Raw genomic sequence first — 140,951 nt, forward strand, 5'->3', positions numbered from 1 at the left:
CATCTCCAGGACTCTTCCTGCTTTTCACCCCTTCCCTTTTTGACTGCAGTATTCACCCTCCTTGCCCTGGCTGAAACATCAAAGCCCCTTGTAGGGGTTGGCAGGGAGAAAATCCCTTAGTGGTGCTCAGAAATCTCCAATTAAATGTCCTCATGAGGGACACTCAGAGACACTACCCACAGAAAACCTTGTAGAAAAGAGACAGCGGTGAAGAAAGAAAGTGCTCTTGTCAGGGAACTCCAAAAGAGTGACTTTCTGACCTGGATAAGGCAAGTCTCAAGATAGAAAGGGATAGTCTGGGCTTAAGCAAAAGCTTGTGTCACTCCTCTAACTGCATTGGCTTCCCCAGAAGAGAAATGGGCACTTTAATCTCACCTTTGGCTTTCCTCAACCCTTTAGACTGGAAGGCCTTCCAAATGGCTTAGATGTCTGCTGTTGAGTGCAACAGAGATAACACCTTTGTGAACATGAAGCTGGGGACAGTCACAGTCTTGGTCATGGCTATGAAGGTGTTGGGGACAGCTGGGGACTGGAGGGAGGTGTCTTTGGGAGGTGCAGCCTGGGGAGTGGTGTGCAGGGGGTTAATTGTATTAGAGTGAATACCTGAGGAATTAATAATGATTTGCTGCTCATCAGGCAGCCTTCCTGAAATGTAGCACAAGAAAAAACACGTTGGGAAAGGACAGAAAAATGCAGTGGAAAAAAACCCAACCCATGGTGGGTGTGTGGAGGTGGTGGTGGGAAGAATCAGTCTGGGACCCCAGATGGGTTCGGTCCAGGAGTCACTGGAGAAGCCTGATTGCCTGCTGGACCTGGCCACCCGGCACCCCAGGGCCTGACTCTTCCCTTTCCTCAACTCCACCAGCCTCCTGGAGACCAGAGTGCTGTGGTGGGCTTTTATGTAGGGCACGACCTGGCTTGCTGCAGTGCTGCAGCTCCATAAAAGGAGCTTGGGGAAAGCATCAGTCAATGCTGGGAAGGAGAGGCCCAGCTGTGGTATGACAAGCATTCCTGCTGAGGATGGATCACCTGGGTTCCCTGCAGAGTGAAACCAAGGTGTGCAAGCCCAAGACAAGGCAGGTAAAGTCCCCATCTGGGGAACTGCTTGCTGCAGGATGCTACTGTGCCATGGTAAAGATGAAAGGGGAAAAAACCAAACCAAGAGGAATACAGTGATTTGGAGGAGTGATAAAAGCACCTAAAGGTCTGCTTGGATCTCTGAGGGCTTAAAAGTGCTTCTGTTTCAGGATACAGAGAGGTAAAGCAGGAAGGTTTAATGACCAGCCCCAGTTTTGTGCATCAAGGATAAGTGAGGACGGTCACTGTGGCACGGGAGCACCTCTGAAGCCTGAATGTTCCTACTGCTGTAGGATGTCCTTAGTGCCATGAACCCATTGGATAGAGAGGGGAGCTGAAATGCAAGGAGGTGGCTAAATGATCTGGTATGACACAGGCAGATGGTCTGCATCCATCCCAGGCTTGAGCCCCAATAACCCCCTTGTTCCCTCTCCAGACCCCCATGGACAATGCTGTGATGATGCTCTGCCAGGGAAGCTGGGTGTCAGAGAGTGGTGGGATTGGGTGACACAGAATCATTTTGGTTGGAAAAGACCTTTAAACTCATCGAGTCCAAGCCCTCCCCTCACACTGCCCAGCCCACCACTAACCCCTGGCCCTCAGCACCTCAGCCCCACGGCTTTGGGATCCCTCCAGGGCTGGGCACTCCCCCAGCTCCCTGGGCAGCCTGGCATAGGGGCTGACACCCCTCTCAGGGAAAAAGCTCTTCCTAAACAGGAGATATTCCTACTTGATGTTCCATGGGGACTGTCCATAGTCCCTCATTGCTTTTCTTTGGAGAGTGAGACCCTTTGTTTTACATCAGTCCCACATAGTCCTCTTCGTGCTGGTTGGTTCCCACCACTGGCTTTCCCCAAAATGGGGCTGGGATCTACTTCCTAACAGGTATTTCAGTAGCACAAGACAGGAGACTTGTGAGGCCCTTCCCAAGCAGCACCACATCATGGCAGGTTATGGCAGGGATGTCCAGAAATCACAAGAGGGGTTTCTTTAACTCTCTTTTGGGAGCCTTTTGATATATACACCCTAATTATCACACCAGCCAACAGCTTCAACGCTGTCTCTCCCCCCTCAAAGCACAAGACTTGTCTTTGGCAGGTTGGAAACAGCCCAGGCTGGATGTCAGAGGAGTGATGTGGCTGTTTTTGGTGTCAAGGTGCATTTTTTCAATAGCCAAGGCACTGCTTGCAGCTTCCCTTTGATTTGGAGCCAGCCGGGTGGTGCAGCGATGCTGCTTTCTCTCTGGGCTGGAAACTCACGTGGCTGCCAAACAGCTGATGAGCTGCTTCTCAGCTATCTCCTTCTCTGCCTTTTGCTGGGGATGACTTTTGTCTCGACACCAGAGAACCCGTTGGAGCACAGGGCGATGTCTGACTTTGAAGGAAGAAATTGCTGCCGTCCAGTGTCCAAACAACATGCAATAAGAAAGGAAATACCTGGTTACTTCCCATCCATCTGCTTCATCACTCTTGGGGAATAGAAGAATTAGTTTAATTAACATCCAAGAACCTGTGTCAGCCTTAAAATGCAGAGACTGGACCCTGGCTTTCAGATTTGCAGGGCTGATATAATCCTTCCTATATGACTTTTGGTGAAACTGTGAGGAAAGCAGAGAGGGGAGAAAAAACCTAAAAGAAAAGAAAAAAAAATCAGGACAATTTGTGTCCATTTACAGATCTGTGGTTCAACACCCCAGCTCATTCTCTCCTTTCTAATTGCTGCTTTCTTCTCTTCCCGGGCTCCTTTGTTTCTCTCTGCAAGCAGCCACAGCTTTCAGATGTTTTAGGGTCATTCCTCCATGTGCTGCAATGCTAATTATTTCTTCTGCCCTAATGCAGTTTTACATATCACTCCCAGCCACGTTGGGCACACACAAGGACAGCTCTCTGCATTCACATGATAAAAACCTCCCCACAGACACAAAGGAGAGCAAACCCCAGTTTGTGGGTCGTCGCTGCTTCCTCATCGTGCCATCTTAATTAGAAGGTTCCCAAAGCTAGAAATCTGGTTTGGACTACATTTGCCCTACTGGTGCTTTGAAATGAATGAAGATAGCATTGATAATCATTGCCATGACTCCCTTTCTTGGCATTTATTATGGTCTACCCACAGCATCCAAGATGTGTGGAGTGAAAACTACTCGGTTGTCTCCCTGAAATGACCAATATCAGACTTGGTGCTGATGTCATGGAGCAGCTCCCATTCACAAAAAAACAAAGCTATTGAAAACAGTCCAAATTCCTCAGAACTGTTAAATCTCTTTTAATTTCTCCTCTTTGTGTGCATATAAGCTGTGGGGGTTTTGTTTGTTTGTTTATGTCCCTCTTGGGAGTTTCCATCTCCTTTGCGTGTTGGGTTGCTGCTCTCTTTGTGTTTGTGTTTAATGTATTCAGAGAGTTTTGGGGTGCCTGAGGTTTGGAGGCAGTGGAGGGTGAGGTTGTTTCCATTGATGAATGTGGCTTTCAGGAAAGAAATGAAAAAGTTGGAGGAGGGTTTTTTTTCCTTGTACTTTTTCTGGGGGAAAATCATCAGCCCCCTGCCCCCCCCCATCCTTCTTCCATTTGTTTCTATTGGCATCAGCTTTAGTGCAAACAAATGCACTGATGGTAAGAAAAAACCCTCCAACCTAGGCAAGGATGAAGGTAGATAGGTCCCAAGGAAAGATCAGGGAGAAGAAGACATGAAGATGTGTTCCTTCCATTCAACAATACGCTGGAAAACGAACACACAGAGGTTTATGCAGAGCTGCCCGGGCACAACGTTGGGTCTTCTCCATTCAGAGGATGTTTTGCAACCTGAGGGCTGTCTGTGAGGATGAGGGTGCATCTGCTACATAAAACCCCCTTTCCTCCAGATGACTTTTTTCCCCTCTCACCTCCTCAAACATGCTTCTTTTTAAAGAGGTGTTTCTAATTTCATGGTTTAGAGCCTGGAGTGAGCAACGCCTTGCAAGGGGGAGGCTTCCTCCAAGCTGAAGGAGGAGCTGGTAATGCTGAGGGCTCCTTGTTGAGGACACTTGACTTTCTTACAGAAGGATTTAGTATTTTTTAAAGGAGAGAAAAAAAAATATAAGCATCTGTAGGAAGGCTTATCCCTGGTCAGGAAAGGGCTGTGTGATCCCATCAGATCTTTCCATCCTGACCCAACGAGGTTTGACGTGGTTGAAAGACACGCCGTGCACCTGCACCCAGAGTCAACCTTGCAGACTCCTCTCTGTCTCAGGAGCCTCTGCAATGGTGTTTAGGAACGTGTGGCTAAATTCAGACTCGCCTTTCACAACGAAAGGGTCCCTAAAAGGGACCTGGAGGGTGTTTCTTTTTCTCTCTCTTCCTCTCTAAATACATCTTTAGAAAGCGCATCCATGGCCTGCCCAAGGGGTACATCTGAGAGGTGTGAGGACCAAGGAGAGGAGATGCTCGGGGATGCTCAGATGAGGGTCAAACATCTGCATTTCCCACTTAATGCCAGAAACCCATCAGCACTGTGAATCCCCCGGGGACAATGCGAGCCACCCCCTGGCCGATGAAAGGCTCTTCGGGGAGATAACCCTGACAAAACCCTCTGCTGAGAGCCTACAGCCCTTCCCCCCCCATCCCCAGGGAACCCTGAGGATTGCATTCCCCCCGTGTTTGCAATTTGTGTGTGTGGCACCATTAAGAATTGATATGCTGGATATGAATGGGCCATACTTCTACTGAATAGACCCTGAGCTCCCCCCCGCCCCCCTCCCCCCCCCCAAAAAAAAAACCCCTACTCAGCCTGGGAGGGAAAGTTTGTGTATCAATCTAGTTTTATAATAGTGTAATTTAGTGTCTAGGCCCGGGCTCTGGTGGTGATATTGTACTGCAATGAATGAAACAGAGGACTCCAGGCTGAGCAAGAGCTCGAGGACCCGGCTGGCTCTATTCAGGCCAAACTAATCGGCTTCAGCTCAGCTCTCCGCCAAAGCTCCCCTCTCAGTAGTGGGTTTTTCTCTGGGTTTTTGTTACTGTTTCTTAAAGAGCTCAGCTGGCTGCTGAGGCTGAAAAGAATCAAATTATTAAAGATTTTGTGGAAAATCCAGTGAGAATGGGCCCATGCAAGAATAATAGCATTGTGCCACTGTGGGCCATTCCCAGCTTCCAGTCGGGAGAAATTGTCAACTCTGTCTTTGTTTTCTTAACCCTTTCAATGGAAACAAAATAATATTTAGCTCAGCACAAAATACCTTCTTTTTCATTTCTAATCCTTTCAGGTTTTTGGTGTTTTGTTGTGTTGTTCCCTCCTCCTCCCCCCCTCCCCCTTCTCCTCCTCCTTTTCCTCCCTCCCTCTCTCCTTCTCTCTTTCTCTCTCCCCCTCTCCCTCTTTTTTGTTGGCTGTCCCCTGAAATACATTGATATACCTCATACATTCCCCTTTGCCTTGCCAGTTGGCCAGAGGGGCATCTGTTATCAGGAAAGCCCCTTCTTTTTTAAACAGGATATAAAATGGATGATTAAATCCTTTCTTCACAGTCCCCAGCAGAAAAGGGAAGAGGAAAGGGAAACGGTTTTCTTCCAAGCTTCTGTTTTTAGCACTTATTAGCGGTTAATAAATCGTCAGTGTGTTGGTCAATGGGCTGGTTAAAATGTCTGTTCATTTTAAATGTAGAAAAGTGTTTCACTGGGACATCTTAATGTAATTAAAGAGCAGAACTGAAACATCTGCCTTCCTTTCTGTCCACCCTCAGTCCATTGGGGTAGACAGAGACAAGCAATTTAATCACTCTCCTCTTATTTAAGGACTAAGCAGCTTTCTGTTTGTGAGCTGCAGCCTTTTCTGGCTCTTCCTCCGCTGCACGAGCCCGTCTTAAATGTGAGCAGCATTGTCTGAGTGATGGGAGGAAGAGACACCCTGGGCATGACGTGGACATCAAACCCAGCTGGACCTTAGGTCTCTTCATGCTGCAGAGCAACTGCGCGCTTGGCTGCACCCCATCCTTTGCAGGGGGGGTATAAACCCACGGCCACAGCTCCTTTGTGTGGGGAGGGAAAAGCCTCTGCCACCTTTTCAAGGCTTTCTCAAGAATGGAGCAGAAAGAAGGAGTAAAAAGTAAATGAATCAAATCATCAAAACAATCTCTTTCCACACCGTGACTGGTCGGCACGAGGAACGGGGTGAGGAAGCACGATGCTGGATCTGCTCCTGGTCAAAACCAGAGTCAGGTGGAGGTAAAGCAGAGGAGCCCACAACGTGCTGAGTTCTAATGTTGATAGCAAGCTGGGTGTTAGGGTATGGGGGTGAGAATTAAAGGACAAAAGGCTACTCACTGTCCCATTGTGGGAGATCCCTCTAATCAGGATATTCTCCCTCAACTTTGCTCCGCTCTAACCTATTGACAACAGAACTAGGTCATCTTGGTGAATAGGGTAGATTTTCTGCCTCCTCAGTGTCTTTGAGGCTGGAAGGGATTGTGTGTTCAGTGTTACAAACAGACCTTCTGTCTTCATTTCCCGACCAGCAGCGCGCCGCTTAACGAGGAGAACTGGCCCAGCCATTTTTTGCCTGTAACAAATGGAGGGTCCCATCCAAGCTATCCTTGCCAGTTGGCTTTCGGACAGGGGAAGCTTATTCATGTTTTTAGACCTCAGCCAAGTTCAGTCAGGAAGCCTGAGATGTTTTAAACTGGAGGAGAGGCGGGGGTATCCAGGGTTCCCTTGCCAGCTGGGAAGAGGGAGGTGTTGCATCGCTTTGGTATTTTCTTGGGTTGTGTCTTTTTGTGTGTGTGTATGTTCTGCCAGGGATAGAGTTGTATTTTTGTTTTTGGCTTGAGAGGGAGGTGTGCAAGGACTTTTTTGTTGTTGTTTTCCAGGAACTCCTCAAGAGGATGAGTCCACCCCTGCTCGTTTGAATCTCCTACGACGGTGGGAGAAGAGCAGAGGATGTGTGAGCTGATGCTGAGTGGTGAGGGATCTCACAGGTGAGTCACCACCAGTGTAGGTGGATATTACACTACAACCCAAATGTCTTGTGGCTCACCAGACACAGAGAAGCTGTTGATTACCTTTCTCTGGAGATGTTTATCTGCCATCCCACCATAGGAAGAGGCTCATGGCTGTAAGTCCATTTTCCTAGTTAGCCACACCATTGCTATGAATGAGGCTGATGTCCTGGATCCCCCTCTGCCCATTTTCAGGCATCTTACAGCAATGTCACTGATACCTCTCTGAAACTCCACCTCTCTTGGCTACACACCCTGCACTGCCCCGTGGCTTTCCCCACTGTGATCCCAGCTCCTGACCTCACAACCACTCCTCAGCACTCCTTTTAGGACATCTGATATCAGGAGGCAGGGGGAGCATCTGGATGGGGCATTTGGTGGAGCAAAACCTTCTCAAGGACATGCCTCGTGCTGGTAACACTCAGCCTTCCTCTTCATGAGCCTGGAGGTCTGACGAGGGGGGTCAGCAGGAGAAGGGATCCTTCTCAAAGTGTCCTGTTTCTTGTGGTCATCTCTAACTGTCCTCTTTCTGTGGCATGGAGACAAATTTTGGAGCTCAGAGGACTTTTGGCCTGGTCCATTAGAGCTGTCCTCTAGCTGCATGATGCTCACATAACTGCTACAGCCCGTGCTGAAGATATTGTAATACAGGAGACAATGCGTCCTAAACTTGGCTATATGCCTGGATTAGAAATTAAAGGCAAATAAGGCAACCTAAGCTCTGGAACTGCATCAAAGGCAAATCCAGGCTAAATGGGAAGGATCCAATTTCACAGTTAAGTTTGTTAAATAGGTGGGTGGTGGTTGCCGGTGGTGCACACGTCCCTTTATTAACAACTTAAAAATGAAAGGTCCCTGCCTGGAGATAACTGGAGGATCAGACCTTTTTTCTTCTGGCTGCCTTGCCACAAGTAATCCTTACTCGTGCAAGTTTCCTGCTAAAACTGACAGAGCTGTTTGCATGCACAAGGACTGTCCCAGATAAACAGAATACAACAGCAAATAACGGGGCAGGTTGCAGGGACATCAAGACGTGGTTGGCAGACCCGGCACGGCAGACAATCATCTGACAAATGTAGCTCTTTTCTTTTTACTTGCAAGTAGTCTGTGAGCAAGTCATTGCCAGCCAGAAATTATTCATCTGTTTGCTCATGCAAACACCTCTTTCATTTTGGATGGCTTCTGAATTTGGCTGGAATAGGTTATCCTTCAGCCCATGCCCCTTGCTCAGAGCCTCTGCCTGCTTTCCTTTTGGAGAAGAGGGTTTGACAGCTGATTTCGATTTTTCTTTCACTTCTCTGCAGATCATAATGTCATGATTAACTTTAATCATGAAAGTGAGAGCTTGTAGAGCTTCTGCTGGTGCTGTTGTGATGCATTTTTTGCCTACAGGTCGCTCTTTGCAATGTGCAAAACAAAAGAGGCTCTGGATAACCTTAGAGAAAATGTAATGGTTTCATTCAAGGGCTTTTGCAAGCATCTGTTTGCAGTGTTCCATGGTAAAATGGTGCTTCCTTTACCTACATCCACATCTGGATGACCAAATGCTATTGCAAATAAGTCACTTGTGCCAGCTTTTGTATAGATCTCTGTGTGCAATGTTGGATTATTGTTACCTTTTGGCTGATTTCTGTCTTGTTTGTGGCAGTTTGTGGTTGCACTGCAGACTGTTTCTATCTGGACTTTACCTAATGCTCCCATTTCTTTTAGCCACGTGATAAATTAGACAAAAAGAAACAAAAGCTCTTCCTGGATAAGCAGTACTCAGAATCAGGTCTGGGAAACAAACCATCCCCACAGGGACTCACAAATCAGAAAGTAAACTACATGAATCCAGCATGAACTAAGATGCCATGATTTTTGAACAGATTTCAGTGGGGATATGACCAGAGAGGTTGAGCTGCTTGGCAAAGGCACTGCTGTGGTATTGGGACATGAAATGGTCCTGTAAACAAAAGGAGGTAATTAAAATACAGAGAAGAGCCCAGATTTCCCATGCAATGTGCAACACTCTCTACACAGCAGAGCTTTTCCTTTCTGCACTCCCCTCAGCTCCTTGGTTTTATCATCTCTCAGTCAGAGGCAAGCAAGACAATAGACATTCTTTGAGAAATTCACTACAGGGGATATGAAGCTAAGGTCTGTGGTGCCAGTTTTACATCTCCTTAGGACTTGTCTTCATGGCAAATGTGACCAGAATAGCTATTTTGGAATTAGATCTCTATGGTGTCACTATTGCAGAGGAAAGAGGTTTTATTCCAGATGGATTTCCCCTCTTTAGGAAAGCACTAGTGATTTCGCAACTTAAAACACACGTGTGTGGAACAGCACATGGCAGTGTACAGAGATGCCTGATATAAGGAAGGTCAGAAGTGATATGGCCACATTAATGCCGTGCTCAGATCGTGCTCTTATCTGCAGTATCATGTGGTTACATGCACCCATCAAAACCAGAGTGTTTCTCATTAAAATGAGGGTTGCCTAAAATACTATGATCTGGCCACTTTGCCTCTCTCTGCAGTTTGCTGGGGTGAGAGGATCCTCCAGAAGGCTGATGGTCTCTCAGCTGTCTTAAGGTGGGCAAATTGCTTTGTGTGAACATCTACCTCTCTGCTGATTAGAAAGGAAGACAAAATTCAGAGCTTAACCTAGATTTGCAAGAGTGGTGATGAAACAAAACCTTCTTTAGGTGACTTCTGTTCTCAGGCAGGGGAATGGGACCCTAGCAGTTCAGATCAGGGCACACATGGCTCTTTGGGGGGTGAAGACACCTAAGAGAAAAGTTCTTGCAGACCCTGTGGTAAAGGTTTAAGATGCCAGTGAGTCATCTACAGACAAAATATTTACACCTGAGTTTGGTTGCACATCTGGGCTTCTTAGAAGTTGCCACCTTGAATCTCCTCACATGTTACCTCTTACCAAGCAGCATCTTTCGTGTGGCTCAACTGCTGCCACCTGAGTGTTTTGTGCTTGATTTAATGGATGTTGAAGGGGATAAATTGGCCCTTGCATCCAGCTGGGAAGTTGGCCTCTGCTGCTTGGTGGTGACCCCTCTGCAGAAGCTTTTGTCCTGTCCGTGGTGGAGGTAATGGTTCTTTTTTTGTTAGTTATGTATGACCTTGTGGGGAATGATGGAAGAAAATGACACATCATGTTCAGGCAGCATCAGAAAGCGTCTCTGAGCCACAGAGCCTCCATGCCCTCTACCCCAGAGGAGATGTGCTTGTGTGGTTTCTATCACTCTGATGTAAAATGAGTGATCTTTGGAGCTTTTAGGGAAGAGATGGAGTGTGTTCTCTTCTGGTCAGGTAGTGTTGGAGAAATTGGTCAGACCTTCAATCTTGTGGTGAAAGACGCTCTATAAACGAAGGGGAAAATCAACACTCCAATGGATATGGGCCCCTCAGAGTTTATGGGGAGGGAGAATGTCTTTTATTAGGCCACTTGATACAATTGGAGCAGAGAAATGTGCTTCTGGATACACAAGATCTTCTCGTTTGTATTGCCCAAAATTAGGAGAGCTCAGACAAATGAAGTAGGTAGATTAGATTGTGCCCTGTGGTGGTAAATGGCTTTCAGCCTCCTAGTTGTGACGTAGGCTGAGCCTTATCTCATCCAACTATGCTCAGAATGAACCTCTGGGGCCTCTCCCAGCTACAATAATTTGTACAGGTTGGCCTTATGTGAGGGACAGGGCATCAATGGACAACTCTGGAGACCATGGGCTGTGTGTTGCAAGAGCAATTCCATACTCAATACGTGGATCAAATGTTTTTCCTTGTTGTCCAAAGTTGTCTTACAAGGATCAGGTTGAAGGACTGGGTCTTGGGACGAGGAGATTCGGTCCCTGTGATGCAAGTGCAACGTTGGGGGGTCATTTCATGTTGGATCCATCTCATATTATCTATCAAAAATGAATGTCTAATCCAAGGTAGTCTTTCTAACCTGTGGTTAATTAGGGAGATCTTGTTGAATAGAAAGTGATTTATCCCACCCATGTCAGGGACAGAGTGAGACTGGAGGCAAATCAGAGGCTTGTTTCAGCAGGTTTTTCAGTGAGACATGCCCATCTGTCTCTCCCAAGGGCAGCAGGAGATTTGATACCTGCATTTGAGAAGACCAAAGTCAGGTGAAAGGACTCTTCTTTTGGTTTCTTTGTGCTCTTGCTCCTCGTTTTAAAAACCAAAGCTAAGTGCACTCTGTGGTGGAGATGTGGATAGAAATGTGTTACAGAGCATCAGGTGTTTGTATGCTGTGGTCACAAACCTGGAAGGGCACCGTGGACTAATTATCCTGACTTCTGCTACCTTCTGCTTTGATGGTCACTGGCTGAAGGCATGCTGTTCACAGACAGCAACCTAATCAGTAACCCTCATCCTTGTTTCTGTAAGCTCCACCACCTGAATCAAAGGTCACCCCTGTGAGGCATCACTGGCAAGGGGTTACACTCCAAAGTTTGGGCTGCAGTTGGTGAAGAAACCAACCTGATCTTGGCATAAGGAAGTGCTCCATCTTGCCTGGAGCAAAACTGAGTAGGTTGATCCGTCATTGTTCTGTCACTTTTGCCCTTCTGAACCTGACCAAAGTGCTGATCTAAAAGCCTTGTCCAACACACATGAGAACAGAGTGTGTCACGGTGGGAGTACTCTTGGTGATAGGTACTTTATAGTCTTGTAGTGGGTTTGTGAAGGCAGGTTTTGATAGCAGGGGGCTACAGGGGTAGCTTCCTTTAAAAAAAGCTGCTGGAAGCTTCCCCTGTATCTGACAGGGCCAGTGCCAGGTGGTGAATGACACCCATGCTGGAGCAGCTTGTGAAGAACCGTAGCCCGTGGGAAGGACCCACGGTGGAGAAGTTCCTGGAGGATTGTCTCCTGTGGCAGGGACCTCACACTGGAGCAGTGGGAAGTGTGAGGAGCCCTCCCCTGAGAGGCAGCAGCAGCAGAGCCCATCTGTGATGAACTGACTGCAACCCCCAGCCCCCCTGTGCTGCTGGAGGGGAGGAAGGAGAGACCCAGGCAGAAGGAGGGGTAGGGGGAGGTGTTTTAAGGTTCAGTTTCATTTCTCATTTCCCTGCTCTCTTGATTGTTCATTAATAAATCAACCTGTTTCTCCCCAAGCTGAGCCTGTTTTGCCCATGATGGTGATTTCTGAGTGATCTCCCTGTCCTTATCTCCACTCCTGAGACTTTTGTTACATTTCTTTCTCCCCTGTCCAGTTTAGGAAGGGGAAGTGATGGAACAACTTGGTGGGCACCTGGCACCCAGCCAGGGCTAAACCACCACAAGCCTACAAACAGCTATCACAGATGCATGTATCTCAGTGAATACCATAGCAGAGTTAGGACAGTGATAGCCAGCCAGCTCTGTGCTGTACTTCAGTTCTCAGGGTGTCAAGAACCAAGGGAAAACAATGTCAAGCGAGCCAACAATTCAGAATGAAGCTCACTTTGGTCATTTTTGTTTTCCCCCTTGCCTTTTATTTCATCCCATGAGCAGACAATTCCAGAGCTAATCCTTATATTGGTGATTGCTCAGGTTTAGAGCATGGAGGGATTATCAGCCACTGAAGGTGTGTCCTCTCCATCAGTGCCTCGGGTCTAACACCTAAAGGCCTGGAGAAGGTTTCTCTACTAGTCATGCAGCAGAGGATTAGCAGGAATTACTGCCAGTGCCTCTGTGGGATTATTTTCCAACTGTGGGTTTAAAGCTGTAGCTCTTCTCTTTAGTTACCTTTTGCTTTGGAGAACTGCAGGGATTAACAAACCCTGTGTCCCACCTGAACCTCTCAGAAGAGCTTCTTATGAAGCCTGGTGGGATTAAAGCTGCTTTTTGCCAGGGTTTTGTTTAGAAAAGGAGAAACCAAGACCTGGTTGATCACCACCCTCTGAGGTGAAATGAGAGTTGGGATGAGAGATGTGAATTCATAAGTTTGTGTTTGTATTCCCCTTTTTTCTGCAACCTCCCTCTGAGGTGTTTCCATGCTTCTATAAACAGCTTTCACGTTATTTATCCTTCCTATCTATTTTTAGCACTGATGGGGCACAGGATGTCTATTATATACACACACAGAGTAGCAAACCTTTGGTTGTGTCATAATGAAACAGGAGAAAGGCAGCATGTTCTTGAGCCCATCCTGGCAGGAAGACTCCTCAGCACCAACTGCATCCAACACTTTTGCTGCACTAGGTCTGTGCAGCATCTCTCTGAGATTGGAGCCTTTTTGTGTTTGTATAGCCCCAGGCACAATGGAGACAATATAATTGTGGCATCCAGGCTCTGTAACAGCTGAGCACTGTGGTATTGCAGTGCAGGGGACAATATGTACCTGCTGGCCATTGTCCTCTACCAGGACAATGCTTGTGCCACAGCTCACGTGTGTTCCCCAGGGTATTGACTGTTGAGATCAAATGGTAAGCAGTAGAATTTTTAGAGCAAAAGGAGTTGTATGTGCTGTTTGCAAGAGGCTGTTTGTGCTCTTTACAAACCTAAACTCCAGCCTGTTCAAATCTACCCTTGTCTCAGTGGAGTTAGAGGTGAGAGCTGTGTCTGGTTCCTTTCAGCTGTCAGCAGCTTCCAGTGAAACCCCGTGTCTGAGGCATCAAGAATAGATCTGTTGTCTTGTCAGATGTGTTTTGTGGCACGTTTTTTTGCCCTAGGGAACAGATGGGCAGGTTTGTTATGGAAGTGGGAGATGTGGTGCTTCAAGTGTCCCTGTAGATACACATTCTTCCTGAGACTCCCTCCAACCAAAAACACCTCCTGAGAGGATGTGTTTGCCTGCAGAAAATCCTTTTGCCACCAGATGTCCCTCTGTGCTCCCCTGGTGAGTGAAGAGACAAAACTGGAACTCTGGTCATATGGAAAAATGCTCTTTCACACTTTCTTGTCTTTATTAAGCACAAGCTTGAGAGCTGGGCACAGAGGAACCTGCTGAGGGTCACCAAGGGCAGAGTCCTGCAGCTGGGGATGAACAAGCCCCTGCCCCAGCACAGGCTGGGGGGAACCTGCTGGAGAGCAGCTCCAGGAGAGAGACTTGGCAGTGCTGGTGGGCAGCAGAGAAACATGAGCAGCAGTGTGGGCTGGTGGGCAAGAAGCCAATGGCAGCCTGGGGGCATCCAGGAGAGTGTGGGCAGCAGGGCCAGGGAGGGTGTGCTGCCCCTCTGCTCTGCCCTGCTGAGGCCTCAGCTGGAGCCCTGTGCCCAGTGCTGGGCTCCCCAGCTCAGGAGAGACAGGGAACTGCTGGAGAGAGGCCAGTGCAGGGACACCAAGATGCTGAGGGGATGGAACATCTCTGTGAGGAGGAAAGGAACATAATGCCCCTGGCCCAGGAGGGCAAACTCCTTTGGTGCTGAGGTGAGGGAGCCTGGCCCAGGCTGCCCAGGGAGGGTGTGGAGGCTCCTGCTCAGGAGGTTTCCAACCCCAGCTGGACATGTTCCTGTGCCCCCTGAGCCAGGGGAACCTGCTTTAGCAGCAGATGGCACTGGATGAGCTCTAGAGGGTCCTTCCAACCTCTCCTGTTCTGAGATTCTGTGATCCTCTGCCTAGGGTTGGCTTTACACCATCTAAAGAGGCAGTTTGCTTCAGGAGTGGATTTGGGTGCATCTCCTTGGGTTGAGGATAAATGTTCTCTGGAGCTTTACAAAGAAGTTTTTGTCTACCCACGGCTGTACATGACAGGACTATTGAAAGAGGGGCACTAAGAAGGTCACTTAGGGGATCAGAGGAGCTTTGTGGAAGGTACAGCTTTTCATGAAGGGATTTCACAATGGAGAATGTCTAAGGTGGAGTGGAGTGGTCAAAGAGGAACATCCAACCCTGAACTTAGTTTGTGGAGAACAAACCTGTAGGAGATTCATTTCCAACATGCATTGCTTCTCCAAGCTCCTGGGGCTCCAGCTTTTCATCCTTCAGATATTCTGCACTGAAATGATCTGGAATCACAGGGGTTGGAAGGGACCTTTAGAAACCATCTAGTCCAACCCCTCTGCCAAAGCAGGTCTCAGCTAGATCAGGTCACAGAGAGCCTCGTGTCAGCCTGGCATTACTGAATAACTCCAAACAAGAGAGGAAATGGCACGTTCCTAACACTCAGATCATGGACTCAGCATAAGTAAATGCAGCTTCCTCTGTCCTCACAGGTCGTGACTGACTTTGGTTCCCAGCGAGTTGCATCATTTTATTCTGCTCAGTATTCAGTTTACAGCAGGTTGGAAGTGCAATGCCTCAAAGCATCTCCTCTCTTTCCACAGTGCATTCATGTTTTCTCTTTACAGACTTCAGTATGAGTTGAGTTTGTGGCACCTGCAGAGTTAAATCCATTCTTCAGAGTCACCCCACTTTAGATTGACAACCAGCTTGTGAATCTGACAGGAGGCCCTTGGCTTGTGGAAGTGGAAAGACAACAGCTCTCATGACTTTGGACCTGAAAGAGGAGTCCACTCACCATTGCTGGCACGCTTTGAAAGACTCCTTGCTAAGGAAGGCTGAGCAAGATGAGTGCTGGGTTTGAACAACCTGGATTCCTTGTAACCACAGCCAAAATCCAGCTGACTCAACTCAAACCTTTTGTGCTTCTTCAGCAGCTGAGTAGAGTCTGTTCAGCTTAGTCCCATTAAGGATGTATTTTTTTCATGGTGTGGACAGACAATAAGGACATTCTTTGGAGAGAGCTGAGATTTGTTTTGGTGTCTTTAGCTACAAGTCCCTCCCTGCTTAGAAGTAACCTTCAGTCTCCATCTCCTGTGATTATCAAGGGCTTTTCCTCCTTATGGAGAGCATTGTAGTCTCCTGAAGGAGACCTGTCTTTGGCATGTCAACCTGAAGGGTTCAAAGGAAATTCTGATGCCAAAATTTAGTCAGCCCATACAAAACAATTGTTAAATGCATGTGCATTTAGTGGTTAATGCCCTTTTTGGTCCTTTTTCTGTGCTCTGCCTCACAGTTGAGATTCCTACAAGCTCAGGGTGAGGCTTGTAGTTTTGGGAGGGTTTCATCAACCCTAATTTACACCTCTAAAAGTTAGAAGCCCGGGTCCAAGTTAGTCAGCCCAGGCTTGCTTTGTAGTCAAGGGAGAGGAGAGTTATCCCTAAGGGGAGATTCATCTCTTAAAACACACACTCAAGGCTGGTCATGCAAATCACTTGCTGGACATGTCCTGTTCTCTCTCTGGGCTGTAAAGCTTTGTCAGACCTTTATTCTTGTTCAAGTTGGGTGCAATGATCACTGTCTTCAGTTTTTTAATCAGATTGAAAGAATAAATCACCTCTTTTTCCCCCCTCAGTGTCATTCCCACCTGAAGTGTAGGAAGAATATCAGTCTCTCCCAAGTTTGTTTCACGGACATGTTTGATGAAGGTGTGATCAGCTGTGCTGGATCAGGTTGTGTTGGCCCCATCTCCTGTCTCTGACAGAGGCCAAGAGTAGAAGCCTGGGGAGGAGCAGAAGAACAGGCAAACACAGGGTGATACTTCCACTGGTGTAAGTCCAACTCCTGACAACCCCCACCTGGGATTTCTAATTGAGGAGCTGTATCTTTGGATGTAAAAACCCCTCACACAGTGGATTTTGTTGAGTTGCTTTTTAAACTCAGGTAAATCTAAGCATCACAGCTCCCTGTGGCAGAGACCTCTACTGTCAAACTATGTTCTGTAGGTAGAAACACTCTCTTCTGTTGCTTTCAACCTATTCATTGCAGTGGATGTCCCCTAGTTTCAGTCTTCTGAGAAATGGAGGACACTTGTCCTGTGTTTACCTCTCTATTGTCTCCCCAGGCCTGTCTGCTCCAAGGTTTTCTTTTGCAGACCGTGCCAGCTTGCACCTTATGGCCTTTGCTTACAGAGCAGTTTCCACCTTCTTCATGCCAGCAAGGTATAACCACATGCTTGGTGAGCTAGCAGAACTGTAAGTTTTTTATTGGCTTGGACTAATTGCAAGCCACAAGTGAACAAAGCAATTTCCTTGACGTGACACGTCTGATAAATGATGCTGAAAGGTGGACCTCACTTTTCTGTAGTTAAGCCAGGCCATTGTTAACTCTCACTAACTTGATGCTACTTTTGCATTCAGCTGACTTGCAAGACATCTGCTTGGTATGTGGAGCTTGGTGGCCTCCTTGGGTATGGTTGTTGTGTCTACAGGCAAGCAGGCTCAGGCACCCTCCAGCAATGGCTAGGAGCTGTTTTCTATGTATCAGCATCACTGATGGATACAGACAGGGTTAGGTAAAAACAGATCTCTTGTACCAGAAAATATTTAGGACAGGGTCTACCACCTTGTTCTGTATTTGTACATCACACAGCACTAGGGATGGTTCTCAGCTGTGCCCAGCCCAGAGACACCTTCACAACAAGAGGTGTGATTATGATTGAGGCTATCACAGTAACAATGACACCTGGATCTCATTGTGTCCCTCAGCTATCAAAACATCCTAATTAAAGGGGAGGAAAACTTCAGCAAACTCATGCAGCCAGCCTTTTTGTTGCATTTTATCCCACATGAATTTGGAGTGTCTGTTGCCTTTTCATGTGTAACCTTCCTCTCCCCCTTGGGAAGAGCTGCTGCCAAGCTGAGGTGTGTCAGAGCAGTCCCTGCCAGCCTGTAACAGCAGCAGGGAAACTTATTCAGAGCTCTTGAGGACCACTCAACTGTCATTCATTAACAAGTTTAAAGGTTAGCTCCTTGCCAGCCCTCCATGTGCCAAACCCCTTCTCCATGACTGCAGTGCTCAGGGGGGTGGCGGTGTTCCCACTCCATGGTTGAACCAGTGACAAGTGTGATTATTGATTTAGCTGTTAATATCAGCCAAAGTCCTTCCTTTGCCCTCTTCAGGGCTTATTTGCTTGTCCTGCCCTCTGCCCTTCATTGAGACACCCTGCTGTCCTAACTGACGCTGCAGAAACCATGCCTGAGAGAAATCCCCTGCAAAGTTCTGGCCTGCTGTTGCAGCCTGGCTCACCAATGTGGAAGATGATAAAACCAGCTGGCAGGTGTTTGAATGGTCTGTGTCTCCTCATAGTTTACATGCAAAGGGATAAGTCTTTGTCAAAAACTCACCCATCTTCATTTGCATTGACTAGCCAAAGGCTACTGTGCAGTCTCTGCTGATAACTTGGATGTAAAGAGTGGGTGGGACCCAAGTTACTTTCTGAGAGCCCTTGGAATTCAGGTGTATCACTCCTGAGGGAGAGGAATGAGGAACAGAGAGGGAGCAGCCATTTCAGAGAAAGCATTTTTCTTCTGGGAAGCAGCAGTTTGTTGAAACCAGAATTCCAGTGAGGTTGCTCAAGACTAGTCTGGAGCTATCAGTAAGTCAGAAAGCACTGGTGACTCAGCCAGGGTATTGTCTGTAGGTCCCAGTCTCTGTCTGATAGGGAGAGGAGGTCTGCACTTGGATTTCCATATGCTGGCAGTTACTTTTCTCACTGAAGTGATCCCATTTTGCATATAGACCTTGATATTCCCAGGATGAAAGGCACTGCCTGCATAACCCAACAGCATTGATTAGAACAGAAAAAACAGGTTCAAGACTCTCCTTGGCTGCCTGCATGAAAGAAATTCCCACTATTAACAAGTTGACACCCCACCACTTACCCCCCAGGCCAGTGCTGGAGATCTGAGAATCACCACAGCCTCACATATCCCAGGAAAAAATACCTTAAACCCACTTTATTTCTCTGAACTCAGGTGCTTGGTGAGACAAGCTCAGCATAGCCTCACTGTACCTCCTCTGTGACAAAGAGGAGATGGAACTTAAGTCCAATGATGGGGGCAATGGGTGTAAGGTAGAACAGAAGAGCTTCCAAAGAAATATAAGGAAGAATTTCTTCATTGTGAGGGTGAGGGAGCACTGGCAGGGGCTGCCCAGATGGGCTGTGGAGTCTCCTTCTGGAGACATTCAAGCCCAGCTGGATGAGTTCCTGTGTGCCCTGCTCTAGGTGCTGCTGCTCTGGCAGGGGGTTGCACTGGATGAGCTTTGCAGGTCCCTTCCAACCCTTCACACTCTGTGGTTCTGAGATTAAAGACGTTGGGATACGCAGGAAGCAGGGAGAATGGAACAAGGGTCAAACCTAGAGCACAGACCTATTTCAGGCCACTGTTAAAAGCCTACTTAACCTTGCTGTCCTTGCACGAAACCAACTTGGTGAGAAACTGAGCTGACCTCACCTTAACACTACCACCAAGTTCATTAGTTAACACTTCACCTGTTGACACTCGCAGGCAAATCCCAGACCGGCTTGTAGCCCTGTGGAATGCAAATCTGGCTCTGTGCCTCTAGATGACTGTACCATGGGGGGGAAAAAAACCTATCCACACCTGCAAGTGGAGGAAAAAAAAAAGAGATCAGTAAGCAAATTCCAAAGCCAGGCTGGGTAGGATCGAGGTGGCAAAGCTTTCAAATGACGTTGGGTCACAGCTTGTTTCTTTATGGCCTGGTTAGCTGCTGGTCAGGAATTGCTTTCAGCTTCAAAGGATGCTGTGCTGGGCTGATTGCTCAAGAGGGATTCAACTTGCAGATTAAGATGCCTAAGTTTAGGCAGAAGTATGTGATGTCCTGCCTGCATGTGCTCAGGGAGTTTAAACTCCCATTACAACCAGTGGAGATGGAATCCTCAACCAGTTTGCCCAAACACAGGTGTTTGGTACCATCTATGGTACCTTAGTGTAATACCTCTGGGTATCCTCCTGCCAATCCAGAAGGACATAGATCTCCTAAAGGGTCTGTAGCATTACATGTGCCAAGCCCATAGGATGTTGCAGTTGCTCTAAGTGATATAAGGCAGCACTCAGATCTTATGGTGAAATGAATCTCTCATTAGACTTTACTAACAAGAATGGGAACTTGAAAGTCAGACCTCAAATTCAGGCAAATTGAGCTCAATTCACTTGGCTGAAGTGTCTAGTGCCTTATGGCATGTCTTAAAGTGTCTGAGACATCTCCCTGGAGCTGCCAGACATGACACAGAACTTGCAGGAGACCTACAGTGGTTCTGGAACAGCATCTGGAGGACAGGCAGGGAGAAGAATCCAGATGGAAATGCCCAGAGGACACTGATATGCCTCTTTGTGGCTCTGTGAGCACCTACATTTGGGTGTTTGAATCTTGGAGTTGAGTCCCACTCCCTGTAATCAGTGAAGCCTGTGTGGCAAGTCTGCAAGCTTGTGGAGGCTTTGGATGCCTCGTTCACATGCAGATTTGTCTGACTGTGGGTGGCTTGTTTCCACCAGACTGGTGCACAAGGGCTCTGGGGACTCTCCAAAGCCTTGGGCTCACTCTGCACACACAGACCAATTTGCACATGTGCTATAGATCTGGCACATCCCAGACTGGTTTGAGTTACTGGTTGCATGTGACAGGGGAGGTTTCCATTCCTGTGCATGGAAAGCAGTCAGGAGAGGCGATGTAGTGCCACTAGCAATGTGGCACATGAGCTTGCTTGGGAGTAGTGTAGTCAGCACAGATATTTTCTGTTGGGAAGCAAACTTTTGGCCAAGTTCAACACACTGTTTCTCAAAGAAACATGGAGCTCTCAGCTCCACTGATGACAAAGTCTAAGTGCCTAATCACCTCTCTGCATCAAGACCTGTGTGCACATCAGTCCTGAAGTTATGCTTGGGAATGAAGTTAGAAGCTGGGCTCTGTGTGTTGAGTAGCTGCCACTTGGTAGTGGAACTGTTTTAGGTGGCTTCTGTGATCAAAGCTCATTGCCGTGGCGAAATGTGAGCATAGTTAGGCTCTGCTGCCTACCCATAGAGGGAAAAAGAGAGGCTTTCTGTGTTTTCCCTAGTGATGAAGTCCAGGTCATGGGGCAGCAATGAGTTATCAACACCAGATTGTCTTCTTTAGTCCATAAAAGGGTGTGTAGGGGTTAACAGCATGGATAAGAGTGACTGAGGTGTCCTCTTGTTTCTTAGTCTTTTCTGTTCAAGCCCTCCCCCCCTAAAAAAAGTCTCTTGCTTAAGCTTGAAGTGGGCAACACAGCTTAACAAATAAGCTTATCTCAAGTGCTCTTTAATAAGAATGTTTATTGTTTCCCTCTGGAAAATATGCTGAGTCCGGTATGCTGAAAGCCCTCCGTGGTGTTTGACCTGTGTCATTCAAAGCAAGGTGTGGGTACGAGTCTGCAGAGGGCATATTCCATCTGGGGCATCATGGTATGCTGCTTTCCACCCTGGTAGGAAAGGTCCTGGTTTTGTTTGTAAGTGAGGTTGTTTAGAGTCTCTGTAGAAAAACGGGTATCTCTGGAAGGTGACACCTGGTCTGTGAGGAGTAAAGCTTGAATCTCTCCTAAATTCCACAAGAAGACCTGTGGGAGCTGATGTGTTTCTGTTGGGGTGGGAGGTGAGCAGGCACAGAGCCCCTGGAAACGCTGCCCTGTCTGCCTGCAGCTGTCTCCTCTGCAGCCAACCCATCACCTTTGTAACTAACTCATCACTTTGCAGCCAGCCCATTGCCTCTATAATCAACCCATCACCTCTGTAGCCACTCTGTCACCTCTACAGCCAATTCAGTCAAACTGAAAGTACTGAAGAGAAACTGTGCTGCTTTCTAAAGCAAATGAGCCCATTTAATGAGCAGAGCTTTCCTTGCTGAGGATGGAGAAATGGGACGGGCTGTTACAGGGTTTCTTTTGGGAGTGGATTTCTCTGTAGGCAGTCCATGCTGGCCATGGTGGGTTTCAGTGATAGGAACGACATGGGTTCCCCAGTCTTGCCTGTCAGCAGTGTCTTCCCCTAATTGTATCCTGATGTTTGGTCCCTGCAATCTATTTCCAGTGTGAATACAGTCTGGATGATTGCATGACTATGCCCAGCAAGCTCCCATCAACACAGCATATCTTAGACCCTCCAGCAGCATTGTGCAAAGAGAAGTTTGGCCCACGTTGGGCTTTCCTTGCTCTGGAGAAGGAATATTTATAGCAGCCATAGGATGAGGTGGTAGTAGCTTACCATGTACCAACTCTCAGCCATCAGTAGCCATGTCATTGGTCTTTGTCCTCCCCACGTTTGAAGCAAGATGAATGTCATTGCATCTGGCCTCTTGAGGGAAGTTTGGTCCCTGTCTTAGTGATGCTCAGCTGAGAAATGGGCTTGTGGCAGTTTGTGTGTGTTTTACTCATAGCTGGGTTGTCACCTACCACAGCAGCTGGCCATGGGTTAAATGGTGACAACACATGTGGCATCCCTATTTTTGGTGGTATCTAGCAACAGGACAAGGGGTGATGTGATGAAGCTGGAACACAAAAAGTTCCATTTAAACATAAGAAAACACTGTTTTACTGTGAGGTGAAGGAGCCCTGGCACAGACTGCCCAGAGAGAGTGTGGAGTCTCCTTCCTTGGAGGTCTTCAAGACCCACCTGGGCACGTTCCTGTGTGACCTGATCTGGATGGGACCTGCTTCTGCAGGGGGGTTGGACTAGATGGTCTCTAAAGGTCCCTTCCAAGCCCTACCATTCTGTGATTCTATGATTCCAAAGCACACAGCTCCTATCCCTACTTCTCCCCTGTTATATTTCAGCCCACGATACAAAATACCCACCAAAACTGGAATGTGGGGGGTGGAAAAACAGCCAAACACAGGTTAACATTAATGCTTTTTTCTTTGCTTTTTCTTTTTTAATCTTCATTATAAAGTTAACACATCTATCAAACTTAACTGGTAACAACAAAAAAAACACACCACAGTTACAAGACATCGCTAGTGTGCTGTCAGTAGAAAACAGAGTAAAAAGCCAATGAGGTCACAAGCACAGCAGCAGAGCAACAACACTGTCCCAATGAGTTATTTCTGCAAATATATACTCTTACTAATATATACATTTATTCATAAAATAAATAATCATAAAAAAATCATCAGACTTAACAAAATACTGAGGGGAGGGGAAAGGAAGGTGACAAATCCTACTTTGTACAATAGCTTTGGAATTTCAGGTTGTATCATACATGCAATCTGTACAAAGGGGTGCTCAGGTGGGGTGAGGGAAGAAAGGTTACAGACAGTGATGTAGCTTTGAAGAAGGTGATGTAATAAGGCAGACAGTCTGTGGGAAGGGAAAGCAATAGTGGGGAAAAAAACCCCCCACCCACAAGAAGATACTTGTCCTTGAGTGCTGGACAAGCATGTTTTGTACCATGGGCATATCCCCTGGGGTGCTACAGGTCTGTGTTTTATGTCTTCCACGCTGCTGGTGGGCTTGTCAAACAGTCCAAAGCTGCGACAAGTCTTGTTTGGGCAAGTTTTGTCCTGGGAATGTCAGAAAGTGATGCCATAAGAGATAGAAGAATGGATCTCCGCTGAGATAAAGAGGTGTAAAGCTGAGCCGTGCTCGTTCAGGGGCAGGTGGGCAGTGGGGCAACCAGGTCTGGAGGAATGCACACCAGTGGGAATCAGTGTTTCAGTAGGGAGGATTTCATCAAACTCAGGAGGATTTTGGAGGTTTTGGGAGCCTGCCTTGAAAAGACTCAGGCCTTTTGTGCTTTTAAAGTGGTAGGTGTCAAGTGGATGCTGGGGAAGAGTTCTGACAAGATGCCTTCCCTCAAAAAGGTGGGTGATGCTCAGCTGCTTGCTAGCCCATGTCTGTAGCAGACATGCCTTCAGGATTCTTAGTGGCATGGAATGAATGGTGAGAAATAAATAAATATCAATAAATAATAAGAAGAAACTTGGAAAAGGAAGGAAAATGAGGAAAGCATCTCGTCACATCTTCCCCACGCTCTCCACTTCCACATAGGGCTGTCCAAGACCTCACTTGGGCCACAGAAGATGTGTAAGAAAAGCAAGTTCTACAGAGAAGGGGACCTGGTCACGTGGAAAAGACTCTTCTGACTGTTGTGCATCAGGAGCTTTATCTGGATGATATTGATGTAACAGCGGGATTTTGTGTGTGGATGGCTTGGTGGGACTTGTCCATATTCTGTATGTGCTCCCAAACTGGAAGAGCACAGATGCTTCCTTGGGGTCAAATCCATTATATACCAGTCAGTAAAGTGGGTTCAAACAATCATTTTTCCAGGATAGGTCCACCTTCTCTCTGTGATACACTTCAGTGGGGTACCTTGAAGCATCCCAAATGGCTCTAGATGCCTCTCTCCAGCAATTCATTTTAGCCCTAGGTGCCATGCTTAGGCAAATGGAGCCCATCATTGGGCTACCATGGAAGTTCAAGCACCTGGCTCCCATGTAGATACCTGCATTTAATCATCTCACTTTGTATTTCCAATCCCACACTAAGTATCTCTGCTTGGGAGTGAACTACTGGCCACTCATCTGTGCTTGAGAAAAACCTGCCCCCTCCAAGGTGGAGATGCACCAAAGACACCTTGAGACACTGAAGCAAAGTGAGAGCAGAGTGACTTGCCCAAGTTCATGAAGACACTGGAGGTGTCAGGAATGAGGACTCAACACCCCTTTCTCAGAATGGAAGTGACAGGAGCCTCCCTTTCCCATCCAGTGGAAGTATCTGCACCCTGCAGCAGCTGATGGAGGAGCTCTGAAGAAGAGATGGGATCTCCTTCTGCCCAGCCCACCTTCTCTCCCATTGTCTAAAGCTCTCTCTGCAGCTTCTTATCCAAACAGCTCCTTGGGCACACAACTAACAGACAGATCTGTGCAAACATCCCACTCACTGGTTGTGCTCCTGATGGCAGAGTGTTGCCAAGATTTTCAGGACTGAAACCTCTCTTTGAAGCTTAAAGAGTGACCCAAAGCTCAGAGTGTTTGAATTTAGGGATGGGTGACAAGCATATGAACACCTGTGATGAATGTCTCATAATCCATGGACATCTCTGTGGCAATACATCTGAATGCACTGAAAGCACCCAAAATGTTTTGGATTGAGGGGCAGAAGAAATTGCTCTCTGAGGTTTGCTCCTGCAGAAATGCTGCGATGCTCAGCTGAGACTGTAGCACTTCTGTCTGCAGGGCTGGTGTGGTCAGTGCTGACTCAGAAGCTGCTGAACCATCTTATGTTTTGTGGGATGGTTCTCTCTGCAGTCCCCTCCTGAGATTAAACCCTGACTGTTTTAGTTCTGCACATGGAGCCCCTCATAAGGAGTGGAGTCAGTTCTGCAGACTGCTAAATGCTTTGGGAAAAGACTGTCAGTGCTGAGCATGACACTTAGCCAGAAGAGACACATCAGGGGTCAAGCAATAGAACATGTCATGCATTTCCTTACCCATGTTTTCCTTTTCTCTGAGAAAGAGAAGCCCACAAATTCTACAACTAAACCAAAGCAAGAAAAAAAACCACCCTCCTAAACTGTCTGTTTCTTTCATAGAAAGAAAGATGAGGCCAAATTCACCCCTTGCAGGTAACTCTGTCTTTAACTCTGGAACTGATGGGGCCTGTCAAACCCACGTGTTCAGCTAAAGGAAAAGTTGGATAGCAGCATGTGAGAGGATGGAATGATGTTGCTCTTTTATTTTCACTTTTCACATGTGTCACTTGGTTGGGTGATCATTTCTCCCTTTTCCCTGGTACTGCCAGACATGGGCTTGCTACAAACCACCTGCCTGAGGACAAACCTCATCCATAGTGAAGGCTGAAAGGAAGGACACCATGGCTCGTGGAGGCTGGGTTGGACAGCTCCCATTTCTGGGGAATTAAATGATCTCTTTGCCTTTTGACTGGTGCATTACTCAGCCCAACTGAAGAGCAGTAATGACAGGAAACCACTTCCAAGCAAGTGCACAAATCGACTGTCTACACAAAGGCATCTTGTGTCATTTTGGACATGCTACATGTCTGTCCAGATTCAATACTTGTGGGAGTGCCATGTCATTGAAACAATGGCTGTATCCCAGTTCATGTGTATTAGGGAGTGATGGCCCAAGTCCCCTCTCCAAAGCCATGGGGTCTGGATGCTTCCAGATTCCTAGCAGGGTCTTTCTCTTCCCTCCTCATGGGTGGGCAGAGTCAGACCCAAGACCAGGACTCTCAGAAGCACTTTGTGTCAGGAACAGAATTCACACAGACATTTTTCATTGACTTTAGTAACAGCTGCTCAACCCCTTCAATGGTATCATCACAATGGATGAATAATTACATTACAAAAGCCAACAGGTGTGCATAAAGCTACATTAAAAATCCCTTGAATGGGGTGGAAGTCCCACACCACTGAGCTCTTTCAAGCCTGACCCCATCTTTGAAGGAAAGAGTACAACTTCCAGCCCGTAGCAGCTGATGATTGGCTTGTAGCTTCACCTCCTTGACTCATGGTGGACTTGACATCATCAGACCGTACACATCTAAGAGCTCATCGTCTACTGTGAACTCATCAGCTAAAGTCAGAGGAAAGACAGAGGTACACCCAGAGGGTTATTTACCAAACATAGTTTAGATACCATCCTAGGCTACAATGAATCACCTCCTGGACTTGTTTGGTTCTTGCCATTGATCCTAGCAGAACACTAGATAAATAGCTCAGACTAGATGACACGGCCAGATGAAACAAATTCCACTGCTGCAGTCCAAATCTGTTTGTTCACCTTAAGAGGCAACTGCTCAGCAAATGACCAGTCTGTGGGCTATTTTTTCCCCCCTATGCCTCCCAAAGAGCTTCACTTGCTGGCGATGTTGGGCTTGGTTCTGGTGCAAAAGCAGAAACAGTAGACGTTTGTGTGCTGAGGATGGGCTGGGGTCAGCTCTCATGCAAAGGAGCCAAATCTTTCAACCCATTTCTTCACTGGGGTGGTATGAAAGAAGGAGTTTGAAACCACCTTGCTTAACAATATGAGGGTAGGATTAGTTGTGGGTGTGACCCTGCTGAAGTCACTGGGTTGACAGGGACCATGACCTTCCAGGGCACCATCCACTGACAGAACTGCCTCATGAGACGTGCCTAATGTCTCTCACTGTGACTGATATCACAGTAAGCATACCAGATGTACCTTCCCTTGTCCCATCTTTTCCAGTTGATCGATGTCTTTCACCTCATACATGGTTTTCTTCATCGTTAGCTTTCTTGACAGCGTGAGTTTGAATATTGGTAGTTGTGGCAATTTCCCCCTGCAGTGGCTTCCTCCTCCATTTGCCATAATGACTGGTTCTTCTATTCCTCCTGGGCTGCCCTACAAAAATCAGCCATGCATCCATGAAGTGGTCCATCTTTCTCTCAGTTTTTAGTGATCTGTGGCTTTCTAACAGCTGGTGTGTGGCCATGCACCAGGTGCAATGTTTGCATGTACAGATACAATTGATTGGTTTTCTTCCCTTTCTTTCTTTGTCTCATTTCATCTCCTCCTCTCTCCTTCCCTCCTTCCCGTGTCTCTGCTTTCATTTCCTTGTAGCTTTTTTCCCCTCCTTTTATTTTTTGCAGAGCATTGATAGAAGTGCCTCCATCAATAAGCAAAGCTTGCTTGTGCCCTTGGGTACAGCCCTGAGACAAATGGATGATGCATAAACTACACCAGCCTAGGAGTAATCCCAGGAGACGCCGTGACTCAGAGTCAGCCCTCGGAGGCATCGTTTCCTTCTGCTTTCTCTCTGATGGGATTAAGCTCTGCTTGTTCCCTGCCTCTTCTGCATGCTCTCTCCTTTGGTTCCTGGGAATAAGCTGACACGCAGGGAGAGAAGAGCACTCTGATTTCTCTCCAGATATGTCCAGGTGTGGACATCCATGAAAAGGCTCCTATGGGTCACTGTGACTTAGATCACACCTTGTTTCCCTTCTTGTACTCGAAGGGAAGAAACAATGACAATCTATTGCTTCCCAAGATAGGAAGGAACCCAAAGGCGTGGGCAAAGCAAAGAGGACACAAGACAAGTGCATGTGAGGATAAAGAGGCTACAACTCTGTGCTTGATTTACCACTCCTTTATGCCAGTATCGATCAGGAATAAGAGCTACAGAGCAGTAAATACCAAGGTGACAGGCTGAGGTTCATGCCTGATATCCTCACGGCTGAAGGAAGCCCTGATGCCCACAGTGGAGGTGAGAGCTGTTTCATTAACTGGCAATCCTGATCTGAAATCAGAAGTAGAGCAGCCTGCAAAAGCGAGGAGTGAGAAGAGAACAGCAGAGATGGGCCAGTGCTGCAGTTGGGATTTGGCTCCGTGTCCAACCTTGCCCAGACTCTGGGCTGGTTCAGAGCCTGGGTTTTGTGCATTTCAATCTGTGCCACTTTTAGAGAAGGGAATAGCTGTAGAAATTGGATGTGGAACAAGATCTGGCTCGAGTCTGAAACTGTTCCAGCGTGTGAGAGATGGTGGCGGTGGTGGGTTGGTTCAGTAGATATAAGTTAATTGGTGACAAGCAGTCCTTCAGAGTCATGTTCCAGACAGACTTGTGGTCTAAGGCTTAAGTGCCCAGGGGGAAGCCTGCATGAGGTGTAGAGAGCAGATGGACTAAGTGCTCTTTCCACTGTTGCTGATGGCATTCTCTAATGAGGTGTCAGGGACAAACACTTTCCCTCTCCTCCTCCACAGGAAGGAGCTGTGATGCTGAGGAGACGGCAGTCCTGCACCCAGCAGCAAGTGTTTCAACCCCAGGAGACTCGCTCTGCACCCCACGTTTCCAAGGACGACTCGTTGGCTGAGCCACAGCTGGAGCAACGTCTCCGTTCCTGGGACTGGCTCCTTCTCAACGCACACACCGAGTCCTCTTCACATACCAGGCACTGAACTTTTCCATGCTGTGCACATCACCTGTGTGCATTTTGCAGGGCATCTTGCAGGAAACCATCATCAGTTCTCTCTCTTCCTCTCGCTCTCCTTCTCCCTTCCTCCCTCCCTCTCTACGAGGTGTCACCAGATCCTATGTCAAATCTGGCAGAAGCTATTACGCTAAAAAGCTCACGTGAAGAGCCTGGCCCACCCTACAGCTCTAGTGTATATTTGTAGACTTCTCTGGTTCCAGGGCAAAAGCAAAGGAGTATTTGCATTATTTTCCTTTAATAAAATCCTCATTTTTCTCTGCTTTTATCTCTTCAGCTGCTGTTGTCGTTGCTCGTCTTGTGCACAGAGTCCGACCGCTCGGGTTTGTGGATAGATCTGAGAAAGCTTGGTGCTGCTGTCCAGCACAGCCTCTGCCTGGCTGAGGGAAAAGGAGATAGGAAGACATAAGTCTTTCAGAGGACACTTAATCACACGAGTCATTTGAGGTGGGTGAGAGCAGAGCAAATCCATGCTTTTGCCAACGCTCTTCTTTCCAGCTCTGTGTCGAAAAGGCGCTGGTGAGACACCGCCGGGGCGTAACTTGTGTGACTGCCAGATGTACCTCGGCATAGCCCAGAAGTCATCAGACCTATTCTAGCCAACCAGTTTTAGCCTCTTTTTTTTTGTTTTTTTTCCTTTTTTGTAAAGTTTTAAAATCCTTATTTTAACATCAAACACGTAGACTTCTCTCACATCTGCATCCTCGGAGGAAATAGGCTGGAAATCAGAGCAGCCCGAGGGAGGGAGGGAGGAGAGGGGGGGTTTGTCTGCTTTTACTTGCACGTGTGGACGTCGTAGACTCGTATGCACTCCTGGCAGCGGACGTAGCAGCACCAGTGGAAGATACAGTGGCACTTCTCTTTCCTTTTCTCAGTCCTCGTGTTGTGGCCGCGGCCGCAGCACAAAAGGTCGCAGCCGTCGATCCCGTGGGAAGTGACGTTACAGATCCTGTCGCGGGTCCCAAAGGAACCCGTCTCGGGGTTGGGCTCGCAAAAGTTCGGTGAGTTCTCGTAGTAAACCAGGTCTTTCTCAGTTGGAGCCTTGAAGAAGTTGTATTTAGGCCTGAGGGTCTCGACCCAGCCACGGGATTCCCGGTGCTTCTCCACCACCATTTCAGAAGCACTGTCGTACTTGTCCTTGAGGTAGTCGCCGATGACCCTGAAGTCTGGCTGAGACCACCAGCAGGTCTTCACTTCGCAGCTGCCTGAGAGGCCGTGGCATTTGCACTTCAGGTGCATGAGCTCAATGATAGACTGAAAAAGAGGAGAAGAAAGGCAAAGAAAGAGGAAGACGTTAGCCTGTAATCAAAACACGACCTGCATGCTGCTATTTACCCAGGAGTTCCTACAGAACTGCAGTGTATTTCCTAGATGTATTCACACACTGCTGAACCAAAATCACCTTATCCTCCAGCCAATGCCCTGCAGGGATGCTGGGCCTAAGGCAGATGCAACCCCTGCAGCTTTATTGTCTTCAGTAACTATCTCTGATTCCCACCCCAGCTTTAAGCATCTCCCAGTTGTTTTCACTAAGGACTGATGAGATTTCTGTGTACACTAACTCCTCTCTTACCAACGTTTGTGTGTGCATATCGCAGTGCTATCACCCAAGGACACAACTCAGACACACAGAATCATAGAATGGTAAGGGTTGGAAGGGACCTTTAGAGATCATCTGGTCCAACCCCCCTGCAGAAGCAGGTCAACCTCGCCACATCGAGGTGAAGAACACACCAACCTACTAAAACAATGTGCTCATAAATGAATCGTGCAGCTGCTTCACTGGAAATGAAAGAAATAAGACACATCCTAACCATAGCTCACAGAATTCCATCTTTTAGCTATGTTTCATGTTTATTTAAGCAAACAAAGTTCTGGCCTTTCTGTGGCTGAGAAACCTGGAAAATGCTTTTCATGCAGCTTTGTGATTCTTCTAAAAGCACTTCAAAAAGTGTAGGAACCCAACTTTTGATTGTGGAAGGCTCAGACTTTGACACAAACCTCTTCCTGGAAGAAAAAGGGGAAGGTGATTATTGATCCCAGAATGTTGCTACTGGCTTTTACCTCTGGTGAAAACCAGTCTGAAGGTTTCTCGAGGTGTTGCCCTGCAGTACTCTGAGGTGGGAGACAGCCTTATGCAATTTACTTGATAATCTGCATTTTGAGAGTGATCAGCAGATTTCTGAGTACGTGAACAGACTAGTGCCAGCCTGAGTCCAAGAGATTTGCCATGAATCAGCACCTTGGTGTTCACCAGGTGCTTTCCTGTGTTATTTACGGAGTATCACCCGCCACAAAGAGGTTGTAATTAGCGATGAGAGAGAGAACCACAGAATGTTTGGTTCGTGTAATCATGCTGAACTTAATCAAAGCTTCTGGCGTAGTGGTAGGGTTGGAATTCGTATGGGAACTAACAGGGAACATTGCCTATGGCTCAGGTTTAGCTGGAAACACATGGGTATGGAGGCCTGGAAAAGCTACCCCGTGAGTGCTGGCACAGTGAGAATGGAAAGCTCTTTACAAAAGAGTAGGGTTTCAGATGGGAGTGTGACATCTGCTCTCTAATGTTTGACATCTCTAAAAGGTCCAAAAATAACTCAATGTCAAGTGACAAGACAGAGTGAAAAGACCTCTGCAGGACTGAGATCACAGGGATGTATGCTCAAAGCTCAGGTTTTCTACGGATTCTCACATTAAGGCAAATTTCTCCTTTCCACTCTACCCTTTCCACCTTCTTCCCACAGCTGGTGGAGGGGAAGTGGCACAGATGAGGCATCGTTAACTGAGCCATTTCAAATGTTTCCTTCAAGCTGGGGTGAAATCTCATCCTAGACCTGTCTGTCTTGAGCCATTCTCTATAGGAGAGGTCTGGAGAATTGACCCCATTTACATCTGGGAGGGTGAATTTCCTTATAGGTACATCCATCACCACCCTGACAAAAACTACCACAGGGCAGGTATTGTTTTACGGTGCAAAGCTGCCCACATTTATGTTTAGTTATTCCCCTCAGTTCCCTGGTTATTCCCCTCAGTTCCCTCCCACTGTTCCTGATGGCACGTGAGAGAACATTAACGGGAGCTCCAGCAAGGTGAAACTAAACGTCCTTACGGTCCTTCCAGCTTCGTTGTTGTGCCTGTTCATGGCTGACCGAGCGTCTGGTCTGTTCTCTCGGGCATCTGCAAACTCCCGAGACACCATGCTCCCAAACTCCACGTCCTCGCTGCATCCCCCCCACTTCCAGCCTTCCCCGGGGGAGCCTTTGTGGCGGGTGTCACAGCCGCAGATGGTGGCCGAGCCCTCGGCGCAGGATCTGGTCACGGCGAAAGCCACTCCGGCAGAGGCAATGGCGTGGACAAAGGCTGATTCCCTGGTAGCTGTGAAAGACAGAAAGCAATGAATAGCGGCCAGTGGCACAGTGGTGATCAGCCCTGTGAACACCTTCTCTTCAGGTCATGGCAGAAGGCCAGGAAACTCTCTGTGGTCCAGCCTGGACCTTCTCCAAAGATGTTGGAGTAGGAAATAAGCTCCTGTGTAGACAAGACCAGGCTTGATTCAAGGCTGCTGAAGGTCAGCCAAGAAGTTTGGACTTAGGTCATCCTGAGGTCTTAGGGGTAGGGCTGCAGTGAAACTAAAAGCAGTGCAAACCTGAGTTTCAGAGGGCACATAGAAAATACCACATGGTACTTTGCAGGCATTACACCACACAGCCATAGCCTGAGCTGCAGCCTTGGCTTCAGAAGCACAGGATTCAGGTTATGTTCCCATAACATGGAAAATAGGGTTAATGGTCACCTCCACCCTTAGTGGTGGGAGCAGCACCAGGTAAAGTGTCTCCTCCTTGGGAGAGGTGCTGGTGGCTGGAGGGTAGGAAAACGCCAGGATGGCCAGATGCTCCCCAATCCTCACTCTATGAGTGAGACATTGTCTCCACCTTCCATCCTGAGGCCACCTTCTTGTTCCCAGGCTGTCTAGCTCACTGAGAGACAGTGTTCAATGTATAGCGTCTTGCCTCTATCCACAGTTTTGCTCTCTTGCCTCGTTAAGGACCCTGCTGAGAGGACTCAAAAGGACCTTTCCTTTTCCTCCCATTGCCTCAGGGTGGTGGGTGGGATCAGCCAGAAGAGACTGAGGAGCCTTAGTCTCTGTGGAGACCCTCCTCGCTGGAGCTGGGTGGGGAAGTACAGCTCAGCATTCACCAGGCTTTCCTGGATGCCAGTGATTTTTCATGCCAAAATGAACCCAGTGACCCCAGTTTTGGTCTCATTGTGTTTCTTTGTTCACTAGGAGTTACCCTGGATTTCAACACCACAGCTCAGTAAACACCACCACAATGCTTTTTGGCTTCAGCACAACATCTTATTTTGGGTTTTTTAATCATGAACAGGGCTATTCTCAAGCCTTCGAGTAGTTGCAAAGAACATACAAGGATTCTGATAACTGGCCTCCCTTAACCTCCTACACCACTCCCCACACAAGCTCACTTCATGCCTGTAGACCAGTTAACCAAGCAAGCAGGTTGTCTCTGACACCTTTCAGTTGATTAGGCTAGGAGAGTGTAAGGCAGAAGGTCAGGCTTTCATTTGATGCAGCTTCACCAGCATCTACTGAGCTTTGCACCAGCTGACAAAGTGCCTACTCAAAACCACTTAAACCTTCTCTGCACCGTATTTTGCTGATCTGAGCTTCCTCTGGGCGTTTTGGCTTCACCTTCTAGATGCTTCCAGGCTTTACTAACGTGAAGAGAGATTAGTATGCCAGGTGAAACAGCCAACATGTTCTTGGGGAGAAATCAAAGCTGCATGCAGAGCAGTCCCGGCTGGACTGGAGGCTTAAGCAAGAACTTGTGCAGCACAGCTTTGCTTTGGGAAGACTACCAAGTACAACAATATGCAAATCAAATAATGTGCATGAATTTACAAGCTGAAAGGGATGAGCAATGTCCTGGAACATGTTGCCAATGTGCATCCTGAGGTTAGTAAGTCACCAAGGGCTAGAACCCAGAAAGGAAAATGCAGGAACCCTCCGTTCCACACCTTGATTTTGAAAACCGCTTGCTCAGCATCTGTCCAGCCTGGAGGATCCCAGCCTCCTGCAAATGGTGACCATGCAGTTCCTGAGCTGTGGGAAAGCTCAGCTTTTGAGCACGAAAAGATGAGTCCAGTTCTAACAGGATGGGAGACTTGGCATCTTACTTTTTCCTAAGCCCAGGTGAGATCCCAAAACCAAACCTTGAGGGCTGAGGAGCTTTGTATGACATCTCCAAGGACACTGATGACCAGCCCTGGGGGATGTGAAGGGCAAAGGCTTCTCAAAGAAGCCAGTCAGATAAGCTTTTACCCTCTGATAGGGAGGTAGAGGTTACAGTGCCTGATCAGAGAATAGCTGACACACCTTCCACCTCCTCCTGCGGTGGCTAAAGTCGTGTTGAAGCCTTTTGATATAGTGCCGTGATATGGACACGAGAGGAAGACAATAATTCCTCCTCTTCCCTCTTCTATCTGACAGCTCTGGTGGCTAGAGCACATTGCTTGGGTAGGTTAGCTCTCATCTCTTGGGAGTTACCACTTCCTCTGCTGAGGACGAGAGACCTGACCCAGGCCTGTGGCTCTTTGGTTATTTGGGCTGAACTGATGTTTGCAAATGTCACAGAGAGCCCCTGTGCCTTGCCATGCTGGGACTGAAAAGAAAGCATCTGCAGCCGTGATGTTTGTGCATGAAAACCTTCTCCTGGCTGGGCTTGTGAGGGGTGGCCTTGGCTTAGGAGCCCACAGGTCGTGGATCCCACCTGGGCTTCAGCAGGAGCCATTAGCTGAGGACAGAGGTGCTTCTCTGTGCATACAGATGCAGAGCTCACCAAAACTCAGGGAAGCCTAATCCAGAGGGGCTGCAGAACTCCTGCATTTACCAGGACTTGGTCTCAGCTGAACAAGAAGCTCTCAAATGGTGAGGACAGTTTTGGCTGTGGATACCTACTCCTAAACCCCAGGTCCGTTACCTAAACTCCCCACTGTTGCTAGCCCTGCCTGAAAGCCTACAGCTCCAGGAGGTTTTTGACAGGATTTGCCTTAAGAAGCGCTGATTATACTGAACTCCCCTCTTCCCAGAAACAGCCCAATACCTTTTACAGCCTGTATATGCTGTAATCACTCCCCTGCTTTTGAAATGCAGCCACCCCTGGGGTGGAGTGCAGCCACCACTTAACAGCACACAACAGGAAGCAAATAGCATTGTATCTGATCGTAACTACCTGGGGAATGTAGGCAGGCAGAGCAAAGAAGCTGAGATCTGGCCCCCAGGCACTGAGGTTAGGAGTTTGTCTCTTGAGAAAGTTGCAGCAGATCTCTTAATGACTCCACGGAATTAGGGCACTGGGTTTAACATCTCCTACCCCTAAACTTAAGGCACCGAGTTCAATATTGACGCAGATGGAAGAGCTCCATCCCATGAATCACGTCCTGCCACCTCCTGAGTTATAGGACTGTCCTCCCAGTACTAAGCAGACCTGACCCTGCTGAGCTCTGAAGAGCTCTCCAGGTTGTAGCCGAAGGCAGTGTGGCTGCAGGAATGGAGAAGGAGTGTATAGAGATACAGATAAGCAGAAGGAAAACATGCACTTGTAATGGAAATGAGGGGTTATTAAGGTGCCATATAAAAATGCAAGAGGCTTAGCAAAGATAACAGCAAAGTGCAGTGTATTTGTCAGGTCGCCTCATTCCTCTCTGGGTGGTTCTGGTAGCAGGAGACAAGCAGCTCGTTAAGGCTTGGAGAGAGCTTCTGGAAAGTCTTCTGGCAAGAAAAGGTTAATAAGGACTAATATCTCATGGGGATGTTGACTTAAGAGCATTTTAACTGCTTTCAGTGTGGCACAAGGTCACCAGAGCTCTGGCTCCAGTTTCACAGAATCATAGAATCCCTTCCTGCCTGCTCCCAAGTTTCCCTGCAGAGCTTAGAGACTGGTACACGTGGTGCTTCAGGGTACCCTGCAGGGTACGCTGTTAGAGGGGTTGGCTATCTGTGAAAAGACACTTACAGAGGGCCTTTGGAGCTGATCCCTAATGGAAAGGTCTCCAAGTCCCTGGTTACTTCAGGAAGTTGTTTGCTGAGCCCAGTCTGTGAAGCTGAGAGCCTGAAAGTCCTGTGCAGAACACTTCTGACCACTCTGTCTCAGCAGCAGAAACACCTTGGGAGGCAGAAACACATGGCTGAGCAGTATTGCTATGAGAGTTCAGAGGCCTGAGGATGAGGGGAAGGGAAGGGAAGGGAAGGGAAGGGAAGGGAAGATGTCTTCCTTGAGGGGGTTCTGGGCTGTACACCTTGCAAGGAAGGATGCAGACCTCAGCAGCTGGAGTACAGAGAGCCAAGCAGTAGAGATTGATCCTGCTCTAAGGGTTTTCCACTCAGTGTGCCACTTTTCCTGATGGTCCTCCTGAAGGAATGGGAGCTCCTTTGCAAAGGGAACCTTGGCATCTTCAGGACAGCTACTGACCCTGCTCTGTGGAGACAAACCTCCCATGCCAACAGTCCTTTACTGCCCAGGACCTTGTCATCATCCTCTTTGAAACATAGCCCTTGGAGTGAAATGCTGACTTAAAGCCTTTTGGGGCTGGATAATGGATAAACAACGTGGAATCGAATAGAATTGCCCCAGATTGCTCCTGGAGGTATGTGACAGTGAAGGACAGTGTTCCCACGTCTTAACCACTCCTCTCAGGCACAATTAGCACATCTACTCTTGAGCAGAGGATCCTATTCCCCTGTTCCTGAATGGGAAAAGACACTGCAATGATTGCTGTGGTTGGGCTCCTTCCTGCAGGTTAGGCATAGTGGAGATTGCAGAGGAGGAAGGTGTTGTCCAAGGGAGGAAGGTGGTGAGAAATTTGGGAAGGGAGCTTTGAGAGTTTTGGAAGCTCAATCTTTGACTCAGGTGAGGTGACTTTTGGTTTTGACTGTAGGATAAAGAGGATTACCCAGCTGCTATCAGCACACTGTGGCTTCCCCCTTGAATTCATCAAGAGAACCACTTTACCTAGATGTGGAAGGAGTCCTGCTCTCTTTCCCCTGTGGAGAGGTCACCCATCAACACCTCCATGGTAAAAGCTAAATCAAAAAGGCCTGAATGAAAAGCCACGTTGCATCACTTTAGGTATAAAAAGAAGGATGCCAGAGAAGATTAATACCAGTTGTTCCTCACCATGGCTGCAGGAGCTGAAGCACTGATGCTGTAAAAGTCAGTGCCTGCTTCCTTACGTGCAGCTACACCGAAACCAAGGCTGGAGGAAGACCTCACCTCTGAAAGGTACCTCTCAGAGCTACCTTGAGCCAAAGCCACACCACTTGTTAAGTAGATGATGACCCTCAGGAGAAGTGGGTTTCTTCAGGCTCACACTGACAGTCTTGCAGGCACAGCTTTTTTCCCTGAATCCAATGGGACTGGTGAGTCAGAGCTCCCAGGAGCTGCATAAACATGCAGACAACTCTACTGGCTTTTGGTAATGTGAGCAGTACTGCCTGCTGGCCCCGAGATCTGCCTGCAGGATAAGCAAGGACTCTCATTTTTATGATGAGGATGGTGAAGCATTGGAGCAGGTTGCCCAGAGAGGTGGTGGGTACCTCATCCCTGGAAAAAAATCCAGGTCAGGTTGGATGGGGGTCTGAGCAACCTCATCTAGTGGCAGATGTCCCTGCTTATTGCAGGAGGGTTGGACTAGGTGACCTTTAAAGCTTCTAAGAAATGAAGGGTCACATCCCAGAGCACAGCATCTATTTTTCTCCTGGGAAAGGAGAGAAGATGGGGTAAAAAAAAAAGTGTTAAAAGGCCTTTTTTTTTTTGTGTGATCACAAAGAAGCAAATGATTTGTCAATCAGAACTGTTAAATATTGGCATGGCACCAGGTGAAGGCAGAGAACAGGGAAGCCCTTGGCACGCAGCAGCTGACGGCTCGGCTCATGCTGCAGAGACGGTGCCCAAGCGCTGCAGGGGAACAAGTGAGCTGTTCCCATCGTAGAGGAGGAGGATCACAGAGGTGTCACGGCTGCTGTGAGCCTGACGTTGCTTGTGGGGAAAATACTGGGAGTGTTGGAAGGAAAATCTTGTGTCTTGCAGCCTTGGAGGCAAGTGAGCTTCAGTTTCACCACATTCCTCTCGATTGTAGTGATAGAGGATCCTGTCTCAGATAAACCAACTGAAAGGTTTTTACCTGAGCTGCCTGGCTCAGCCTCAAGATTTCTCCTTTCTGGAGAAGCCACTGTTCCCAGTGTTCTCATCCATCTTTACCAATCTCAATCTCAATCATCAAGTTGAACCCATTTACCCCTTAGAAAGGGGATCCTTTTACCACACTTTCTGTTTTCTTTCAAAGATGCACCTGCCCATTAGGGAAAGTGGAGAGGAGCAACTTGTGGCTTTGGATGTGCTCAACACAAGGACTATAAAAGGTGCAGGTGTTGCATTCTGATGGGAGAGTGACTCATTCCACAGAGCACCCAAAATCTGGCAGCATGTGCTTTCCAAAGGAAAAGCTTTAGGAAGAGATCCTGGACTTCTTTATGAACTTCATTAATTTCCTTACTTAGTGTCACTCCCAAGTCTAAACACAATGCAGTCAAGTGCCTGCTGTCTGGTTTTCTGCTCAATCACAGCAGTATCAGTCCTTGTTATTACACTGAGAAGAATCAGGAGGCTGTAGGAAGATCAAGGCCTGGTGACTGCCACACTCAGTGGGCTACAAATGCTTCACAAAGTCCCCCTCTGGACATGAGTGACTCTGGAACTCTGCCAGGTTCCCAGCTCACAAAAATGGGCAAAATTCATGTATCATGGCACATAAACGGACTGGCACATACTGCCTGACACCACAGACCACATCTGGCATATTGTGTGTACAGGACAGAGAGAAACAGCTCAACCCACACTCTACAGCCTGAGCTTTGGCCATCCTTTCAGCCTTACAGCATTACAAAGGAGAGGGGCTTTTCTCCTCACCCAGTACTGCACGATGCCTTGTGATCCTAGGAGTGATGCTTATGCTCCTATCACTTTTTCCACAAGAACATCAGCAGCTCCAGCTGCCTCTGTGATGAGTGGACATAGCTAGTTTCCTATCAGCACCTTATAGCCATCACAGTTCTTGGCAGTAGCTCCAGAACTTTCCAGAGCAACTCTGCACAGAGACGACTTGTCCAGAGCTATACAAATCCCCATCAATCTTGTCCAGAAGAGCGTGATTGCTTGGGATCCTCTGGATGACAGGCACAGCCTAAATGATTGCCTGGGATCCCTTGGATGCAGAAGGATCACCAAGTCCATTCCTCAAAGGCCTGTTTGTAAAGCTAAAGTCTCAGTGGAGCTTTACAGACCGATTTGGAGCCACGCACCAGCGAAAGCCAAAGGCCTGCTGCTGTTGTCTGGTGTGTAGGCTTGTCTCAGGTTCCCCCAGTCTTCAGCAGCATTTCCCAAGTGGGTTTTTCTCCAAGTCTGGGGGAAACCCGCTTTGCAAAAGCAGCCCTAGGGGCTGCAGGGAATGGAGGCTTTCAGATCTAACCCTGCAGTGGGCTGGGGGTGGCTCCAAGTGCAGACGCAGCAGTGGGAGAAATGCAGCTTCGGAGCACCCATCACTGCAGCACGTGATGCCAGCCAGGAGCTGCCCTGAGCATCCATGCCAGGCTCTGCATGACACCACAGCCTCTGCCCTTCTTCACAAGGAGCCGTGCCAGCTCCCTGGCCAGCCAATTCGACCTCGTTTCTCACCAAAATCCAGCTCCGGGGTTTGTTTGACTGTTTTTATCCTTTTAAAAATCAGGCCCCTAAATGCAAAGACTTATGCAAATGCAAAGCATAATAACAAGAAGCTAACCACTCTTTTGCATATCTGAAAGGAAAGGTTAGGTTTAGGGTCCCATCTGTGTTTTGAACCAAGTCCTGATTGAGTTCTTGTTTCCTCTGAACCCGCGTGCTAGTGTCAACACATCCCTGCGAAGATGAAAGGCCCTTAGAAAGACATTTGATCAGATTAGCTGTGATTCAGATCATTGGAGGGAAATTATTAGATGGGCAATCCCTGCCAGGGAACACGAAGGTGATTCAGATAAGAGGGGGTGTTGGACTGAAGGAGGTCGGATTAAAACAGCTTGTCAAATCCTGAGGGCCAAGCTCTCCCGAAACATCCCAACCATGGGTTTTCCTCCTCTGCCTTTCGCTTTCCTCCTGCTGTTTGCTTACGGTTATCGTTGCACCCAACACAACACAACACAACTGCAGCCTCCAGCACGCTGCTCACACACTTTCAAACCTTTCAGAAACAGGTAGAGCCAGATTGTCAGACACTGGTGCAGCCGGGGGGAGCCTCGTGCAGGGCGCTGGGAGCGAGGCCAACGCTCCCTGCCGCCCTCCCAGCCCTCCTGTGAGCCCAGCCTGGGCTGAGGGCTGGAATGCTCTCACTAATTAGCTACTGTCAAAATAACCCCAGGTGATCCATAGGTAACCAGACCCCCAAGATAGGCAAATCAGCAGGATGGCCTGGTATCACTAGCCCAAGTCTGATACCTGCAAAGCAAACATCCCTCTATCTCTCTCTCCATCGCCCCATCTCTCTGTCAATCTAATCATTACCACGTATGTCTCCCTACCTACCCTGCTCCATGCAAGCTTTTATCTCTCTTTCTGTTGGCTTGGTCATGTGTGAAACACCCTAGTGTCTGCTCACCTCCCCCCAACCTGCTCCCCCCATCCTGTAAATGCCTTCATCTGAATATCTCATTGCCACCTTGAAACAGCCCTCTCAGCCCTTCCAACTGCCCCAAATTACCCAGACCCCTCAGCCTCATGTGGCTGGGAGGCTCTAGACAAAAGGAAGCTGTGTGCCAATTGGGGGTTATTAGCAGAGATACAGCACACTCATTGTGGCAGGACCCTGGTCCTTAATGAAAGGGGAAGGAGGAAAAGGAGCGGAGGGGGGAAGGACTGGGGTGAAATCTTCTGGGGGTGTGTTCCAGGTTAAAGGATCCCTTCTGGCCTCGAGGGGAAAAAAAGGAAAAGCAAGAAAAGAAAAGGCAAGAACCCCAAAGACTGCTATGCAAACCAGCCCTGCTAAAGGGATATGGGGGAAAGGGGGGGAAAAAAGGAGAAAATATTGTATTCTGTTATCAGAAGCAACACGGTGGAACAAAAGGATCGCCCTCGCCCACCTGAGAATGGAATGTGAGGCTCCATTTCGCTGCTCTGATCGTATTTGACAGCCCCCCTCGAGACTGCCTGGTTGGTATGGCAAATCGTCCTTATTACCTGCTGGGGTGAATGAATCCCCCTTTGTGCTGCCACTGTCACGCTGCATTAGGTTGACAATGGCCCGAGATATTTTATATGAAATTTGCCCTCACTTGTGATTAGGCAGCACCAACTAAGTCATAGCAACCTACAACTATGCATTGGCCGGGCCCCGGTGGCGGCCGAAAGGGAAATCCCTATTCAAATGGTTTAATAAAACAATCTAAAGGGCGTGTGAATCGTGAAAAGCATTTTCACTTTTCTCTTTAGCTTAATCTCATGGTCGCTGGGATATTGTGCTCTGAGCAGACCCCAGCAGGGTGTGGGCTAAGGTCCCCCATCAACTTCTTTTACAGCCTCCTTTTTCTGCGAGTTAATGATATACCGGTGTGATTGCCTCCCGCAGCAAGGAGAAACACGCATTTGATGAAAAGGATGGACCTCCTAACACATCCTAAATGGCAACAATTTCTCATCTGAAGGTCACAGGTCGTAACCTGGATTTTTGAATCACCACCCAGGTCTTTTTTTTTTTCAAAGCCCTGCTAAAGCTGGGGGATGCTGCAAGTCCGTGTTACACACACACACACACGCATGACACCGTGCTATCTCCTGCTCCCCTTGAATCCTCAGCTTGCTCTATGGAAACAACTCGATTTCACCCTTGGTTTTGGGCTACAGTTTGCTGCCTTTCACATCCTCTCAACCCTCAAATGCATCAGGGGCTGGCTGCTTATGCTCTTCATCCAACCTGCTGCACTCCCAGCCCCAAACATCACCTCCAGCGAGCCTTCAGTGTCACCACCTGGTTTTGGCTTCTCAAAACTCTCCTCAGCACTTGCAGGTGTGGAAAAACTCCCCTAGTGCTGACCCCTTGATAAGCAAGATCTCCCACAGCTGGGTGAGATGCAGCTACAGAGATCTGGCTGTGGAGTGGAGTGGGAGGAGAGGGAATGAGAAGCACAGAGCTCTCCCTTTTATGTTTTTGCTCCTTTTCAGGCTGGGAAGCAGAGGAAGGCAGGGGCAGAGGATGCAGGGTCTCTGCAAGGCTAGCTGAAAGCCAGCTACTCATCTTAATGTTTACTTAAATATTTTGCCTCTGCAAAATGAGGCTGGAAATCCCCAGGGAAACAAGCTCCCTCACGAACCTCCTGCAGCTGAGCTTCCAAGCACAAACCAAAGGTGAGGGAAAAGCAGCCCAGGAACCTGTTTTGTTTTCCCCACTATTCTTTCCTCTGTTTCCCCCTCTTCCCACCACCAAGTCTTGAATCAGGTGAGGGGTTTCTGTGCCTGTGTGTCAGTGTTCTCCCTCATTTTTGTCCTTCCCCCCACCCCCAGAGCTCAGCAAGAAGAGCAGGGCTGCAGGGAGCATGCATAATGAGAGCAGCCCAGGCTTTCACCAGGGACCCTTTTGGCTTTCAAAGTCCATGTTAGCCTCTCCTAAAAGGTCTTCACGTGAGCTGTGCTACGTTTCAACTGCAGCTCTCCGTGGAATTGTAAGCTATCTGGGGCAAGGAGTGATTCTATTATTATGTGCTTGTACAGTATTCAGCACAATGGGGCCCAGATCTCTGCTTGGGGCCTCAGAGTCTACTGTAATACAAATAATTAACCATAATGGAGCTGGGAAAATATCTTAATAAAACCATGGAATCAATTTGAGGTAATTAGGCAATTTTTCAGCTTGCAGGAGTTTTTTGCTTTACAGGCTCAGTTTGGAGAAGGGAGAGGGGGGTGGTTCAGGTGCTTGGGAAACTGCAGGGAACTGCTTTGGCAAATTTTGAAGCTTTTTTGGTTTTGTGTTTGCTCTGAGTTTTAGCTTCACCCAGTCAGGGAGGCAGAAGAGTTTTGTGCAGCACCCAAAGCACAGAAGCCACTTTTTATAAATAGCTGGTGGGAGGAACCATGCTTTGGAGGCTGGATCTGTGTTTCCTGAGGGAGAAGGGACTCAATCAAGGTGACTTTGAACCAGCCTATCTGCCCACCTGTGAACTGGAGAGCAGCCACTACCTTCCTGCTTCCTAATCCCAAGCACTTGAGGATGCAACTAGCTGCTAAAGCAATGGGGTTTGCAGATCTATTCAGGCAGAGAGGAGTAAGAAGATTGCCAAGCCCCAGACACAGACTGGATGATTTACAAGCAATCATAAGTCAGCAGATAAGCTTGGGATGACAGATATCCTGATGATAGCTGAAGCTCTTGTATGATTTGCAAAGGGGAAAGGGAGCTAAAGATATTGAACACTTGTCTGAAGTTGTGTTCAGCTCTGTGCTTGTCCGTCGCTGAGGGAGTGCGTGTGAGGACACTACAGTGAGGATCACATCTTCTAAGGGTGGGAAGACTAACACATCTGCTGGCTCACTCACCCAAAACAGCAACCTCAAGAGCTCAACTGTGCCACCCTTTCCCAAAGGAAATGTCTATACCCTCTGTAAATACATCTGCTGACCAAGTGGGTGCAGACTTTGAGCCCTGGCTTGCACAGATCTTTTTCTGGCCAAGCCTTTGTAAGACCTCATATGCCCAACAGTCATGTCCTAAAGGGCATTCCTTTAAATCTTTCAGTCCTAGGAAGACACAGGCAGAATGATCGTAACAGAAGGCGGCAAAGAAAGACAAGCCTGTGAACTGGTGATCTGCCTGTTGTCGGTCCCAGACATGAACAAGTGAGTCCTAGTACTTCAAAATTTGAGAGGAGGATTTGTACCACAGTGCTTTCAAAGTAAACCTCACCCTGCACTGCATGTATGTCCCAGTAACAGTTCATTTTAGCTACCACAAAGAGTTAGCCAGTCATCCACCAGTTTGGTTTGGGAAGCTGAGCAAAAGCACACAAGGTGAGTACTTGGGTAGGAGACCACCTGGTGGTCTGTCCCACATGGGGTGAGACAAGGAGCTTGAGTTCTTCACAGAATGTAAGACCACAGAAAGGAGATAAAAGGAAGTTCTCCATCAGCTTCACTGCCAGAAGATGGGATTTAAATCCATCCATGTGCCTGTGCCCACGCTGGTGAAGCAGTTCTGGCCCTGCAGTGTGGTGAAATGCCACGTGCTCTTACTGCAGGGATGAGAAGCCAGCTAAAGAGTGAGCTGTCTTCAACTGGAACATCCAGCCTAGGTTAGAGGAATGGTGTAGCTTTTCTGACACCCACCAAGAAGCTCTGAGACGTGACGGTTTGTGTTTCTCACTGAGCCATACAGATTTTACAACCAGTGACGCCAAAACAACTTCAAAGTTGTGGACAGATGTTGTCAGGGCTCAGTTCTCCTCCTGCTACGTGACCAGCACTGAAGCACTGCTGTTGCAGCATGAGATAGCTACTCAAAAAGAACCCCAAACCACCTGCTGTAGAAGCAAACACCTCCAGACAACTTCCCCAACCAGTCATTATTGGTCTTTATAACACAATCCAGTTTAATTCATCTTGTGCTTACCTTGTTTTGCCCAGATCTCTTAAGCTTGAATAATGCCCACCTAGTGAATTAGAGATGCAGTTGTTTTGCCCAGCCACGTGCCACGCACTCACCAGCCCTCGTGGTGAGTGGAGCTGAAGGTGTGCAGGGATGCTCTCTCCTGGGGAGATGATCTCTTCTAATCTGAGCTGCACATGGGGTTTGCCCTCCCAGGCAAGTAAAATGATGGGCAGCCAGAATGTGAATGACACCCAGACAGGGATTGGAGTCTCTCTGAAGAGAGATGGGGGGCTGTGAGTGAGTGAGTGGAAAGAAGAGGCAGGTGCTGTGGGTTTTGATACATCTTTGCTCTCTTTCTCTCTCTCTCTGGGTTCACCTATTTTAATCCAAATGATAACATTTCCTTTGATGAAGCATTCCCTTCCTCAGGCTATATGTCATCATGGTATTTTTGCTGCTTCTCTTTCACACTCTGAGGCTTTTCCAGAGCTTTACCAACCTGATTGCAAGAAAACTTGCAATTCCAGCTCATAACTTCTCATTTTTGCTGCTTTTGGTTCACCAAATGACTGTTTGCTCTCATGTCAGCCCTGCTTTTGTATTTGATGACGGGATGTGATGTTATTCCTGGTTTTGCATCCGCTGTTCTTGCTACAGGTTCTGAAAGGGCATCTGCATGTGTATAGGTGTGTGCCCTCCAGAGCTGGTGGGAAAAACTCATGGCTCTTCATCCAGCATGTTTGCTCGGGGGAGAGGAAGGGTGATGACCCGTTCTGCCTCTGCTGTCTTTGGTGACTTTAGTGGGAGTGGAAAGCATTTGCCAAACTGCTGGAGGAACCCAGCACCTTAAGGGTTTACTGACAGTGCACGTTGCTTTCATCCCTGTCTATCTTCCAGCAACAAAATCAAAGCTACGCATCCCGCAGTCCCTTGGGACGGGAGCTGCTAAAGATTCCTCTCTTGCTGTGAAATGTAAGCTCCCTCGGTGGCAACACTGCTGCTGCCCTGTGTACTGAGTGGGGAGAGATGGTATGTGAAGTGCAGAGAAGAGAACAACCAACAACCCTTAGGAAATGGCTTTGAAAATCAGTTACTGGATAAATCGGGTAAAGTGGGAAACGTATTTTGGCCACCAGCAGAAGAACAGGGGGGCTGATTCTCTCTTGGCCTGGTGTAACTCAGGATAACTTTTATCTGATTCAGTGCAACTGGCAGAAAAGTTAAGCCAGAGTTATCAGGTTGCATCCTAGCAGAGGAGTGGGGATATTTCCCTACAAAAATCTTTCCTTTTCTAATGAGAAGCTTCACTTGTTGTTTTGCATCAAATTGATATCTAGGTGCACTGGCAGGCTCAGCCCCCGCTCCAGAAAACATAGATATCATGCTTGGACCTTGCACCCTTCTGCCCAAAGGCAGGATCCACTCTGCCTAAACTACCCCTGGCAGGTGTTTGTCTAACCTGTTCTCGAAAACCTCCCAGGTTGGGGCTCCCACCCCTTCCCCAGGCAATCAGTCCTCGTGCTTCACCGCCCTTACCGTTAGACTGCTCTTCCTAAAGCCTAGCCCAAGTCCCCTGGCTGTCATTGAAGCAGAGCTGGGGGACAGCTTGTCAAATTAACCTGGGCAAACCACAGAAGGAGCTGGAAGTGCAAGGAAGAGAGGAAACCCAAGCTGTAAGGTTGTGTGGCAGAGCTGGGAATAGAGCTCAGGTCCCTTGACTCCGTGACTTATACCTGCGTAAGCAAGGGAGTCCTTACCTTATGAATCTGACTGGGTACCTCGCCTTTCCCCTGGCTTTTTGAGTTCTACACTCCCTCTTCTCCCTCTCTTCCATCTCTCATGTTAATTTCCCTTGCCTCTCAGCATCTCACATGTGCCCTCACAGGGAGAGGCTGTCGTAACACACGCACTCTCTGACTGATTCATCCCTTTGCTTCCACATGACTAACCCTCGTGCTATTTCTCTAACTATTCCCACTGGTGTATGTTTAACATGTAAAAACTCCAGGAAAGTCTTATTCATAAAAAAATATCTGGGCCAATTGAATACTTTTTTTCCCCAAATACCCAAAGGGAATATTTCAATTAGGGACTAAATGCCAGAAAACACTGTCAGATTTTTCCTCCCATCTCTAATCAAAGTAGTGGGGTTTGATATTATGAAGAAAAAGCCTCCAAAACCACAGGAGAATTGACAGGAGTTTTCTCTGCAGGTGCAGAGATCAATGCTGAGAGAAGATGAGAACTTGCAGCTCTTGGTGGAAACCAGTGGAAGATACTGTGAGGAAAAGCCAATTACATACCCAGAGCCAGCCCCTTACGTAGTGGATCTGTGCTAATGACTGGGAAGTCTGCTAAATCCTTCTAATCAGTTTGGTCCTGCAGCTTTTCATCATGCAAACAGCTCGTGTTGTCAGTGCTATGCTGGACTTGCCAGGCAAAGGCTTGCAGGACTGAGTATGGCAAGAGGAACTGGGGTTTGTGGTGGCACAACGGAGTTTCTGATGGTTACAGGGCTGAAAATGGATCCCTCCGAATAGATGTTGCTCCCAGGTTAGCTGGGAGGAGTAAAAACACCTGGGATTGCATATGGACAAGCATATGGTCTCTTTAATGGACAACATAATTCAGGAGCCTAGTATTCCCTCCTTCCAGATAGGCAAGGACTACCAGAATGAGGGAGTAGAGATGGAAACCATGTCCCAGAAAATCACAGCCAACATCTGCCTTTGTTCGTCCGAGGGGACCACCTTAGTTTGGTTCTTGGGAAAAGGCTGGGATCAAATCACCCCCAGTCCTCAGTTTAGCATCATCCAGGTGTGATTCACAGCCTTGGTCAGAAAGTCTGGTCTACAGCAATTTCAGGTAACTGTGTAATAGTGGTTTAGTTCAAAAGTCTGCCCGGGACAACTCCCCACGACAAGGCTGGGTGTGTTGTGTGCAGTGGGTGGTATAACAGTGAGGACACAGAAGTCTTGTGTGACTTGGAACGAGGTGCCACACAACTCAATGCTGAGAGCGGCCCTTGGCTTCCCTGTTCCTTCCCAGGTCCATCACAAGCCACAGAAACTTGCACTCCCTAAGACTCCCTAACAAACTGGAGGCTTCCAACGTGAAACAGCGAAGCCTCAAGAGCAGCAATGACCAAAATGTTCAGTCACCCACATCCCAGGTGGACACCTTCACCCCAAAACCTTGGCTGCTCTTTGCATGACGTCTGCCTAAAGGTTTTTGAGACCTTTTTGAGGCCTCACTGTCATCCCAAAGCAAAGGAGCTGCAGAAATCTTAGGACTTTCCTCAAATGGGAGTGCCTGTTTCCTCCCTACACCAAGGAAATCTCAGCTGCCACGCCGAAAGTGAGGCCAATGGAAAAGCTGTGTGTCAGGTGTAAGGAGCAGTCCCCAAATTCTCTAGCAGAAGGCTGTGGATGAGTCATGAGCTTCATTCCTCGGGAAGATCTCCAAGCCCATTTAACCCAAGTCTTCATCTCAGGCATTTTTATGAGGTCCTTGCAAAGGCTCAGTCATTTATACCTTCAGAGGGAGACAGCAGGGTACCTGAGGTGTGTGGCTACCTCCGTGGAGCAGTAGCCTTGCAGTGCACACTGCAAGCAGGAGCTCTTAGATATGCTAATATGAGAACACAGGCCTCATCTTGAAATCTTAAGAGGGGATTAGAGCAGATGAGTCCTCATTTAGTTTTCCAGAACAGCAGCAGAGATAAATCTGGCTGCTCCTTTGCAGGGTGTTAAAGGGGGATTTCCTAGTGGGTGGGTCTCCTCTGTGGGCTATTATTGTATTGACAGTGGGGCGGGAAGGAATGGATTAAGCAACTGGCAATGGGATATGGAGCCTTTGCATGCACTGACAATGGACATTAGCTGGAGAGGGTGGAAAGCTGTCAGTGGGCTGTAGGAAATCAGGTTCCTGGCTTATTCCTGGAGACCACACTGTTGTTCTTGAGCTGAGCGTTACTCCTCAGAAATCCATCCATGGCTCCCAAGCTGGGTAAATCACCAGCAACCAGCCATAGTGCTCAGGTTTGTTGGACACCTGCTGGACCTTCTGGTGTGGAAGGCAATCAGCTAGTTGGAGCTGTGGAAATTGGGTGACCCACACGCTGCCCAATCCTACCCTGCAGTGGAGCAACGCCAATGCCAGTAAGAATTGTCATCTCCTGCCCATCAATCATTCCCAGGTCCCACCATCCTCTTGGCTTCCCTGAATATGTGCAGTTTTTTCCTGCCATGTTTCTTGGCTATAGTGAAGATTTTGGCATGCTTTTCCTCTAATCTGCATGTTTAGCCTCCTGTTCTGAATAAGGGCTAAGGGCCTCAGCAACGTTGGTGGTAATGTGGGGGACTGGTGGAAGCCTGCAGCGTTCAGGAACTGAGAGCAGAGCTGAGAATGGCTTTGTGCTTCACCTTGCAGATGTCATCTCATTTAGAGAAGAGAGATTTTGGTGAGGAACTGCAGGGATTCTCCAAGTTTGAAGGCCCGTGCTTGCCTTTATTTTATTGCTAAGTGCAACGTGCCTGTCTCTGAAACTCAAAGTCCTGCCGAGTAAATTCATTTAACTCGAGAAGCAAAATGCCCATGATCTGCAGACTCCCGTTGCCTCACAGAGCTGCTTAGAGATCAAGCACAGGAGTGAAGAGCTCCCAGATGGTAAGTCCTACAACAAAGTAGACACACAGTTCACCCACGCTGGTTAACCTCAGCTGGCTAAGTTGGGTTAAAACAGTTTTTAAGGCAAGGCAGTTTGTGGGTCAGTTTGGGTGAGTAGCAAAAGTTCAAGGCAGGTTTGGGTATCAGCTTGAGTGAGTAACTTGTGCTCCAGTTGTTAGGACAGGAGTGTCTCCCCAGCAGCTCCAACATCACATGTGGCTCTCCAGTGTTTTGCATATGGTTCTTTGCCCCAGCTGTGGCGTGTGGTTAGTTAGCAGCAGGGCTGTGCTGCCTGGGGGTTATAAGCCCAGTGTTACTGGGCTGTGTTACTCTGGGATGTGGCTTGCTTGCCCACATCAGCTCCAGAGGAGCTTCTGCCGTCCTCTGAGGTAGCCCTGGTACACCGCTACCCTGGACTTTCTGACGCACATCACGTGTGGCTCATAAAGTGAAGACACCATCCCACGTTGAGGTTCATCCCAAGCTGTCTGATCCCAATCAGTACCAAGCTTGGCTCTCCTGTCCTTTCAAGTGAGGCTAACTGCCTCAGTTGGCCAGCCTTTCTTTTTCTGATGGGGTTGATGGAACCAAAGCAAAGTCTAAAACACCGAGGGGCACAAACCTCACAAAACAGAAGGTGCAGCCCTGGATTAACAAACTAGCTCCAAGCTTTTCAATACCCAGCCTTAGCTAGAAAAGCCTAATATACTTTCAGCTTTTGGTCAACCACGTTAGTGGTCAAGCCCACAAAACAAGCAACTACGTGCAGTTAATAGCTGAGAGTGCTTGACGCAGTGACCTCACTGAGTTGCAACACTGATGACTACAGCTTCTTTTCCAGTGCAGCTATAATGCTGATACAGATATATTTTTAAACTGCATCTTTATGACTCTGCAGATCTTGAATAACTATTATTCTGTAGCCATCACCAGTGTATGAGGCTTGTGCCACAGCTGTAATGGTGAGTGTGGCTGTAGGAGCAGAGCGTCATCCTCGTGTAAAGTCGGGTTACATGTGGAGCTATGTTTGGATTCCTTAAAAAGTCCCCAGCAATGAAGTCCACTAAAAAAAAACCACCTTTTTCACTTTTCCTTCTCTGTTCCTTTGACACAAGTCAGGCTGCCAAAGATTTCAGGGAAGTCACAGGAGCCTTAAAATGAATAATGAACAAAGGTGTTAAAGAACAAGAGTGTTCTGAAGGTAAGTGGTTAGCTCTGTTTGGAGAGTTTGATTAGTCTTACATGCTGGTTCCTAATTATTCCATTTAGTTACTGAAGCCTTGGGACAAACATTGAAAACATGGATCTGAACACTGAGATGGTGCTTTACCCCTGGCAGAAAAGATCAAAAGCCTCAGTGTCCATCTGGCCTCTTGAGAACCAACAAAAGAAGGCAAGCCTCTGTTGTCCTGCTCAGTGGAAGCAGGGAGTATTTTGTGGTAAGACATTTGTATCCCCTTCAGTTCTTTCCTGATTGATAATAGGATGTGGGGATGTGTCTGGATCAGGATCATATTAAAGACAGAAACAGAACTTTATGTAACCGTTACTTGTCAGGGTCTTGCCTTCAGAAGCTCACTAAGTCATCTCTGATGTGTCCTAGTGCAAGTGATGTGCACATTAACTTCTGGTTGAGAAGACACCGTGCCCAAGCAAGCTATATACAGAGAATATTCCTCACAGGTCATACTCCAATGACAAATCTCACCAGAGTGCTGCTGTGCTGGACACAGACTGAACATCTGACATAGACTGGCTGTGCTCCGCAGAGCTCCCATCTGCCTCTCTCAGGATACATCTACGTCTTCAGATTCATCTGTCAAGGAACCTATATCCAACACACAGCTAGGAAAGCAGACTGAAAACCTTGTGTGACTAAAAGCATCTAACATCATTTTCCCTCCTTTTGTTTCTTCTCCAAGAGGAATCTGTGCAATTTCCTGTTGGGGCATCTTCACGACAAGATTCGGTGTTTATCATGGGAGGGAATGAGTCATGGATTTGGGACTTATCTGGCAGCTCTGATTTTATAGAGCTCTGAGGCTGTCTTATGAATTTAGAGGGCGTCCTTAGGAGAGCACTTCATGCTCAGTTAATCTGGGTTTAGGCAGCCTGTCAGGATGCAGGAGTTTGGAGTATGTCATGCCTAAGGCAAGTAAGGAGGGCCAAAAAAAAAATGAGATTACCATATTTTGCAAGATCCTGTTTTGTTTTCATTTTGAAGGTTGAAATTCAGATGGAAAAACATCTGACAAGACAAAATCATTCAGCTTTAATAACATCAAACCACCCCAGTATTCTACAAAACGTTAAAGGCACAGCAGTGTGGTGCTTTGCTGGCTTAGTGACTCTCTGCTTTGAACATAAGATCATGTTCATAATTAAAAGAAGGAAAATGGCTTCTCTTCAAGGACTCAAACAAAACTGAAATGGGCAGAGCAAAACAAGAAAGCCAAAGCTGCCCATTTTTGCCTTGAATCAGAGGGAGTCCTGCGAAACGTTTTGATGCAGCTGCCTTTTTCTAATGGGAAAACTGGCCCAGAAAACAGCTGAATACACTTTTGACAAGGTACAATATCTCCTAGGCTGGATCCTGTGTGCCTAGCCTAAGGGGTCTCCAACTTTTTTCATGGCTTCAGGTGAACAGAAACATCTCCTTGTGCCCTTCCCCACCCATTCACACTCCCACAACATCCCTGTGGCAACAGCTTCCCTGGGAAAGTAGCACGATTAGGAAAGGATAAACCATAATTATTAGCTATCATTTAATGTGATTTAGCACCTGGAAAGAATGGAGAGGAAATTGTGCCAGATGCTTAGTCAACAAACTGCAGCCTACCAGCAAGTGTTCCATGAAGTGTTTCTGCCCTGTCGATCAAACTGGAGTGCAACAATCCTAAGTAGGTCAACTAAACTACCTGAATTATGTTACAAGAGCTGCAGGGTCCTACCTATGGTCTGCTTTGGTATCAGTCTCTCTGGAGCATCCAGTCATTACTGTGGGAAATGGGGAGATGCAGAGGAAGAAGGAGCTGTCCCACAGTCTCCATCACAACCAAGAAGCAGAGCCAGAAGCAGAAACCAAAGCCTCCCTCTCTGCATTGCTCCCTGTCACTGGTCCAGGCTGGGCCTGGAGAAGTCAGCCAAATAACTTGTATGCTTTGTAAACTGTTTTTCTTCTCCAGGAAGGGTGAGCTGAGTCAAGATGAAATGAAAAGTGACAGACACTCTCCATTCCCCCAGCCATGACCTGTATCTGCTCTTGTGTCCCACCTCAAGCCACGTGCATGTTTCCCAGGATCTGGTGAGCTCTCTGGCTTTCTGTCTGTGCTTTGCCATCAGGTTTTAGGGTCCCCTGCAGCCAAAGCTTCAGGGCCTCCCTGAGGTTCACCATGCTGATTTCTACTTCCTAAAATTGCCTGCCCAACCCCCCCAAAACCGACAGTTTCCTTCAAGTCCTTCCCTAAAGCACATCTATACTGTGACATATCTACAGCCCTCCTTTATGGGTCCATCTCGCAGTGATTTGCTGTAGACAGCACTCTCCAGAAGCATTGGTTGGACTTGATGATCCATGCAGTTGGCTGCTTAGTGTCTCAGGGTCTGCTTCACACAGTTCTCAGCTACCTCAGCTTCACCCATGTCATGCTGGTTTTCATAAAGATGACGCTTCTGTGCAACATCTCTGCCTGCTGTAGAGCAGTGGAAGTCCTTACCTGCTTCAGCTGGGTGCTGCCTCCCAGGAAACTCTCTGTTTCTGTGACTTTTCATCTCCCAAGACTCTGGAGACCCCAAAAGCCTGTTTTCCTTTAACTCTTGCTTTATCCTCACTACTTAGCTCTGCCTGAGTCGTTCCTATGAGCACGTGCACAACAGAAATCCAAATGCAGTTATAACAATCCTTTTGAACCATTCTCTCTCCTGGCAGCTCACTCCCTGCCTCTTTGCTAATCTTGTGGGTGACCAGAGAGTCCTTCCTCTGAGGGAGGTGGTCCCTGAAAGATGGGGCAGAGGGAGCAAGGAATGAGAGGAGCTGATCCACCAAGGCATGTGCTTCCTCCTAGAGCAGGGAGCGTGCCAACCTGCCTCCTGCTTGAAAGTCCCTGAACGCTCTGCTCTGTCTGCTCTGCAGGAAACCAGCCTCATTTCCTGATATGCAAAGCCATAGCACAGAGAGATGCATGCAGGGCATCCTTAGACACCCTGTTTTGCCTCTTGCTGCCCTGTCATATCTGGCCAGGGAGGGATAGCAAGAAATTCTCCGCTTGTTATACAGTAATCCAACCAGGTGATCCCACAGCCCCTTCTGGCCTTAAAATCCCTGCTTCTATTCAGCACTGCCAGCTCGTAACACATCTCACGAGGAAGAAAAGCCACATTCACCAGCTTGGATCCCTCTTTGTTAGAAGCCTTTGCTTGTTTTGGCTCTTTGATGCACAGGAGCATGGTCAGACACACGTCTAGCTCCTCAACTGACCTGAGGACCGTGCATCCCATGTCAGGACCCCATTTCCCAGCTGTGCTTAGGGGGTGAAACCCACCACATCCCCATCCCCCCAAGCTCCTGGATGAAGGCGACCCAGCCTCCTCCACCCCCTGTTTCCCTCCTTGGCTCCCATCCATGCATGTGTGTGTGTGTGTGTGTTTGTGCTGCCTGTTGCGAGCCAAGGGCCCATTTGGGGCCGGGATTCTCCCGGGACAAAGGGATGCTAATCAGCTCCCTCTACTGTTGCCTTTTGTCTAGGACCAGCTCCCACGCTTGGACTTGGCACTCTGGGATGCGGCAGAGGGAGCTCCTTGTTGCGACCAGCCTGGGCCCGGTTGGGGAATGCAATGTACCCAGCAGGGAAAAGGGGAGGGATGGGGGAAGGAAGATAAACCCATAACTCTGCACAGCCCCACTGCCTGCCAGCCCGGCCCATTGTGCATGTTACCCGAGGCACAAGTTTCCAGCTCCTCCCTCCGCCGGGAGAGACGCCACCGGTTTTGTAGCCACAGGCTGTCTTGTTCCTTCTCCCTTCCCAGATTCCCCCCTCCCTTCTAATGCTTTAGTCGCCAGAAAAATCTCCGTGTCAGGGTTGGCAGATGAGGGTTGGTGCAGTGGGAGGTAGAAGGAGCAAAGAAAGCCAAACAGGATCGGCTCCTGGCACTGCTGCCGTTTCCTTTTCACTATGGCTGGGTTTGCAGCTTGTGTCTGGGTGTTGGCTGTTTACAGCTGTTTACACGGGCTGTCTCATCTCCAGACAACTGTGCAGATGCACAAGAGCCAGATCTTTATCCCAGGGCCACTTTGCAGGTGGAGAAGCCATCACAGAATCATAGAATCATCTTGGTTGGAAAAGAACTTTAAGCTCATTGAGTCCCAGCCCAGCACTACCCCACGGCCCTCAGCACCTCAGCCCCATGGCTTTGGGATCCCTCCAGGGCTGGGCACTCCCCCACCTCCCTGGGCAGCCTGGCACAGGGGCTGACACCCCTCTCAGGGACAAAGTTCTTCCCAATCTCCAATCTCAACCTCCCGTGGTGCAACTTGAGGCCATATCCTAATGTCCTAAATGATGAGGTCAGGGCTTCTCATTGAGAAACCCACTTGAGCTCACCAAACCCATGAGCAGCCTTCAGCTGCTTTGGGGATGGAGAGGCAAAAGCAGCCAAGATGGGATGCTGACCATAGTTTTCTATACCAGAGAAATGCCCAGTGCTTTCCCCTGAATAGCTCTGAAGTCGAAAGAGTCTGAAGTGACTCCTTCTGATGGTGACCTTGCCCAGCAGTAGGAGAAGCTCCCCTACCACCTTGTTGGTGTCCTACACCCAAAGGTTGAGGGACTAACACGTTGCCAAGTTCCCTCAGCATCTCTGTTTGCTACCATTGCAACTTGCAGCTGTTGCCAAGGCTCAATGGAAGCTGCTAATCTCCCAGTACTGATGTGGGCTGCAAACCAGAGATGTGGCTACAACTCATCTAAATACCCCTGAACTGCATTTCCACTGTGATACTGCTGCCTGTACCCAGTTATTCACATAAAAGCCAGTTTAGAAACACTGCAACCATGAATGCGGGCTGTTTTGTACCTGTGGGCTGGAAGGTAGACTCAAGAAGAGAAGCAACGTTCCTGGCACTTAGGACTATCTCACCCTCTGCAGTAATCCCCAGCTCCAAGCTCAATTGACACTGACACTAAACGCGAGTGATGCTTCTGTGTCGAGCCAGGATCTGCCTGTCTTTTTCTCAGCAGCCCTGGCAGATCTCTGGCCTCCAGTATTTATGCACCTTGACGGCTCAGTGGAGCTTGCATAGTCACATTTTCAATCCTGATCCTTCCAGTTTCCTTCCCCATAGTTACAGGGTAGAGTTTGTAGATCTCCGTTGTTGATACCAGGGCAGCTGCCCAAATTGCCATTAGCGGAGAGGTAGACGGGGTGTGGTTGGAAATCAGATCCTCTTGGGAAGAGTTTCAAGAGAGAGCAGAGAGTACCTCCTACATCTAACTAACCTCCTGGATGGATCAGTATCTTGTGGCTTTGTGCTCATGCCTTACTTTATTGCAGAAGCGGAGAAGTCTGATTTAGAGCAGGGAAAGGGGGGGGAAGCGTTTGGCACAGAGACAACCGAGGTGCCAGAATGCCATCAGGAAAATATGGCCAGGTCTGCTAGACACATTGCTTTTAAATCATGCAAGACCTTACCAGGTATTATCATGCCTGAAACAGCAAAGGCCTGCCTGTATTAAGTGGTCCAGGACATCTTTTTCAGTGACATGCTCCTGGATTAGTAAAGTGGCCTCTCCAAGACAGGCTGGATATCAAGACTGCTTTTTCACAGGAGAAAGACAAGGGGTCTATTTACCCCCAAACTGGGCCTCTAAGAAGAACACATGGAAGTCTGAGCCTGTAGCCCTAGGCTCCCTCTATAGTCAATGGAGAGAAATAAACATCTTGGTATGATTCATGTTATCCTGAGATAGGTGTCTGAGATAGGTCAGACGAATTGCTCTCCGGAGATGCCGATTGCTCTCCACTGACTACAAAGGGAGCCTGGGGTGACTAGCTCAGACTTTACCATCTAACCCTGGTAGATGAGATCAGCCCTATCAGAGAGCTCGTGGAGGGATGCTGTTACGACACAGCGAGAAAAAAGTACAGAGGAGACTTGTGTCTCCGAGGTGTTACAACTGAATTGAAAAGTCTGGTTCTGATCTTGCTAAACCTGGGGAAAAACCCCCTGTGGATTTCACAAGGTGAACTTTCTCAGCCACGGTATGAACAGACACAAGACTCAAACCATGCACACAGATGTACTTTGGCTTTCTTGAGAGAGACGAGTCATGAGGCTTACCCTCAAAAGCTCCTGGGTCCAAAATAAGCCAAGCTGCAAAGGTAACAGTGCTCAGCAACCCGTATGAAACTGGATGTGATTTGAATCCAACATCTCCCATGAGCCAGACAAACGCCTGCTCTGCCCTTCATGTGGTCTCTGGGAGCAGGAGTCTTCTCATCAAGAGCCGGTCTCCCTGGATTCCCTCAGTGATTGATGGAGAGGTGTAGAAACTTCAGGGTGTGAATAATTTCATTCTAACTGTCTGGGACACATCAGATGAATCATGGCCCAGAGAAGCCCAGCATCAAATGGAACTCCCTTGACCTGTCTAGATGTCTGACATCATAGACCCAGTTTTTGCTGACCCACTGCTCTTCTGCAAGCCTCAGTTCTAACCATTTCTAAAATGGGAAGATAAATGCCATCACTCCAAATGTCTCCCCTTCCTCCTTGCCTCAGCTTTATATGCTGAGCATGACACCATTTGGTATGGAATATCCCTTTGGTCAATTGTCCTGGCTGTGTCCTCTCCCAGCTCCAGTCTGCTCACTAGTGGGGTTGTGGGAGAAGGAGAAAAGGCTTTGATGATGCTCTGGAACTGCTCAGCAATAACTCACGCAGCTCTGTGCTATCAACATTGCTTTCAGCAACCAAAACACAGCCCCACGCTAACCACTATGAAGAAAATTAACTCCAGCTTAGTCAAAACCAGTATAATAAGAAAACATCCACTTTCAGGTCGTGTTAGACTTGTGTACCATCCCATCCCATCCCATCCCATCCCATCCCATCCCATCCCATCCCATCCCATCCCCTTATACTGGAGCTGGGAGTGCTGGAAGGCAAGGCATTTGCCCAGTTTCATACTGAGGCAATCAAATGGTCTCAGATACTCCATGTTTCACTCTATGCTTATGGTGGCAAACAGGAGTGGTATCAAAAAGGACATCTCTTTGCTGGACAAGAACAGGGTTAACCCAGGGAGCGAGAGGTCACCCCACTGCTCGTGTGGGTTCTGGCAGAGGCGATGGCCAACGCTCATTTCCAGAACGAACGTGTTCCTCCCAGCCTCTGCATCACCCATTAGGGGCTCTCATTTGTCAGGTGGGGAGTGTGATATATGTCCTGAGAGGGCACATCCGACGGGCTCAGGCACTTGACAAAGCGACGGGACGCGCTCGCTCAGCCGCCCCGGAGCTCGTCCAAACCCCCTTGCGACGCCCCGACCTACAGAAAAGGGCCGGCGCGGCTTCCCGAGGCAGCACGAGTGTTAAACTCTAATCAACAAGCCCCATCGGCCAAAGCTGAAAGAATCTGAGCCCTCCCCAACAAAGCATTTAATCCAGTTTGGCGTAACCTTTGACATTATTAGGGATCGCAGTGACCCTAATCCAATCAGATTGATTAACTAAAGCGGAGACCCCATAAGCTGACCCCCCTCTGGCCTCTGCTATTTAGTCCTGACCAAACAGTGGGAGAGATGTGCCGTATTTACACCACAATGGGTCGGCGCTGAGAACCTGTTTCATTACAGAGAGACTTAAACTCCCATTACTCCATCAATGTATCATTCTTCAATAGTTCATTAAAAGCTGCTCCTCCACAATAACTATTAACCATTTCTCAGCCCAGCTGGCAGGTTTAAAGCCCCAGCCAGTCTTTAGCAGAAGGAGGTGGGAGTGGGTGAAAGAAATAGATAGACAAGGGCTCCCTTTTTAAATTTAAACGAACTGAAGGCTTAAATAGTTGGAGGTAATTTACTTTTATTGAATGGGGGAGGAAACTCTTATTTTGACTTAATTATGTACTTTAAAAGACACAGGGCCATGATAGGCTTTTATTGTATTACTTCTCTCCAGACCAGTTCATATTCCTGCCAGGAGGAGCATGGCCTTGGGAGACTAGAAAGTGCAAAACTTAAAGATGAACAGTGTCCCTGGTCCATAAATGTTAAGGACAGGGTGAAAGACACAATTCCCAGTAAGTGCTGTGTAAGTTTGGGGTGGAAAAGGCCTGTTATACTGCACATTTTCTGTTGGCAGTGATGGCACGTCCCTCTACTACGTCCTCCAAAGTTTTATCCTGCATATAGTTAAAAGCAACTCAAAAAATCTTCCCTTACTCCTGGGAAGTGGAAAGATACGGCCACTGCCTTAAAACCTGCCAAACCTCTCAGGTAAGTGGCTGGGCATGAGCTGGGGATAAGGTGATCACATAAGGTTGTGTGGTCATGGCCATGTTCTGCTCCACTGCTTCACACAAGACAGGTGAAGAAACAAATGAAAGCTGCTTTTTCCTTCCCTCTAGACATTGCTCTGTTAGAAAAGTTCGAGGGAGGGGAATGTTTCTGCCATCTGGTAGTTGAGATTTGAACATCTAAGAGACTAGAAATTACATGAACTGTAACCTTTTGTGTATAACTGATGAACAGATAGGTAGGTTTAGGCAGAGCAAAATAACCCAGCTCACTCCTTTCCCTCTACAAGCATCCTGTTCTTTGCATTCCCAATAGTTTAGGGTACCCCAGACATCATTTTCCTAGTGCTTTGCAAGAAAGACCCAACAGTGGCACCTATCCGAATGTTTCTCCATGGAGCTGCACAGTTGCTCATACACTCCCAAGACCACAAAGGAGGTGAAACCCCCTCTTCCAACAGCCCATAGCAATTTCACCTCCTGCTAACACCTGGATCTTTCACCATGCAGGTAGCACATCATAGAGAGGAGGGTGACGCTGTTCCCTTTGAACAGGGAGCATTTCTTTCACAGTCAAGGAGCTGCCAGACACAGTAATGAAATAGCTGGATGGGGTGGGGGATTTCTGCTCTTCATATGTCCTGAGTGACAAAGAGGCAGAGGGGTATAAGGCCAAGCTTGTCAAGTATTGCCTCCAAATGGCAGCAGGCCTGGATCCCCTGAACATCACCATTCCCTTGTAGCTGAGCTGGTGGCTGCTATTGCTGTTTAATACATGATTCATTGTGGAAATGGTAAAAGTAATGCACACAACTATAGCTGGAATTAAAACACATGTGGGATTTCTTTCCAGAGTCCCTTTCCAGACAAGATATCAGGACATGGCTTTCAACAGGGCTAGAGTCTGGTGACAGTTTGGCACTGCTGAATCATGGCTCAAGCCTAGCCCTGAATTAGCAATGAGATACCAAAACAGCAAGAGCAGCCCAGACAGTGAGGCAGCCTCAGTGAGATCTGGGCCTAGAAAGTACTTCCTGAAGGCATTAAAATCCATCCTTCTCAAGGAAAGAATTGCAGATGGTGGGGTAAGGGAGTTGCTTTGGCCACTACGCTGATCCGTGCTGAGGCAGGATGAGTCTCTATTGATTCAAATGAGAAGCTGCACTTAGCTCTTGGGTGACAAAATCCAAGCTGCAAAACAGTTTTGCTTGCTTGCTTTCTTTTTCTCCCTTTTCTCCTTCTCTCTTTCTGGGTAAGAGCTCAAATATGTTCCTACCCTGGGGGATCTGCCGCACAAGAATGCGACTGAGCTGTTTTTATTCTCCCCCCTCTTGCTGTAGGTGAAGCAAACCTGAAGGGTGGTTTGATTCCCCCTCAAGGAACGACATTCTTCAGTTATGAAATCGTCCCAGCCTTCTTTCCCTCCCTGAGCCCAGAAGCCTGCAGCCTCAAGCAGGGACAGACCCTTGGTGTCGACATCGAGCTGAGATAAGAGTGTTTGTCAGCTTGTGGGATCAGGCTTCCTTGGGCCAGCACCGAGGTGAGGATCCCTTCATGCACAGGGTATAGCTGCTATGGGAGATGTTCAGCACCTGATCTGACACTGCCTGGGTGCATGAGATGCTTCTTGTGTCCTTGAGGACATCCAGCCCTGTGGTGAGGGCATTATCTGGCTCACTGCGCCCAGCGAATGATCTTGGACAAGTCACATTGGGCTTGTGAGTATGGGGAAAACACTCAGTTTGGCTGTATTGGCCTAACCCAACTGCTGGAATTGCCCAGGAGTGATGTATCCAGGATGGGTGCTTTAATTACATGCAAAGCATTGTGCCATGACCCTTTGATATGGGCTTAAGTGCATCACTGCAGATCTTACAGCTGTTAATCAGCACTAAACCCATACAGTGACAGCAGCATTAGTACAGTGCCTCAGCTCCCCAGCTCTAGTGGGACTACCCCAGCAGCTCCTGCAAGATGCCTGTTCTGGCTGATGGAGGGCCTGCCACGATACAAATCAAGGCTTTGCTCTCTCTCTGCTGCCCTATTTTTCTAAACTGGTGCAAGAGGAAATGCCCAAGTGTCTTCTGAGTAATGCAGCAGGGGAAAAACAAGCAACTCCCCTATCTCCTGATGGCAAGCACTGGAAGAATGTGCCCCAAGGTGAGTGTAAATCAGTGACATACACCGACTTGGGAGATTCCCTAAAACCGTCACAGATGCTCCCTCTTCTCTCATATGAGGTTAAATGGTGCTTCTCCACTACTCCAAACAAAGTACTTCCAACTCTCAGACTGAGGAACCTGTAGCTGTTACTGCTTGGCAAAAAACAGAAGGAAGGGAAAAAGAAAGGAAGGGGAAGAAAGAGAAGGAAAGGGAAGGGAAGGGAAGGGAAGGGAAGGGAAGGGAAGGGAAGGGAAGGGAAAGGGGAAAGGGGAAAGAGGAAAGAGGAATGAAGGAAAGGGATTGGAAAGGAAGGGGATGAGGAAGGGAACAGAAAGGGGAAGCGAAAGGAAAGGAAGAAATGGGAAGGGAAGGGAAAGAGGAAACAAAAGGAAGGTAAGGGAAGGAGAAAGTGAAGGGAAAGAGGAAGAGAAAGAAAGGGAAGAGAGGAAGGAAAAAGAAGAGAGGGGGAGGGAGGGAGGGAGGGAGGGAGGGAGGAAGGAAGGAAGGAAGGAAGGAAGGAAGGAAGGAAGGAAGGAAGGAAGGAAGGAAGGAAGGATTTCCAAGCCTCTTCTACTGCTACTGTCCTAAGAGAAAGCAGTCATGTTCCTGAACAGCTCTGCACAGAGTACCTGGACTAAGCAACTCTAGGCAGAAATCAAATGCAAAGTGAATTTTCCTCTTGGATAAAACCCTTTATGGTAAAAGGAAAGGCAGAGCTTGACCCAGACTTACTGAGACCAGCAGCAGCAGGCTGGACTTTAAAAGGCATGATACAAGGGCAAATCCCACTGCATTCAGCAACTGGTATCAGTGGTTGCTGTGCCAGAATTAGTTGCCTGAATTAGCACTTCATCTTAATTTCCTTCATAACCAGTGAAAGCAGAACCATTAATTGATGGCCATTTTCTCAGGCCCCTGATCTTCATTGTATCCCATTGCAGTACCAAAACTGACATCCTCTGATAAGTCCAGCCCCTAGGAACCATCCCCAATAGCCCATTCTTTCCACCCTGCAGTCATCAAGGGAGATGAAAATGTGGCATGAAAGTGCCACGGGGTCAGAAGAAGAGACAGACATCCAGCTTGACCACTGAAAACACAACAGTCCTTTTTGTTCCTCCCGAGGAACATAGAATAATTCATGTTGAAAGGGACCCTGGGAGGTCTCTAGTCCAACCTTCTTCTCCAAGCAGGGTCAGAGATGACCCCACTCTCTTCATACTGCCAAATGAGGCACCTCTCTTTCTCTGGGTCACCTCTGCAATCCCACTGGAAGTCTGAAGTAGAAATAGCATTTACCTGTGAACTAGATGTTGGCTGTACAATGGAGGGGATGGGTGACCATCCTCCTTGCCTTGAGGAGGCACACATGTACTTGCTACCCCTATGGGAAAGCTTGAATACCTTCATGTCTCTACCAAAGACCTTCTGGGTCAGGTTTGAACTGCTTGAATGGGGTCCTGGGCCAACAAAATTGTCCCTGCCTGTGTCACATGTCTCCTTGTATCAAGCCCAAGTCCTGTCTCCAGCAGCCCATTGTACAGGACACTTTATCAGAAGCAAATGGTTTCACAGTAGGTTTCTCAAGTCCTCTGCTGCTACTCCACCATGGGCATTGCTGTCACTAAACCCGTAGCACTGCACTTACCTTTATCCAGCACAGGCCCAAAGATGGCTAAACTGTCATTGACTGTTGTGCAGTTCCACCTCCTGCCTCGAAATTGGTGTTGGCATTCCTGGATCCCAATCTTTACTCCTTCTGCTACACTGGGCATGATCTCCACGTAGTTCCGACAGAAGCGGAGCTGCTTAGGTACCAGTCCTGGGATGCTCCCACAGAGGATGGGCTGAGTCCCCAGGGAGGAATACTGGTGACCAATTGCTAAGGACCTAGAAATAAAGGAACAAGAGAAAAAAAACCAAAGCTGCTGTCAGGATAGCTTTCACCTTTGTACTCTGTTCACAAGAATGGGGACAGAAAATCAACGTCTTCAAGTTCCTCTGCATTCCCCTCTCTGGAAAGGATCATTTCCACCATCATCCCTCCCCCAAAAACATCACCTCTCTTCAAATTCCCTACAGGCACAGCTCTGCTTTTAATATCTTCCCTTTTTCTTCATCTTCTCAAAGCCTTAATCCACCATTGTGCTGCTGGTTCCCAAAGCAGCTCAGCTCCTACAGCTCGTTTCCTTCACAACCAAAAAGAGCCAAACCCACAACAGCCAAGCACACCTACACAACAGCACATTGGTTTTACAGGACATTTTGTCAGCTGAGGAACCCCAGGGATTAGACAATCAGAAGCACTTTCAGAAGTACACAACAGTAGAAGAGACCATGTTCCAAGGCCTTGGAAGAACACCAAAAACTGACACACAACATACAACTCAGCAGTGCACTCTCGACATTTGACCCTTACCAGGTAACTTCTGTGCACTAAAACTGACCCTAAAAGCAGCTTGGTCCTTGAGAACTTAAAAAAAACCCCATCTCAGAGCTAAATGCTGTATAAATTCACCACCAAAAACAAATGTCCTGTGCTACAGAGGGAAAGGGATGGAAATATAGCCTGCCAGAATAGAAACAACATGGGATAAAACCTAGTTGGCTTAATACAGGTCTGATATCAATGCTGATCTCCTGTGTGCACAGCAATGCCAGCTTTGCTGTATGGTCACAGGGATATGGAGGGCCTGCTTGGATCATCAATCTGTGAATTGCTTTTGTTCAAGTAAGGAGAGTGGAATAAAAAAGAAACAAACACCAAAACGTGAGTGTAAGCTCTGTGCTCAGCCAAATGGAAAGGAGTGTCCACGACCCATTATGTTGGCTGAAGCCTTAGCTACAAACAAGTCAGCTATGCAGAGAGATCAGCAGATATGGAGCTAATTAGATAGGGGTTTTTAATAAAGTGGTTTTTTTTACTGGTGCTTCTAATAATAACCTTGATTACTAAAACTGAAGGGATTTTTCGAGTATAATTTCCTTTTCTCCTAATTAAACCTCTTGATTGGCTTTTCTGCTCAGGATTAATGACAAACAGCAACCTGCCTGGGCAGTGTTTCTGTTTAGGTTCGTTTCTGCTCTGTGGTTTTCACTTGGGAACAGCCTGGTGTGTGGGTGAATTATCACTGGGGCAGTCAGGAAAGATGCCCTCACTCTATTTAGCTCTGACTAAAAAAACATGTACAAGGGTTTCTGGAGTCTGAAAGAAAGTGATCACTTCTCAAGGATAAGAGTGTTTTAAAGTGCCTTTCATCTTTATGGGAGAAGGGTTCTTGCAGCCAGTTAATTCCCATCCTGGTCAAGAGGGGACAGAAGTGAAAAGGAGAAAGACTTTCAGGTGGTCAGGTGCCACATCTCAGGGGCTTTGCTAACTCTGCAGAGACTAGGCTTTACAAATCAGTCCTTTCCAGGCAAATGAGATGTAGGGACATCCATTTCTGCATCCCAAATAACTAAGTAGGAGTCTAGAACCAGATGATCTGCTAGGCCAAAAATGTGCCTTCCTCTAAATGAGGTGGATAAAGTAGGAGGTGACTGGGAAAGCAAAGGACTTTCAGATGATTTCCTAAACTGAGTTGCTTCTTCAGCTGCGCTTTTGGGAGGAGATTAATCTCACTTAACATTAGAGGACAATTCATCCTACCCCAAGGAGAGAAGATGAGACAAATAGCAGAAGTGCCTCTCTCTTTACATTGCATTAAAGGAGGGAGGAAGATAGCTCACACTGACCAGAAACTGTCTTCATCTCACCTAGCTCCTGATGTCTGCAACATGGACATCTCCAGCTGATCTACTCCTCCCCAACTGGCTTTTGTAATCAGACAGTGGAGAGTAACAAGCTCTTCTAGGGCACGATTCATCTGCCCTGTTTTAGACATCTGCTTTGGGATGAGGTGAATCACAGCCTTGCCTCCCCTGAGTGCATTGGCTAGACTATCAAGACAGCCTGGATGACGGGTTGAGAGGGATATGTCTGCACTGTAAGTCTCCAGATGAATCATGACATGATATCTAACAATTGGGATGGCTAAATCCCTTGAAATAAGTCCTGCCCTGTGAAGCCAACTGCTGTGTTGAAGCCCATGCAAAGAGCTCAGTTGTAGGAAGGATGCAGGAACCCACAGGAGAACACCAAAGAAAGGACTTATTTATCTGGTTTTCCCCATCTAAGTAGCTTGAGATGGGTTTTCTTGAGTTTTGGATTAATTCAGGGAACAACTAGTGGCAGAAAAGCACCTGTGAAATGGAGCCCATACCAAGCCAGAGTGATTTCACTCTGACTGCCCTGTGTACATTTATGTTTCGTTGTTAGGTCATACACAAAATGCTGGATCACAGTTTCTGCACTAGAGATACTTTCTAAAGCAGTTTCAGGCTTCAGAGCACTTGTTGAATGTGCTGCTTTTGTGGCCTTGTTGGGAATGTGGAGTCTCAGGGTGCCACATCTCCAAATCTTCACCCATTCAACCCCCTGAGGACTGGGAGTTAGGAGGTATTCACAGTTGTCAGCTTTAGACTTGGGAGCTTGGTGGTCCTTATCTGCATAAACAAGGGGTAAAAAACAGATGTCTTCATTGAAGCCTCCAGAAAAGACAATTTAGCTGCTCTGACTCATCTTGCAGAGAATAGTTCAGTCACTCGTTGTACAAGGAGTCCAGGTTGGCTACTTACAGTAGCCATCTAAAGTAGCATCTTACAGTAGCATCTAAAGTTCACTTTGGTGGAAACATCTACAGAGTTTGTTCCCACATCAACTAGAGCCACCAGTATCCTCACCAAAGCTTTCAAGAAGTTCCCACATCCAGTTCCCACCAAAGTGTCCACTGAGATAGAACCAACTTGCTATATGCTCAGTCCATCAGTCCATCATATTGTGAGGCCAGGAGGACTTTCTTGAGCTATTTCAGCAGGACACAGATGCAGCTTTAGGATTCCATTCCTATCAACTTGTGCCTGTCTCTGTAGGTTTTTGGTGGTTGCTAGGTGATAGAGTGACAACACCAGTCGTAGGAAGAGGAGTCTATAGGTTGATACCCTCAACTGTTCCTTTCCTTTGCTGGGAACATCATCTGAGCTTATAGAAATACATGTATAAAAGACATGTAGAAATACTTCTAATTGCTTTTCACCCTGCTCTCAGTACAGCAGGGAAACAGTCACACCTTGCTTTGATCTGTGCTACAGTCTGGAAAGTTTAATCTGCAAAAGACAATCTCCAGCAAGAGTTTTGTTCTCAAGGCGTCATCAGGCACTGAGACAGTGTAATGCAAATTGGGCATTTCATGGAGGACTGTGCAGTCACTTGACTTCCAGCTGAACACACAAGCTGGAACCTCAAAACATCTATCCATGAACACTGCCTCTGCTGTTTAACATAGCTAAACACAGCCCTCTTCCGAGCTCCCTTGCAGACTCTGGAGCGTGATAACATCTATCAGAGCACCCTCTTTTAGTCTCTGCTTCCAACTCCCAGGTGTAAACACTTTCTCCTTCTCTCTAAAGTCAGTTTACTTTAGGAAAAACAAGTTCTTTCAGCTGTCATTTTTACTGATCATGAGATATGAGCCTTATGAACTTTCCAGCTCACCTCTCAGAAAATACCCACCAACAACCCAGCAACCAAAACCATTAGAAAACACTGGGAAAGTCTATAAAGATCAGAATCTACTCTCTAGTAGCTCCCATCATTCATTTTTCTCTCTGTTTCCAATGACTAAGCCTGTCATTTGCATTTTCCACTCTCCTGTGATCTGCTTCTAAACTGGCTTCTGCATGTGGCGAAATGAAGATGTGGTGCCAAGGAATGAGCCAAGTGCCATCTCTTGTGGTCTAACCAGGCACCGTCCTCAAATTTCTTAAGCACCAGCACTTTCTGGATGCACTGGCACCAACTTCTTTTTTCTCAGTGGAGAATTCATGAAGCGCTCAAGCTGACCAAAACACTCATCCCCAGAACAGGTACAGCTCAAATTTGAACCAAGGGAAGAGGGTCAAAGAGTTGTTCTTTTCAAACCAATCAGCTTTTTCTCCCCATTATCTCAGCAGGAGCCATGAAAACACCACTCTGTACGTCCACAGCCAAAGTTCTTGGCTTATCTTTAAGCCTCGCATGCCCTGAAGTGTTTGATTCAACCTTCAGTGAGAATTTCTCTTTGCCAGCACACCTAGAGAGCTCTTCATTTCCCTTATCTCCATCTATCTGCTCCTTCAGCAGAGCCCTTGTAAATAAGCAGCTGGCCACCTTCTTAGTAAATCACACGTACCCTCCCCTCTTGGAATGGACACCCCAGCCAGTTTATGAGGAAGAAATATGCAGGAAATTTATGCTCAGAGCTTTTTCAGAAGAGAAGGCTTCAGTTCTGGATGACCTTGCTGTGTAACCACCACTCTGCTGACTTTTCGAGGTCCCTGCCTTCTCAGCGTGGCTGTCAAAAGTCCTTGACACATCAGCAGCAGCATGTAGAGGTGGGTACACCTCTTTGCTTCTTCCTGAGTTCTGATATTCTTGAGCTAAGAGCTCTGTTTCACTATTCATCTTGGAGAGGCTTTTTGCTGGCTCCAAGTGTGGCTGAGAACTTCCTTAGCAGATGTCCTGGAGTTCCTGACGTGGGTCAATTAACAGGATAAGACTCAGAGAGCGCTTAAATTGACATTTGCATGGGATTCCCTAACAAGAGGATGTCACCCCTCCTCCAAATCCTCATAATCTGTTCAGATCTCCAGGGGTTCACCTCACTCTCTTTTCCTTTCTCACTCGTTTCCACTGCTCAGCTCTTTGAAGATGAATCTGAGCCATGCTGGGAAGAAAGGGGACAAGTTCTACAGAGCTGCCTATCTGAATAAAAGATGCACACTCAGAACACAGTGACACTAAAATATGGAAATGTGGATATTAAAAAGGTGGGTGGAGGCATCTTCATGGGTTCTCTCAGGCTATAAGGACCATCCAGTAAAGGTTGTCTCACATCTCCTTGCACTAGGCCAGAAGGACTCACAGGGAAGCTGCTTGCAAGTGATGAGTGAGCAGCTCTTACTCCATCCTACATCATCAGAGTTAGATACCCTCTGGTGTCCTACCCATAACCCCCTCCATGGGTAGTGCTGAGGTTGAGCAGCATGAACCTCATGCAGCTGAGGATGTCTGAAGACACTTGAGGACGACTCAGCTACTGGAAGACTGTGAATGTTCCAAGAAATGGAGACTTCCATGAATGGCCAATGGCACCTGAATGGTCAAGAGACTCATGAGACAGGATCTGTCCCACAAACCTTCTATTACACTTACTGAATTAACTGTTCTTTCCACCTTTCTTGTTAGATACCTCTTCCTGCATCCTAAAGTAGAGAGCAAGAGCTACATTTAAGTTCTTTCTCTCTCCTAGCTCAGAAAGTATGTACATAATTTTGAGGCTGGGTCCAATCCTGCCAACACACAGGCATGGAGGTAAGTGTTCTCCCATGGATAATTCCCTCACCCTTGCCCTGCATTAATAATAATGATGGTGGTGATGATGCAGCGTTGTATTTCTCTAGCACCTTTCATCAGAGAATCTCTGAGCGTGGGACTCATCTCACCCGACTTTGACCATTTGAAAGCTGGGCATCTTGGCCAAGTCAACTGTCTACTAGAGTCCATGGAGTAAGATCAGCATTTCCAGAGGGTATTTCAGCCCATCCTAAGATAGGTGCCTCAGATAGGTGGGCTGAATCACTGGAGATGCCTAAGAGGCAGCACTGGCTGTGGAAAGGTGGTGAGCATAAACTAGACACCTTGTTTTCAGACAGGGAAAAAAAATCCCTGGTAAGAGGACAGCAAGGGAAGCCCTGGCTGAGAGACAGAGGGCAGCTCTCTCCAGTGTGGACCATGGCAACTTATTTATAACACCCAAAAGCAGTTGGGGTCTGGATTTGGAAAATAACATCCTCAATGGCAACTTTTTGAGTGGATGCTAGGAAAACAGAGTGTAATTATCTGAGTTGAGGTTTGGCCAGGATGGTGAATTCCCACAGGAACTAAGGCACACCACAACACTCAGCACCTTCCACTCCCAAGTGCAAGGGATTTTGACTTTGTCTTCCCTTAGGACCTACAGAATAGAACAGAAGGGGAGAAAATAACAGTGTCAACAACCTGATCCCTTGCAAAAAGTCTCAGGAACTCTTTAATTACCCAATTAACTCCTCTGTTAGACATGTCACCTGAAAAACAACCCATCCAGCGGAATAATGGCCCCTCAAACCATGTTTTCAAGCCTGGCTCCAGGACACAGTGACCCTGATATTGTTTCCACACCACGTCTTGCACCCAAGGCATCTCCCTGGAGGTCTCCCTGCCGAGATCTGCTGCCAGTCCAGCTCTATTTTACCCTCTAAGGTTTGCCAAGATCACAGTGCAGGGCATTAGAGATGTATAAGCCTTAACTTTTTAATCTGCCACCTACACTGCAGTTTATGAGAGCTGTAAATCTCGTGGTTATAATGAACTCATCTAATGATATTGCTGATGGATAAATTTACCTGGGATGAAGAACAACAGTTACTTGAAAATGAAAGAAGAGCAATTTAAAGTTTCATGTAAACACCTTTGCTGCCTTACTTCTGACTTCTCCCAGCCTAACCCCTATCAGGGTTTCATGACAAATGGAAAGTATGTGTATATATGTGTGTTTGCAAGGCAATGACTGGCTGGCCCTGTGAGAGAACCTGCCTCCTTTCTACCCAGTGTAACACTTATGTAATCTGGGCTTTGGAATCGGGTCTTAGATGAAAATAGATTGGATTTTCTGGCTCAGGTGTGCTAAATTAGGGGGATGGGGGGAAGAGAAAAGGCAACATACTAAGCAATGAAAAATGCCTACAGTGTTTAAAGACATTTAGACTCCTACTATGAATTTCAATAATAATTAGCAGTGTGGCTTGTCTTAACCTTCCTATTTTCCCCCCACCCCAAAGCATCCCAACTTGAACCTCTTTTTAAACGATCAGCAATATAAAGCACATATTGTGGTTTCAAACCTCTCATTAATGCTCATCCCCCTGAACTGAGGTCTGTTCTGGGTTATGTCAATGCAAAATACCTCGGAGGACTGAGCTCAAAGACCTCAGATCCTTTGCAAAGATTGGATTTGGACTTCTAAATTGCTTAAATGTTTCAGTGCTCCAGGGAATTTTATCCTGAAACTCTTTAGTGATGAAGCCAGTTTGGAAATGAGATTGAGCTCATTTTCCATGGATGGAAAGCTCCATCATCGTGGTGTTTAGATAACCCTCTAAGAACAACATGCTTTTCACTGTCCACTGTTCTAATACAGCCAGCCACAGAGATTTCTCCCCTTTTCCTCCAAGGATGTGCTCTGGATACGCATTGCACACGCTCAGTTGTGCACACACACGCATCTGCGAGTCTCTTCTTCGGCTTTCACTGAGTCATCAGGCTCACCAAATGTGTGAACTCACGCTATAATGTTCTCCCAGAAAAATAACAAATTGATTTCATTTTTACAGGCTACAGCATGCTGTATAATTGGAGACACTGCCTTGTCAACTCAGACCGGTCTGACCCGACCAGAGACATTGCTTACAGCTGTTTACGGAGCCATAAAGTTTCCTCCTCTTTGTTTTTCCTTCCTTTTGCACTCTCTCTCTCCCTCTCATTAGTTTTTTTCTTCTTTTACCTTCTCCCTTTAGTGAATCCTACAGCTACTTTTTGTTCTGCTCATAAAATACTGTTAAGGAAAATGCAGGAAGCCTTGATTTAGAAGAGCACTTCAGTCCGTGCTTCAAGTCAACGCTGTAATCAATGGGACCTAAACACACATTTAAAGCTGAGCATGTGTTTAAGGACTTTTACTGCCCTGAGACAGTCAATAAGGAACTTTCTGTCACACTTGTGGGTGCTTTTTTTCTGAATGATCAATACCAAAGGAGAGGTTTTGACTGAGCAACCCCAGCGACTGTTTCCTGTTTAGACCCAGAACACAGCTCCAGTTGCACCAGGAATGATGCCATTTCTTATTGTCACCGTGTCCAAACCTTGATCATTTGAGTAACAGCAAAGTCCTACACTACTTTATCTACTCTGCTGAAACTGATAATTAGGACTAAGCACTTCTTTTTTTACATGAATCTATTTGCCATAAATATACATATATATATATATATATATATATCTCAAACCCCACCTTGTAATCTGAGCATTTCTCACATATCTGTGTAGTTTCCCACATTTGCCTCAATAAGTTTCATTTTTCTGACCATTGGAAAGATGCTTTGTGTAAAGATATATTCTGTTTACCTTAAAACAAACTCAGGAACTCAATCCTGAATTGAAATACTTTGATTTCTGGGGGAAAAAAAAAGAGAGGAATCCATGATCAAATGCTTGATTTTCAAACCAGGGGGGAAGAAAAAAAGCAGCTTCTAATTTGAACTGCTGAACTGAAAAAAAAGAGAAAGATCCCCAACCTGAAAGAGCTTTTGATCTAGTTACACTATCCATCAAAATACCTTTTAAGTACTTTGCAATAAATTACGGTTGTGCTTCCTTTCATATCATCCATCCATCACAGAACCTGCTCCTCTCTTGGTCTGAAATGTCACAGGGCTCATCTCATTCAGTCCCTCTGGAAGGCTCAAGGACTGATCAATACTGGATCAACTGTTCCAAAGTCAAACACAGATGTGAACACCGTTTACTCCCTCTTTGAAGACCATTTCTGCACACAGGATGGACTTAGGACTAAGAAGAGTGTGTATCTGGGTCTTGGTCCAAACGAGTATGGGAAAGGAAAGTGAGAGCTGGTCAGGGAAGAATAACTTTCCTCCAAGAATCCTTTGAAGCTTTTCAGGTCTATACTCTTCCTTTTAGAAAAAAATAGAAAGCAGCAGAGGGCAGAGACCTCTTTAACTTCCCCTTCCCTCTTTTTTGCAAGGGCTACAGCAAAAGATGACCTGTTATTAGACAACAGAGACTCCACATGGAAGAAGGGAGTGAAGAACACCTCAACCCAAAGGCAAGTCAACTCTTACTTAGAGATGAACTCTTGCAAGGTTACCATGAGACAAAAGCTCAGGCTTTTTGTTGTTGCTCATAAAACTAGTTGTTGAGATGAAATTGCAAATTCTGCTGCAACAGAACAACTGGATTCTCCTTTCCTTTCCTTTCCTTTCCTTTCCTTTCCTTTCCTTTCCTTTCCTTTCCTTTCCTTTCCTTTCCTTTCCTTTCCTTTCCTTTCCCAAAGAAACTACTTTGCATGGGAAAAAACAAATCCTCATGGCTCCTTGACATGTTTCAGCTAGATCTCAGTAAAATTAAGGAGGTACAGACTGATGAGACGCTCAAAGGTACAGGAAAAATGCCAGTGTATGTCCTGGCATTTATATACACTCTGAGAGAGAGAGAAATTCTCCCTCAAAGATTATCTCTATCAGAAAGAATAACAACAGCAGTGAAACCCAATGCAGAGAAAGAAGAGGAGGGTTTAATTTGCTTTATAGCAATGACTTTTGGCATTGTTTGCAGGTGTCTCCTGCCTAATGAAACAGATGTACTGGGTTTTCTTCAGCTCAATATCTGTTCAGGTGTGAATGGTACAGGCAAGGATGTTTCAGCCATAAGGCAGCTTAATTTTCTTAGGCTACTAAGCAAAACCCTTCAACTTCCTACATCTATAGCAATGATCTAACATTAAGTCAAGATTTTATAAGCTGTTTTTTCAGGTGGGAAGCCCTGTGTATACATCATGTGAATTTATTCACAACCTTTGGCTTTTCTCAGCCATCTTCTGTGGAATTTTAAGTAACAGGCAACTCACTCCAAGGATCTGGGTGGAAAGTTCTTCCAGTCTTTTGAGTGATCAAGCAACAGATCTGGTCTGATTTGATGTAACACAGCTGAAGAATGATGGCACCCTGTGTGCATCACCAAAAAACATAGAGAAGAACCAGCTTTTCCTCTCCAAGCTCCTGTCTCCAGTCTTGCTGAAGTTTGGTGTTTGTACACTAGAATCACAGAATCTCAAGGGTTGGAAGGGACCTGGAAAGCTCATCTAGTCCAATCCCCTGCCAGAGCAGCACCACCAAGAGCAGGTCACAAGAGAACTCATCCAAGTGGGTTTGGAATGTTTCCAGAGGAGACTCCACAGCCCATCTGGGCAGCCCCTGCCAGCGCTCCCTCACCTTCAAAGAAGCCATGGCTCAAAGAGTTTCTTCTCCAAGTGACTTGGCCTTGATGTTCCTCAGCAAAAATAGAACTGTTCTCCAGCCTAGGAACTTTACAGTGTGATGGGTGATTCAGTGGCTGGCTGAAAGAGGGATGGTGGTGGTCAGGATGATGAGTGGGGAAGGAACTGGGGTGAGAGAGGAAGCATGGAGGAGGGGTAGGGGTTTGGAGCAAAGAAAACAGGTGGGGAGTTGTCCTTGAAGCAGGAGAAACTAACTCACATCTCTGACTTGGGAGGTGACATAAGATGCTGGGTGAAGAGCAAATGTGCATAGCAACGGGCTCGTTTTCACTGGTTGGTGAGGATAAATGACCTCTCAGTCCTTGGGGCAAGGAGCCTCCCCCCAGAAGGACTCTTTCAGGGTGGCAGGAGCCGCACCTGCAGACCTCTCTGTGCAGCATCACAGCCTTAATGATTTCTTTCTGAAAGTGGCTGGGGAAATGCAGACAGGTTGCCAGATAATGATCAGCTTGCAGAGGGGTGATCACTATGAGGCAAAGTTACCAGCTTTGACACGTAGCAAGGGAAGCAGCCAAGAATTTGGGAAAGCAATCCCAGCTTTCTGCTGCACGTTCCTCTGCCAAGATACCTCCTGTGTTTACTTTAGAGACCAGAGACAAGCCCTCCTCTTCATCATCATCATCATCATCATCATCATCATCATCATCATCATAATGCAGCAACAGGGTCACTCAACTTGGCAGATGGATTCCTTCCAGCTTGGATTTCTCCTCATTTACCTGCAGAGCCGAGGCACTGATGTATCTGGGGGATTGTGCAATGTTAATAATTGGGTTTCATGGCAGATCTGATCAGTGACAACGGGAGGCTGTGGGAAGGAAGCTCCACTGGAGAAAATCAAGTGCACCCATGGATCTCACGTGGAATTTGTGGACTCTTCTCATGTCTAAGGAGCCTGAGTAGCCACAGGGACCACGCAGAACTTGCCATCAAGCTGCTCTGATTCATGCAACAGGAGCAGGAGCAATCAACCAGCCTCCTCACTCTCCAGTTTCTGCCTTTCCCATGCTTGTAGATTCTAAATATCTGGTGGTGCCTATCATAACAAGAAAGTGTGCAGGAATATTCCCTTGCCCAGATAGGGTGTGGAGTCTCTTTCTCTAGACACATTCCAAACCCAGCTGGATGAGTTTCTGTGTGCCCTACTCTAGGTGGTCCTGCTCTGGCAGGGGGGTTGCACTGGATGAGCTTTCAAGTTCCCTTCCAACCCTTAACACTGTGATTCTATGACTACTAAATCAAACCCTTAATTAAGCTCTGGATGCAATTGGGCTGAAATCCTCAAAAGCCTGAGCCCTCCCCCAAACTTCCATGATGTGCAGGTAGCACACAGAACACTAAACCTGTGGCACTGTGTGGTTTAACCTGTTAAGGTGGGTGGTTGGGTTTCTTTTTTACATTAAAAAGCCAAAATTGTTTTGGGTACAGTAGATTACTTTCTACATTGAACCAGCTTTTAGCATCATGCTTTTTCACTATGGTCTTACATGCATGAGAGTATTGAAAAGTGGCAATCTAAAGGAGGCATTTTGGCTGGCCAGAAATGCTTAACTGAACCAATCATTCAGAATTTTATCAACCTTTTTTTTGTCTCTTATTGAGACATAAAGAAATTTCCAACTGTCTGTACTGCCTTGGAAAAGGGAAATGTCAGTCTTCAAGGGTTTTCACATGTACAACGTATTAAGTGGTGTACAGATGTCACAACTGGCATCTTAGAAGGCCCTGCAAAGCTTCAAGGTTTACTACAATGCTCAGCTAACTAGTTAATGGAACTCAGATTCACAAATGGTCATTGAGGTTCTGAGCTTAGCAGGAATAAGAAGGGACCAGCTCTTTTGCACAGAGCAGGAACATCTGGAGATTTGCCAGCACAAAGATGCCAGGGTTTTAAAGGTTTCTAAACATTTAATCTACAGGACACCAGCCTATTTATAAGCAACTAGGAGGGCAAAGAGGAAGCTTTCTTTGGAAGGAACCATCTGGTCATTAACTTCAAGGATAAAAATGGCAGTGGAAGAAAAACCATAAACAGGAGAACATATTTACCCTTGATGCCACCATGAGATGTTTTCTGCCTTCTGTTCCCTTCCCTTCCTGCGTGTGCCCACGCACAGACACACCTATTGACACATCCCTGTTCTGCTCCAGTACACCCAAGCATCCACCAGAAACATCAAGTGGCCTCAAGGAACCCTTTACTTCAGTCTCTCTTTTCCCCCCCTAGTAATAATGACTAATCAGACACTTGGAACTAAGTGGGTCGACTTTCCAACACTTAGGTAGGTCTTTCAACACATGGGAGGGTCAGTTTGCACATGGCCATCTCACATGCTTCCAGCTACACTTAGATGTTCCCACCTGGGTCCCAGCTGCCACACCAAAAGAGCACAGGTCTCTTCTTTTGTAGGACCTATGTGGTAGCTGCCAGCCCCATTTAGGTGCCTTGGGTACCACTGGGAATCCATGGTAGAACTGGGTACCTTGATATGGCTCACTCAGCTGGGTGAGATTCAGCTCAATACCCTGTGGAAGGCAACAACATAGACCTGTGCTAGCCATCCCACACTTCCCATGTGTCCAATGGGAAAAGGGTACAATTAGGACACAAGTAATTTGGCCTAATTTAGATTTTTGTTCCAATATGAAGGTAGGTCATGTGCTGGACTGCACTGGCTATAAAAGAGATGCCTCAGGTAGGAACTACTGACATTGTAGGTGTTTGGGGAGATGAATCCTACCTTGAACTCAGGATCATGTGGTCAAGGGATAAATGCAAGGTTTGCATTCAGCTGTATTCAAACTCTTTGGCCAAAGACTTGTCTCTGGAGAAGTTCCAGAAGGACTTGCTGAGAGAAGTTGCAATGGAGTAGCAACTTGCTCCGTGGGAAGTGTAATAAAGAAAGAAACAGACTCAAATCATTGAAACACAGGATTACTGAGCTTGGAAAGGACCTTTAAGAACATTGAGTCCAACCATTCTCCCAGCACTGCCACAGCCACCACTGACTCACGTCCCTCAGACCCACAGATACGTTGCTTTTAAATACCTCAAGGGCTGGAGACTCAACCACTGCCCTGGGCAACCTGTACCAGGGCTTGATAATCTTTTTGCTGAAGCAATGTTTCCAAACATCCAACCTAAACCTCCCCTGGTGCAACGTGAGACCATTTCCTCTTGTCCTGTTGCACCTAACCTGGGAGAAGAGCCTGACCTTCACCTCACTACACCCTCCTGTCAGGTAGTTGTAGAGAGTGAGAAGATTTCCCTTCATCCTCCTCTTCTCCAGGCTGAATAACTCCAGTCCCCTCAGCTGCTCCTCACCAGACTTGTTCTCTAAACCCTTCACCAGCTTTGTTGCCCTTCTTTGAACACACAGTCCAACAACTTCCACTGGAACCCCAGCCAGGACAAGGACACCCTCACGGACACACAAAATCCTGATCTGAACATTCAGCATCGTTCCTTTCACTTGCCTTCTTGTGAGATCCCTTTCCTCAGCTGAGGCAGGGGAAAGAGTGAGAGGCAATCACAAAAAACTCTAGGAATTCTGTCTAATTTCCCTTCACCAACACTGTAATCTTATTGATTCACCCATGTATATACTTCCCACAACTGGGCCACCCATCAGCTTGTCTCCTCTCTACCACTGGCCACAGCTGAATCACCTCCTCCAGAAATGTACACAGACTTGATCCAGAGATATCCAGGGATGAGGAATCTTCCAGCTCCCCTGGGCACATGCTAACCACATTCACTGGCAAGAGCTGCTGACGTTGCTGAAGCCAATCACTCGTGGCAGCAGTGGCAATCCCAGACCACGGCTCAGAGGCTCGTGCAAGAGGAATAGGGCTTTCCAGATGTGGGCCTTGCAGGTGCTGATTTTGACTCCACTGAAATCAGTGAGCCCTGAATCCTGTCTGGAACGGGAAGCAAGAAGGGGAAGACAGTCCCCCATAATTTTCAATCGTGTTTTGGTTTAATTCCTTAAAAATAGTAATTAGAGGCTTCACCCACTCCCTACAAGAGATTATTTATTCTTTCTGCTGAAAAAATGAGTGTTGGATCTCTCTGGGAAGTGCTGGGTATTCACTTTAATGAGGGTGATCTCACCAACTGAAGAGGGAGTTGCTGGTGGGGAGGAGGGGATGGTTTGTACTGTTTAAGGAGGCTTATGGGGGACCTCCCTCACCTCCCTCCCTACACTAACCTCCTTTTACTCTCTGAGCAGCAAGCTGCTGCTGCTGCTGGTGTTATTGACACATATTTCAAACAAGCCTGTGCAAGGGACTCGAGACACATTACATTGCACATGGTGCCCCGGGCCACAGATTCGCCTCCTTACACCGACAGCACGTTTTGCTTCATAAAGAATGTGCAGGCCTTCACCTCAAGCTATTTATCTGGTGTGCTCAGAAGAAATCAGAGAGAGGGAGAAAGCCCTACATGCTCATGTTGGCTGTTAACCCCCTATTACATAGCCCATAAGTGGCCAAACGTTGACCTCTCTCTGCACAAGGTCTGGTCCACTGCTGATGGACCTGGATGGATGCTTGCAGTCCATTCACCATCTTTCTGTGCACCTGCATTTAGGAGAATGGCTTCTGGCACCTCTTTGTAACCTCACCCAGCCATTCATTAAACTCCTAGCACGTGCTCCATTCATGGAGCACAATCAGAGCTCCCAGACTCCAGCATCATCCCACACTTGAAGAGGAAGACTAAAAGTTGCTGAGAGTAAAAGTTGCTGACACACACCTCTTTCCAGGATCAGGATAATCTTCCCTTGCTGTTAGCAACATTTTTCTCCCCCTGCTTTCTCTAAATCTTTCCATCACTGTTATTGTAATGATAATAACAATAATTATTACTCTTACACCTTGAACTTGAGTCTAAGATCAGGACTCCCATTGTGTTAAGAGCTTGACGGAGAGATGTCAAGGAGCCATTCCTGCTGTAGAAAGCTCATTGTCTGCATTCAGGCAGGACATGAAGGGGTGAATAAAACAGAGAAAAGAGGCCAGGAATGAGGTAGGATGAGAGGCAGCAGTAAGTAGAAAATGAAGAGCAGTTAGCAGAATAGCAGGAGTCAGCACTGGTGCTTTGCCTAAGCAAACCCCGCTCCTTGTCTGTGTCCACACATGTCAAATCTCAGCAGGGAGAAAGGGAATGCTCCCTTGAATTTCCCAGCTGCAGAAATGTGGAGGGTTGGTGGGTTTTTTTTTTCTGACATAGCAGTGGGAGAGCCTTTAGCAGCTGCACACAGGTCTGATTGCTGCCATTGCCTCTTCAGGGACTGAGCTCTGCTCCAAATATGTCAAACACCCAGAAAAAAACCCCTCCCTCTGTAGCAAAAATCAGGGTGGAGAGCTTTCCACCACAACCCCCCTGCACCACTCTTACCTTGGGAAGAGATATACCTGCAGCCATGTCTCTTTTAGGGGCTGGAGAGCTGCCAGGGATCTGGGGCAAGGAGTTGCTAACATCGTGCCATACTAATAATTCTTCATCTCACCCACCTTTTTTTCTGTCTCTTTAGATTAGATTTGAAGTGCTTCAGGGCAGGGACTGTCTCTCGCTATAAGCACACGTGGTGCTTAGGACAAGGAGCCTTTTCCACTTACTTCCTTGGGAACTGGCAACTGCTAATGTATTGCAATGAATAAATAATTGGAAAGACCTTTGAAAGGTGACATGTGGAATGACTGGACATGTGTGACCTGTTAGGTGGGACCTGCTTCTGCAGGGGGGTTGGACTGGATGAGCTCTAAAGGTCCCTTCCAAACCTTTCCATTCTGTGATTCTATGACAACAGGCTGGCTGAGAGAGGCTGGGAGAGTTGTGGAAGGTTTTTGGGAGCTTTATGTTTTGGTAAAGCACAAAATGAACACATTTCCTGGCTGTATACAGGGAAAAGGAAACAAGTGCCTGTGCCTGGACTGGTGACACATGAGAACTGAGCTAAGCTCTAGGTCAGGGATGTAAAAGCCTGTCCAGGTGGAGTGGCATGAGAAGTGTAGATAAAGTGAATACAAATCCCCAAGTGGACATCTTTGCTCTTACAAAAAGAAGGTCAATCCCATGGGATAGTTTAAAAATGACCCATCAGTTCACAGCACTGCCTGTGCATCTCAGGCTCCACTTCTATGTGCACCCAAAAACAACGTGAGGAGAGTGGGAAATTGTGAACATAAATTAGTACTAAGGCAGATCAACGTGGTCCTGTGATAAGGGAAGCTCAAGCCACCAGTGAATAAGCAGTGCTAAGAACATGGGGATGACCAGTAAATCACTGCTGAATGTATTGCTAGAGAATACACAGAGATGTTTGCACACACTCATACACAGACATACATTTGTAGTCCCTAATAATGTATTAATCATATGCAGATAAACAAGGAGATAAAGAATGAAGGGAATCTGGGATATTTCTGGGTAACTGCTGTTAACATTTGTAATAAATCTCAAAGTGATGATGGAAAACAAGAGAATGCCAAATAGGTCAGGAATCTACTGTGTTGTTAAGGAGCAAGTGGGTAACTGTAAATCTGTTATCTGGCCCAAAAGAGAAATGGATGGTACAAGACTGAACCCATAGAGGATGAAAGAGATGTAATATAATTAGTGGTAGTAATCACAGTCATAGAAGAAGTTAATTCTGTGTAGTTTTTGAATCAGCTAGGTGATAGTGCTGGTTCATTGAGTATAAGGAGAAAGAGTGAAGGGAGAGTTCGAAGGAGTAATATATGGAATCAATACAGTACACAATGAAAAGACATACAGCTGACAGCTCTCCAGTATCTGCCAGGCACTCAGCATCATCGAGGGCTCTCACTAACTGAAACTCTCTGAGATCATCTCACTGTTATCCAACTTCTCACCAACGGTACCAAAAATCCTCCATCATGTTGTTGTGGAAGAAGTCTGTCAGATATTGAAGTGCCAGAGTGAAGGACAGGGCAGCACCACAAAGTCAGGCATCAGGACCCAAAGCCGTCTTCATGCCTCAGATGTCAAGTTAAGCTTGCAGGGGTGATAAAAGCTGTGTCAGGGCCCCAGGAGGATGCAGGGATTTGGGGACCCCCCCTTGATGTGACTGCTGAACACAAAGCTGACTGGGAGGCTGAAGACAGAGGATGAGAATATAACCTCTGCACACAGCAGTGCTGAGGACACTACCGAAATAGCACAGCCAGATGTACTGCAAAGCTGGAGAAGGCCTGGAGCAGCAAAACAACATCTAAGAACGACTGATTCATACCAGCTGAGGCCCACAGCTGCTACATCATTCCTCCCTTTACAGACAAAGAAGAGAATGGACACAGGATTGAAGCCAGTCACATGCGGGAGATGCTTTGAATATTACCAAGGCTCCTTTCTGGTGACTCAGAGAACAATTGAGTTTTCACTCGAGTTATTCATTGCTTTCTTGATCTCTGATGCCATAGGATGCATGGATAAGCTCCTCTAAGGTATGAGAGCAGTGGCCTGAATGAGAACTAGGGGAGTTTTAGGAGATGCCGCCTCAAACAGCTTTCTAAATGCTGTATCTCAGGCAAGGTATTAGACCTGACAAAGGAGTGACCAGGTGTAGCTCTCAGACATCATGCTCATAATGGTCCTGGAGAAATAGAATCATACTAAGATTTCCTTGAAGCTTTCCCACCCAAGTAGTGACTCAGCCTCCTTATTGTTTTAGGTAAGGAATCTGACGCGATCAGGCCCGAGATGGTCCGTGGCTTCAGGCCATAAAATCCCCTATCACCAAGTGCTATAAAATTCTCTGATCAGAGGAACGTTCACCACAAGCCCTCAAAGGACTGAGCACCAAGATCTGTCTTAGACAATGGGATGCAATATATCTACAACCATATAAATAGCTAGTTGGATGAGAGCTGGATAAGATCATGGCTTTACAATGCTGCCCCTCCTGCTTTTAACCCATCCCAGCATTGGCTGAAACCAGGATGTGGCAAGCCTCAAAGGGATTTATGCCTTGAAATTACCAGCCTTCTCCAGCCTTACAGGAATAAGGATGTTGATTCTTACCAGCAAATTGCCCCCACTCAGCACTGACTTTCCTAGTTGATCCTTTTAGCACCACCTTTTTTGTTTAGAGCATCTAATCACTTATCAGCAAAGGTTTTAAACTAAAAACACTGTTTGGAAGCATCTGAGCCGTGGCCCTTTCATTCCATTGTCCTGCAGCATCCTGCTCAAGAAAGGCTTTTGCACCCCAGACTCTCCCCATAACTGATACTCAGTTTAGGTCATCATTGTGAAAGACACCTGGTGCTAGCAGAAGAAAAGGAATTGCCTTGCTGCAGTTTCTATGCTGCTTGCTGTGACAGGACAGAAATGTCTCTTGGGTACCCAGAGTTTGGTTGGCGCCAGAGCTCTGGGAACAGACTGAAAGGCGTGGGTTGGGTTTGGATGAATCATGTTTTTAATCATCAAACACTGCCAATCAGAACTGCAGCAGGTTTTCCCCATTTGTTGGGTTTTTGTTTGTTTGACCTTAAGAACGATCGTTTCAGCCTCACAACTCTGGATTAAGCACAGGCAGGAACTCATAAACACTGACTAAGGAAACTTGACATCCCTCTTGTTGGAGATGGATAACCTTCAACAGCAAAAGATGGAGTGATTTATGAACCTATCTGTAATGGTGCTGACACTAGATTCGAGATAATGATCCTTCCAGCGGGCACAGGGATCAATTATATCAGTGACTAACTTTAATTAGGAGAGGAGATGGCATAGTTATTAAGGCATGGGTAGAGGACTGTGGGTTCAGTACCTCATTGCACAAAAGATTCCCCCGTGGACTTGAGGCAAATCAGGCACTTTTGGTTTGCCTCAATTTCCCCACCTGTGAAGTGGGAACAATATTAGCATGGAAACAGCCATGTGTTTAAGGAATTAAAGACAGAGGCTGTTTACACTTAGAGGATGGATTGTTAATAATTGAGCCATATTGCAGTGGTAAACTGAGTCTGGCCAACCACAGGAATGAAACGTGACTGGTGGGTCACTAAGTGTATGTTCTACAAGATGCACTGCAAAGATGCACAACATGCCTCTGCCTATTAACAGCAAACACAACAGAGTATGCAAACCTGACTTTGAAGTCACTGCAGCACCTATGAACACCGTTTTGGGTGAGGGAGGCTTCACTCTGTTTCTATGAGGGAATTCCCCCACCACATCCACGATGTTTTCTCCTTGTAGTCCTTGGAGGAACACCAAGCACGTTGTTCTCTACAGTTCCAACAGAGCCTTGTCTGATCACAGATGTATCTTTGTTTTCAACCCACTTTACTAGATACAGTGGATGGTGGGAAGCTGAAACTTCTCTTTTCTCACTACTACGTCAATTACATTTGTTCCCAATCTATCCAATGCCTCAGCTGAGCTATGGATCAATGACACATAAGCAAGTACGTAAGGACAGGATGTCCCAGGTGCTTAAACATGTGCTTGAGTGCTTGGCAGAACCAAAGTTTTCACAATCAAAGTGAGTAATCCCATGCATGACCCAGGTTTTCCTGTAACACTTGGAATCGACCCTGAAGAAGCTACTGTTGGGTTTGAAATTAAGACCTCCAGAATTTAAAAGGATAAAAATCTTCACATTGTAAAGAAACCCAACAAAACCCACCAAAAAAAACCCCACAAATACACCTTTCAGCTAAAACTTCCACTAAATCTGTGTTTGGCTCCATGGATCTATGCATTTCACTCAAAATTTGTTTGTTAAGGGTCATATCAGTCACTAAATCAATAAAGATCTGTGGTGATACTTCAGAAGTCATGGACAAAAGTAGGTACATCATGCACTTACATCAGATAGAAGACTTGATCCATAGCCTGATGCATGCAGTCCAAAGACTACTGCTTAGTAGAGATCTACAATAAAGAGACCTCCAGGAAAGCTTTGCCTCTGCAGCTGGTTGAAACTGGCCTAAAGGGAAGCCCAAATAGCAGCACGATGCAGCAGCCTGAGTAGGGAAATAAGGAGTATCAAGGTGGAATGTTTGTGCCATTGTACAATGGGTATTTTAACTGACATGTCTTCACCTATTCTTTCTGTTACACCGACTTCTTGAATGGTGGTTGACAGGCTGAATTTAGCCTGCAAAGCAGAAGCAGATTGGAAGCTTGGATGAACCCAGAGAAGAAAAGGCCCACCGCTGTCTTAAGACCTGCTGCTCACAGAGCTGAAGGCAAAAGTCCTGAGCAGATGTGTCCTTCAAGACAATCAGACAAATACAATGCAGGTAAGAGCCCTGAACTCTCCTATTCACTTGCTCTCCTCCACCACTGCCTGCATACTTTTAGTGTCTTCTTGTATCAGCTCCCCTTCAAAACCAGTGGTGAGGTTTTGTTTCTATTTGTTTTAAGAGGAAAGAATTGGGGCAGCCAAATGAAGCAACCTCATTCTTGAGAATGTCAGTCTCCACATTTCTTTATCTGCTATTTCTTCTCTTTTCCACAGAGACAATTAAGGATTCGTGTGGCCAGCCTGTCTCTTGAGAAAAAGCCTGGATTCAAGGGGCCACAACTGTCACAGGAGAAACAGGTCCAGAACAGACTGTCCTCTTCTGAACCAGGAGCTCAGCTCCTGAAGAATGATGAGTGAAAGGCTTTTTGCCTTTCGTTGCATGTGCATCATCTCAATCTGTTTTGGGCGAAAGCAGGTTTTCCTGGCAAAAAAAAAGTTGGATTCTCAGCTTTGAAAACAATAAGCCAGGACCTTGGTCATCCTTTTACAGCCTGAGCCCTGTGCATGGCTTCTGCCAGCTGGCTGCTCGTGGGTATCCATACAGCGCAGACAAGATCAACTCAGCTCACAATCAAGATTCAGGGATTTGATCAAAGTGGGGAGATAAGAATCACAAAGGCCAACTTTATGACTCTCTTACTGATAAGGTGACAGAGTAAGGGGCTAATCTAGATACTAGCATAATTGATAATAACCTTGGAGCTTCTTGGAGTTGTTTAATGACCCAGGAATCTGGGGAATGCTGTTGCATGGCAGAATTCCTGCCATGTGCCTAACATGTGAGAAGAGGCATTAGGTCAGTTAGATTGGATTGATATGCCAATACTGAGCAAAAGGATTACTTCAGACCCAAATGCTGGGTGCCTGAGATCTTGGCTCACTGTGCACCCCAGATCCTGGAATACGACATCACAGAGGTGAAGGAAAAAAACACACAACCCAACATATCTTAGATAACTCAGTTAGCTGGGAGGCAATCCAAACTCACTAGGCAAATTTGGTTGTGAGGTAGGAACCTGCATGTCACGCCTCAGCCTGGAATCAATCATATTTCAGTAGCTATGGTAAAATATGCAAACAGTGACTTCCAGCTGAGACAAGTTTAGCACAGCTTGGTCAATGGGGTGGAGGCTCTACTTTTGACTCACCTAATAGAGTTACTGCCTAAGGAGCAAGAGGGTCTCTGTGAGATGTGAACATGAGCCATGAGGTCCAGCCAGTGCTGGGAGAAGGGCTGGGGGAGGATCTGTTGGTGTGTTTGGCCGCCAGCTGGATGGGAAGCGTGAGATTCTGCTCCTGAGCTCGTCTCGGCTGGAAGGAACCCACTGCACACATAATTCATCCAGACTCTGTCCTCTGCAGCTTTCTGTATAAATCTCATCCCAAGGCATTTTGGAGCAGTACCTAATGTCACATGACAATCCTGCTGAAATCCAGTGATGTCTATCAGCACTGAGGGAAGACAGATCCTCAGGTGGTGTCAAAAGGCAGCGCTCCTGGGCTCTCAGGCAACTAGGACTCAGGTCCTTAAAGGCATTCAGCAGCCAGTCTGTCTCTAAAGATACTTCCCCCACTTTGTGATGACAAAACCCTTCCTCCTTCCCACCAGCTGCATGCCTGTGCATTAACACAACGATCTAAGCATTGATGGCAGCTCCACAGCTAATGGGGTACAGGAACCTCGGCACAGATGAGTTTGCAAGTGACATATTCCCTTCCTCAATCTGTATCTTGTCAAGCCACTCACTGAACTCTGACTCTTTCTCCCATATATACACATTCCCTTGGCCTCACATGCTGTGAGGAGCCTCTTCTTTAACACCAGCTCTTTGGTTATGGGAGCACGCTGGTTGCCCAACTTTTCAGCAGGGTGCTAAAGAGAGGAGTAGCATGGTGCTTAAAAAGTGTTGATCCTGAGAACCTTTTTTTACATCTGCCATAGGTGCAACCCTTACACACTCTGTAAGACTGGGAAGTTGGGAAAACAACTGTCTCACACTGAGAGTGTGTGCAAAGGAGGGGAATATCTAGGTGCTGCTCTAGTAAGCAGCAGATTACTCCTTCACTTCATCTTTGCTTATGAAAATCAAAAGTAAATCAGTGACCTTGGCTTGAGCTCTAATAAATTGTTATCCACTCTTATACACACTGGGGCTTCCCAGATTCTCATTTCCAGTCCAAGTAAGACCCATGTCACTTAACATTAGCCACTTAAATGTCTAGTCTCATCTACTCATCCATTCCCTACTACATTTGATGGAAGGCACTTTCAGGAAGCAATCCAACCTATCACACCTGAGGTATCGTAACCTAAGGGAAAGAAATCCTGTTTATGGGATACAGTTACTTTTTGGGCTAGAAGGTGCATTTCACCATTAATACTGTGAAGGCACACAAACCTGGTCACAGCAAGTTACTGGAGTCAGTGGGAAATTAGGAGTTCACACATTTTGCTATGCCTGGCTGTGCCAGAAATTGTCAGTTTCACCATTTCACATCTAAAGAAGTGAATGGTCCAAGTCCTCAGGTTGAGCACACAGACTAATGGCTAAGGTGTCCATACAGTCACGTCCCGAATTCCAGCTCCTCAGTAGCCTCTTCTGCATCTTTGGATATCTGCAGCAGCTCCAACAAAGCCAAGGGAGCTGTGTTGGTTTCACACTACCTGGAGATGGATTTCGCTCTACCTCAGTGAAATCCATAAAAATTACTGATTTACCTTGGTTCCACCCAACCTCTCAGTGACACAGAAACCTCCATCACAACTTCTCCATGTTCTTGCCTGGGATCACACGGAATAAGGCAAATGATGATTCTTCCACCATTTAGAGAGTTGCTTTCCCTGATGCCTAACTGGTATCCCCTTTTCTTTCCTTCTCTGCCCTCTGGTACCCTGTGGAATGACTCCTCCTTGCTTCCCTTGACTAGATACACCTGACAAATGTCTGAGAGCTATTATCATATCATTCTTTAGCCCAGATTAGTTCTCTGTTTGTCAGCATCAGTCCTTCCAGCCCTCTGGCTCTTTGAATACCCTCCAGTTTGTCAACATCTTGAGCATGGGATGGAATACAGTAGTCCAGGTGTGCTTACTCTGGAGCCACATTATCATATCAGCTCAATTGAAGGGCTTAATGCACCGGATCATGTGGGCTCTGCTTTCCTGTCACCTTGCATTTCACACTGAGGCTGAGGGATGCGTGCCTGTGCCGAGCTGACACGCTCAGCTCTCTCTGCTTGAAGTTGTGCACGTTGACATGGCAACACTTCTCATAAATGTGGAGGTGAGGGGCTCTGCCTCTCTCTGTTTACTCACCAAGGTGACGAGAAGCAAGGCATTGGCACACAATGAATAAGATCAAGTAATTGACAAGTTCCTGCCTGTCAGCAGAGCTGCTGCAACCTTCCATGCAAGCGCTCTTAGCCTACACCAGCTGAGAGGCGTACAAGCTTAAGTCTCTTCCTTTTGCTTTGCCATTAGACTAAGTTAAGGTCATGCATAGGTGTTGCAGTGCTGCTCGAACTATATTGCAACCAGTCATCTGAAGATGATGCACTTTTTAATGACAAAGGAAGGTAAACTCTTTGCTACCCCACCTGTCTTTAACTTCAGTGCAGCCACTCTGCTAGTAAATTCAAGGCTATTCTATGCAACACCACAGCTTACCCTTCTGGGGAAGACAATCACTTTAATTATCTTCTTTAACAGTAATCAGACACAGATTTAAATCAGCAATACTGGATTACTCTTGAAAATGAAAAGCATTTGAAGTCGATTTGAAATTGGTGCCTGGTGCCGGATGGCTGTTTCCTGGGAACTGTGTTCTACCCTCCATCGTCACACAACCACTGGCAAAGTGAACTTCTGCTTCCCTAAACATGGGCTGAACCTGATCCAAACTGACTCAACCAAACCATGGGAATATGCTTCATTCTGTTATACTTCAACTTAGAGACTCTGTGACCGATGACTCCCGATATGTCCTGTTGTAGCCGAGAGCCCCATTCTGAGGCAAGCCTGCTAGCAGCTGCTTTTTGGGACAAATTGCATGTGCCTGCTTGAAATTCTCTTGATCATTTTTTTTCCCTTCCTTAGTTAATCACACTGAATTCCCAGGGTGGAATTCAATTGCTTAAGCATAACTGTGTTGAGTGCCATTCAAGGTGCTTCATGGTATCCGTCTGGCTCCAGCCTGCCTTTTCTAAAGCATGTGGATACCTCAGATGACTTAAAAGCATCCCAAATGGCACAAAACACTACTGCAGGTGTCACTGTATTGAACCTTAAATCTAGCTGTAGCAGGACCCAGAAAACCAGTTAGATATTGATGCCTGTGTTTTAGAAACTCTAATGGAAATACTGACTCTCAAGCTCAGGAAGCAGTTCAATTGCCTAAATATTTCAAAGACCTCATGCAAGATACTTACAGAAGGCTTGCAGGTATGATATGGGACTTATGGGAGACCTGTACCCTTCTGAAGCAGCACGTGGACTTCAGGGACATCTCAAATGGCTTTAGACACCTATGTTTAGCCAAATCTATCAGACTCTCGGTAAAGGCTGCTATTGTTCTGCTTGAAAACCCACAACGTGCAGCATAGGACTAAAACCCTCTTTTTCATTTCTAAGGATTGTACCAGAAATAAGGAATCACCAAAGTGAGATTACTGAAGGCTATCTGTTAGGGAAAGCGTTGTACAGGCTGCTGAGAGTTACTGATGTGGTTTGATTTCAAAAGCTGCCAGGTCACATCATGATTTCTACAACTCTCAGCCTCTCCATTCACCTCTTTTGGGCTCAGGTACCCAGCTACCTTGGAATTTGACCAATTCTATCATTTTGGCTTGCGTGAAGTCAGGGATTGCATGCTGCAGAGAGTCTTCATTTCTCTGACTCATCACACACACCTACAGAACATGTATTGAAATCACTAATGATTTACCTACATGGGACATCATCCCATAGCAACCTGGACTGTAACTATATTGTGCCACCTATTCCTCACAAACCCTGACATACAGCCAGTGGAAGGTCTCCAATCTAACTCATTCTTCTTTGAAAGGGGGTAAGTCCCTCCACATTTAGGGCATGGCTCCCAAGATATGTTTGTGGGGGTGGCAAATAATGCCACAGGATCTTTGAGAGACTTGAGCTCTTTTGGAGAGACATGTGGAAGCCCCTCAGATGGCACTAGACCTCTATGGCTTGCAGCAAGATTGATGCCTCGATGTGCACTAGGAGGTGGGATTCCTCTGTCCAGCTGATGACAGCTGCAGTGCAGTGGGCTACATCTGAGCAAGGCATCCAAATCCCCTTCTCAGCCATGAAGAGAGATGTGCCATTTTAGGGCACAGTTCAACACGTTTTCGTGTAGTTTTCATTTTCATTTTACCATCTTTAGGGTGAGAAAATTGTCTTACTCTGATCATCCACTTCTCCTCTTTATCAGCCATAAAGGAGACAGCAAAAAGATGTCTCTGCTGCAGTTGTCTGAACATGCATGTCCCAGAGCACATCCTGAAGGAATCAGGGCACAGACATCGTTGCACAATAAATTCAGATCTCCACCTAGGGCTCAATCTCATGGTCAAGCAAGTGGAGCTCAAATTACTACATGCTAGTTGACCCACAGCAATCCTACACATGTGGATTCCTAGCCTACAGCAAACGCTGGTGAATGTGATTCAAATTAACCCTTTTTTATTGTGGGTAAGCAAAGTCTAATTACCTCACTTGCTGCAGGCTAGCAGTGAGCACACAGACAGTTACCAAGGGTCAGCTGATGTGTGGTAACTTGTTGTACCGCAGAAACTCGATCGTGAATTTCATTTGCTGTGACTTCCACACACAGGCAAACCTTTCGAGCTGGGTTCTCATTTCTCTGACAGCCCCAGGCAGTACAAAATGGACTAAAAGTTGCATTTAGGAGAGGGAGCAGACACAGTGACAACCCTTCCCTGCTGGGAGGTGATACAACGTGATGGGCTTCAGCCCGTATTCCTGCAGACACTTCCATTTGGCACAAATGAAGCCTCTAACAGGGGTAACAATAAAACCCCTCAAGCTTTTTTCTTTCCAGCTTGAAACATGAAGAGCCACTTGTATCACATGGGAATAAATCACTGGAGACATCCAGCATCCCTTGTAGCAGAACTGTGCCTAACAGAAAACAGTAAAATGCATTCATTTCTCACAAATAAATGGAGTTAATAGTTAAGTTAATAGTACTCTTACTTCTGAGCCAGCAAAGAACAAAGAAAGGTCACCAAAGGTCTTTAGCCATAGATACTGCAGCAGTCCAGCCAGCTCTAAGTCAGAAACACCTCTTTGCTGCTAGAAGAGACTTCTTTTGAAGGAAACACTGACCATTATATCTTCCCTCACCTCATCTATGTTGTCTGCTGCCCGTTTAGAAGATACACGTGTTCAGCAGGAATCTCAGTGTAAAAGGAAGCCTGGTCACCTCCCCAAGCACAGGACACAGCACAGAGATGCTTGTGGTGTGGACCAGCAGCGCTCTATAGGGAACTCCTGGGGTGACTTGCTCAGCAGGGGACAAACTCCTAACCCGATGCTAGCATTATATGAGGGGGTTTTGTCAATTTAGCAGTGAAATGTGAAGCTAGGGTGTTATTCTTGACTGCCTGGGCCCACTGCTGGCTCATATTCAGCTGCTGTTGACCACTGCACAACACCACCAAGCAGCTTTCCAGCCCCTCTGCCCCAAGCCTGTAGTGTTGCCTGGGGTTAGTGTGGCCAAAGTGCAGCACATTACACTTGGCCTTGTTAAACCTCATTCAGTTGGCCTTGGCCCATCACTCCAGCCTTGCCAGACCCCTTTGTACAGCCTTCCTGCCCTCAAGAAGATCAACGCTCACACCCAACTTGGTGTAATCTGCAAACTTACTGAGGATGCACTTGATTCCCTCATCCAGACCTTTGATGCAGAGGTTAAACAGAACAGGCCCCAACACTGAGCCCTGAGGAACACACTGGTGACCAGCTGCCAATTGGATTAAACTCCATCCACTACCACTCTTTGGCCTCAGCCATCAAGTCAGTTTCTTACCCACTTGTCCAAGTAACCAGTTTCTCCAAAAGGATGCTGTGGGAAATGATATCAAAGGCTTTGCTGATGTCTGCATTCACAGCCTGTCTCTTATCCACCAAGTGGGTCACCTTGTTGTAGAAGGAGATCAGGTTGGTCAAGCAGGACCTGCCTTTCATAACACCATGCTGACTGGGCCTGATCACCTGAGGTCCTGAACGTGCCATGGGATGGGACTCAGGATGATCTGCTCCATAACCTTCCTCAGCACCGAGGTCAGGCTGAGAGGCTTGTAGTTCCCCAGATGCTCCTTCTGACCCTTCATTTAACATATTTACTTACTTCCAGTCAACTGGGACCTCCTCAGTGAGCCAGGGCTGCTGCTAACTTTGCATCTCATTAAAAGAATCAACTGTTACCACCTTTTCCATAATGGTAAGAAAAGCATAATCATCACAAAAACAAACTGCCATGGGACCTTGAGGGTCAGTGAGGACCAGACCTGTACTCTGCCAAGACATGTTAGTTGCAAAGGTATCTCTTGTTTGCTGAGGACATTCTGAGGAAACAAACCTCCCTGCTTCCAGGTTGCCTCATCTGAACACACGTCCACAAAAGCCTTGAGGAGAGGCTGAGGGTTTTGCTTATGAAACCAGTCTGGAGACAGGGACTTTCTCACTGCAAAGGTTTGAAGCAGAGCAAGAAGGAAGCTTCCAGAGATTCGTAGCTTGGTTAAAAATCTTCCCTGGAGTCAGGGTTGCTATAGCAGTAGCACAATTAGCCCGTGAGAAGACGTGTAGGTACTGGTACGTTTCTCAAGCCATTACCACTGTGCAAGCAGCTTCCGTGGTCTCCTCAGCCACAGTGACCTCATACTTCATCTCTAGCACTGTAATACCGTCAGTGTGATGTTTGTCAGCTGAGGTCCCCATCCTCTAGGCTATAGAGCTGTGCCAGTTCACACCATTTTCAGCTTTAAACAGGTTCTGAAGGGTGCAGGACTTAATAGATTTGCCAAGAAAAAGCACCCCAAAACCCACCTCAGCCCTCTCGATTGATCAGGACTGAAATCTCATGTATGTTCGTGGCAGAAACCAATGCTCAGGCCAAAGCTGGTGGCCTGGAATAGAGTTCATCTCCTCTATGGATCCACCTAAATGCTAGGAATCCACATAATGGTATCACCTAGGTCCTCTCTGTCCTCGGAACAGATTGATCAGGGCTTCACAAGAGTAAGTTGTTGTGTTCTAAGGCAGGTGTCTTGGGTAGCTGGGCTGGATTTCCCCCTGGGGGAATTTTCCCTGCAGCAGGAGCCTACATGAAAGCCACAAACTAGATGTTTAATTTGTAGATGGCAGAAGCTTCCCAAGATGAGTGCTACCCTTCTCGTGAGCCATACACATGCAAACAACTCCCAAACTCCAAGAGTCAGCTTGAATCTTACCCTGGCCTTCAATAGCCACGTGTCACCTTAAGCCCAGAAATAACCCCAACCCAAAATACTTGCCATTAACCATGTCAATCCTGGGTATTTGTATTGTCTCTGTGAATAGCAGCTCGAAAAATTCTATTGAAAAGCCCTTTTGAACCTTGTTTAAGTTTTTTGGCCTGATTGACGTCCTGTTGCTCACCCCAAAGATACACATTGGTGGGTTCTGCTTCTAGGGAGGTCATTTTCATGTCTTTGGGAAGCCTTTTTGGTGTTTACAGTGGAATTGCTTTCCCATTCAGTCTTAGTTTTGTAATGGCAAGCCTGAAGTAACTCTGCAAAGGAGTATCTACTTCAGCTTGTTTATACACTTAAATTGGAAGAGTTTTGCTGTTTGCACCAGAGAGGATTTGGGTCTTTTTACCTCTTATCTTCAGGCAAAATCACCAAGGAAGGTCAAGAACCTGACAAACACTTAAAGGCTTCTCATCAGCCACTCTTAAAATAGGAATAAAAACCTTCCAGACACCAACTGGCATCACATCAATGACATTTGTTGAGTGTTCAGGCACTCAGTCGGACCTCCCAACTTCAGCTGTCTAAAAGGTAGGTGTTTAGGCTGTTTCTAGAATGGATGGAGAAAGATAGGCAGCTCCAGACAGTGATTCATCACATCCACTGAAAAGATACCCATCTCAGGAAGGATGAATCGCCTTCAGAAGATGCCCATCTTTCTAGAGGGTGGTAAGATGTTTAGCTTAGATACTTAAGCACTACTTGGATAAAAGTGAGTGAATTCCTTCCAGAGGTCTGCTAGGGGAGTGTGCTGTCACCCAGTAGAGTACAGATACAATTCCTTGTGTGCTTGAGAACAAAAGGTGCCCTCAAACTTTGTGACAAAGCCCAGTTTTCAGAACAGAGTTGTAACTGGGTAATGGACATTTCCTCAAGGGTGAATTGTATCTTCCCAATCTAACTTGAAAGGAGATGATGCCTCAAGATAGCTTGAGTCAGCTAGCCTTTGGGATCATCATGAGATAAGGTCCCACCCCATAAGCAAGTGGTTAGGTTTTTTGACTGGAACATTGAGTCCAGTTCCCAGAACATTTTACAGGCATTTTCCCTTGTTCATTCCCTTGGGTTGATGCAGTTATGCTCAGCCTGCTCCTAGGCAAAGCTGTCTCTCTCTGCAGCTCTGCAAGGCTCCCAGACCAGTACGCCAAGGATTGAAATCACGCTCCTCAGAGCTGCTGCCTTCCTCTGTGGTCATTTCCCAGAACTATGGCAAGTGCACGAAAAAGCTCTGAGCCCCCGCTGACCTCAGAAGCAACCTACAAGGGCTCCTCACATCTCACAGCCACACCACTTTTTCTTCACGTGGCTAAAGAGCCTTTTGTGTGTCTAACTTCATACCTCAGGGACTGCCTGTGACAAATGGAGATATTAACATTATGTCAGTGCCCAGAAGGTCTCTGAGTACGAGGCAGACCAAGCTGGTCAGGCATCAGTAGGTTATCTGACCACGTTAGCTAAAGCTGGCCACAGGGATCTCAGTTGGAACTATTCCCTGCCAGAACAGGGAAGTGGAGTCAAGTTCAGCAAATAATTGCTGGCAAACCAAAAAATGCACTAAAATAATTACAGCTGGAAACATAGAAACAGCAGTTTTGGGAGTGGGGAGGTTGTAAAACACAACCATTTGGTTTCTTTTTGTTAAATCCAGGATGGATTCTCAAGGGTACTGAGCTTAAAGGCACAGAGTCAAGTTACTGGGAGTCAAACCAGGGTGTGAGCCATGTGAACACCCATGTGAACCTTCTTACCCCCTGGTATATATGAACCATCTTGTGTTTATTGCAGGGTAAGAGCATTCACACGGGCAGTTACCACAGAAAAACTGGCATCTTGCTAGTTCACACCCTAATTTACCTCGTGGTAATTTGTTCATGTGCCCATTCCCTAAGGTGCCATTCCTCAAGTGAAGCGAAGAGGACGCAATGTCCCCTTTATACCCCTAGTCAGCAACTTAGTGGTTAAGGTACTTACCCATTGTATGGGAAAATGAGCTTCGTAAGTTGCCTCTGCTTGATTTGAAGCAGGGTTTTGGACCAATGTTTCTCAAATCTCAGTACCACACCCTAGCCAACCCATTATGTTGTTCTACACAATCAATTATTTACATTGATTGAGCCTTGGCCAACACCAGGGGATTGAGCCAGAAAGCTTTGGAGCTCCCAACACTCGTAGTACCTGAGACCTGGGTGCAGCTCAGGTTAGGTGGTGTATGGATGGCTTTTGCAAGTGCTGAAGCCCATTAGGAGACACACAAAAGTTCTGCAATTCTGCCTTTGCATGCCCCAAAACCCTGCTCAGCTCCTAGCCAAGTTTTGCTGCATGTTGTCAGATATATACAAGCCTTAACTGGGTTCCTTCTCTCTCCTGCAATGGGATAGGAGATGGGACTGAGAGATATGCCTGTAATTTACATACATTATTACTCTATGTCCCTGATAGCATGTATAATAATGTGCTATGTATCAGCTCAACACAGGAAAGACTCTCCCTGCTCTGGTGCTTGATCTCAACCTGTGTGACCCAGCTTAGTGCCTGTGCATAGAAAATGAACAGAGCTGCCCAGATGTTTAACGATAAACACGAGGCTAAGCAGCACTTTCCTGGCCTGGAATCAAAAGTGTGAAGCAACTTGCAGGATCAAGACCTAAAGGAGCTCAGAGTATAAGACTCGAGACAAAGAGATTGCCCTAAAGTCTGCTAAAGTCAAGGGAAGATTTCCCTTGAGTTCCACCTGTCCCAGATGCCACTGGGAGCTGGTGATACCAGTCCTCCAGGGAGGTGGGTGGCATTTCTGCAGCAGCCTTGCTCCTGTGCTCACCAACCCAAGCTGCCCATTCTCACCAAGCCATCATCACCCTCATTCACTCTATCTTGAGACCCTCTACCCAAATGCTTACAGTGCCCATGCCCAGTCATGCTATCAGGTGCCCTCCCAGGTGAAGGACAACGTTGTACGTGTTGTCCTGCTATGGGAGACAAGCCATGGCTGGGAGTCGAAGCCCTCCAAGACTTTCATTCACCTCCAAGCCTTCCAAAAGCCTTCATTCACTTCATGTCTTCCTCAGCCATCCAAAGCAGTGTATCTGTCAAGACACCCATGGCATGGCTCACACTCTCCATGTTCTCTTTCCTCCCACAAACCACATAGTCAAAATGAGAAGGAAGGGGGAACAAACAGAGGATGAACAGACTGAAAAAAGAATGAAAAGCAGAGCAAATAATTACTCTGTGGGCAGTGGAACTCGTGAGCACTCAGTTCTCTGTCCCACTGCCTGGATTTCTGATGTCTGGTGAACATTACACACATTTATGCATGCACACATGTGCAGGTTTAACTCACACCCACACGTGCACACACACTGCAGCCTCTCTCTTTGGGGAGAGGCTCCTCTGCTTAACTGCCCATTGTTGTGAGACTTGTGGGGATCCAATATCTTTGAGAACCTTTGCTGGGTGAAGCTCATTTGGTTCAAATGACATTACAAAGGGATGGGATTGCTTAAGCCTTGGTTCATAGAGAAGTTAGCTGTAAGAGACAGAACAACGTGTCTGAGAGCCCTCCCTGCCCACAGCCTGTCAGCCCATCTGAGGACACAGAGCTCATACCCTGAAGGACATCAGTCCCTTTGCACAAGCTACATTTTAAACACACTTTGGAAGGGTCTGAATTTCACAGAGAAAGGGGCCAACCCTTGGCTGAAAATTACACAAATTACTCCTGAAGTGTCTCCATCTATTATCTCCTAATAGTAATAATAAAGACTAACTTAGCACAGTAGTGCCTAAGGCTAAGTTCATGCCTAACTTAGCACCCAGACAGTTTTAATAGCAAAACCTATGTAAAGACCTGAAATTTAGGCAGTTTAGAGGGATGTTCACATCAGCTCTCTCACTCTCGACTATATTGATGTCACTGTGTTCTCCTGGCATCAACCAAAATCCCAGGCACCTTTCCTGACATCTTTAAGATCAAGGAAACTTAAGATAAGCCAAACTCTTCCTCATTCACAGTAACAGAAACAGTCTGGGAATTTGAGGACTAGACAGTGTAAGTGTATGAATAGATTTGAACAGATCTTATCAGCAAGGTCAGCAGAACCATAACAATCCCGAGCTCAGGAGAAGAAAACATGAGCTGGCAACTCCTGCTGCAGTGATTTCACAGCCATGATCGGCCTTGAGGGTGGTCTCTGTGGCAGTTCCTCCTCTTGGCAGCTCACTGCTGGCTGCAAAAATGAATCCAAATGATTGTTTGATGAATGATGCCTCTGCAAGAGCCCTTCTCTTGTCCCAGCCTTTGCATTGTAGGCTAGCATCACAGAAAGCTAGAAGGAGGAGGCTTTGCAGAAATATAGATCCCCTTGTCCATGGGATCCCACAGCTGTGGGCAGAATGAACATAAGGATTTGGGCATGAAGGAGTTAGAGCATTTGACCTAACCTTGCTTGTGCAGAAGTCAGTCCCTCAACTAGTCATCTCGCATCCCTTGGCCACTGACACAGAGAGACCTGCTGCCGTTGCATCCGAAGACTGACATCAGAGATAGGTCTGATGAATCACAGTGAGGAAGTGCCAGCCTTCATTCATTGACCAGAAAGGGAGCTCAGATGACTACTTCAGATGAGATGTCCAGCTCTCAGGTGAGGTGTGACCAATCCTGCTCACAGCAGCTGCAGTGCATGAGCATTATGTGCGTACCTGCAGCAGGATGGGAATGTAAGCTCTTCACTCACGGCCTCTGTCACACTGACTCATGTGTGTCCAGCTGCCCTGGCTGTTGCCTTCACCCCAGTGTTATGTTTTGAAGCAGTGAGTCAAAGTTAACTCCCTCACAGCCTTTCCTCCTGCAGCTCAGGCTCTGCTCAATGACATTTGTGCCTCTGCCAGAGACCACTGGAAACTCCCTTGTTTTCCAGCTTTCTGATTCTCGTCTGGCCAGGTCACCAACCTGTTTGTGTAGGCTTGTGAAAGCCAGAGAAGAGGTATAACCAGAAGTCCCATGTCCTAAAGATGTGCTTTAGCCCCTGAGCTCCTTTTTTTGCCCTGGTTTATCACAGAGCCTGCAATCCATTAGATAGCCAAGGTCTTGCATATCGCCCTACCTTTCTCATACCAGAGATGGCTGAAACTGAGCTCCTGAATGCAAGGAGCCAAACAAGAGCCCGCATTGCCCTGTTTCTGGAGCTTGTGTGCAGGAGAGAGTGTCTCCATTTACTCTGAGTGCTAGTGTCAGAGGTGACAAGAGCCTCCAGGAGCATCGCTGTCGGTGGCAGACAGCACAACTGTGTCTGTGGCTGCAAACACATGCAAACCATAGATTCACAGTATGGCAGAGGTTGAAAGGGACCTTTAGAGATCATCCAGTCCAACCCCCACCCTGCAGAATATAACTCTTGGATTAGTTTCTGTGTTACAGTTTGGAGACCCTTCTGCTGTTTCCTTGTGATTTTAGTGGAGCTGTTAGAAAAGCTGCACTGACAACACACTGCCTTGTGTTACCACTGAGCTTGAACCTTTCATTCAGCCAGGAGGCTGAGACTACTGAGACTGACCTTGCATCAGCAGGACAGATGGATTCAATGCTGGTTTCTATCACACACTTCCCTTATGCCTTTGGGCAAGTTGCACCGAGGATTTCAGTGAATTAGCATTCCCCTGTCTGATTCCCAATCTTCTGCTAATGTCTCTTATCTATTCTCTTTCAACTCAGTTGTTTGCCCCATCTATCTGGGCCCTATACTCTTTCAGGCAAGAAAAAAGTAGCTCCCACTGTGCCCTTAGTCCTCTGTTGTAAGTTGGCTTTTAAGTTTTGCAACCAGTCTACTAATATCTATGACCTGTTAGAAAAAGGCTGTGATCTAGTGAGCCTTGTCCTTATCCAGATGATATCCTTGTTAGCAATGACTCAGTGCTAGCTACCCCTTATATCCATTACTCCTTCTCCATTCTGATTTAGGTGTATTTAATCCAGCCTAGGGGACATGAGGGTGGCTGAGAAGGTTTCTGGCTTTAATGACTGAGTGATGGCAGAAGTTGCTATACCTCTTATTGCAAACCCACGGTGGGATGTGTCTCAACTAAGCTGAGGTGTCTAACAGTTAGACAGCTAAATGTGTGCTGCTTAACTGTTCTCCCTACAGCATGGGAGGTAAAATAATCACTTCAATAAAAGCAATGGAGCTAATCCACTTCTCCTCACACTCAGAATGAACCAAGGGTATTCAGGGACCAGTCACTGCAGCCCACAGACAAGGGGCAGCTCAATAAAACCAGTTCATCAATCGAGTTGCAGCAATGCAGTCGATAAGTCTAAAGCACAAAGCAAGAAATAAGTGTCTAAATAGCCTTGCACTTCACTTCTGCCCTTTCCCAACTAGCCTTTTACTGTTTTATCTGAGCACTTCCAGCAGCAAATCTTTCCAGGTGGTGACCAAACCACACACCTCTGCTAAACAGCTTTCTGGACATCAAGCTGACAGTTTCTCTGTAGATTCACACTGTTTCTAAACAGGGAGCTTGACAGGAAAAATCAGCACCCTTTGTTCAAGCCAAGTGAAATGGGTCACACTGGACTGGATTGATCCCTGGATCCCTCACTGCCAGCAAGCAATAGGTTGTATCAGCACACACCTCAGGACACCTTTAGTACACCTTCCTAGCATTTACACACCTTCAGGAGGCTACTGCTCTCAAAGCCTTCAGGACAGCTTTGCACCACCACTGCAAAGTCAATCCACAAGGAGAGGCAGAGGTATGCAGGGTGAAATGAGGCAGCCACCTCTCCTGGTCTGGAGAGATCAGACAGGTTATTCCACAACAAACCATCTGGACTGCTCTTCTTATGGAAGAATGTGTAAGAAATGGATACTTCATAAGAATCCCCTGCAAACAGCTTTCTAAGGTATGGGATTGTTGCTCAGCTCTTCTATACATGTGTGGAATGCAACTCAATGCTTCAGGTGATGGGGTTTTAAAGGAATAAAGGTGGCATAAAGCAATGCCACCAGGATTGTCCAAAGGATCTTCCAATGGAAGTATCCTCATTCAGTGACCAGAAAATGCCTGGATGCCTTTGCTCTGTAGGAGTGTATTAAAAGCAAAAACAGAAGAAAGGGAGCTGGATTCATCTGTCTAAAAGGAGATGCCTTTGTCAGAACTAATCATCCAGGATCCTCTTGCAGGATGGGGTCCTACCTCTCCAGCAATAGCTGTCCCATTTCTTCTCAGGCACTGTAGGCACAGGGGAAAACAAATGGAAAGGTTCCCTTAAGTGTGTCCCTCAGCCTGCAAAGGATTTGGAGTGGCTTTCTGTCATGCCACACAACACTGTCTAGCAACAGGCTCTATTGTTGTTCTTCTGGGGGCAGAGGGACAAACTGAATGGTAGGCTTGGCAACTGTTCAAGGAGTTTCACTCCTGCCTTCCCACCCCTTAGCAAATATCTCTATTAGACAAGGTGCACCCGTTTGGGAGCAGAAGGAGCTGCTGCTCTGCTCACTGCTTTTTTGGCTTTATCCCACAGAGATGGGCTCTGCTTTTTCTGCTCCAGCCCACAGCGTGATCTCTGCTTAACACTGACCTCCCTGGAAACCTGAGTGTTCATAACCTCTGCCACAAACCCTCCTACTCCAACAGAGGGAATGTGATCCTGGAAAGTCAAATGGAAAGATACAGGCTGGGAAAACAGAAGAGGTTTTGGTTTCAGAGAACTGAAAGTGAGGCAAAGTCAGGGGGATTCTCTGAGATGCAGATACATCTCTTGCATCAATAGGAGTGACCATGTCCTCTGCTAACTGTCACGAGAGGGAAGAGAGGAAGCTATTTGGCATGTATTTATTACAGTTTTGAGGTGAAATTCTATCACAAAGCTCGAGCCAATGGCTTGTGGATGTGGTTGGAGGATGGTGAGAGACTCTGGATGTGTTTGAGGATAAGGAATATGAGGAAGATGCATTTGTGCTCTGGAGTGTGCTGTAAACAAACTACAGACAGGTCTGCAGAACACCCAATCTCAGGCTTTCAGCAGCTAAGCTGAGACATGAAGAAAAAGTGAGTTGGTGTGAGTTTGTAGCAGAGAAGGGTGGCCAAGAGGGTTTTAGTAGCAGCCTGGGTAGCATTCATGTTCCTGCAATAGCATAGCATGGCTGCACCCATTCCAATACACCAACGAGCCCTGGGCACCAAAGAGCTTACTGAAATACAGGACAACAACAGAGGAAAAGGTCCAAGGCTCAATTTTAGCCACATGAAGTTATGCCAGGCAATGGGACTTAGGGTATATATATTGACAGCTAGGAAGTATGCAAATGAGCAAACTCTCAAAGAGGATTCCCTGTCTTAGGTATAACCTGACTAGAACTGGATGCCAGTGGTGGAGATATCTCTGAGCTGGTTGCCTCAGTTTCTCCCCAGTCACAGAGGGTTTAACCAGTCAAGCTCAGTCAGATGACTGAGACACGAATTGCACCGTGAGAAAGTGCCCTCTTCTCTCCATCAATGCAAGAAGCCAAGAGCACCTGGCTTGGATGGAGACATTGAAATTGCAGACACGTAATGAGTAGAAGGAATTCCACCCCAAGGCTTTGCTCAGCTGCCTGCAGATAGGCATCAAGTGCCACTGAGATGCTCTAGGGTTTTCTAGACTGGCTTCCATCTGCTGCTGAGAAAGGAGGGTGTCATCAGTGTGTACAATCCCTGCCAGGCTTCAGAGGGCAACCAGCAAGTGTCTTAATTGGAAGTGGAACCTAAGCATGGGCTCCTGATGGAAAGCTGGGCATCTTCAGTTTCTTTCCTGGAAGACATGCTTCAGCTGAGCACTAGGGTTGATGCATGGCAGTCAGGAGTTTCCAGACCTATGGTAGATGCCAGGCCAGAAATGTGAGTCTACCATGATCTGAGGTTTTTGAGCCTTCTAGACAAACCTGCTCCAACACACTTTGAGCCTACAGGGCCCCCCGTGGAAGAGGAGAAATGCCCATCCCAGATACCTGGGATGCCATGCAAAGCCTGAGATGTGAGAAGGAAAGCAGCCCACAGGCTATGACGTGACCTTGTGGCTGAAGCCTAAGAGAGTGCAAAGATGCAAGAAAAGCCCTTCACACCAGTGGAATACAGAGGAATATCCATGCTGGAAAAGAGCAACAGCATCCCTGCTAAGAATTATCACTATAGCAATATAAAGCATAACTGACTATTGTTTGCACCAGAACAAAAACTGTGACTAGGAGACCAAAGGCACCTTGAACTCCTTTGATGGCTCAGGCTCTACAAATGCAAAGCTGTCTCAGGGTATCAGCAACACCCAAAGGGGAAGGGGACTGTGAATATGCAGGTGACAAACAAGGAAAAAGAGACAAACAACATCTTTGTGATGCACAATGCTCTCCCCTGGTTTACAGGCTGTTTTTAAAAGCAGTGCCCTATGTTAGGAGTTGAGAACAAGGGAGTTAATGTATCAGTTCTTCTCCTTCCCTTTTGCCCTTTTTTTTTTGCAAGTGCCAGTAGAATTTGGAGTGAACTGACGAACTGATGAATTTTCATACCTTGTGCTAAGATGATAACAGCACTTAGAGCAACCCTTCCACTTTTAAAGGGACAGAAGGGGGGGGTGGAAGCATGATGAATTGCCCAGGCTAGAGGGAAAAGTTGGCATAGACAATTTCAGGAATGGCTCTTCTGCAAAACTAATCCCTGCACAGCCTGATGGAAACATCATGGGAGGGCTCCTGCCCTTACAGGCTTTCCTGAGGATTCCTCTCCTTTCAGTATTAAGCCCCACTGAGCTGTTTTGGTTCTTATGGACCCTGGGCCATCGTTTGTCTCTTGGTAGTGCCAACAGAGCAAAGACTGGCTTAGTGAGACAGGATGGGAGCAGCTTTTGCTGCAGTCTTGAGGCTGTGCCCCATCCAGCCTTAGCTGAGCATACAGACAAGACATACATGCTCTGGCAGATACTTCTCCCTTTGATATTTCCCCTTCCTTTCCACTATATTTCAGTGGTTTTAACTGGCACCAGCACCACAGCCCCTACCACTACTCAACCAGGCAGAAAGCACCAAGCTCCACATCACCAGAAGACAGTGGGTGCCTATTTGGAGCCTAAAAAGCCCTTCTTTGCAGCAATGGTCTCCAGCACTTCTGCATGCTCCACCTCCCCTCTTCCCAGCTGCACTCTTTGGCCCTGGGGGGTTTGCTTTAGGATCCATAACAAGATCATAAGTCCAGCTGTGCTCTGGGAAGGAAATTGCAACATGAGTGTTGGTGGGAGCAGGTTCATCCCTGCTTGCAGGAGGCCCTGGGGATGAGACTGTGTGCTCAGTCCGCAGCCAACTGCTCTCACCACGCTGCATACAGCTCAGCTGTCCAAAAGGAGCATCCAGTGACTCAGAGCCTGGAGGATTCCCCCTGTGACACACTTGTGCAATGCTTGTTAAGTGCTGTCATTATGCCCAATAAAGCCCTTTGAAATGTGGCTGGGCTATTTGAATCATGTACTCGAGGAACAGGAGCACAAACGCTGAGCAAGGCAGAAGCAGGTGCCTCAACCCACGGTTGTCCCATTGGGCTTTTCTTGCACTCCCATGCACACAAAGCAAACCCATTTCTCCTGCTGAGGTGTAGCACAGGACATCCCCTCCATCCCCTGCTGCTTCACACCCGTGCCAAGCACCAACAGCATGGGCAGAGGTGCAGAGACTGACAGCCCCTGTCTGGAAAAGCAGCGGCTGCTGCTGCAGGGCTGGAGTTGAGACGGCTCATCCCAGCTGCAGGAAGGGGGATGCAAACAGGAAAAGGATCCCATAGAATTCCAGACTGGTGGGGGTTGGAAGGGCCCTGCAGAGCTCATCCAGTGCCATCCTCTGCTCAAGCAGGTTCCCCTGGCTCAGGGAGCACAGGAACGTGTCCAGGTGGGTTTGGAAACCTCCTGAGAAGGAGCCTCCAGCCCCTCCCTGGGCAGCCTGGGCCAGGGCTCCCTCCCCTCAGCACCAAAGGACTTTCTCCTCCTGTTCCAGTGGAACTTTCTGTGTGCCAGCTTGTTCTCCTTACCCCTTGCCCTGTCACTGGGCTCCACAGAAAAAAAGGCTGGTCCCATCCTCTTGACACCCACTCTTTAGGTACTTAGAAGTGTTGATAAGGCCCCACCTTAGTCTCCTCTTCTCCAGACTGAACAGCCCCAGCTCCCTTTCCTTGGCAGCCTTTCCTTGTCAGAGAGATGCTCCAGTCCCCTCAGCATCTTGGTAGCCCTGCACTAGACTCTCTCTACAAGTTCTCTAGCACTCTGGATCTGAGGAGCCCAAAACTGGACATAGGTTTGGGATGGAGACAGCAGTGAGCCAAATCAGCCTCCCTTTCCCTGGTACAATCAGCAATCCTTGACTTTTTTCACCTAGGAGAGAGTCCATAGGCTCATAGCAAAAGTCAAAACTCCTCCTGCCTGACCCTGTAGAGGGAAAAGTCCCAAAGCCATTTTTGGCCAACAGAAAGCAGGGCTGTGACCATCCCCCTGTTCCAGCTGCTCTGCCTACAGCAGGTCGAGCTGTACAGCTGAGTCTGGACAAAGGAACTCCATGTGCACAAGTGAAATGTCTCATCTAGGTGGCACAGGAACACAGAGAGAACCTGCCTCACCTATTTCATTGATGTCTACTGCCCCTGAAGCAGACCTTTAGCTTGTCCTGGTGCTGTGCACTGCTATAGCACCCAAGGACATAGAGCCTGGGCAGAAAGGTCTTGAAACAGAAGCAAAGACCTACCTTCCCTTGGTAAACCAGGTAACCAAGTGTCTTGGTGCTATACCCAGCCTCAATACAGGCTCATTGCAAGCTGTAAGGCAGGACCTTTGAATTCTTCTCCCTCTACTTGTGCACTTGCAAAATAGCCATAAAAAACATCCTCTATGTTCCTGGGCAGGTGTCAGAGCTTGAGCTTAGTAGGTGCTCAGAGATTTTCAGGTGAGAAGCCTTATAGGTGTTTAAATATCTGTAAAAAGATATATTTTGCCTCTGGGGCTACCTAAAAAGGGGCTGGGGAGCAAAATGCTCCACTTTTCCTTATCTTAGTTGGAAAAGGCTTGCTTGTTTAAAACAATGCCTTCCTTCAATGCTTTGAATATCAAGCTGCTGCTTTTCAGGTTGCTTAATTAAGTCCTCTTAAAATTGAAAGGGAAAAAAAGATCAATGAATATGTAGGAGGACAATGCAGTTTAATAACATGAGTGTAAAATCTGAGTAGATTTGAGGGCTCTTCCTCAGCACACACTCTGCTCTCTGGGAGAGCCCCATCCCTCCCTGTTCTTTGACACAGGGACTTCTTGTTAAGATCTTGCAAGGTTTTCAGACCCTGCTGTGACAGGGGCTTCTTGTGTGATCTTGGGCCAGTCACTTCATCTCACTGACACAGCTCCTCCATGAAAAGAGTAAGGATGGGGAAGAATTTCCCTTGCCATTTGCACACCATATGCTGTGCATGGACCAGGCAGGGGCTGCTCCAGAAAGATCCCCTTGACCCAGCTGCTCTCTCTCCCCACTGCTGTTTGGGTGCAAATCACCCTGCTGTGCCCAGGCAAACCCAAGCTGGTGGGTGAGCTGGTATCTGAGAAAAGGCTGAAACTTCACTCCATGATTATACACTGCCTGGCAAAACAGGGCTGTGGGAGATACTGCTGTAACATAGAAACATGTACAGAAAGACAATTCCTAAGCCTGGGAGACGGCTGCATGTGCTGGGGTTGCACCACATACAGCTCTGCAGAGAAGCATGACAGGTTGAGGGATGTTGTTCTGTTCTCCCTCTCTACTCTGCCCTGCTGAGGCCTCATCTGGGGTCCTGTGTCCGGTTCTGGGCTCCTCAGTTCCACAGATACAGGGAACTGCTGGAGAGAGGCCAGTGCAGGGCCACCAAGGTGCTGAGGGAGATGCAACGTGTGTGTGAGGAGGAAATGCTGCAGGACCTGGGGCTGTTCAGCCTGGGGAAGAGAAGCCTGGGGGGGGATCTCATCAACACTTACAAGTACCAAAAGGGTGGATTTTGAGAGGATGAGGCCAGTCTTATTTCTGTGGTGCTCAGTGACAGGACAAGGTGTAACAGGCACAAGCTGGAACACAAACAATGCCCCTGGCCCAGGAGGAGAAGCTCCTTTGGTGCTGAGGTGAGGGAGCCCTGGCCCAGGCTGCCCAGGGAGGGTGTGGAGGCTTCTTCTCGGGAGGTTTCCAACCCCACCTGGACACATTCCTGTGCACCCTGAGCCAGAGGAACCTGCTTTAGACAGAGATTGGGCTGGATGAGCTCTGGAGGTCCCTTCCAACCCCCACCACTCTGGGGTTCTGTGACAGCTCTTTAACATTGCACCACAGCCCGCTGCTGCAGCACAGGACTGCCGTCACCTCGGGAACGTCAAAATCCTCACCTCCAGCCAATCAAGCAGAGGAGTGAGTAGATGCAATCCATATTTTCGAGCTCTAGAGATTGTTTTAGGAGCTGTGGTGCCAATGCACATGGCTCCTGCTGTCCCTTGGGTGACCTTCCATGGCTCTTGCTAATGAGGGATGATCATCCCTCACTTAACACGGGTGCTCTCTGCCAAGCCCAGGCTTTGCTTGCTCAAGTGAGGAGCCTGCCAAGACTCAGCTTGGTCCCCTGGGATTTGTAACAGAAGGAAAATCAAGTTTCTCATGGGATCCAGAACCTGCTCTGGCTTTCACCCACCCCAGTGTCATCTGAGGGCTGTTACAGCCACCTCAAGGGTGACAGATCCGAGGAGAGAACTGAACCAAAGCAGAAGCCAGGACTTCATCCCTGCACTGCTCTTATTGTGGTGATGACATCAAACTGACAGAGACACGTTCAAGTGCTGCACCTGCCTGTTGCTGGAGTAAAGCCGCCAAGTTACTTGTCTTTCTATTGGCAAAGCTCCCTCCCACCCTGCTCCCATGCACTTACATCTCCTGCATTGCACAGAGTAGAGATGGAAAGATCTGTTAGACAACTTCCTACAACCCTCATGGCTACTGCAGGACACCACAGGCTTTGGCCAACCTCATCCTACGTGGATGAATACACCAACAGAGCTTCCTTGCCCAATCTTGGAGAGTAAGCAATAAAAACCATCAAGAGCAAACACAACTCACAGCCAGGAAAATATCCCTAACACACATCCTTCAGGGCCACTTTCCAAGCACCAGCCTGGCATCTCCAGTGACACTGCGTTCACTCTGCCATTAGTGGTTATGGCTCATCTCCTTGCCCAGTTCCTTACGGGGCTGATCTCATCCCACCTCACTTAGGATGTGACACAGAGAGCAGCAGAGGAGGCAGAAGCTCCACCATGACCAACAGGACAGAGGAAGGGATGCACATGTCTACTCAAAGCTGTGCCCCCACATGAAGTCCCAGCTAGTGCCTGTCTCCTCCCATGAGATGTTCTCCTCCAGGCACATGCTTTAGCTATCTACATCCCTCAACACACATCACACTGCCTCACAAGCCAGGAAGACAGACATTTGAGATGCCAGCTGGTAGATTTCTCCCATGGTGGAGAGTTTTGCCTGTAGTTCTAATGCAACACAGCCATCCCCTCCTGTCACCATCTCCCCAAGTACCAGCCTCCTGGGCTGCAGGAGGTAAAGACCCCCAGCAAGGAAGCTCTGTGTTAATGAAGCTCTGTGTTAATTTTTATTGTTGTTTTTTCCCCCTTCCTAATCTAAACCCTTCTCCTTCTGAATCATGCCTGCACTCTGGCTGGCCTCAGACCGAGTCAAGCCACACGCTGCTGATTACAACAAGAAAACAAAATGCTTTTTCCATTCCATGTGCAACCAGCCAGGGCAGTGCAAGCTAGCTGGGAAAAAAAAGACTGAATTGTGCTCATGCTGCCACTGTGACTCCACATGGACCCCAGACACCCAGAGGACAGAGCACAGGTAACATCTAATCCCCCTCCCCACCACTGAGTTCTGCCTCTGAATTTCCCGACTCTTCCTCCACACACCCCCCATCTCTCTTATTTTCTTAAAAACAAACCCAAAAGTGAACAGCACTAACACTTAGGGAAGAAAAAAAGCCACATTTTCTTTGCTCTTAATCTGGCCCCCTGGGTGTGGAAGAGCCTGTTGCTGCTACCAGTAGCTCCTTTAGGTTGAGCAGCTCAGTGCCGCGCTGCTCTGGAGAAGGTGCCGTGGGGTTACTGTGCTACAATAAATCACACCAAAACCTCCCTAGAAAATTGCCACATCAACCCCAGACTGGAATTGGTGCCCTTTCCCTTTATTATTTTTAAAGCCTGTTGCAGCTCTCTCTGTAAATGCATTATTCAGGAGTTTTCTGGCTTTAAGCAGCTCCTGTAGCTTCCCTTCCCTCCCCCCCTTCATCGCCGAAAGGATGTGGATGGAGCACGAGAGCATCACTGCTTTGGGGGCATCTTTCCCCTTTTCCTCCACTGGACTTTTTCTGAAGGTACCACTCCTCCAGGTCTGCACAGAGGCCACCAGCCTAATTTTAAACCCCAATGTCACGATAAGACCAGTACTTTAACCAGTTCAGTCAAGAGCTCTATTTAGAGGGAGACAGAAACCACGGTGACAGACACATGCTCCCCCTGATACACACACACACACACACACACTTGGTGTTTCCCCCTAATTTCTTTCCTTTGGGAGAATAATTAACCCAAACCCCCAGGAGAATATTGTTTCTCAATCCCTGCTTTTGCTCAAATTGTCTGGAAGCTGAAAGCAGTGTAAGTATCCATAGCTCTGTGTGCTTTAGGGTGAGTTTAGGCTTTAATTAGAAGCTATTATTGCGTGGGGGGGGGGGGGATGGAGGAGGGGGGCACAATTTGGGCACGGTATATTATGGATTTTCTGCTGTAAGCTATGAGCTAATCTAGGGGAGGCTGAGATGAGATGTTTGTTGCTTGCACTGCCAGACTAAAAAAATTCATGGCTTTCTCTACAGCCCTTTCAGAAAAGGGAAAACCCGAGGAAAACAACAACAAAACCACCCCAAAACGAACCAACAAAATTAAACTAAACTAAAGCAGCACGATGGATTTGCTGAATAGACTGGAAGCAGGTTGTCCTTGAGCAGAGGAGGAGAAACTGCACTGGCGGTATCGGGATGCGCGCGGGTGCGTGCGGGGACCCCCGGTGCCGCCCGCGGGACCGTCCCCCGGCTCCAGCCGCGGGTTTATAACTTGCTTGAGGGTAAATGAAGGGGAGGGAGGACAAGGAGGGGAGAGTGGAGGGGGTGGGTGGGTGTGAGGGGGGGAATTTAGGCAACCAATGTAACAGCACCCAGCTTCTCCTCCGACTCCCCCACTCCCATCAACGCCTCCTTTGCATTTCCATGGCCTAAGGGGGGGCTTCACCTCCCCGAAAGATGCGTTTAAAACCGCTGCTTGGCGCCGAGGAGAGATGGAAGGGGAGTAACCCCCCTACCCAACAACCAACCTCATCACCCCGAAACCCAGAGAATCACCTCTGAGGCCCCTCCTTGCACACACCTGATGCCCCGGTTTGGAAAGAGCCCTCCTACCCCTCTGCACACCTCGTCTTTCGCTGCCTTTTCTGCCCCTCGACAGCCGCGGCCCCGGGAGCGGGGAGTGGAGCCGGGGGGGGGTCCGGGGCCGGGGCTGCTTTGCCCTCCTCTCCCCTCGGTGGGTGACAAGGGAATATTTATGTTGGTATTAAAGGAATGCGTTTCCTTCTCCAATCAGGAATGCAACCCGAGTTTCTAATTATAAGTTAGATGGTGGCTGGGAATAAAAGATTGCTTTTTAATGACTCCCGTCCAGGTGCTCTTTCTGCCTGTCTTCCCAAGAACACATTTGCATTTTATGGCTTTTCTCCCATCCCAACGAATTCCCTGCTTGCAGACATACCTGAAATAGTTGGAGAAGCTGCCTTCAACACCCTCACCTCTGCACCGCCGGGCAGCGCGGCCGCGGATCGCACCTGAACCCCGCTAAAGCCCCTCGTCAGATTTGGGAGGAGGATGATGGGGGGTGGAGGGGAAGCGGGGGCAAAGATTAAATACGCTTATAAAAAGAATGAATTAACATTAAGCTTTTGGGGAGGGTTGTTTTTTGGAAGGGTGGTTGGACTCTCCTGAGTTACTCCCAACACCTCCCCGGCTGCGGAGCGGCTGCTGGGACGGCGCAGCCCCGGCTTTTGCCTTCCGCGGGAGCGGAGCTGGGAGCTCCGGAGCCTGGGGAAGTCCGCAGCAGCCGCTTCAAGCGCGGAGTCCCCCCCCAACCGCTTTATCCGCGCCCCCGGTTACTTCGCTCCGCGCTTCTCAACTCCTGCCGAGCAAGAACCTTCTCCTGCGCTCGGGTTTCCCTCAGCCCAATTAGCTCCGCGGGGTAATTAGAGCAGATCTTGCAGTTACATGTCTTGCCCAGCACCATTTGCTTTTTGTAGCGGGGGAGAGAGGAGGGAGCGCAAAAAAAAAAAAGCCTCTTAAAGGCGTAGGGTGAAAAACGCGGAAAAAAAACCCCCAAAGCGGTGAACCCAAGGAGCTGCAACACGGCCCCAAAAAGCGCGTTATCCCGGGGGAGCCGGGGTGCGCCCGTCCCCGCCGATCCTGCGCGGGACAACGCCGCGCCAGCGCCCGGCACATCGCCGCCAGCCCCGTCCCTGCTGTGCCTTTCCCTAACCAGGTTGTTCAGTCTCCTCTCACCTCCTTTCTCTTTCTTTCCTTTATTTTCTCCCTTTTTCCCCCCCCTTCCCTTTTTCTTCCCCCCCCCAAACGTTTCTTAAAGCGAAGTGGAGGGGCAAAAAATAGAAGAAGAAAGTTTTCCTCCTTTTCCCCCCCTTCCTTCCACCTGACTAGCTCGAAATCACCTTGAAATGCTCATGTCAACTTGTATCATTATCTCTTTAATTCAGGCAGCGCCTTTTGTTCTTCACAGGAGAGGATCAAAGCACTTTAAAAACAAGAATAACTTTCCGATCGCTCTCTCTCTCTTTTACAGTAGGAGAAGGAGAGATCAGGTATAACCCAGTCAAAATAAACAAAGCGAATGCATAAATAAAAGAGGTGAAATGCAGGTTCTAAGAACTTGCTGGCGCTGGAACAATCCCACCTCTTTAAGCTGAGTGGCAACGAAAGGAGAATTTCAAGTCATCTTAAGCGTAGGGGTTGCAGAGAAAAGAGAGGAGGGGAGGGATGAAAAAATAAATGAAAATGAGAGTTTAAAAAACACACACACACACACACACACACACATGAAGAAGAATAAAAACTTACCACCAGATTGGGTAACTTGACAGAGCCTGACTCAACCCACAAAGAAACAGGAAATATCCAAAAGAGGCCATTGATGAAAAGTTGTCTTTCTGTTTGTGTTTTGTTTGTTTGTTTTGTTTTTTAACCAGACTTGCCAAAAAAGTTTCCTTTCTTCTGAGGCAGGATGGTTATTTTAATAATAAGAAGAATAATAATAATAACAATAATTTAAAAGGAGGAGGGGGGTAAAAATAAAAACAACCCAAGTCAAATGAAGTCAACTCAACCCGAGCAGGTAAATCCTCTCTTGCTTCCTCTACTAACTCTCAAGGGGAGGAAAAAAAAACTCAGGGGAGAGAGGTAAAAAACTCTTCTCTCAGCCAAGACACTGAAGGCAAATATTAAAAAAAAAAAAAAAAGAAAAGGAGAAGAAGAAGAAGGGGAAAAAAAAAAAGTTTGAAGTAGCTCTCTTAAAAAGGACCCAATCAGCACTTATTGCCAAAGGGAGAATTCTGATGCTTTGGCTTGTTCTGTCAATCAGGAGCGCGAAGTCAGGAATGAGCTAATTGCGAGGAGATAGTGTTTTAATACTCATTAGGGGGCACGTTGGCCCACAAGGCGAAGGGATAAAATGTAGTTAAAAAAAAAAAAAAAAGAAAAAGAAGAAGAAGAAGAAGAAGGGGAAGGAAGATTTAGGGGGTTTAAATAGACAGGGGGGACCCCTGTGGATTTGGGTAGCTATAACAACCTGCCCGGATTTCACTCCCTGGGTCGAAGCTACTAAAATGCAAAAAAAAAACCCAGGGGAAAAAAAAAAAAAGAAGTGTGAAGGGTTTTGGGTTTTTTTTTAGGGGGAAGGGGGTTAAAAATGATTATTTCCTCAGTTTCTTCCTTCTTCCCATGCTGTCTTCTTCTCAAACCCCCTTTTCCTCACCCGGGATGCATTTGAACGAACTTTCCACAAACTTTTAGTTGCTGCTTTTATTTTCTTTTCCCTCCCTTCTCTCCTTTTTTTTTTTTCATTAAAAAAAAAAAAAGAAAGAAGAGGATTTACACCCAGCCACCCACAGAAAAGCACAACCCCCACCCCCCAGACACACACACACCCCCTCTTCCCCACCACTCCGACCAGCCACAATATCCAAGAGCTCCACTGAAGGCATCTGCTAAGAAATCAACTCCTTCCACGCAAAATCTCAAGCAGCCTCCTCCAGATCATCACCGTTTGCAAGAGTTTCAGCCCCGGATTTTTGCCAAAGCGCTGCCGCAAACGACTTCATCCACCAGATCCACCCCACAGGGCACTAGTAATTGATCTCTTCTTCTTTTTTTTTCCCCCCCCCTCTTCCCCCCTCCCTCCCTCGCGTTTCTCTCTGCAGATTGTAACAATTTCTCTCCTTTCAGCGGGGATTTGGATCAGGGTGGATCGTGGGCATCCCGGTGCCACCGCTTCTCCTTTTTTTTTTGGGGCTGGGGGTAGAAATAAGAAGGGAAAGGAAAAACAAAACCCCACCAACCCAATTGCTTCTGATGGTTATAAAGATGTAGCTCGAGACGTGGTTAGGTTTGCTGCTCCTCTGGAAACATATTGTTTAAAGCTTGCTGTATCTGTGAGCAAGTGTCACCCAGCTGGAAGGTTTTCCCCTTCCCCCGGGGCATTGGAAAAGGGGGCTGGAGAGGCAAAAACCGAGGGGATGGAGGAGCTGCATGAGCTCGGAGGTATTTTCTCCCTGGAATAACAGCGATGATTCTGTTTACCTCGCGCTTGTTTTGATTGCTTTGCCTGCTGCCTGTTGCTTTTTAATTGATTTTTGGTCGGTTTTTGGTCTCTTTTTTTCCTTTTTAAGCAGAGAGCTGCGGGAGATTTTATTCGTTTCTCTGAGTTGATTCGATTTTCTCTGTGAATCAGAAAATCTCGGTGGCTCCCACGGAACAAAGAGAGGTACAGTTTTTAATGACTTGGTCGGAGGACGGCTTGCAGCCTTCCACCAGCTCCAATCAAAACGCCTTTTCTTTCTCATTAAGAACCGCATCTCTGTTTTCCCTTAGCAGGGACTATTTCTATTTACACACACCGAGGTTTATATACACGAAGATCTGTTTGTGTTTACCTAAGATGGAGAGATACGTTCATTCTAGGGAGATGATACTAGAAACGCAGTTCATTCGGGGATATTTAAATCGTTGGCAATTTGGCAGGGGTCGGGCCCTGATTATTTTCTTTAGGGCTGGATGACAAGTGATTGCAAATGTGAGCTCTGGCAAGTGCTCCGAGATCTAATCGCCCCGTGTAGCCGAGCTCCAGTCGATCTGAGCAGCTCCTTGAGCTTCCAGGGGAGGAAGGGATGCTCCCTCCCAGCAACTGCCCGTGGTGTCAACGCTGCGATTACAGGAGTGTATTCAATACATCCCCCCTCCCCAGCATCTCCTTCAGCGGTTCCCCTACCTCAGAGGAGCCGAAGAGGCTGGAGAGGGAGAAGGGGGTTTTATTGCATGAGGTAGGACGAGGAAAAGGAGGAGGGTGGTGGTTGGTGTGTGAAAAATCATCTTAAAGACTTTCCCTCTGTATTAGAGAAAATCCCATCCAATTATAGCATTACTGGAAAGAACCAAACACTGAGACTTTCAAAGGAGGGGATTTCTCTGTCTTTTCAAGTGAAATTGCTCACACTGCAGACTGGAACACACACACACACACACACACACACACACAGACAAACCCCCAGACACCAGCACCCGCCCGGGTGAGAGGGTCCAGTCAAGCCGAGGGGGAGGAAGGGACAGGACACACATCCCTTCCAGCGGTTGAGCTAATCTCTCCTCCTTTTGTTCCTGGGGAGAGATTTCAACATCCCCCAAAGCCTCTGCCCCTCCTACCAGGAAACACCAGGCAACTTTACCTGAAGGTACAAATTCAGCCACTCTCCCTTTTCCTCTTTGCTTTGCAGCTGCGATTTGGGGAGGATGGAGATAATCCACTTTGTCATAGGCACACACACACAGAGAGGCAGGGTCTCCTTGGTTTCTTCAGCAGGCAGCATTGCTACTGACTCTGACACCAACTGCTTTTAATTACACTGATAAAGAGCTAGTCTGGGTGTATAATAGATATCCCCATCCCTAGGAACTAGCTCCTGTAGATTAGTTATCTATTATCAACGTTACCTTTGAACCCAAGCCCTTAAAGGGACAGATTTTGCAGTCCATCAGAGTCAGGAAAAACTGCTGCCACAGGCTTTAGGGCTGCTGACATTTGGCTGCCCAAATGTGCAGAGTTTTCTCCCAACAGTTGGGTTTAGAGCCTGATGTCAAAACCCAGCTAAGCTCATCCATGATGCTCTGTTGGTTTCCATCCCTCTCCCAATGATTTGGCTGTGCATAATGCAGTGCAATGAGCAGGATCTGGCCCTCAGTGGGGTGAGAGCAGCATGGCTGTGGCTTCTTTGCTCCTGGCACGGCTGGCTGGTGCCCAGGGAGAAGTGCTGAGGGAAGCCCAGGTGTCAGGGTTGCAAATGCTCAGTAGCAGGCGGGTCTCAGCCGTGGTGGAGCTGTGACCTGCCTTGCACAGATTTTACACAGTGCCCATCTTTACAGCTGCAAAGTAAACACCAGCTTGGGTTCATGACTTCCCCAGGAGGTGAAGGTCCATCACCCTGGCTGTCAGGAGGGAGAAGAAAGCCTTGGCCATTCCTCGTGAGAGGAGGTGGGCAACCTCAGCTGGCATGGGGAAAAGGGGTGGGAGGACACGGAGCAGGCCTCAGGGTCATGGGGTTGGAATGCCTCAGGAAGGCATGGCAGGCTGGTCCTGTCTTGCTTACTCATGGGGATGGCCCAGCTGGCATCTTCAGGGCCCACTTGAGTGTGTAAATAGAGCTGGATTTGGAAACAGGGCTGCTTGGCCGTGCAGTCAGGCACAAGAGGGAGCAGCTGTGCTCGCCCATGTTCAAAACCAGGCACTCCAGGGTGCTGCCACCCCAGAGGTGTCTGTGTAAAGAGATGAGGGGCAAGGGGAGGAGGGCTGGAGGGATGCAGGCAGACAGGAGGGCAAGCAGCCCCGTGCAATGCAGCCCCTCACGCTTCTCAAATACTCTGTGTGTCACTTCTCTCGCTCTCCTTCCCCAGCTCTGCCCTTCGTGGTGAAGGTTCCTTATGGCTGCAGGACGGGAGGATCAGCCCCACTTGGCAGCAAACAAACAGCCAGGGACTGTTCCTTACACAGCAGAAGGTTTTGCCTGGGTTTGGTGGAGGACAGAAGTGTGTTCTGCACCTTCCCTCTTCAGTATTTGCAGTCCCACTAGTAAAATCTGACTCACTATCTGCTTTTGCAGATTGCAACTGGAACTAGTTGTTGCTGGAAGAGAATTAACCCTCCCCATTTGCAGTTCAGTCACCTTCAGCCATTGGTCTCTGAACAGTGGTGTCTGTGGTTGGGTACAGCCCCATGGCAGCCACAGCCTACTTTTCCTTCTGTGCCAAGAATCCCCCAGTGTGGCCCTTTGGGATAATGGGAGCACCAGTAAATCCCCACCAAGCAGCTTTGTAACCCACCCTCCTTAAGCCCAGCCCTGGTGAAGAACCCAGTAACATGTAGGAGTTGCTACAGGCAGCTGGAGACTCAGATATCAAAATGTGCTGTGGACACTAAGCCTCCTCCCACCACTGATGCTTGGAAAAGCTCATAAATGCTGGGATCCCACATCCACTGGGTTCACCACAGGTCTGTTGACTCGTGGCATGTCATTCTGCTTCCCTCTTTCATGTTACCTCCGTGCCTTTGAAGGTCCCTGAAGACTGAGATCTGTGTCATCCACAGCAGGACCAGGAGTGACAGCAGTACAAAGGGTAGGTTAATATTGATCTCATCAGATGTGGAGAACAAGGCAGAAGATGGGTGATGCCTGGCCTGTGGTGGGGTTCTGTGACAGAGCTGGTGAAAAGATGGGTTTTGATGCTAAGTTTATGTCCCCTTTTCAACACAGCTCTCTCTGTGACCAGCTGGTTTTACCACAGGAGGGTCACTGCAGTCCAGAGGTGGAGGTTGGCCTGGTGTTGGATATTCACAGAGCCTTAGGGGTGTGCCAAATAGACTAATAGCATGGCTTTCACCCTTGCTTGACTACAGCTGTCCAAATCCTACCTGCATAACCTTGACCTGTCTCTGGGGATCAGTGGAGACCTGAGCAACTCAGCCCACTGTAGCTACTAGTAGGTGGGGTGAGTTGCTTTTGGAGTTGTGTTTCTCTTTGTTTGGGATCTCAGTTAGACTTGGTGCCTAATCTTCAGATAGTTGAAGTGAGGTGAGATGCCTACAGGCCATTGTCTCTTCTCTGGGCTCTAAAGGGGCACTGATAGCAGTGAACCAATCAAGAGCACATTCAAGGGTGGGTTTCTCAGCTCTTTAAGCTGTGAGGAGATGTCCTCAGCTCCAAGGGAGCAGCATGTATTTGACACTGCCTTAAACACCTTGGGCTGTGGCTGTGATCTGCCCAGGTTATTCTATGCTGATGGCAGGCTGGGATTTAGACTGCTCCTAGATTCCCACCCAAATATTCCTCCATAAAGATGTAAATCTCTGATCACAGGGCTCATAAGAGAAATGGAGGAGGGCTGAAAGCATAAGATCCAGTGCTGGTATGTCCCCAGGCACATCAGAAGGACTAGGTACACTGCATGGCTTTCAGTTTAAGGGAGGCAGAGCACCCAAAGAGCTGCACTGCAACATGCCAGAGCAGTTGTGCAGCAGGTGATGATCCTTTGCTTTGGGCTTTTACATACAGACCCTGCTGCCACCTCACCTTGTGGGAAATAGAGGTGCCATTGTCAGGAGGGCTTCTCTCTCATGCTATGTGTACCTTCAGTTGTCACCTGCAGGCATTGCTGCTGACTGCTTCTTCCATGCCAGGCTTTGATGACCCTGTCCTGGTCACCACTGAGCTGCTTTACAAAGGCAGTAGGTGGCAAGGCCAGGCCTGGAGCTGGTGTTGAGGGCTCTGCTCTTGCCTTTATCTCTGACATGTCTTTGTGCAAGTGACTTCACTGGCATATGTCATGTCCCATGTAGCTTGCTCTCCCTGAGATAGGCAAGACACTTCTCCTCCTAGGGCTTGAATGACAGCAAGACTCCAGGAGAAGACTCTAGGGCTGTCTGACACCTCTCCCAGTGCCTTCTCTTCATCTCTGGACCCTCAGCTGGGACCAGGCAGGCGCTCACCTTGCCTGTCTTCTGCAGGAGAGGTCGGATCTCACCCGTGTAGCTTTGTCCCACCTAGTGGTACAGCAGGAGAACAAACCTGGGGAGAAGAAAGAAAGGACCAAAACTGCAGCCAGTGCACAGGGATCTGCAGCACCAGGCCTCTGCTTTCCTTTCCCCACTGCATAAGAGCTGGCAGAGTGGAAGGGGTTTGTCTCTGTGTCCATGGTGGGGACATCAGAGAGGTCAGGTGGACTAAAGGATGGTAGGATGTTGTGTTGGAAGTTGGGAGGATGAAGTGTGGATGCTCCCTCTCCCCTTGCTCAGGAGAGATCAGTGAGCTGGAATGGGGCCACCGTGCAGCTCTTTCCTTGTCACCTGCACACTCAACAGCACAGGGTACAAACACACAATCATTTTTGTTGGAAAAGACTTTTAAGATCACCCAGTCCAAGCCCTCCCCTCACCCTGCCAAGCCCATCACTAACCCTCAGCACCTCAGCTTTGCAATAGCTCCAGGGATGGGGACTCCCTCACTTCCCTGGGTAGGACATCAGCAGCCCTGGCCCTGGCCCTCTGACCTGGTGAAGAACAGATACACAGGCAGGCAAAATACCTGCTGAGAGTCACATTGGCAGGTAAAAATAACATGTGCTTCACCCAGATCTCCCCTAGTAAATGAAGGGAATAAAACACGTGTATCCAGTTTTAGCAGACAGCAGTAGCAGTCAAGAAGTCAGTCTATGCTCAGAGAAACATTTCATTATCCCTTGCTGCTAAAGCTGCCCACCTCCAACCATCACCTCCAGAGCCTCTCACATTGAGGTTGTGGGGAGAGGATTCAGTGCTCTCCTTGGCAGGTCAACTTGCTGCTGGCAAGGGCCATTTTCCTAGGTGGTCTCCACCAGCAGCTCCTGGCTGTGGCAAAGTCACTTGGTGGAGCCCATCCTGTGACAAACGAGTGCTGTGAAGGGTAAGTGGGGATCTTCCTCCCAAGATGAAGATTTGGGGAATATCCATTGATTTGGAAGGCAAGCTGGCCATTTGAAGGCAAGCTCAACTCCCAGTCCTGCTTCTCTGGCACGTGCAGATCCACACTCAGAGAGGGAACAACCCAAAACAGGACCTGAAGAATCTGATGAGTGGAAGCCTTTCCCTAAGGACTCTGATTCAATAAAAGCACACATCACCTGAGCCCTGGCTGTGCAATGTGTATTTGCTTATGTGGAATTTCTCTAGGCTGGGTTCAGATTAAAAACCTATTCATCAGCAGGGGAAGCTGATAATCTCCAGGGGCCCCAAACCTGCTGATGCTTATACAAATAACCATGTGGAGGATGATGCAGGCTTGGATGCTGATAACTGAGCACAATGACATGAAGTCTTGCCAAGAGAACAATCACAATCAATAACAATAGTCACTTGCTTTCTTTGAGAGGAACATTTTAGGACCTGGTGTTTCATCTCCTGGGGGAAAATCCTCATGTCTTTCTGGAGACAACCCTCTTGCCAGCATCTAGAAGGGGGATGACAAGTTGTTAGGGGTACAGATCCTTGGAAGTGCCTTTGATGGGTGGGATGAAATACCCTTTAGGGGGAAGGTCCTTGTTTTCTGCCCCATTTTCTTTAACCCATTAATCTACCTTCAGCTATGTGCCCAAACCTAAAGGTTCTCCTCAGCATTAGTAGCCAGCACCGTAATGAACATCACTACAAATGCAATGCTGCTGGGCTCAGAAGGAAACTACAGGAGCAGAACAAGGCTTGTTTTGGGGAAGATTCCCTTCAAATTCACACTCAGAATAAGGGCTTTAAAAGCCTTATTTCTTTTCAATCTCTCTTTACAGAAGTGAATCTACATTGGGATTAAGAGGGGGAAAAAAACAACCCCAAACAGGGAGGAAACCCAAGTGTTTGTGCAACAGAAAGATCAGAAACAGAAATGTTTATTAAACCATTGACACACCGATGTTGCAACGTTCTAATCCCATTCTAACACACCATTCAAAGAGCTCCTTTTCAAAGGGCTAGCCACACTCCTGCTGCAGGTGCAAACAAAAGGAGAATATTAAAATGGAAAGCAGAATTTGATCCCTTTGTGAATTCCCTCCTTCACCCCTCTTTGAAACCCGGAGCGATACCATCGCTGGAGGTGGATGTTGGGATTCAGCCTGGTGCTTGCAAATCAATATGCATTTTAAACAGGGATTACCCTGTGCTGCTGCTGACAAGCACTGGACTGAAAAACTACCCAGACTGGAGTGTCTTCCCTTCAGCCACAGAGCAAGCTAATTAAGATGCATTAAAACCAGTAACTAGGAACTTAGGGTAGGATTCAAAGCTCAGGAGCATCTGCTCCACTGGCACTCCTGTTACTCTCCAGGCTTGCAACAGTGCCCTGGTTAAAGTCTCCAGCCCCTCTCCCTTTTATCTGTTTAAATGTGTTTTAAAAGTGCAAAACATGATTTTTTTAAAGATGTCTTGGGATTGGGTTTCTTTTTGAAGCAACTTCATATGAAGCATCCCCAAGGCGTGATGGGTTGTATAAGCAGCATGTGAGAGGGGCAACATGATGTTGAGGGGTGATGAGCTGGGCCAGAGCTTTGCCATGCAGTGGGAAATAAGCAGCAACATCTCTCATGCACACCAAAAAATCCCTCTCACTGCCAAGGGCTGGGCAGGGCTGGATGGGGGATTGCCTGGTGCTTTCCTGTAGGAGACCCTGGTGCTGAGAGAAGATACTTTGCCTGCAAAAGCAACGGCAAGAAAAGATCTGCCTGCTCCCTGGGAAAAGAACAGGCAGATTTGGTGGAGCTTTTTTAAAGAAAAGCACAAAAAACCCCCTCTAAAACCCCACCAAGGTGCTAAAACCTCAGTCAAGTGAGGTGTTGACAAGGGATTCAGGTTGATAAATAAACAGAAAGGAACTCTCCCTTGCAAAGCCTGAATGACAAAGAGAGAAACCCAGGCGCTGGAGAGTGTCCCTGACCGTTTTCATCACAAAAGCTGATGGTGGGGGGGAGGTTTTAACGTGGCAACAAGTCTGACTTTCTCTCCTTTTCTTCCTCCTTTTTTCCCCCCCTCACCTTTTCCCACCTCCCCCCCTTCCCCTCTCTCTTATAAACAGAGAGGACAAGAGGTCATATCCCCAGGGTTTAAAGAGACACTTCTCCCCCTTCCAGCGAGGGTGGATGTTCTTTCAGCCTGTTTACAAATTAGGCAAAGTTATGATGTCTTAATGTAGTTGCCGGGTGGCCACCTGTCCCAGGCTTTCCTCTGCTGCCTTGACTTCATGTGCAGGAGTGACACCTGCAGATGGTTTCTTGCCCAGCATCCAAATCCATGTGTACAAACGGGGCAAAATGCCACCAGTCAGGTTCTTTGAGCCTGTTCTGCCCCGGTGTAAAGGCTGATGAAGATTGATGCATGGGGCTGAGAAGTCCATGGGATGATTTGAGGGAGGGCTGTGCTCCCAGAAAGGGTGACTGATGTATGCTGGGTGCTGTACAGACCCAGGAGACACCCTAGGGAGGGATTTGGAGCGTGGTGAGGTGAGCCAAAACAGGGGCTGCATCACTCCAATGTGATGCAGGACCAAAATGAAGCCTGGATCCTCTCATTTCTTCACAATGCTTTAAAGATTGCTTCCAAGCCCTGGGCACGAAGCAAAGTGGCTTAAGCAGCAAGTAGTTGAGTGGGAAACTGTGCTGATGATGCTCAGTGCACCTTCCCCATTCCTACGTGGGCTCTCTGCTGCTTCACAAAGGTTGAGCTCACATGGCAGCCCTTTCTGCCCAGGGGAAAGGAGGGAAAGGCAGCAATAAGGGCTTTCTTCTTTACCTGTACACTGATTTTCATACAACCTAATCTCCCTGCAACTTTTATCTCTCTGCCAAATGGGGCTGGGATTGGGCTGAGGGGTTGAGGAGTTGGAGGGCAGGAAAACGAGGGGATGGAGACACACGCAACGGAATCAGCTAAACCAAGTTTCCCAAGGAGACCAGGCTTCAAATGCATGACAGCACCTCACAAAGTCTTGCAGGGGCTGCTTACAAATCCCAGTGATGAGCCAGAATCCCCCCAGTGCCAGGCACTGGATGAGCATACTCCTTTCCCCAGGCCAGCGCTCGGGAGTTTAACACAAGAAGCTGAAGGCATGGAAGGCTGGCAAACACTTGCTTTCCAATATGAATGCAGAGCAACTCCCTTAATGTGGGTTGTACTTGGCTGGATTCTGCAGGAGAGCAGAACTGGGCTCTGCTGGAGCTGCTTTTTCATGGGAATGGCAAGGAAATCACAGGCCTTGAAGAACTTTGCCTCTCTAACAGCCTGACTTGGCTTCGGTCCTGCCCAGAAATCCCGTTGGCTCTGTGGAGTAAGAAGGGAGGAAAATCAGCAGCTTTTGGCCTCACTGGCAGCTCTGTAAAGGTTTGATATCTATTTATTTATTTTCCTTCCCAGGAAAATAGGGGTTTAGTCTTTCTCTGCAACCATGTCAGGTAGAAAATGTTGTTAGGTCCTCACAGGGCACCAGGTCACCCATATGCCATTGTCCTGCTGGTGCCAGAGCAGGGATGAGCTGGTCCAGTGTCTGGGGAAAGCTTTTTACCTTCTAAGGCAAGTGTCAAACCCTGGACCCACTACACAGATTGTTTCTCTTTTCAGGCAGTCACTGAGCTCTGATGGATTGGTTCCTCACTGCCTGGGCTTGCTTCAAGCAGGACATTCTGGGGACCAGTGGATTGGAGGGGAGAGGTACCCTCTTGGCCACAGCCCTGGGGAAACTGAGGTCAGTTCAACAGCCCTGGCTCACCTGGAAGGATTTAGCCTATCTTTTCCCAACCCTGCATCCCCCCCAAAAGGGACTGTTCTGCTCCCATCTCTGAACCATGGTGGCAATACTCTCTGCACTGGAGAGGAGTGAGATCTTCAGCCACCTGCTAACAAAGCTCTGCATATAGTTCATGGCTGCTGAGCCCTCTCTTGAGATGCTTCCTCATCTTCCTCACCTTCTCTCTCGCTCAGTGGGCTCCTCAGAGCTAAAACTGCACAAGTCTGGACTTGCAAATTCAGAAGACACGAGGCAATTGGCACTCCAGACATGGAGTCAGCTCTCTCTGCCTCTGTTTCCTTCTCCTAGAGCTTGTAGGGTTTTAAGGAATCAAATATATTTGGAGCCAACCAAAACACACCCATCAGGCCTTGAGATACCTGCTCACTTAGTTTGGAGATACAGACATTGGGGGAAGTAGTGCTTGAAATGAAGAAGGTGGCAGGTAGATTCAGATGGAGTAGGCAAAACTGACCATAAAGAGAGCCAGGCTTTGGAAACACGTTGATGTGTGGAGCTCACATCATTTCTTTGCCATTCTAACATGTCCTGGAGGCTCTTTTGAAGAGCTGGGGGTGAGGGGAAATTGGAACACATCCCCATCAGCTTGGTGTGGCCAGTGAAGGGAAGCTGTGTGAGAGCTGCTGGTGGGAGAGGACAACAAAACCATGTTGTCCAAACTGCCTTTCTGCCATTTTCCTATCCAAAGTCTGCCTGACACTTCCTGCAGGTGGAAAACTCTCCCTTGGTTACAAGGGACAGTGAGTTTTAGGGGGTTCAACAGAAAGAAGTTCTCATCTCAGTCTTAACTGAGTTGAAACTGCCTTAAAGCAAAGGCCCCAGTGACCTTGTTTACAGCTACTGAGGGTATTTCCCAGTGTAAGGTTACAGAAGAAAGGGCATGGGTGGCTTTTCAAGGGAGAGGTGGATGACAAGAGAGGCTTAAAACCCTTCTCCTATTCCAGTAGAGGGTTTGCAGGAAGTGAGAAGTCTCTTGGACCTGTATGGACAGAGAAATGTAGTCTTGTCTTGGATGTCTGGAGGGAATAGAATGGTTTTGCACCATCAACCACCACAGCCCATCATTGGAACCTAAACTCAGCCTTTTAGAGTTCACCTGATAACTCTTCTCAAGGCTGTAGTCCATCAAGGACATGATGAAGCAGGGCCATCATTGCTCAGTGCCTGCAGCTGATGGCACCCCTGAATAAAGACACCACCACACCTCCTCCCTGAGACCACAGACAGCATCCAACAGGGGGTGAAAAAAGGCTTTCCTCATCCATTTTGAAGCTTTCTGCATCATCTTGGATGTAAAACAGTGGCCTGTCATCTCTTTCAGACTGAGGATTCCTGTAACACCGTGCACTATGAGGTGTAAGATAGATTCATCAGGCTCATAGAGGAACCAGCAGCGATGCAGCAGGAACAGCCAGCCAGAGCAGCAAGCAAACACTGCATTCTGCTGAGGGAGATGGAAAGATGAAGAGAAAAACAAGGAAAAGGAAAGGTAAAAGCATGTCGTCAGGAGGGAAAATGTTTCTGTTAAAGTGAAGGAAGAAGGAACCATTGCAGAATAGCTTGTGGAACGTGGCAGCAAAGTGGGGAGACAATCTGGTGATGGTTTAGGCTATTTGGGGTTTGATTGGCCTTGGGCAAGTGACACTGGCTGAGAGCATCCAGTGCAGGTGGCAGGTGATGATGCCTTTTGAAGAACCTAGCTTGGTGATTACCATGCAGGGCTTCTCTAGGGACTGCTCTGAGAACAGAATGGTAGGGGTTGGAAAGGACCTTTAGAGCTCATCTGGTCCTCAATGGACAGCTTTCTGTGCAGGAATGATGTGAAACCCAAAGAGAATGTACCTAGGAAGAGAGTGGGAACAATGCTGGGAAGCCCTCATGAGATTGCCTACCTACAGAAACTGTCTTCAGCTCCAGTCACCCTTAAAATAGGAAAAGAAAGACAAAAGGAGAAAGACAGAGAGAAGAGAGGCAGGTAAAAGATATAATGAGGGTTTCATTGCTGAGAGGTGGTGAGTAAGAGGTGCACAACATAATGAATGGGGAAGGAATCAGGCAAGAAGCTGTGATTTGTTCTGACTCATGATACCAGCCCCATGGAACTAAAAGCAACACTGTTAAACCCAGTACAAGCAGATGCTTCTGTATACACAGCTACTGATGAACCAGAGGAGCCCACTGCCACAGGGGCTGCACAGGCATTCAGCAGGATTCCAATGAAATGACAAAGGAATCCCAGAAGGAATGAACAAACAGTTTTGTGCTCTGCTAAATCAAATCATGCTGCATTCTGCTTTGGAGAAGTGTTGTAATAACCCTTCCAACACAGCTTGGAGTCTGTTTTAAGCCTCTCTAGAGGTCCCTTGAGGATGTTCAGCCTTGACTTGCACTGTGTCTGGTTTCTAGCATCTGTGAGGTTGCTTTGTGTTTCCAAAGTGATGACACTTGCTAGCAGATACAGATTAAGTGGAGGTTATCTTGCAAATAGAGTCTCTTCCCCCTCCCTACCTCTCACTATGTTGGTACTTGAGCCTTTGTTGACTTCAAGGTACAATTGTAGACTAGAAGTGGATCTTGCATCCAAAAGGAAAACTCTCTATCCCAGATGAGCATCCCCTGTCACACATAGTCCCAGGGAGATCTGCTCTTGTGGATTTGACCACCCTCCAAAAAATGACACTGAAATGATTCCCTCCAGCCATCTCAACCCTTGATTCAGTCAGAAGGTTAAACAAGCTCTTACCTTCTCCCCTCCCATCACAGCCTTACCCCGTGGGACAGCTTAGGCATGTTGGATCAGATTACTGGAGCTAGTTGGATTCTGATGGTCTTTTTTTCCCATATCTCTGCCCCAGGATTGTCAAGATAAAATTGAGCATGGGATGTGTGTTTCATAACTGTCAAAAAAGTGCTGATTTTTCAGCTTGTTTAGGTTCTGTGCTGTCCTTGCAGAGGACAGGGCAGTGGTCTCAGGTGGGGAACAGGCTCCTTCCTTCCTTCACGTCTTCTCCACCTCACTGGGTGCTTCAGAAGACAGCATCTCTCTTCCCAGCCCCTTGCACTGTCACAGACACTGGGATGCCCAGTCGAGGTCACAGAGGAGCCCCATCCATTGCAGAGCTGGAAAGACCTGTGCTGGACACCAAGGTGAGGACAAACTCAGGAGAGGATGTGCCCAGGCTCCACCAATGTCCTGTCTTCAAACAGAAAGGTAAAGCATCATGTTCAGGTGTACCTTCAGCATCTCTGACCCAGCTCTTCAAAGATGATGGTTAACCAAGGAGAGACAGGCTGCCCAGATGGGCTGTGGAGGCTCCTTCTCTGGAGACATCCCAGCCCAGCTGGATGAGTCCCTGTGTGCCCTGCTCTAGGTGGTGCTGCTCTGGCAGAGGGGGTTGCACTGGATGAGCTTTGCAGCTCCCAACCCTTGAGATCCTGTGATAGGTTCCTCCATGTCCTGAGGATCAGGTTCTCAGAGGTTTCCTTACATCACTTGAGGCTTTTCTACCCCAGGACATACACCTATGTGGCCAAAATGCAACCACTGGGCCAACCATAACTGATCAGATTAGATGGCTGCCTCACTTATACAGATGTCCACAAACTGTGCCCAATGGAGGGCTCTCTTGGGGAATGACTTTGTGGGAAATTGCTCACATGGTAGTAATGGGTTGCTTTCTACTCTTTAGTGAAAATGCTTCTCAACTTGTCCCAGTGTTAATGTGATGATTCCCCCCTCATTTGCTGTTCTATCTTCTGTGCTTTTGTAATGAGGATAAACGGCTGGATTCATTTTGCTTTAGCCTCAATACCTTGCAGCAACGAGTTCCACTGGTGAACAATATATGATAAATGTTACCCTGACTTCAGAAGTGTAGGAGCACCTTATATGTAGTGTCTGGGACAGCACTGTGACCTTCTAGCCAATGGTTCTCAAAGTGTTAGCCATAAATCAGGGCTCAGTCTCTTCTCCCAAGTCCAAGTGATGGGACAAGAGTAAATGGGCTCAAGTTGCCCCAGGGGAGGCTGAGGTTGGAGCTGAGGCAGAACTGTTTCCCTGAGAGGGGTGTCAGCCCTGTGCCAGGCTGCCCAGGGAGCTGGGGCAGTGCCCAGCCCTGGAGGGATCCAAGAGCCATGGAGCTGAGGTGCTGTGGGGTAGTGCTGAGCTGGGCAGGGTGAGGGGAGGGCTGGGACTTGAGCTTAAAGGTCCTTTCCAACCAAAACAATTCTGTCATTGTATGAAATGTGAGATACACAGAGGGAAAAGGAGTCACCAGTAAAATACTGTGCTACCTGCCTTGCTGCTGGTGTAAGACAATGACTGGGGGAGTCCCACTTGGGCAGCACCAGCCCTGTTGAATCGTGTGCTTTCACATGCAATTGCTGCACGTGGCCAGCCAAGAGGTCTCAGCAGTGTGAAGGGGATGGGAACCCACCTGTCCCAAGCAAACAAGGTTGTTCAGGGATGTGGCTGTGCCCTGTGTCCCCTGTCCTGCTGAAAGGCTGCAGGAGCTCTGACTGCTCTGATATGCTGTCAGAGCCCTTGGATCTATATAGATCTAAATGTCTGGAGGATCCCTGTGCTGATGCAAAGCTAAATCCATCCACACTACAGCCACTAAGTGGGCAGTGCCCTGTAGCCATTGCTGCTGCCAGTGGTACCCATGACCAGAGATGGGAAGGGGTAGAGACCTCAGCTATGACTTGCTGTGACACATTGATGCAAAATTGCTTTTAGCTGCTGAAGAAGGAGCAAATCCATTGCACTGGGCAGCTCATCCCAGTCAGCACCCATCCCCACAGCCCACCAAAGCACCGCAGCTGAGAAGCTTTTCCAAGTGACACTGATTTCTTCTCACCTTTAGATAACCCTCAGCTGTCAAGAGCTGCCAAATGTAAACTGTCACTGCCATCTAGTGACCACGCAGCATCTCACAGCCCCTGGAAAACCTTTTTTTTTCTGGCTTCCCGAGGGGCAATTTTAAGGGAACCACAAAGATCCAACACCCAGCAGTTTTACTTAGCAAAGCATTACTCATATTGACAGTGGCCTTTGTTTTTGCAGTGGAAGAGGGACTCACTTCTAGGAAGGACTGTGATTTAAGGGGTCTCTTTCCCAACTATTCATCCTCAGCTTCCCATGGGTTACTTCAGGATGGTCCCAAGCCACACCTCACACCCCAGATTTCCTCCTCACCCTCAGTGGATTAGCAAAATGGGACTGAAATGACAATTAGTCTCCAGGTGACTCATGGTGAAAGTCGAAGGGAGTCTGCTGTTGTTCTCCATCACACTGTCTTGGAGAAGCCCAAAACTGAGCTGGTGCAACATTGCATAACCACATGATACTGCACAGACAAGAAAAAGAGGTGGATTTCCAGCTGTTCCAGGTAAGGACAATCTTTCTCCTCCTACATCTGCACACAGCTCAGCAAAACACAGCTGTAAGACGAGGTGGTGGTAACACAAACAGTGTGGGTGCATCTTCTGCAGAGCTCCCTGTCCCAAAGCAACCCTAAAACTTGTTCTTAAGCATTGGCCAGGCAGCCACCCCCATGTGCTGCCTGGCTGCTGGTGCTAAGTTGGGCAAGGTCTCGTTTGCCAGAAGATGGCACTAGCTCTCCATGGAGCAGCCTGTGGGAGCAGGTGCATCCCTGCCCATCCCAGCTCTGTGCACAGGCTCCTCAGCTTTGGTTAAAGCCCTTCCCCAAGACTCTTCTTCCTGGGGGTCCTGTAGGTTGATGGCTTATTGAGAACAGAAGGACAGCTTTGTCCTCACCTGGCTAGAGCCCATCTCTTCCTATGTAGCTGGTGCACACCATGCAGAGTGGATTCCTCACTTGTCAATGTATGAAAAAGCCTTTTCTTTCCCTTCCTGCAGTATTTCACTCCCTCTTTGCAACACTTTGTTTTCTGAAGGAGAAAAAAAGCACTCACCTGAAAGAAATGTATTCATCTTGGCAAGGACAAAGGCTATTTTAGATGAATTGCTATTTATCCCTCTCCTTGCAGCTGAATGACAGCCACTGGAGATGGACACGTGCTCATTCCATCAGATGATGGGTCCCCCAAGATCATGGGAGAAGGAGGAGGCTGAAGGCCATTACCTGGTGGCAGATGGGGAATTGTGCATGGTTTCAGCGTGGTTTGAAGGTCCCTGTGCTCTAGGTGAGCGTTGTGGCCAATAGATGGGGCCATTTCTACACCTACAGCCTTCAGAGCCACTGGAGCAGGTTCTGCCAGTGCCAACAAGGAGGTGGTTCCTGGGTCAGTGCTACCAAGGCTTCCTACCTAAGTGGTTAGGAAATAGTCTCAGGGAAGGACAATGCTTGTTTTCCCCTTCTTCCCTGTGCAAAAGAGCATCAGACAGGCAGCAACAAGTCTCCTGTTGCTCCTCTTTATTTTCCCCATGACAAAAACCTGACAGTTCTCCCTGGAGAAACTATGTGAAGGCAGGATTGGTACCCTCAGAGGAGAAGTGAGGAATTCCTAGCCTGGCAAAACAGGGGCTCCAGGAAGAAAACAGCACTGAGCTTTTGTCAGTGCTTTCCACAGGTCAAAGGCAGTGCATCCTCCCTGTCCCAAAACTTTCCTCCTCTAGTGACATGGGTTAATAACCTAATGGCTCGTGGCACTGAATGCTCACTGATGGATGACAGGATTGCCACAGTGGGATCTGGGATCAGCAGTGGATCCATCAGAATGGCAGAAAAAAACCCCCTTCAGTTCTCCCACATCTGGCAAAGCAAGGAAAGTGGAGAGACACTAACTGGAGAGAAGGATGGGAGCTTCTCTTTTACTCCAGTTTCAGCAGTTGTTTTTGATCCCTTGTGTGTTAAGACCTCAACATGTGAAAAGTAGAAATAAAGGCACATCCAGCAGGATTTTCCTGCTGATTAATTGCCCTTACCATGGTGCAATGGCTGAGTGGGTGAGACTAGTGCTCTGGATCATAAAATCATATCATTCTTTTGGTTGGAAAAGACCTTTAAGATCATCAAGTCCCAGCCCAGCACTGACCCACAGCCCTCAGCACCTCAGCCCCAGGGTTTTGGGGTCCCTCCAGGGCTGGGCACTCCCCCAGCTCCCTGGGCAGCCTGGCACAGGGGCTGACACCCCTCTCAGGGAAACAGTTCTGCCTCAGCTCCAATCACAACCTCCCCTGGGGCAACTCCAGCCCCTTTCCTCTTGTCCTGTCATTCAATACTTGGGATGCCAGCTTCCACCTTGCTACAACCTCTTATCAGGTACTTGTAGAGAGTGACCACATCCCATTTCAGCCTCCTCCAGAAGCTCCAACTTGCTTTGGTGTGTTACCAATCATCTGGTCAAAAAAACAGCTCAACAAGCTTCAGTTTGAATCCAGTTCATGCCTGAGCCACCCAGCCATAATCCAGCAGCACAGGTGAGTGCTAGTCCTATAGTTTTACAAGGTTACTTGCCAGTCACAGCTGTGCAAGTGTCTCTGTCTCCAGCCTTGTGTCCTCTTACAGCATCACTCTTGTTGCTCAGCAATCCCAGCAAGACATGGCACTGGTGTCCATAGGAAAGGAGACTTCAGCAGGACTAGATGGCTCAGGACATACATCACTTACATATCATAGAATGGTAGGGGCTGAAAGGGACCTTTAGAGATCTAGTCCAACCCTTCTGCAGAAGCAGGTCTGTCTAGATCATCCACCTATATACACCATATGCACCTATTAAGCCAGGTGTCCTACCAATACCATCTGTGAACATCTGCACACCACAGATTTAGGTAACTATCCAGCTGAGGAAACTCTCCCTTCTAGAAGAATGCTCTGCATTTGCTTCTCTGGAGCATGTAGAGGTGAAGTTTCAAAGAAACTCTTTCACTTTCTGGAGATCAGAGTCTTCTTGGCTACCAAAAATGAGAAGAAACCTTTCCACACTCTCTGGTAATTCAAGTCTTGGGCTTCTCAGGGAGGAAACACCAAAACTTTGCACTGTTACAAACACTTTTAGTCACAGTTCTTCTCTTCCATCAGTCCTCATGTCTTTTATTTCCCCTCTAAGCCAACCTATTCAGACCAAATCCTCTTCCCAGGCTCTAGGCTTCTACTAGAGCTTGCAGCATCAAGGCCACCTTCAGCAGCTAAACCCACATCCATTATAAAAAGCTTCTGTAGAGTTATTTCAGCACTTAGCAGCTTGGCCTTGCCAGTCCCAGGCTTTGCTGCAACTTGCAGTTGGATGAGCCTTTTACTGCCATTTCAGAATGGCTTTGCTTCAAGACAGGACCTGAAGGAAGGATGGACTAGGTCCAGCCTGTTCTGAAAGTGCCAACAAACCTTGGCCAACTCATACATACTTTTGAGGATTTAATGTGAGTGGTTAAAATAGATGAGAATGACTTTTATCTGCCCAACAGCAAAGGCCAGCAGAAACATGCCCTTGGAAGCTGCACATGCCCTTTGACTTTTTGCCACAGTGGAGGCAACAAAGGGCACACAGACTCTTCTCTGCAAGAAACCCAAGTGCTGCACCCTTCCCTGAGTGTGGGATGGGGTAGAGCTGCTGAGAAACTCAAGTCAGCCCCACATGGTGTGTGGAAACCCTGTCCAAACCCTGCCCTAACTGTAACTGATTGCAGAAAGGTAGAATGATTCAGGTTGGTGGGGATCTAAGGAGGGGTGAAGATAGACTTTATAGGATGGGAGACACTTGCTTGGCCTGGAGGTGGGAGGCAGAAAGAATGTGGGACTGGAGGAAAGAGAAGAAAATCTCAGGTTAATAAAAAGGTCAAAGGGATTAAGAGAGGCTTATGCAAGCTGGCCACGATGATCTTTGTGTTTTCCATCGACATTGCTCTTTGCCTGGCTCCAGCTCACATTAGCAACCAACATTGTGCTTAAGAAGCACAGACATCTCTCAGTAGCCAGCCTGGAGGAGGCTCATAGCCATGGTCCATCCTGCTTTTCTCATGCCTTACCCACACAAAGCACAGGAGTGGGAGAGCATGGTGATGTGGTGGCTGAGTGGTCAACGTGGGCTCACTTTTGACAGGAGATGTAGGTGTGCTCTGTTGTTTCTTTGCTGGTGGAAGTGACTTATTCCATGTGTGAGGCATCTGGTTGGGACAAAGCTGCATCTGAAAGTGCCTTGTGCTCCCCAAAGCCTGACAGCCCTGTGAGCTCAGGCGAGGAACCGCCTGGGGAGCGTTGGGCTGCTCGTAAATCAGCTCTGTGCTGGCGTGGTTGAGAGTGGATGCTTCACTGGTTAGTCCCTGAACTATGGCCTAATATGTGTGAAGGCTGACAATGATTTACAGGCCAGGAGTGGTTTGCATGCCCACACACACACTCTCTCACAGGTGCCAAAATGCCCTTGCGTGCTGGCAGCTGTGTACTCCCCCTCCATCCCCCGGGGTGCCCTGGCATGGGGCAGGTTCTGCCTCTCTGGTCCAGTGCCATTAGATGTATGAGGTGAGGGGGAAGAGCTGATTGCCTCCCTCTTGCTCTGCATTGAGGCTTAGCAATGGGAGAGGAGAGGAGAGGAGAGGAGAGGAGAGGAGGTGGGTGATGGGGAATTGGCTACAGGAGGAATTTGGGGTGACCCCTGCACCTCACATGCAAATACCTGCAGCAGTCACTCTGCATTTTGAGCTCATGAGTGCCCTACTGGCATACAAACCATCCATGTTTGCCCAACAACCTGAGGTGTGAGCCAGGATCCTTTGGCAATATCTGTGTTACTAGATAGACCAAGCTGCAGCATGCTCTCTGCACAAACCACATCCAGATCCCTACATGGTGTGCCCACTCCAAGTAGGATGTCTGCTCCAAACTGACTCCTGGGGAAGTTATATTTTCCTCAGAAATGAACTGGAGAGTGCCCATCAAAACCTATGTGCTCACATACACACATGTGCATAGGCTGAGCCTCTCCTCCAGGTACACACATGCAGCTGCTGGAGAGAGTTCAGTGCAAGGCCACAAAGATGCTGGAGTGGAGCATCTCCCTTGTGATGAAAGGCTGAGGGAGCTGGGGCTCTGCAGCTTGGAGGAGCCTGAGGGGTGAGCTCAGTCATGTTTATAGATGCATAAAGGGTGAGTGTCAGGAGGCTGGAGCCAGGCTGTGCTCAGTGATGGCCAATGATTGCCCCAGTGTATGTGTGTAGTGTTATCTGAGGCACCCTGGCACACCTAAGACATCTACATCAGCCTGGCCTGCAGGTCACAGAACCCTTTGAAGGACTACATTGAGATGAAGTGGCAGCTGGAGACTGGTGGGACATCCCACAGGGCATTTTAGATTGGCAGTAGGTACCTGTGGTTAAGCAAGTGAGTGGTGCTCCCAGATGTAGACACCAAGATTTAGGTGCTTTAATGTGCAGCAAATGAGAAGAAAACAGGCAAATTGGTGAATATCTGGAAACTGAGACCTGAAGGTTGAGTCTCTGGGCTCTGCATCATTTTCTTGGACATGAGCTCTGTTAGCAGCAGCCTCTCACCTAGCTGTAAGTGAGCTACCCTGGGCTGCTGCCAGTCTTGCCTTTGGCCATAGACTTGACATCCCCAGAGCTCCTGTGGAGCCTTTAGGAAGTGGTAAAATAAGGCCATTTGCTACAGGAATATTCAGAAGGGGAACCACCGAGAATCAATGTCAACAGTTTCAGCCAAGATGTTTCCACAGCAATCACCCTGTAAAGAGCAATCACACCATGATGGAATGGAAGTTTAACCTCTCCAGTCATTTTCATTTAGCTGGCAATCAGTATGGCAAGCACCTTGGATCTCCTGGAAACAGAAATGGGGCTGGGGAGAGATGTGTTGGTTGCTTGAATTGCATTGCAGTGATCTGTGTTGGGCATTCTGAGGGGGAAGTGATCATCCTCTCTCTTCCCTGGCACATCAGGGCATTTCACTTTCCACTCCTTCAAGACAGTGCAAAGGAGACAGCAAGCTTTGAAAGGGTGAGCTGGGGAAACTGGAGACTGCCTGCAAGAAGCAGCAGAGCAATCTGTAGGTAGGGATGCTGTTAGAAATGACTGATGCATGCCTCAGCTGCACACCTTTTAGGTACCTTGCAGGCAGCATCAGCAGCAAATGGGGTGGGATTTGAGCTTGAATTGCATGTTGTGAGTTCAGGCCCTTGGAAAAGGGAGGGGTGGCTCTCACAAACCTGTGACTGGCCACACTGGAAGAAGGTCCCAGGCATTTCATCTACTGTGTCCCAAGCCAACACTGCAGTGTGTGCCCTGAAGGACCTCCACAGACAGGTTGTTTCCAGGCTTTTACTGGGTTCCCAGTTAAATAACATTAGGCAGGTGGCCAAGGCTTGAAAGACAAAGCAACTCACTCATCACAGGTGTCATCCAGAGGGACAGGATCCCACAGGGTGGGGTTGGATGGAGAGGAGCAGGGCTGAAACCAGGGGGACAAACAGGCACCTGGGAACTGTGTTTATTTGACATGGGTTAATTTTTTTGTGCTGGGGAGATGTTTCATGTGTCAACTTGCTTTTCTGTCTCTACAAGGACTTGCCTGGGTGGGTTTTAGCCCACTGAGCCCCAGAGTGTTTTCAGGTTGCTGGGGTTGGAGGCTCAGGCTGGTGTTTTACTGAATGACCCCTTCACACTTGAGCCTGGTCCCTGCTGCTGCCAGCCAGGCCTGCAGACAGGTCACACTAATGTTTAACTCCAGCCTGTGTCATTGCATTTGGAGCCTGCTGTTGCCTCCCCTCTGGATGAGCAGTTTATTCCCTCCTTTTCCCAGCTGTGACCCCATCACCTCTCAGTCTCAGTCTCTCCCTCCACTGACCTTGACAGCTCCTTTCAGCACCTCTTTTCATCCCAGTTGCTGTTTTGTGACCCTCTCTAGAGGAGACACATCATTCCTTGAAGCCTGAGATGGGTCAAGGCTTATTTTTGCTGGGAAGAACATGTGGATTCCTGTGCTGGGATGCCCACAGGGTCCTGACACAGGGCCAATTCAGGACTACAGGACGAGAGGGCTTTGCATCACTGTCCCTGAGCAAAAGGTCTGTCTCATTGCTACCTGCAGTGAGGTCAGGTATTTCAGCCAAGGAATGGGTTCATCTGGAGTAGCTGGGCTGTGGGAAGTCTCACAAGCTCTCTGAATGCACAAACCTCTGGCACAAGGGCAAGTGGATGAGCTCATACCTGAAACCAGGGCTTCAAGACCCATGCCAGCTCAGGTGGTCTGTGCTTATCTCAGTCCACTTCCTTGCTGATAAATTACAGACTGTCCCATTCCTCCTGGTTTTAGGGTTATGAGTTAAGCACATTTTGCCCCTGGAGACAGAGCCTGACTTCTACTCCTGGTGCCCTCCATGACCTGTCAGCCAGGCCCTTCCCCCATCCCCCATCACTGCTTAACAACAAAAAACTGAGGTGTTCTCATGCCTCTTCATACAGGAAGGGAACTTTTACTTCAAAGGTTACCCATCCGTGGCCTGGAAGGCTGGAAGTACTTCCCAGACAACACATATCCACTGCAGAGGAACAAACACTCCAAGTGTTTGTAGAGCATTCTCCTATCACCTCTTACCACCTTAGATGATGACGTGAAGTCAAGGCCATTGTTGCTAAGTGGACTTGAAGTGTATTGACTGTATTGAGTCAGAAGCATTTTAAGGCTGCTGTTGGGGAGTCCTGTTAGATCTGAGGTGTGTCTTTTATCATCTAGTGGCTGGTGATCCCTCCCACCAACCCACAGCCCTGGAAGTGGGGCTGGATGCTCAGTTTAGACTACATGTAGAATTGAACTCCTGACAAACCAAGGAAGCTGGGAGTGAAATCAGTGTTAGCCTCCATCAGCTAAAGTGCATATTTGTCACTGTCACAGAGAGGCAGAGATTGTTTCAAGTCAAAATGTGTTTATGCAGCTTGATAGCCTGAATATAGTAAGCCAGAAAAATGGTACCAGTGACTTCTGCCTTGACCCTGGTGTGCTCCAACTGGTACCAGTGACTTCTGCCTTGACCCTGGTGTGCTCCAACTGGTACCAGTGACTTCTGCCTTGACCCTGGTGTGCTCCAACTGGTACCAGTGACTTCTGCCTTGACCCTGGTGTGTTCCAACTGGTACCAGTGACTTCTGCCTTGACCCTGGTGTGTTCCAACTGGTACCAGTGACTTCTGCCTTGACCCTGGTGTGCTCCAACTGGTACCAGTGACTTCTGCCTTGACCCTGGTGTGCTCCAACTGGTACCAGTGACTTCTGCCTTGACCCTGGTGTGTTCCAACTGGTACCAGTGACTTCTGCCTTGACCCTGGTGTGCTCCAACTGGTACCAGTGACTTCTGCCTTGACCCTGGTGTGCTCCAACTGGTACCAGTGACTTCTGCCTTGACCCTGGTGTGTTCCAACTGGTACCAGTGACTTCTGCCTTGACCCTGGTGTGCTCCAACTGGTACCAGTGACTTCTGCCTTGACCCTGGTGTGCTCCAACTGGTACCAGTGACTTCTGCCTTGACTCTGGTGTGCTCCAACTGGTACCAGTGACTTCTGCCTTGACCCTGGCAAGCTCCTGGATGACTCCAGGTGCTTCCAAGACTCAAAGTAGTGACATATTCCCTGTGTTAGACACATACAAACAAGAAACAGTGAGTAGAATCTGGCTGATCTGAAGCCCATTATATGTCTCCTGGATTTATAGGCAGCACAGGGCACAGGGATGGGATGTGCAGGTTTGGAATCCAGAAGGCTAGAGTCATGTGATGGTCAATCAATCAGCATAAGAGATACCACTGAGACCCTGAAATGCTGAGTGGTGATGGCCCTCGATCTGATTTGCTGCTTAAAAGAAGCTGGGGTGAGTTTTGGCACACCAGCTTGCAGCCATTTGTGTGATGCCTGTCAGGCAGCACCATTAAACTGTTGGGAAATGATGATTCTAAATGGTCTAGGGTTGAAATGTGGACTTCACGTGGATCTGCGTGCATGTGCTCACACACACTTCTGCATGCACATGCTCACGTGGCTGTGTGTATGTACACATCTATGCATTTTCATGCAGGCTGCTGCTCCTGTTGTTTGCACCAGTGTGAAGTCAGAGCCTCACAGCCTGGCCTTTCTCCTCTCTCTTACTCTCCCCATGTCAAACACTTTCCCTGCTCACAGCTGGGAAGTCAGCTTGTCACATGAACCGTAGGCAAGGAGCATTATCTGCGTGGATTTACTCGTTGAACAATGTAAGTAGATGATTAACCATTAAAGCAACAGAGTTTGCTGACCCATTAACCAAATAGGAAGGCCCTCTGGTTTGCTAAACAATGGGTCCCATACAGAAAGCACCCCGACTTGTCCATCCCAGCAGCGCTGCTGCTGCCAGGCTGCTGTGGATGTTGCCATGCAATGACTCAGTTTGGGCTCTCACATCACCAATCCTGTGCCAGAGGCAGGGGCTCCCCACATTTTCAGTTGCACCTTGTTGACCTTGGAAAGAAATCTTGCCCAAATCCATGCTTTGTATCAAACCCTGGGAGGCTGAAGAGCTGCCACTCATTTTTCACCCTCACTTTCGTGTGGCAATGCAGTGGTGCAGAATCCCTGAGTGGTTTCAGTTGGAAAAGACCTTTCAGCTCCTGGAGTCCAAACCCTCCCCTCACCTTACCAAGCCCACCACTAACCCATGGCCCTCAGCACCTCAGCACCACAGCTTTGCAATAGCTCCATGTTCTGTCTGAGTTCAGGAGCCACTACAGCACACAGATTTACTCATCTGGAGGCATTGGCCAAACACCCATCAGTCCTTGTATGGGGCAGAATTAATCATCCCCTTTCTAGTTCGTCATTGTTAATTAATCCCTGTGTTGCATACCATCCTTGCCTTGTCTGTTAGATGCATTCCAAATCAAACCATCACTCTTTTGGGTTTAGCTCTGTGCATGTTAAGCTCCCCAGTACTTGATACTTGTCATTCTCCTTGGTGGGTGCAACTGGAAATTCAGGGGAACCGAATTTCCCACCCCTCTATAACCTCAAAAGAGAAGGAAAACTGGTGATGTGATGATGTAAAGGGGGAATCTCTTCCATCTGGCTGTCATCCAAATCACAGTGTGACAGAAAGACCAGATACTGTGAGGTTTAATCCTTTGTTTGCTTACACGGATGTCAGCTGGATGGATGTTCTGCAAGCTGCTCGTTTGGCTGGTGGGATATTCCTTGGTGTGTCTCAGGGTTCCCAGGAATGCAGAACTAGGAAGTTACCCAGAGGCAGAGCTATGTCTGGGATGCTCAAAGTTATCTGAAAGTCAACTTTCCAAGGGTATTTACTATGCTAAAGATGGAAACAGAATACAGGTCATATCTACATCCAACCCAGTGAATCTCACTTAAGGATGGGATGGAAGGCAGATCAACCTAGCTGGTGGACTTTGGGCCATACAAACAAAGCTGGAGGCTGAGAGATAACAGGCCCTCAGGCTGTCTCTCACACTGTGCTAGGTGTTGCAGTCTGAGACAGAAGGCAGTGGCTTACACAGAGGGAAGAACAGGGAAAGAAACAACGAGATGGCTTTGCTCAGCACGATGGTGTGCTCATAAGGACTTGCAGTATACACAGTCATCATCCTCCTCCATCACAAAGGTGTCCCAGCATCAGCAGCAGCTGACTGCCCAACCATGAAGGCACCACACAGTTCAGCCCTGAGTCATTGCAAGGGCTGTATCTGGAGACCACCCCAGCAGCCCCAGCTAGCTCTGTGATGACATTCAGATTTTCCCCAGCAGTGAGTGAGTTACCTACAGGGGTCTGGCATTTTTATCCTGTCTCTTACTTAGATGGAAACAAGTGGTAAAGGCTTTCAGAGATGTAGGAAGCTGGAATAAGGTTTGTGAGAGCCTGAGCAGCAACTAGCACATTGCAAAATGATTATTTCATCATTCTGGCTGTGCAGGGAGGCATTAAACACTGAGCAAGCAAGCAGGGAGCAGGACTGGCTGCAGACAGGTAGTATAGCAAGAATGATTCTCTACTCTATGCTGGACACTCCAGATCTCTTGTGACACACCTCCTAGCCCTCTGTGATGTCCAGTGTGCACAAGGCCAGCTTGCTGACAACAGATACTTGTCATCCATCTGTAATGGGGGCTTAGGTGCTCAGCAGACATGAGACACCTTCTCTGGAGACCTCTGTATGGAGAGGGCTGGGTCCCACTGAGGGTGTGTGTGTTCTGCTGTATATCCCCCCAGGAGCAACACAGATGTGCAGCCCAACGACTGCAGTCTTGACTTCTTGAAAACCTGAGTTTTCTTTCAAAAGGCTCATTCTGCCTCGTTGTGGGAAGCTTCTTCCAGCTCTGGGCTCATGAGCCCAAATTTGGCAGTGTACTCACACACTACCACAGGTAACAACAGCCAGCTCCATCTGTCCGGCTGAAGAGCAGACAGATGACAGCCTTCAAGACAATGACACTTCAGTTACAGCAGTAAATCACAGGTCCAGCTTTAAAAAGAAGGCTAAACACTGTGAAATAAAAGCCTTTTGTTAGCATGAAACGTCCAAGAAAGTGAAACAACATGACCAAAGTCACCCTTCATCTACAAATAAAAGCAAGGAGAGAGTTTTCAGCAGTGCTGGAAAATACCCGACACAGGTTCCATGGGTGGGCTTGGTATTGTGACTACACTAATATTTTCTCTCAGTTTGTTTCTGGCTGCTTTGCAGCTGACAGGTTGCCAGATCTCTTGGCTGGATCCCTTCAGCTTCAGTATTCAGTGAGATGGGCTTGCCACCAGGCTCAGGGAATAGGCGATGCCACGGGCCTCGGGAAATGACCCCTCTGGTGCATCTGGAAATCTCCCACTGCAACTGTCAATGGTTCCAGAGAAACTGCCCAGTGCTGCTTGAAAAACAGCCCGTGGCTGCTTCTTGTTTTGGCAATTTGAGACACAGTGGGATGGAGGAGCAGCAGCTTTCCCCCTTTGGTGTAAATAAGTGGCTGCTCTCAGGATGGGGAGCAGGGGATGACAGGGCCCTGGGGAGATGTCTGCCATCCAGCAGCTGGTGGTGAGTGGTTTGGGACAATGCTCTTGGCTCTTCTCCATCAACACACTGAGCCAGCAGAGTGGGGTCGTGGGCAAGAAGGGCAATGGCATCCTGGGATGCAGCAAGGATAGTGTGGGCAGCAGGTTGAGGGAGGTTCTGCTGCCTCTCTGCTCTGCCCTGCTGAGTCCTGTGTCCAGTGCTGGGCTCCCCAGTTTGAGAGGGACGGGGAACTGCTGGAGAGAGGCCAGTGCAGGGCTCCCAAGATGCTGAGGGGACTGGAGCATCTCTGTGAGGAGGAAAGGCTGCAGGACCTGGGGCTGGTCAGCCTGGAGAAGAGAAGCCTGAAGGGGAACCTCACTAATACAAGTATTTAAAAGGTGCATGTTAAGAGGATGAGGCAACACTATTTTCTGTTGTACTGACAGGACAAGGGGTAATGACCAAAATCTGGAACACAGAAAGTTCCATTTAAACACAAGAACAAAGCTCCTTTGGTGCTGAGGTGAGGGAGCCCTGGCCCAGGCTGCCCAGGGAGGGTGTGGAGGCTCCTGCTCAGGAGGTTTCCAACCCCACCTGGACACGTTCCTGTGCCCCCTGAGCCAGGGGAACCTGCTTTAACAGGGGCTGGGGCTGGAATGAGCTCTGCAGGACCCTTCCCACCCCCACCATGCTGTGATTCTGTGATTCTATAACGTGTGGGGAAGACAGGCAGATCTCCTGAGGAGCAGCACCGAAGGGAAGCTGAACCTAAAAAACCAGGGGCTGGGAAGCAGTGGTGGAGTTAAACTGAAATGGGAAAGACCAAAAAGTTTTGGGTTCTTTGGCTTTAGTGGGGTTTTTTTTCGTGCATTTCAGGCTTTTCAGGCAAAACCTGAAATCAGAGAACAGCAAATGTCCCTCTGGCTCAGCTCATTTGAGCTCAGTCGCTGGGTTTGTTTCCCTCTGAGGGCATTTCACTCCTTTGCCTTTCCTTTGCACACAGGGATTTGGGGTTTTTACTTTTAAAGGCAACATTTTCAAACACAAAAGGTCATATTTTGAAGTATCCAAGGAAATCTGTTGGCATTTTGGAGCTGCTTTGAGAATATTGCAGGAGAGTCTTTCATTCCTGGTTTTTTTCCCCTAGAAATTTCCCCTCACCTTTCCTCCAGCCCACAGAATCTCCCCATGAGATCAGGAATGTCTTTTGCTCCTCCCCAAGCTCCATGTCCAGAAAAATCATTATTAAATGTAGAAAAAGAGAAAAGACAGTACCCACACCTGCTCCTCATCCACTGTGGCTGTGAATTCTTGTTCTTTGCTGGGTCAAAAAGACTGATCCAATGTCTTGAATCCCTTCTCAGTGGAGTAATGGAGGGAACTGTGTCCAGGATAAGCATCCCCAGCCCCATCCACCAGCCCACACTCTGCTCCTTCCTTTGGTTCCAGTGACCACATGTTGACATTCAGCACACACCAGCCTGTCTCAGCCACGTCTGGGTTGCAACTCATGTTGTTGCAACCCATGTGCAGCCCAGGAAAAGCAGATGCTGTCACAGAATCTCAAGGGTTGGAAGGGATCTGGAAAGCTCATGCAGTGCAACCCCCCTGCCAGAGCAGCAGCACCTAGAGCAGGGCACACAGGGACTCATCCAGCTGGGTTGGGATGGCTGCAGAGAAGGAGCCTCCACAGCCCATCTGGGCAGCCCCTGCCAGGGCTCCCTCACCTCAACAGGGAAGGAGTTTTCCCTTGTGTTCCTTTGGAACCTCTCCTGTTTCAGCTTGTACCCATTGCCCCTTGTCCTATCACTGGACATACTATGGCCTGTCATTTACCATCAAGGAGAAACCCAAACTGAAATGGTGGCAAGAACCTGGGAATGAGGAACAAGATCTGTATTTTATTGTTATCATTACTTAGGAGAACTTAAAACCCCCTTATGGTGGATGGCAACATCCACAGACAACTGGGATGGCTAGAGACTGCTGCAAAACATCCACCAAAAATTCACTTGCAGGGATCTGAAGAGGTTTCTGTTTACCTCTCTCCATGGGAACAGCAGCAACTACAGCCAAGGACACTGGAACTGGAGCCAGCTGGACTCCAGAAATGCAGCTTCTACTCCCCTCTCTCTATTGTGGTGGGTTTTTTCCTCTCTTTTTCTCCTTGTTGTTTCACACATTATCATATCTCTCCTTTTCCCTCTGAGGGATTGTGTGTGTCCTTTAGTTAACTGGTTTAATATATGTTCAAGGTCAAAGACCCTTGACTTGGGCATATCCCTGGTCATTGCCATCAGTCCCTAAGATAGAGGCAAGGTGAGCGACCTTAAAGATAGAGGAGTAGGTTACCCCAGGGCACCTGTCACCCTAAGGATGAGGTAAACAAGAGGTCCTACAGGAGCAGAGCTAATGAGGTCTCCTATAGATCTGCAGATGACATCCTGACATCTACCCTCACAGCAACCCTTGCATCACCTTCAGCTCCCCTAATGTCCACCCCACACATGCACAACCTCAGCTTCCAAATTCCCCTCCTCCAGCCTCTCCCCAGTAAGCAGAGGTGAAGCCTGGGGCTCAATCAGCTCAAAGGAGCTGGTGAGCTCACTCCTCTCCCTCCACCCTGCATGAATTCAGGTCTCTCCTATCTGATTTTCCTAAGGAAGCCGATGGCCACCAAAAGCTCTCAACTGATGACTGGTAAATCACTGAGTTTTGCAGCACAGGGCTCAGGTGGAATTGGGAAAGGGTCCCTGCTTCCCTGGCAGACCTAAGAAACACCTCCTGCAGCTCTAACAAACCCACATTCACTCCTAGCATGCATCATTGTCATAAAGACAGTAGGGAGCTTATATTGCCCTGGGACTAATTGCATTAAAGATCATTCTGGTGCAGGTTATAAAGTCCCTGATGCTCTCTCACCAGGAGAAGGGTGATTC

General features: G+C 47.8%; 1 protein-coding gene across 2 annotated transcripts; it reads right to left on the bottom strand.

Annotated features, from left to right (window-relative positions):
* Positions 1 to 22,636: 22,636 nt before the first annotated feature.
* WNT3A (Wnt family member 3A) lies at positions 22,637 to 110,354 on the bottom strand. Of its 2 annotated transcripts, none has more exons than XM_061996686.1 (4): positions 110,037 to 110,354; positions 62,355 to 62,596; positions 31,793 to 32,058; positions 22,637 to 29,937 (listed from the first exon to the last, which is right to left on the bottom strand). In XM_061996686.1, exons 1-4 carry the CDS (start codon positions 110,105 to 110,107, stop codon positions 29,458 to 29,460), a joined length of 1,059 nt encoding a protein of 352 aa, XP_061852670.1. In that variant the 5' UTR covers positions 110,108 to 110,354; the 3' UTR covers positions 22,637 to 29,457. The 2 variants fall into 2 exon arrangements, with proteins under 2 accessions (XP_061852670.1, XP_061852671.1); XM_061996687.1 differs by lacking the exon at positions 110,037 to 110,354 and adding an exon at positions 108,336 to 108,423.
* Positions 110,355 to 140,951: the final 30,597 nt, after the last annotated feature.

Source organism: Colius striatus, chromosome 5, assembly GCF_028858725.1.
Source record: "Colius striatus isolate bColStr4 chromosome 5, bColStr4.1.hap1, whole genome shotgun sequence".
NCBI classification, from domain to species: Eukaryota; Metazoa; Chordata; class Aves; order Coliiformes; family Coliidae; genus Colius; species Colius striatus.

What these genes read in the sequence shown, in the direction of transcription:
- WNT3A (XM_061996686.1), bottom strand. Translation starts at nt 110,107, where the DNA reads ATGGCCTCTTTTGGATATTTCCTGTTTCTTTGTGGGTTGAGTCAGGCT. An exon ending in TGGGCCTGTGCTGGATAAAG is followed by an intron (nt 32,059 to 62,354) that starts GTAAGTGCAGTG and finishes TGTCTTTCACAG; the next exon opens with CTACCAGGGAATCAGCCTTT. An exon ending in ACAACGAAGCTGGAAGGACC is followed by an intron (nt 29,938 to 31,792) that starts GTAAGGACGTTT and finishes CCTCTTTTTCAG; the next exon opens with TCTATCATTGAGCTCATGCA.